Source organism: Macaca mulatta, chromosome 2, assembly GCF_049350105.2.
Source record: "Macaca mulatta isolate MMU2019108-1 chromosome 2, T2T-MMU8v2.0, whole genome shotgun sequence".
Classification (NCBI taxonomy): domain Eukaryota; kingdom Metazoa; phylum Chordata; class Mammalia; order Primates; family Cercopithecidae; genus Macaca; species Macaca mulatta.
In genome coordinates, this window is record NC_133407.1 from 81,484,132 (window position 1) to 81,627,859 (window position 143,728).

General features: G+C 41.2%; 5 protein-coding genes, 1 non-coding gene and 1 pseudogene across 16 annotated transcripts; 3 read left to right on the plus strand and 4 right to left on the minus strand.

Annotated features, from left to right (window-relative positions):
- Window positions 1-1,131: 1,131 nt before the first annotated feature.
- On the minus strand, window positions 1,132-4,819 carry ACTRT3 (actin related protein T3). The gene is made up of 2 exons (XM_001093250.5): window positions 4,205-4,819; window positions 1,132-3,058 (listed from the first exon to the last, which is right to left on the minus strand). The coding sequence occupies exons 1-2, from the start codon at window positions 4,591-4,593 to the stop codon at window positions 2,140-2,142; spliced, it is 1,308 nt and encodes a 435-aa protein (XP_001093250.2). The 5' UTR covers window positions 4,594-4,819; the 3' UTR covers window positions 1,132-2,139.
- An 849-nt stretch (window positions 4,820-5,668) lies between these two features.
- TRNAV-AAC (transfer RNA valine (anticodon AAC)) lies at window positions 5,669-5,741 on the plus strand. Its single transcript has one exon. It is a non-coding gene; the product is annotated as a tRNA-Val (tRNA).
- A 1,060-nt stretch (window positions 5,742-6,801) lies between these two features.
- On the plus strand, window positions 6,802-21,766 carry MYNN (myoneurin). 3 transcript variants are annotated; one of them, XM_001092913.5, is made up of 8 exons: window positions 6,802-6,866; window positions 7,672-7,968; window positions 12,212-13,005; window positions 14,054-14,213; window positions 15,909-16,087; window positions 16,908-16,991; window positions 18,045-18,131; window positions 19,794-21,766. In XM_001092913.5, the coding sequence occupies exons 2-8, from the start codon at window positions 7,703-7,705 to the stop codon at window positions 20,054-20,056; spliced, it is 1,833 nt and encodes a 610-aa protein (XP_001092913.3). In that variant the 5' UTR covers window positions 6,802-6,866; window positions 7,672-7,702; the 3' UTR covers window positions 20,057-21,766. The 3 variants fall into 3 exon arrangements, with proteins under 3 accessions (XP_001092913.3, XP_077847779.1, XP_014987137.2); XM_077991653.1 differs by having other exon boundaries at window positions 7,672-7,838; XM_015131651.3 differs by lacking the exon at window positions 16,908-16,991.
- Window positions 21,767-25,371: 3,605 nt separating this feature from the next.
- Window positions 25,372-45,149, minus strand: LRRC34 (leucine rich repeat containing 34). 5 transcript variants are annotated; one of them, XM_077991660.1, is made up of 11 exons: window positions 44,643-45,148; window positions 40,789-40,906; window positions 39,760-39,881; window positions 39,600-39,664; window positions 38,989-39,072; window positions 36,495-36,623; window positions 34,122-34,217; window positions 30,067-30,221; window positions 29,526-29,681; window positions 28,806-28,932; window positions 25,372-27,162 (listed from the first exon to the last, which is right to left on the minus strand). In XM_077991660.1, the coding sequence occupies exons 1-11, from the start codon at window positions 44,668-44,670 to the stop codon at window positions 26,959-26,961; spliced, it is 1,284 nt and encodes a 427-aa protein (XP_077847786.1). In that variant the 5' UTR covers window positions 44,671-45,148; the 3' UTR covers window positions 25,372-26,958. The 5 variants fall into 5 exon arrangements, with proteins under 5 accessions (XP_077847786.1, XP_001092220.3, XP_014987136.3 ...); XM_001092220.5 differs by having other exon boundaries at window positions 44,532-45,148; XM_015131650.3 differs by lacking the exon at window positions 44,643-45,148 and adding an exon at window positions 44,385-44,620.
- Window positions 45,150-54,248: 9,099 nt separating this feature from the next.
- Window positions 54,249-69,752, plus strand: LRRIQ4 (leucine rich repeats and IQ motif containing 4). Its single transcript, XM_001085657.5, has 5 exons — window positions 54,249-55,268; window positions 60,691-60,864; window positions 62,425-62,563; window positions 64,928-65,124; window positions 69,502-69,752. The coding sequence occupies exons 1-5, from the start codon at window positions 54,249-54,251 to the stop codon at window positions 69,652-69,654; spliced, it is 1,683 nt and encodes a 560-aa protein (XP_001085657.1). The 3' UTR covers window positions 69,655-69,752.
- Window positions 69,753-70,655: 903 nt separating this feature from the next.
- On the minus strand, window positions 70,656-103,601 carry LRRC31 (leucine rich repeat containing 31). 5 transcript variants are annotated; one of them, XM_077991654.1, is made up of 11 exons: window positions 103,514-103,601; window positions 101,642-101,881; window positions 93,455-93,598; window positions 92,494-92,661; window positions 88,407-88,574; window positions 88,063-88,230; window positions 86,554-86,721; window positions 83,994-84,071; window positions 83,693-83,860; window positions 79,984-80,151; window positions 70,656-72,250 (listed from the first exon to the last, which is right to left on the minus strand). In XM_077991654.1, the coding sequence occupies exons 2-11, from the start codon at window positions 101,814-101,816 to the stop codon at window positions 71,919-71,921; spliced, it is 1,737 nt and encodes a 578-aa protein (XP_077847780.1). In that variant the 5' UTR covers window positions 101,817-101,881; window positions 103,514-103,601; the 3' UTR covers window positions 70,656-71,918. The 5 variants fall into 5 exon arrangements, with proteins under 5 accessions (XP_077847780.1, XP_077847781.1, XP_014987130.2 ...); XM_077991655.1 differs by lacking the exons at window positions 93,455-93,598; window positions 103,514-103,601 and having other exon boundaries at window positions 101,642-101,958; XM_015131644.3 differs by lacking the exons at window positions 83,994-84,071; window positions 103,514-103,601 and having other exon boundaries at window positions 101,642-101,958.
- Window positions 103,602-120,140: 16,539 nt separating this feature from the next.
- On the minus strand, window positions 120,141-120,919 carry LOC697586 (platelet-activating factor acetylhydrolase 1b, catalytic subunit 3 (29kDa)-like; annotated as a pseudogene).
- Between the last annotated feature and the right edge of the window lie 22,809 nt (window positions 120,920-143,728).

Sequence of the window (143,728 nt, forward strand, 5' to 3'; positions counted from 1 at the left end):
TTCTATGCTCTGCGGACCAGACGCGGTTCACCTCGACTACCTTAAAAATGGAATTCACAGGAAGATTTTAGGGCCCAGGACACAGAATACTGATTCCTAGTTTTGATCATTACATTTTTTGGAGAACTTTGTGAAAATAGATTCCCAGGCAGCACTAAGCAGAATCTTGTCTCGGCTCAGTGGGATGCGTCGGAGTTCCTACCCGGCCCCCTTCTCCTTAGAATGCCTTCTCCAGCCCCTCCTTGAGCAGAGGATGGCTTTAATCAAGTGTAACTACTACATTATTAATCTTAAGGACTGGATCTCCCTTTTATTAGGAAAGGAAGGCGTTTCAATCATTGACTTTGCTTTAAAGTAGTGCTGTGTCTTGATGAGGTAAAAAAGAGGGGAGTAATCCACCATAAACTGTAACGATTTTTTTTTTTTTTTTTTTTTTTTTTTGAGACGGTATCTTGCTCTTTCGCCCAGGCTGGAGTGCAGTGGCGTGATGTTGGCTCACTGCAACCTCCGCCTCCCGGGTTCAAGCGATTCTCGTGCCTCAGCCTCCTGAGTAGCTGGGATTACAGGCACCTGCCACCACATCTGGCTAGTTTTTGTGTTTTTAGTAGAGACGGGGTTTCACCATGTTGCCCAGGCTGGTCTCGAACTGCAGGGCTCAAGCGATCCACCCGCTTTGGCCTCCCAAAGTGCTGGGATTACAGATGTGAGCCACCGCACCCGGCCGCGAATTTTTAGAATGGCCAGTATAGTGCAGTTTTACATATAAATGACAGGATGATCTTAAAAGTTTTACTCGTGTTCAGTTGGATAAACTCCGTGGAGTTGTCGCTGTCTGTCCTCGATCTGAAAGAAAAGTAAAATGTCTCTCTTTCCATCTTTCTCCCTCCTTCTCTCTCTCCAATCCCCTTTTTCCTTCATAGCATCTGCCAGGTTGTAAAGTTTTTTAAGGACAGAATCTGACTCCTGTTTTTAGCACTATTGCACTTAGCACAGTACCTTACATAGAGTAGATGCTAAATGCTTTGAGTTATATGTCAACACCACCACCATTCTCTTAGCATCCCACATTATCTCAAACCCTTCTTTCCCCTTCATATCTAAGTAGGCACTACATCTTGTCAGTTTTCATAATTTCTTTTTTTAAATTCCTATTGCTTATAATCTTGAGTACAAGACTTGGCACTTTATATCTGGACTAGTAACTTTCTAACTGGTCACCAAATCTCCAGGGCCTTCCCTGTTCAATTTATTCTCCAAACTATCACCACATTCATCATAACATAGTTTCCTTATGGCTCCTGCTTTTAAATCTTTAATTTCTCTCCTTTGCATATTGGATATTTAGCACTTAAAGCCTTTCAGTCCCTGGCCTTCACTTAACCTTGCTAGTCATAGCGCTTGCTCTTCTCTATATGAGCTCTTCACTTGAACAAAATCAGTCTAAGCTAGGCGTGGTGGTGCACACCTGTGGATTCAGGTACTTGGGAGACTGAGGGCAGAACCCAGGAGTCGGAGGCTGCAGTGAGCCATGATTGCACTACTGCACTCCAGGCTGGGAGACAGGGCAAGACTCTGCCTCTAAAACTAAATGAATAAATACATCCATAAATAAAAATTTTAAAAACAAAATCAGTCTATTAAACATGCCCTGAATATGCTTTGTTCATTCTCATCTTTAGCAACTTGTTCCTTTTAGTATGCTTGCCTGGATATCTGCCCTCCATCCCAATGCCACCCCTTCCATGATGGTGTACCTGTGCTATGGAGTCTCTTTCCTCACCACAGCAACCTTCTTTCCCTAAACTTCAATAAGCTTAAATCTTATCACTCATTTGGCACATAGCATATTGTACTACAAATGCTCTCTTCCAAGGGAAGAGAGCTCACCAACATCATAAGCTCACCAACATCAACTTATAGAAAAAACACTATGGGAAACATTATTTTAACTTGGTTCTACTCAATAGACATCTGTTCTTGAGCTTCATCATTATTATCCCCAAGCCCATTATAGAAATACGACAGAAATATTGGCATCCCAATCGTTGAAGTATTTTCTCATCTCCCAGAAACACATAATATCCAAAGTTTCTGTCACATATACTCAAAACATTTTCTTCTAACCATTTTATCTGTATTTCAGAAGCATCTTTGGTGTACTATGTTGGGTCCAACTTCTTTAAATTCTGCAGCAGTGATCCACATGTCCTGGAAGGCAGACAAGGATGCAAGAATAGAACCTCCCATCCACACTGATATTTTCCTTTCTGGGGGAGCTATAACTTGCACAGCGGTGTTAGCAGGAGCCATCTTTGCTATATCCTTAACTAGCCGCTTGTCTAAACCAGGGAAAGAGGTTGATCCCCCGGCAAGGATAATATTGGAAAAGAAGGAATTCCTCAGGCCTGTATCACATTTCATTATGCTGCTAAGGCATATCTTATCAATGCCAGGGGCCTCAAGGTTCATACAACATGGAGAGAAGAGGGCCTCTGGACAAGAAAAGAGCTGGTCATGGAGCCGGACGACCTGCCCATCAGGTAGTTGGTAAACTTTCTCTAGACAATCAGGTTTCTTGGCCATTTCCTCTTCGTAGTTCATTGCCACATAACAAAAGGTCTCCTTGATGTCTTCAACAATCTTTCTGTCCGAAGCACTAAGCAACATGATACCATGGTTCTTCATTAGCACCATGAGGTAGTTGGTGAGGTCAAGGCCCGCCAGATCCAATTGCTGCACACCATGAGGCAGACAGTAACCCTCAAAGATGGGCACACTCTGGGTAACCCCAGCACCTGAATCCAGCACAAGACCAGTAGTGAAGCCAGCAGCAAAGAGAGCCAGCACAGCCTGGATGGACATATAGAAGGCAGGAACACCCAGATGCTCAAAAAACACTTCCACGATCTGTTGCCGGTTGGCCAGTGGGTTCAGGGCTGGCTCAGTAATCAAGACTGGGCCATCACACGGCTTCAGCTTTAGGTTATAGTCATAGATATGCTTCCACATGATCTCCATGTCATCCCATGAAGTAATGAGACCACGCTCCACTGGGTAACTGTAGGGAGAGCACTAAGATCAATGACAGCTTTTTATTTTTCTAGTTCTATTGTCTTTGACCCTCAGTTAATTCCCCGTGTTTATTACCAATATCCCTTTATGGGCAATAACTGCCACAGCCTCTCACAGAAGGTAAATGTCAGCAAAAATTAGCACAGCTACTTACCTCTGCAATTTTTGTTGCTTTCTATTTTCTCTCTCCTTTGGAAGTTTGTGACTTTTAAAAAATTGGGAAATGTCCACATTATAGTATAGTTTAAGTGTCAATTGAAGAGAATAACCCAAGTGACAAAAGGAACCATGAGTTAATATTCTTTTTTGTTTGTTTGTTTGTTTTGGAGACGGAGTCTCACTCTGTCACCCAGGCTGGAGTGCAGTGGCGCCATCTCAGCTCACTGTAAGCTCCGCCTCCCAGGTTCACGCCATTCTCCTGCCTCAGCCTCCCGAGTAGCTGGGACTACAGGCACCCACCACCTCACCCGTTGTGTTTTCTTAGTAGAGACGGGGTTTCACCTGGTTAGCCAGGATGGTCTCGATCTCCTGACCTCGTGATCCGCCCATCTCGGCCTCCCAAAGTGCTGGGATTACAGGCTTGAGCCACCGCGCCCGGCCGAGTTAATATTCTTAAATGAATTCGTTGGATAACTTTATACGTTTGAATGCATTTGATAGCCACAGAGAGCAAAATGTTCAATTTTTTAGATGTGTGGTACCCATGGAGATTTGTGGCCCGCGCGTTTGTAGTAACTCCAGCTGGCTGGGGTTTTCCTGCTCCCTGCTTCCTTATCCTTTCTGTCCCCATTGCGCACCTCCTTTGGGGTTCTTCCCTGCCCCACCCCAACACCCCCAGTACCCCCGCCCCCAGCCAACCCAACCCCAGCCCCACCCCCAACCTCCCCAGCCCCGCCCCCCGCAACCTCCCCAGCCCCGCCCCCTCAACCTCCCCAGCCCCGCCCACCGCAACCTCCCCAGCCCCGTCCCCCAACCCCCCAGCCCCGCCCCCCACAACCTCCCCAGTCCCACCTCACACAACCTCCCCAGTCCCACCTCCCCAGCCTCCCCAGCCCCACCCCACACAACCTCCCCAGCCCCACTCCCCTACAACCTCCCCAGCCCCACCAGTCTTGCTGGGAGAAGGAGGTACCTGATGGACAGCGAGCTCCTCCAGTCCTGAGCTTGGTCACCCACGCAGAGTTCTAACCCGCCCGGCGCCGCGCGGCTCTGGCCCTTGGCGCGGCCGATGATGTTCGGGTAGATAAACTGGGGCTCCCTGCTCCCAGCCAGGCCCGCCTTGATCACTCCCGAGCCGTTGTCGATCACCACCGGAAGCTGGCAGTGGTTCATGCCGCCGCTGCCGCCGCCGCCTCCTGTCTCTGGGCCGCTCTGGCTGCGGGCTCTGCCGGGGCCGACTGCCTGAAACGCCGCGTCACAGAGGCCCCGGCACGGCCCAGTGAGGCTCGAGTCCTGGGGCGCAGGCGGGGGTTCGGGAGGCCCCCAGGCGCAAGGACTCGCTGGACGCACTGTGCTCCTCATGTCACCGCCCGCTATTGCTTCTCGCAGGAACTGGGCCACCCCAACCCCTGGAATCCCGGAATCCTAGTATCAGGAAAACCCGACTTTCCCATCAAAAGATTCAACTCTAACACTTAACAAGTGCATTTCTCAAATACCCAGAAGAGCTATAAAAGCAGTTTTATTTTCCAAAGCCACTGAATTCTGCTTAACTGGTGGCGGTTCCGGGGAGTTCTAGAATTCGCCCTTGAAACTGGGGAAAAATGAGACTTAAAAGGGGAAAGTTGTCGCAGGAAGGGAGGCAGTGTCTGCTTCTGAAACGTTAAACTTCTAAAATAAGGAGAAAAATGCTAGAATTTAAATGAGTTTTAAGTACGTTTGTTATTTTTTCTGTACACTGGGCAATGCTTTGTTGTGTTTCTTCCTGTGATTTCCAAGCAAAATATACGCAATTAAAATAGTAGTTCCTCGAATTATATTAATTCGAATTATATCCTTCTGGTGTAATCTGCAAGCCTCATTCCCTACTCTTGATTTTTAGACTGAAGGACGTGCCCGCCTTTTTGGAGGAAAAGTGAAGTTTCTCAGGTCATAGGAAATTCAAGTTTGGAAAAATTTAAAAGTACATTGCTTGTCAATAAACGCATCTTGGTGTCTGATTCTGCATACCCTGTAGAGAATTTTAAAATAAGCAGTCAATTTAGAACCTCTGCTTGGTCTTCATAAGCAAAAGGAGGAAATTCAAAAGTAATTTTACACGTCCTTCCACCAGCAGCTGAAAGGATGGCTTTTTCGCGGCTAAATAACGAAAGTTGCCTGCTTCGCCCCGGAGTCTGAGCAGCTGAACCTGCGGAAAGGATGTATAATAAAACCTTCTTTCCCAGGAGGCAAAAAAAAAAAAAGTGCACCCAAAGGAAGGGCAACTCGGGAGTGCCTGGTTTCTACCGCGGTACCCAGGCGCTTTGGAAGAAAGTGCATGCAGATTCAAGCTTTTGAAACGGTTTCGCTCCACCAATTGGGCATAGATTTTTCACTTGGAATTGCGAATTGACACATATATATATCAAGGACTCCACAACAAAAACCATGCAGCGGGGTTTCCGTAGTGTAGTGGTTATCACGTTCGCCTAACACGCGAAAGGTCCCCGGTTCGAAACCGGGCGGAAACAGCTCGACAGACGTTCTTTTCTTTGCTTGAAAGAAAGCGTGAGATCACTTTTTTTTTTTGAGGTCAGCGTGAGATTAATATATATCGGTCTTTCAAAAGACATGATCTTGATAGCAATTTGAGAGTTTGAACCGTAAGTTTTTATGTTACTTTATTCGTTCACCAAATGTTTTTATGGAAGCCTTGCCACGTGGAACACGTGCCCCGGGTTTTAAAAAATGAATTTGACTCACCAGCTAATACATAAAGAATACTGTACAGCCTAGAAGGAAAGATCAAAGTGTAAAAGTGGTTAGTCCTGTCGCCTCCTGAGCGTTTTTGTATTATGTCACTTGGTTTTTCGTCTGAAGTGTATGTAAATAATCGTATTAAAAATCTTCTACTCCAGACGCAGGAAAACCTTTTCCGGTATAAAGCCCACCTTCCTCTAATGTTGCGCATGCCCACTGTGCCCAGCTGCTCCGCTTTCGTGCATCCCAGACTTCTGTCACCAGGTAAGGGCATCTTGGAAGCTGAGCCACAGTTGGCTGGGGCACAAAAAAAACAGGGGGTGCCAAGAGTTTTCAGGTTCGTAAGCGGGAAAGGGGTGCCGAGTCTCAGCTAAAAAATCCCCCATGGCAGAGATCCGAGTATACATGCAGCAGTTTCCACCGGTGGGGGCCCCGAGAAAGGGGAGGATGATGGGAGAAGACAAGCAACTACAAGCCCCCGTATCCAGTGCGCAGCTGGCTTCAGGAGAGAGGCCCGCGGCGCAGTGCTGCCGGGCCTCGGCGCAGAGCCCCGGCAGAGCGCCAGACGCTGACTGCCGACACCAGAATGCTCGCGATGAGGAAGACAGGCGGAGCGCTGCGAGCTAGCGAGCCCTCAGCTCTCGTATCCATGACGCCTGCTGCTTCGAGGGACCCCTGGCATGCTGGGGAGTGGGTCTCTGTGGGCCATCCTGTCCCGTCCTGGCCAGCGCTGGATCCCCACCGCCCCAGAGCCTCCCGCACGGCCACGGGATGACAGAGCCGGACATGACGCCACCGTGGAAGGAAGGGAGAGGCGGAGCGTGGCGCGGTGACGTCCTCCCAAGATGGCGGAGACAGAGTGAAGAAACTGTGTTCCCCCACTTGGGTTGCTATCGGTGAGTTCCTACTTCACCCCTGGCCCGCCATTCCCGGTCTCTCCAGAACCTCGGCCATCGGAGGGCAGGCTCCTTGGAGTTCCCGCACGGGTCCGGGCGCAGGTGGAAGGCTTGGGTTAGGCAGCCCCGGGGTGGCCTGGGCCACAACCTCTGCTGTGGCATTTCGCGGGAGTGGGAGCTGGGCAGAGGGCAGGGCGGCAGAAGCCGAGGAGGGACTGGCTTTGGTTGTCACTCTCGGATGCCGCCTGGCGTAGAGAGAGTGGGAAGGGAGAAGGTGTGGCCTCCTCGGCGCCAGTGATAGAACCTTTGACAGCAAGCCGTGGCCCGGCGCATTCCCGGCTCTATGGGCAGCCACCTCGCGTTTTGGAGAAACCGCACTGGGGAAACTAACAGGTTTTGGTAACTTGAGAGCAGTTTTTAAAAACTCGTACTGTTCTGCCCCTATTAGTCCCAAGAGATCATGTCTTAGTGGCTTAAAAAAATTTTTTGTAACATAAGTATGTCCACTGAGCTTGAAAATCTGAGGGTTCAACTGATGTGAAGGCGTCAAGTTTTGCGGTGCTTTTTTCAGGTGGTAGAAGTGTTGCCATTCACCGTCACTTAGTGATATGTCCAAAGGATTGTGTTAGTTGGTCAAGGGAACCAAAGATAGAAAGGCACCCGTCCCTTCATTCTTAACCATATATATTTGATAAGGATTTTCAAGGGGGGCTAAAATTGTTAAAGTTATGGCCTCTGTCCCTTCCCTCACTGAACGTTGATGAAACTTACGGTTACTGATTTACTATTTCTTTTTGTCTTTTAGATCAAGGGTAGAATTCCATTCTGATATCAAAATGCAGTATTCGCACCACTGTGAGCACCTTTTAGAGAGACTGAACAAACAGCGGGAAGCAGGTTTTCTTTGTGACTGCACCATAGTGATTGGGGAATTCCAGTTTAAAGCTCATAGGAATGTGCTGGCCTCCTTTAGTGAGTATTTTGGTGCGATCTACAGAAGCACTTCTGAGAATAATGTCTTTCTTGATCAGAGTCAGGTGAAGGCTGATGGATTTCAGAAACTGTTGGAGTTTATATACACAGGAACTTTAAATCTTGACAGGTAAAGTACACATTTTATTTCCAGTTATAAAAACTAGTCAGTAGTCTTCACAGCAAAAGTAGCTTTGTGTTTTTTCCCTTCATTCTCTGAACTCAAATTCTTCAACTATTTTGTGCATACAATGTTTGTTTTTATAAAGAAATCAGTATCACTGATGTAGGATGAGCAGGCAATATTTCATAAGCACAGAAACCACAGATAATAAACAGTAAGATTTCTGACACGTTCATCTACTGAAATAGAGCCTGTGATTTCACTTCCGTAAACTTGAACATTAAACACAATGAATTTATTTTATTTTATTTTTGAGACGGACTCACTGTCACCCAAGCTGGAGTGCAGTGGCGCAATCTCTGCTCACTGCAACCTCTGCCTGCCAGGTTCAAGCGATTCTCCCACCTCAGCCTCCCTAGTAGCTGGGACTACAGGCATGCACTACCACACCTGGCTAATTTTTGTTTTTTTTTTTTTTTTTTTTTTTGGTAGAGACAGGGTTTTACCATGTTGGCCAGGCTGCAAACACAAAAAATTCTAAGTGACTTCCAGTTTCCCATTGCTTTTTGGTCCTTGTATTCCTCTGGTCTCTCTCCCTCATTCTGACTCCTGTTATCTCTATTAACCTACCAGTACTAATACTGAGGTAAGGTCAAAGATGCTAGAATGCTTCTCTAAGATGCTTACTATTGTCACTGCATTAACAAAAAGTGGGTTCTGAGGAATCTGATATTGCAGGCACTGTGTGTCTCCCCTATATAATGAACCATATAATTAGATTAATATCAATACATTTACTGATTGTAGGGGAAAAGGTGGAGGGAATAAAAGCAAAGAGAAACTGATTAAATTACCCCTGTCTTATTTCTGCCTCTCCTATGAAAGTGGGAACATGAGTAGACTGTTCATAATCTTCTGACATAGGAAGATTATAGGCTTTGGAATTAGATTTTTCCTGTCAGTTGCTATGTCTCCTTGAGCATGATGCAATCTCTCTGGGCCTCAGTTTCCCCATCTGTCAAAATGAGATGGTAAGAACTACCTTGAGGCTAAATAAGGTTTTACTTGATCCTTATTCACTTCCCTGTGAACATTAATTTCTTTATTTTTCTTCTTTACCCTCTCCTCCCCCTTTAATTCCATGTTTCTTGGAGAAAAATTAGAAAAAAGAAAAATGAAACACCTGAAATTCTGCTACCTACTGATAACCCCTGTTAACCTTTTGATATATATTAATTCATTCTTTTCCAGATCTCGGTAGAGATGTGCATGTATACAGTAAGCAAAATCTTTCCCTCCCTTTTATATTGCAGCTTATCATGGAAAGATACTTATTTAAAAATCTAGAATCAGGGTGCTCATTAATCCTTTTGACAAGGAAACATTCTTGTGCAAGAAGTATCCAGTGTGGGGAGGGGAGGGAGAGAAAAGTAAACTTTCATGCTATTTTGGAATTATTTTTAAATTTTGGCATAATGAAATCTTCAAGTGAGTTCTTGGTAAGTTGATTAAGGGAAAAGAGCGTGTGAATTTTGACTGGCCTTCAATTTAATAGTTTCCCTTTCTCAATTAACTATGCAAAAAAAAAAATCTTCATTTGAATAAACAGTAGAGCACTTTTCTTTGAGACTCCATGCAAAGAACCAATGTGAAGAACAGCCAGGTGTTTTGTTCAGTCTCTTTTGGTACGTATCTTTCCTGGGGACTGGGGAGCTAATTCCTCGAGTTCAGCTAGAAATGCAAGAGAGGATTTATACCAAAATAGAAAGGCTTACAACTTAGTGATTAAGAAAACAGGTAGAATAATAGAATTAGTTGGCTCAGGGGCCACATTACCTTGGTCAAATCTTCATTCTAACATTCTGTGCTCTTGGACAAGTTACTTTATTTCTTTGGACTTCTGATTTTTCACTTCTATGTAAAATGAGGATTATAATAGATTTCATAGGCATGTCCTGAGGATAATCTTATAAAGCATTTTGGCATATACCTGGCAATATGTAATTAAATGACCTTCAATGACTGTTCACAAGATGTTATCTAATACTTGTAAACAAAAGCAAATCTGTTAGAAGTAAATGTTGATTGGTGCTCTTAACTGTGACTGAGATTATAGCCGTCTATGAAATAGTTTGTATGAATTACCATTTCAATGTTGAACTTTTTTTTTTTTTTTGAGACAGGGTCTCTGTCGCCCAGGCTGGAGTGCAATGGCACGATCTTGGTTCACTGCATCCTCCACCTCCCAGGTTCAAGGGATTCTCCTGCCTCAGCCTCCCAAGTAGCTGGAATTACAGGCACCCACCATCATGCCCAGCTAATTTTTGTATTTTTGTAGAGATGGGGTTTTACCATGTTGGCCAGGCTGGTCTCCAACCCCTGACCTCAGGTGATTCGCCCACCTTGGCTTGCCAAAGTGCTGGGATTACAGGTGTAAGTGACTGCACCCGGCCTTGAACAATTAATATATGACTTCCTGCTAACTTATATTGGTCTTAAAGGCTACCTGACCTTGTTATCTGTTTGGCAGTTCATTTTATGGAGCAGTAAACACAATTGGAGACCAAAAGATCTTTTTTAGTGGCCCAGCCCAAAAGACAATTTTTAAAAAGCTGTTGTGACGCTAAATTAAATAAGGGGAAACATACAGGTGGCACTTGAGGCAAAGCAAGTTTAATTAGAAGATGATGAGAACATGGGTAGAGATTTGTAGATACTGTAGGATACTTTTAGAGATCTTAGAGGTTCATGACACTAGTTATTTTTTATTTCAAATTTTAGTCCTTTAAAAAAAATAGTGTCACCAGCACTATATTTACATTGTCAGCTATGATTAAAACCCTTTTCTGGCTTATACTTACAACAAAGAGAGAAAGAGATCATCTTCCAAAAGATAAACCGTATTTAGGGGAAAAATCAAGTAGGAAGATTATTTGAGAGTAAGGGGTGTGTGTGTGTTTCCATCCTCAGATACTTATAACAGTCATATTTTTAGTGTTAATACCAACTCAGCTCTAATTTTACAGCTAAGAAAGTTGAACCCCCCGAAGATGCTGACTTACCCTAATTAAGTCAGCTAGTAATGCCAGAGCCAGTGCTAGATTAATCAAACAACCTTTCACCACATTGTGAACTTCTGAAGGGCAGAGACTATTTATTTATTAATATCTTAGTACCACACATGGTAGATGCTTAGTAAACATTTGACTACAATATTGAACATGGTTGCTTAAGTCTTTCTTTGTAATTCTCGTATCACAGACACTCCAGCTAATTTGGGTTGAGTATCACCAAAAAAGATTGAGAGGGTTGCTAGAGAGAGTTTAACATTCTAAAACCTTGTTCCTCTAAGTGGGTTCCTCTTAGCAACATTGGCATCACCAGGGAGTGTATTAAGAAATGCAGGCAGGGCTGGTGGCTCACACTTTGGGAGCCCAAGGTGGGAGGATCACTTGAGGCCAGGAGTTCGAGACCAGCCTGGGCAGCATAGCGAGACCCTGCCTCTACCAAAAAAAAAAAAAAATAGCCAGGCGTGGTAGCACATGCTTGTGGTCCCACTTACTTGGGAAGCTGAAGCAGGAGAATCACTTGAGCCGAGGAGTTCAAGGCTGCAGTAAGTTATCATTATACCAGTGCACTCCCGCTTGGGTAACAGAGGAATGCCCCATCTCAAAACAGAAAAAAGAAATGCAGAATCTCAGGCCCCATCACAGACTTACTGAATTTGAATCTATATTTAACAAGATTCCTGGGTTATTCGCACGCACAGCAAAGTTTGGCAAACATAATTAAAGTCCCTCACAGGGGAGCAGGAGAAAATAGTAGGAAACAAGTGTCATTAGACTTTGCCTCTTTTTGCCTCTTGTCAATCCAGAAAAGTTGGTTGCTATCTGAAGAGGTCTCAGGATGAATGGAAGAGGTAGTGAGTTGCCATCAGCTATTTTTGTGTTCTAGGGTTTTTTGTTTTTGTTTTTTAAAGCCAGAAAATTTAATATTTAATTTTTCTGCAGTGGTTCACTGACAGCTGTGAATAGCCATTATCTTTCATCTCTTGAAGTTCTGTAAAATTGGAGATTTTCACCTAAACATTATTCTGAATGCATTTATAAATATATTTTTCTCTTAGTGATGTCTTTTTCAGCATTCTGCTTCATTAGGTCTTTAAAATACATTGAAGTATATATGCAGCTCTGTTTCAGAAAGTTTTTCTTTGATCAGAATATTGTCATGTAGCCTTGTTTCCTTACAGTTGGAATGTTAAAGAAATTCATCAGGCTGCTGACTATCTCAAAGTGGAAGAGGTGGTCACTAAATGCAAAATAAAGATGGAAGATTTTGCTTTTATTGCTAATCCTTCTTCTACAGAGATATGTAGTATTACTGGAAACGTTGAATTGAATCAACAGACTTGTCTTCTTACTCTGCGAGATTATAATAATCGAGAGAAATCAGAAGTATCTACAGATTCAGTTCAGGCAAATCCTAAACAAGGGGCATTAGCAAAAAAGTCATCTCAAACAAAAAAGAAGAAGAAGCCTTTCAACTCCCCGAAAACAGGGCAGAATAAAACAGTGCAATATCCCAGTGACATCTTAGAGAATGCGTCTGTTGAATTATTCCTAGATGCAAATAAACTGTCCACACCTGTAGTAGAACAAGTTGCACAAATAAATGATAATTCAGAACTCGAGTTGACATCAGTTGTGGAAAATACTTTTCCAGCACAAGATATTGTGCAGACTGTTACAGTGAAACGGAAACGTGGAAAATCACAGCCAAACTGTGCTCTGAAAGAACACTCTATGTCTAATATAGCCAGTGTCAAGAGTCCTTATGAGGCAGAGAACTCTGGGGAAGAGCTGGATCAGAGGTATTCCAAGGCCAAGCCAATGTGTAACACATGTGGGAAAGTATTTTCAGAAGCCAGCAGTTTGAGAAGGCACATGAGAATACACAAAGGAGTTAAACCTTACGTCTGCCACTTATGTGGAAAGGCATTTACCCAATGTAACCAGCTGAAAACGCATGTAAGAACTCATACAGGTGAGACGGGTGTATGGGGAGATATAATTATTTTTATACTGTGACTAAAATAGTGTATTTTTATAGAGAGTACTTAGCACACACTACTTGTGATCAGAAGTTGGTATATTTTTCTATTCATCAAAGTATTTAACAGTGTTAAACTGTTGAAAATTTGTTTATAATTGTAACCAAGTATTTAATGGCTGTTTAAGCCCTATTGCATCAACTCCTTATACCATTTTCCCTCCAAATAAGCATGTTGATTTAGCTTACCAAGTATTTAACAGAGACAAAGACATTAAAACTGATAAAGAGAAAATGTAATTACAATTCAGGCCAATTTTCAGATATTGCCAGCACTTATTACATACTTTCTAGACTTTGTTGACTTCTGAACATGTTCATTGGAATTACACATACAGTGTTCCCTTAGCTTCTACAGTTACCTTTATTTTGCATGTCCTCTGGTTGTAAAGTATGAACACCCATTGGTACATTTAGATTCGTACTTTTTAATTTATTTATTTATTTTATTTATTTATTTTTTTTTTGAGACAGTCTCACTCTGTTGCCCAGGCTGGAGCGCAGTGGTGAGATCTCGGCTCACTGCAAGCTCCGCCTCCTGAGTTCACACCATTCTCCTGCCTCAGCCTCCCGAGTAGCTGGGACTACAGGTGCCTGCCACCACACTCAGCTAATTTTTTGATATTTTTAGTAGAGACTGGGTTTCACCATGTTAGCCAGGATGGTCTCGATCTCCTGACCTCATGATCTGCCTGCCTCAGCCTCCCAAAGTGCTGGGATTACAGGCGTGAGCCACCGAGCCTGGCCCTAGATTCGTACTCTTTTAAATGTTGTATGTACTTCTCTCATTTTGAATTCAGAAACACTAATTTCTTCTAATTCTACTGGTGTTTTCAATGGTCTGGAAAATATTGTATTTGATTTCAATTCCAGCAGTTAACATTTTCTTAATAACAAAGCTAGTACTGTTGATGAAATCTTATATGACTTATGCAACCAAAACACTATTTTCTTCTAAATATAAATTTTATTGTTCCTTTAGGTGAGAAGCCATACAAATGTGAATTGTGTGATAAAGGATTTGCTCAGAAATGTCAGCTAGTCTTCCATAGTCGCATGCATCATGGTGAAGAAAAACCCTATAAATGTGATGTATGCAACTTACAGTTTGCAACTTCTAGCAATCTCAAGATTCATGCAAGGTAAAAAACCAAATGAGTTGTTTGATCTTTTAGTCTCTTAATCACCATAGTCTTATGAATAGACTATTATATTAGAATTCAGGACAGTAGAATTTTAATTGTGGCTCCACCAAACGGTATTAACACATTCAAGGAACCACAAGGAAGCCATAGTAGTTGATAGGAAATAAGCGGGGTCGGGGGACTACTAGGAAATAAGGTCAGACTGATCCAGAAATAAGATCAGAATGGTCCAGAATGCAACTTAAGAGGATCATTCTGGCTAGTATAGGATTATAAGAGTGGAATCAGGGTAAACAGGAATCTATAGATAAAAGCCAAGCAAGGGTGATGGTGGTTCAGGCCAGGGTGGCAGCAGTGAAAGAAATAAGTAGTAGTAGATTCTGGATATATTTTAAAGTTAGAAATAACAGAATTTGCAGACAGATTGATTGTATGTGAAGTCTGGAAGAGAGTCAAAGATGATTCTGAGGTTTTGGGCCTGAACCCCTATAAAGATGGAGTTGCCATTAACTGAGATAGAGAAGGTTTGTGGGTAGAACAGTTTAAGTGGAAGTGCAGAAATTTACGATTACAGTTATGAGCATGTTAAATTTGAGATGACTTACACTTCTGAACAGAGATGTACAATAGATAATTGGTTATCTAAGTCTGCAGTTCAGGGGTCTGGTTTAAGGTGAAGATACCAGTTTGGCAGTCATTAGCATATGACAGTATTTAAAGCTATAACCCTGGCTAAGGTCACCAAGAAGGTGAATGTGGATAGAAGAAATCAAAAGATGGTCCTGAGGCACTCTTAACTTTATGGGTTCTGAGAGATGGGTGAGAAACAGCAGACTTAACTAGGAAGGAGCAGCCAGTAGAGGAGGAAAACCAGGAAAGTGGGCTGCCCTGGAATCCTAAGTGAAGGAAGTTATTCTGGTTGGGAGTGGTCAGTTGTAAAATTCTGTGATAGGAAGATGAAGACTGGATTTAGCGAAGTGGAAGTCAGCAGTGCTCTTGACAAAAGCATCATTAGTAGAGGCTAGTAGAGAAGAAATGGAAGTAGAATACTTGGAGTCTCAAGGTTTTGGTAAAGGGGATCAGAGAAAGGAGGAGCAAGTAAGGTCAAGGGTGTTTGGTTTTTTTGTTTGTTTTTGTTTTTTAATATGGGAGATATCAGTATATTTGTATACCATAATCCAATGGAGTGAGAAACATGGATGATGTGGGATTGGGGAAATTGCAGAAGTGATATCATTAAGTAGGATCTCAAGTATACATATTGGAATTGATGGATTCAGATGAACTGTCACCCTCACGTTATATGAATTTTTCTCAGTGAAATAGGAAGCAGGGGGTGTCACCTGAGAATAACAATGGGTGAGGAGACGCTGATGGTTTGAGGAGAGAGTTTTCACAAGTCAAAGAGTGACTAGACTCGTGGAAATAATTGCCTGCAGTATTAGGGGCCCACTGACAACCATATGAAGATCATGGAAAAACTTTTTGAATTGATCTCAGAACTAATGTTTTGATAATAAATATTTGTTTTTGGCAGTGTTTACACTGAAACAACTACTGATTTTAAATACATAGTCTTGGCCTGTTAAGATGACATGAAATAAAATGTGTAAAAAATTTCATGAATTCTTGCTATATAGACTGATCTCCAAATTGTTTTACTTACTTAACTTTATATTTATTTACTAATAGGAAGCATAGTGGAGAGAAGCCATATGTCTGTGATAGGTGTGGACAGAGATTTGCTCAAGCCAGCACATTGACCTATCATGTCCGTAGGCATACTGGAGAAAAGCCTTATGTATGTGATACCTGTGGGAAGGCATTTGCTGTCTCTAGTTCTCTTATCACTCATTCTCGAAAACATACAGGTGAGTTTGACAGGGAGAGACTGCTTAAAATAAAGTTATAAATAAAAGAAAAAGGGGACTTGGGCCTTTAGCGAAGTAGATTGGAAACTTTGTAGTTAGATACCTGTTTGTACTTCTATGAGCTGTTTATGATTTTCACATACTAGTTAAATATAAAAGCTGACTTATTTTCTAGAATAATACAAGGTGGGTGAAATAAATTATATAACTTACACATTAAAATCAGTGAGATAATTTTGATATTATATAAACTTGCATTGAGATGCGTTTTGTGACTTTAAAAATACCTTTTCAGCTTCCTGAAGGGTCATCTCCTATAGTTAGGGTTGGGGAGTGGGTTTGGGTTGAACATGGATTTTTTTAACTTCTTAGGACCTTTCCTACGCAGATATTCTGAGATTTTCAAATTAAGTAATTCAGACACAAAAGAGCAGTTTGGAAACAAACTGCTTTTTTAGGGTACATTTTTAAAAGACTTCCCTACATGCTTTTATTCTCCTTTATTAATATAGTAGATAGCAAGAATATGTGGGTTTATGAATTGACATGTTCTTAATCATATAAAAATCAAATTCCATGCCCAAATCATCTCTACTAGAAGGGACATTTTTAGGAATAAAGTTTTAATATATGAAAACTTATGAACAGTATATAATAATTACTAATATTCATTTACTTGGATCACTGAAAATACCTCTAAAGTACAATATAGAGAGGTTTTAATTTAAATAATATTTCAGAAAAGCTTTAGATTATTTGTAATTGATAAATATTATATTGGTATAGTACACCACTTCGCTATCTTTTATTTTCCATCTAGGTGAAAAACCATACATATGTGGTATTTGTGGGAAAAGTTTTATTTCCTCAGGAGAGCTCAACAAACACTTTCGGTCCCATACAGGTCTGTGTTTAGGGAGAACGTATTATTTTTTGTTCTCTCTTAATTTCTTTTTATGTAAACCTTGACTTTTAAGCCATTATGGACTATATGGTATTTAGTCATACTATACCTATAGCAATATCTTAATGTATAAATATCAACTTATTTGCTTTTTTTTTTTTTTTTTAGTTGTTTGGAGTATAAATTAAATTTGTTAAAGAATTGTGTTGGTTTTCCAAGAAATATGCCAGATAATCAATAGTTTTTAAATGATTTGGATTAAATTGCACAGATATACCAAGAAATGAAAAGGAATAGGTAATACCAAGATAACATCAGATTTTCTTACTAAACAGTGTTTAGTATGCAAGTTTTAGGAACAAATTTTAATTTTGACATGTTTATCGTAAAAAGTAGTTTGTAAATTGTATAAAGAAAATATTGAATGTAAAAAATTTTTAAAGAAAGGAAAATGCCACTTTGAAAGAATACTGTTTTAACATTCTCTTTTTAAAAATTCCTCCTCATAATTCCTACCTAGAATAATGTGAGTACTTAATAGAGATTTAGTAACTTTTTGGTGACTTTATATTCACACACGCTTTAGTTTACACCATAAAGCAGTGAACAGTTCTTATTTCCAAAGAAGTGTAATATTGTAGCATGTTGGCAGTATTTTTAAGGATTTTCTAATTTGTCAGGTACCTGAGAGCAGAAACTATGATTATTACACTTATTTTCCCCCAGCTTTATCTCTTAGCCAGTGTCTGGAATATAATTGACACTCACTAAATGTTTCATAGAAATACAAGAGTAGGTTTAGTTTGCAAGTACATTTCTGTTCATGAAAATGCTCAATTTTTCTTGAGATACAGATTTTTTGTATAAAGGAGTGACTAGGTTGTATAGAATCTTTCATTTCACTATACTATAACCAGGTGATTAAAGTGACAATTTGAAACCAAATTTAAATACTATAATAATTTTTGCCTTGTGTTCATAAACATTGATATTTTTGTCTTAGCTAGCAGTTTTTAAAATATTGAAATTTAAACTTTTTAATTTGTTTTTCAGGAGAGAGACCATTTATCTGTGAATTATGTGGAAATTCTTACACAGATATTAAAAATTTAAAGAAGCACAAAACAAAAGTCCATTCTGGTAAATGCTTGTTTTTTTGTTTTGTTTTATTTAATTTGGTGCTTATATGAGTTCTATTCCTTAAAATGTTGAGATGAGATGTACATTTAAGCAGTTTAAGTTAAATGTCTATTTCAAAAACTAGGTATATACATATGAGGAAAGTAGCTTTTTTACAGTAACATTCATTTTGGATTTCTTTTCATATTGAGCCTCTTATAAAAAAACTTGAAACATTTCCTCCTTTTAAAACCTGACTTAATAACAGTCCCAAGCATGAAGGAACATATAAGCAAACTATGTGTCACTGTATCCCATACTGGAGTCTGGATAACTCAGGGTTTACTACGGTTATTATGAAAAAAAAAAAGGGGGGGGTGTTATCATGAACACTAGTCCAGAAATGTTTAAGAGGAAATAGGGAAACAGGTAACCCTACATTGCTATAATATATAAAAATGGAAAGCGAGACAACAAGTCTTGGGTCTGTTGGTTAAAATGAATTCTTGAAAAAGCTTCCCTGTGCTTACTATTTTATTCTGTCATTATTAGAAATGACACTAGGCACTTCTGGTGTGTAAATACTTAAAACATCATAAGTATTAAGTTAGAAACATTTGAAAACTACAGTAAGTCATTAATTTAACCACTTGTTAGATTTCTGCAAAGTGTACGTTCAGGGAATATGAAGTTAAACAAGGCATAGTTCTGGTACTCAAAGCACTTACAACCTGGTGTGCGAGAACAGAAACCTAAATAAATAATTACAAGGGAAAATTTAGGGCATAATCGACACAAAAGTACTAAAGAAGATACTGTTTTTCTGAGGTAAGTACTAGAAAAAAACTTAATTTTAGGGAATTTGAAGGATGGAGAAGAGTTCAAAGATGGAGATGGGACGAGAGAATTCCTTCCAGGCAGAGAACATTGTAAAGAGTCCATGGGACAAGAAGGAAACCTTGACTAGTTGAAGTGAAGAGTAGTTTGGGAAGAATACAGATAATTACAATTTTACAAAAGCAGTTTTGTCTACCTAACAAGGATGGTGAAACCGAAATCACGTCAACACTTCAGAGTAACGGAAGCATGTTAAAGCCATTGGAAAATTTGAAGGCAAAAGTACATCTTTAGTCAGTGTGCTAATTGTTCCCTTGAGTAAAGCAGAATTTCTCACCTCTGAAAATATATGAAAGTGTCATACATACTATTCTGAACTCACAGAATAATATGAACAACTTATTAAAAACATTCAGTGAATGGAGTATTTCTTATCACTATTTAATACTTTGAGGGAGTTAAAGAAGTATGACTTGACATTTATTCTCAAAGAATTTACAGTCTGGTTGAGGATTCAAGGCATACCTGAGTAGAATGTTAAATGGTAATAAGAGAGAGAGATGCCACAAGACAGTATATGAAAATTGACAAATGTATGATTAAGCAGATAAAACAGCTCACCGTGTTTCATTCTTAATCAAGTCCTTTTTTTTTTAATGGAGTTAGTGCTTGAACTTAACCTTGAGGCCCAGATTAAATTTACATAGATAGTGAGGAGGGCATATCTACAAAAGAGAAACCACTTGAGTAAAAGTATTGAGGTTGCAATGTAATTTCTGGGAATGGTAAGTACATTAGTCTATCTTATTTTTAAAGATAATGTAGATTTTTTTCCTTCCATTGTAGGTGCAGATAAAACTCTAGACTCCAGTGTAGAGGATCATACTTTGAGTGAACAAGATTCCATACAAAAAAGTCCTTTATCAGAAACTATGGATGTGAAGCCTTCTGATATGACTTTACCATTAGCTCTTCCACTTGGGACTGAGGACCATCACATGCTTCTGCCTGTCACGGATACTCAGTCTCCTACATCAGATACATTGTTGAGGTCAACTGTGAATGGGTATTCAGAACCACAATTAATTTTTTTACAACAATTATACTGACTTTGTGAGGAATATGGAATTGCTAAGATGTCATTGGTAGCAAACATCTCTGGTAAGGTGCATATATTCATACTAAATTCCCATTCATTTGAGTTGTGACCATTATTTTTCATTCACTGAAGTAAAAGCACCTGATGCTGCATCACAACTGCAATGTTTGTTTTTATTTTTGGCTTTTATGTCTATACTCCACACAGCTTTTTAAGGAATGAATTATGTAGCACTATTTTGGGTGGATGAGTTTTATTTTCTTTTAAAGCTGCCTTAATTCCATTTTTATTTTGCATTTTAGAATTGCCCTTCATTTACTAAATCAGCCAGTTAATGTGATTCAGTTTTGACCTGTGGGACTTTAAAATTTTCCTGCCCTCAGAATTTAAGCAAAATCCATGATAGTATCAGCCCAAGAGTGTGTTACTATTTGTCAGCCCCACGGATCAATACATAAACTATGGAGAAAAAGTAAAATTTCATTATTTCTGCTCGTGAAAATTTAGGTGCTGAATAAGAATTGTGCTATTTCTCTATTAATATATTCTGTTAGAAATAACTTTTCTAATGAAACAACAAATGTTTCTCAAAATCTAGAAAAGTGCGTATAAATTTTTGTTCATTTAGAACTCAGTATTCTGGAGAAAACCAATGGTCAGTACTTTTGGTTTGAGTTATCTGAGATTCTATTTTCAAAATGAATTTTAAGTAGATATTTGGTGTTTTTATCTTGTCAAAGACAGTTTCAGAATTTGATTCAGTTTATGTTTTATTCAGTTTCTAAAATATTGGAGATGAGGAAAATGTACTTGAGTTTTGAAATATTTTGGTAAGCCTCTATTATGCCTGTTATGCACTTTTAAAATAAATATTAAATTCCAGAAAGAATTTTCTAGATATAAACTTAATGCATACTAGAAATCACTCGGCTTCTAAATTTGGTACATTATATTGCATAAAGAGTTAAATTAACCTCAATTATAAGTAAACATTTTGAGTTAGCAGAAAGCCAATTTTAAATATTTTATATTTGAGTTTTCTATAAGTTTGGGGTTTGTTAATTTTATAAATTAAACGACAACTTTTGGTTGTGGTTGTAGTTTCACAATGGTACTTCTTCCAATCGAATGTAGAAAATTCGTTATTATCCTGATATTTGCACCACTCATCCCCATGCCACTTTTCCCACATATTAATTTATTTCACTGCCTGATCTTTGGATATGAAATTATCAGTTCCATGAAGTCAATTTTTATAATGCCGATCAAACAGCATGGTGACATTCTTTCTTATTCTTTTTTTCCCCCCCACAAGGCTATTTTTCAGTGTGAGATGACATTTATTATTTCTGCCATGCTGTGACTTTTGTTTTCTGCTTTTAAACTACACCTGTAGTACAGTTAATATGGTTTTTATTGGTGTTGATTTCTTTAATTCATTAATTTTCTCTACTTGGGACCCAAGTCACAGGAACCAATTAGAAGACATAATAAAAATACTTAATGCTTGTAATCTGTAGAGATCTTCACCATTTCACAGCACACACATTATTTTCATAATAAATTGCCACTGGTGGGACATGGGACTGACTTATTTGAATAGAGTTTGAAATACCACCTTTGTACGATACAAACTTAATATTTGATTATTTTATTTAAGAAATTTATGCATGTGTATTAAGTTAAAATAGTGGGTTTAAATAAAATTCATAAAGCATTAGAATGTTCACCTAATCTCTTCTGGGTTAAATGTGATAGGACTGTATTGGAATGTGAAGAAATTAAAGAAAATTAAAAGAGCCTCTTTAGGAAGTTTGCTAAAATGGGGAGGTTATGTTTAATTTATTTATATCTTCATTAATCCAAGCATCTAATGAACAAAAAACTGCTACAGTGATGTCATAATTCTATAAGGGCAATAGTTGCCAAATTTCCTCTGGTATAATTAGCATTTTTCTTTTGCATAGATTAGCCTTCAAATTTATTATTTTTAGTATTATTTGATATGATTGAAGTGGCTAAGATTGATTGAGCTTTTCTTGATCACATTTTCTGCTTCTTAGCTAAAGTAATTTTATTTAAATTGACATGGCTTGAATTGTCATCATTTTCTGCTCTTCCAGAATGATGTGCAGAGAAAACTTGAAGACAGTATCTCTTCTTTGGCATTCTTCTCTTAATGCGATGCTATTATTTATCATAATATACATGTATTTAGTTGTATCTGTTATCATTCTGATACTCATAACTACCATTTTAAGTCCAACTTTATATTTGTTACAATGCAGAGTTTTGGGAAAGGTCTATTAGTAATTATTTAAGTATTACATATTTTTATGGAAGTCTTTAGAAGGTGAATATCTTACTGAAAAACTGTTTTCTAAATGAATTTAATTTTGTTTTGTATTTGTATCAGATCATGCCTACTGTATGTTAGATTTTAGACTGTTTTAAAAGAAACCCTAGATTATATAAAAATTTTTTTGCTGTTTTTAAATGGCATTTGTTTTATGTTTAATTTCACAGGATAATTTTGATAGACAAATTTTCTAGAAGACCTTTTTTGAAAGGTAATGGTTCTATAAGTTCCATTCCAACAGTAGTTTATTTCTGTGTTTCAGTCCTACAGAAATTGTGCGAGTGAGTAGTTGAAATAATGTACATGTACCAGTTTTTTAAGTATTCTAAATAGTTCTAACATTTAATGCATATCAGAAACATGTTTAAGAAATACCAATATCCAGGCCCACCCCACCTATTGAATCAGACAGTTCCCGGGGCATATATATGCTGGAGAAGCCCCATAGGTGATTTTAATGTATACCAAACATGTAGAGTCTCACTCTGTTGCCCAGGCTGGAGTGCAGTGGCATGATCTCAGCTAACTGTAGCCTCCGCCTCCTGGGTTCAAGCAATTGTGCCTCAGCCTCCTGAGTAGCTGGTACTACAGGCACGTGCCACCACACCTGGCTAATTTTTGTTAGAGATAGAGTTTCACTCTGTTGGCCAGGCTGGTCTCGAACTTCTGACCTCAGGTGATCTGCCCACCTCGGCCTCCCAAAGTTCTGGGATTATAGGCGTGAGCCACTGCGCCCAACCATGAACTACTGTCTTATACATTTCTTGATGTTCTACCTTTGGGAAGCAATTTAAAATGTTGCTCTTGAATATAATTTTCAATATTTTACCTAGATATGAGTACCTAGAACTTTTTTTTAATATATACTTTAAGTTCTAGGGTACATGTGCACAACGTGCAGGTTTGTTACATATGTATACCTGTGCCATGTTGCTGTGCTGCACTCATTAACTCATCATTTACATTAGGTATTCCTCCTAATGCTATCCCTCCCTCTTCCCCCCGAGTTCCTAGAACTTTAAATACCATCAAGTAAAATTCTTTAAATTCTACATTTTTACTTATTATTTATGGGCAATATTGATATGTAGTTATTACAGCATTAATTTTTTGAGATAATAATATAGTCTGCTCTTCTGTCCTCTGCAACTCGTGCTTCCGTTCATTCAAGAGGTTTGCTGTACAGAGACTCCTTGACTTATGGGTTTATCATAAGTCAAGGAGTATACTGAATATGTATTAGTTTCACACATTGTAAAGTCAAGAAATCATAAGTCGGGGACCATCTGTATTTGTTTAAGAAATTAGATAATTACCATGTAAATACAGTATTTAATTTCAAGAAAAATTTACTAAAATAAACACTATGGATGTGAACATCCACATATTTGGATAACAGTATCTGGCCAGTGTTTCAAATGCTGGGAAAAAATTCAAATCAGAATGCATAAAGCTGCAAAGATGATAAACTACTATTAAGTTTACAGTCAAATGGAGATGCCAAGCATAAATATAACTTGCAATAAGACAAGCCAGGATGTTGAGTATTATAGTAGGGGAAGGCAAGAAAGGAAATGCTAAGCAGTCATCAGGAGTAGAATGGACAGAGAAACGGCCATTGTTTAACTGGATAGGCAAACAAGGAGATGGCTGATGGAAGAATTTGCACATAGCTGATGAAGAGTGAACTAGGCAGAATGGAGAGAAAGTGTTAAGTGGAGAGGAGATAGAAGTCAGAGGCATCTCCAGTACTACACCTACACCATCTTGAAATAGTCCTCTACCCATAGTCTGTGCTGAAGGAGTGAGATTAGATAGCCAGGTTTGTAACCCATGTTCTCACATGCCAACCACAGTTGCGTGCTGGAGGGCGGGGATTAGACAGCCACTTATGTAACACATGATTCCATACTTGTGACCACAGCAACAAAACACTTCACCAGGGAAAAACAATTCATAGGCCAGACTGAGCTGTTACGATTCTTTCTGACAAGTTTGAGCTATGAAATTCTGAAACAATCAGGTAATGATATACCTATAAATGAAAAGATCATTTCAGAACTGGCCTCGAAGTCAGTGAAGCAAGCTAAAGTCTAAAGGAAATGATGAGTAAGCAGAGAAACCTGATCTATAGAGCAAAACTAGGGAATGAAACAGGTTTGCTGAGCCAAGAGACTGCCCTAAAGAGATCAGAAGAGTGGCCTTACTTTCTGGCTTTGCAATCCTACTGAGGTGATGCAGCCATGATTCATTTTCTGCCCCTGGATGCCATTGATTGTGGCTGTTGTATCCTTATGTTAAATCCCCTTTTTCTTAAACAGGCTGAATCACTCTCTTTTCCTTGTAATCAGGCAGCCCCAAATTGGACACCTAAGCTTTGATCCTTGGTGATTGAGAAGATAGTGATACCACTGACATCAAGATAAGTCAAGGAGCATGTTTAGAGAAGGGAAGCAATTTTGATGTACCGAATTTGATTGGTGGTGAGATATGCATGAAATTTCTGGTAGTGGTTGGAAATGGGGCCTGAACCAGGACAAGTTAAAGCTAGAGATACAGATCTTGCAGCTAATAAGTTATAGAAATGATTAAGGCAGCCCTGGGAGATGGTATCGGAGAAAAAAAAGATGAGGACAGAATTTGGGGGAAAATTCATTTAAAGGATGAGCATAGACGGAAAAGAAGATGGAAAGTGATAACAGAAAGGAAGAAAACCAAGGTGGCACACATTTTTCAGAGGCAAAAGTGGCTTTGTAACAGTCACATGGTACAGAGAAGTAGGATGTAAATCTGAGACAACACTGGGTTGGATAATTGGAGCATGATGATCCTTTAGAAGGCAGGTACAGTATAACACTGGGAGCAGAAACCAGATGGATATGGTTGTAGTAGATATTAAGAAGACATAATAAATAAGTAATACTATAGAAAAGTTTGAAAAGGAGAGCATTTAAGACAAATCATCGTTATTTTCCCAAATATGTGAAAAGCACATACTGCTTTATTTTTTGCTTTCAAATTTGAAACATTGTAAAATGATGAGTATAATATGATCTGCAACAGTGTAAGATGGAGCAGTCTTTGAGCTGGGTCTTAAAGGATGATTGCTAAGAGAAGAATGAAACAATACCTACAATATGGTTGCAGATTTGCTCTTTATAATTTAGATGTGCAGAGGAAATGAGAGTTTTCCTATGGAACTTATATGTCCTTCCTCTTGAGCCCATACCCAGTGGTGAGTCTGGAAAAAATTAACTTTTACTTTTAGCCAGTTTAAAACCTAGTCTGATATAAAGGGGATAGAATTTATAATATCTTAAGGGATTTACAGGTAATGCTTACTCTTTTGGAGAAATGCTGTTTTATTTCTGCCCTTTGTCTCGCTAAAATGGTGTCCAGACATATCTTACAAGACGGTGGCCATCAGGATAGTCTTTCTTGAGCCCTTCCATTCTCTGGGCATTATACTGACCTCTGTTGCGGCAGGCAGCAGCTTATAAAATAAGACACCGAGTCTTTCCTAGTCTAGTCAGAGCCCAGTTGTCCTTTGCTGAACTGACTTCATCTCAGTTCTCTTGGATTTGGAAAACTCTCTGGGGCCCTGTCAACTGCAGTTCTGCCTCAGGCAGCAGTCTAGGTCAGATTATAGGTTTACCACCTGCACCCCACTGTGAGCCCAAGGTAAGCCTACTTGCTTCCCCTTCAGCCATCTTCTGAATTCCCCTTTGGGGGAATATGGGAACTTGTGGGTCCCTTCTGTAGCACACAGGAAGAGACCGTAGCCTGGGAAATCAAACTCTTTCCAGAATCTAGTAGACTCCCTAGTACCCAGCATGTGAGGAATACTACAAAGCAATGAAAAGTGAACAGACTACTGCTACATTAAACAACATAAATGAATCATACTAATATAATGTTGAACAAAAGAAGTCAGACACAAAAAGAGTGTATACTGTATGCTTCCATTTATATAAAGGTCAAGAACAGGCAAAACTACTCTTTGGTATTAGAAATCAGGATAGTGGTTATCTATGAGAGGAGGGTGGGAGAAGCTAGCAGCACTGACTTGGGAAAGGGGTATGTATATGTTTATATGTATTTGCCTGTATTTATGAAATTGTTATTAATACCTGTCTGTAACACGTAAATAGGTAGAATACTTTTTCAACTTCTGAACTTTGAAACCCTTTGAAAGTCACTGGTAATTTGCTACCACAAACCTTTGTATTAATACTACTTAATAACTTTCAGTTAGATACCTATAATGACCTTTACTTGCATGCTATTTCACTACTTGGTTATATTTTCATTATAAAAAGAAATTTAGTCTAGTTCCTTGGCCTCTTTCTCCAGGGTTAAAACTTTAGTTTATATTGTAAAATTTCTTTTAAAAAATTACCCTACTCAGTTTTTCACAATAGACAGTTATACGAAGTTATTATTTGAAAAAAGTAACCTGTTTTAATTTATAAAAGAAAACAAATAGGCTATAGAATATTAACCTCTGTGAAATAATAAGACAAATGTATGAAAATTATTTTAGAGCTACTTTTTCATGGCTGCTGACCTACTGGAACAAGAGCAAAACCTGCATTAGATGAATGGTCATAAGATTCTCCAGAAGTTGATGTCCAATAATAATGCTTTTTAAGACCATTGGAGACTTCTGCAAGATATACGCGTCCATCTACCACAAATGGCTCCACATCTGTATTGTCTGGTTTTAGACGACCCATTTGAATTAAGTCTGAATATGCCTAGGATTTTTAAGAAAAGAAAAACCGTATCATTAAGAAAAAATGTATTCAATTTACAGTGCTTAAAGAAATTTAAATATTCAAATTAGCTGTGCTAATTTGTAGTTTAAAATAAAATATTCTGAATAACATTGCAGAATTTTAATATTTTCCAGGTATTGTAGGTAGATTTTTATTCATTTAATTACACAGAATGAAATTATAATGTTGCAAAACTTATTTCTAACTTTTAATGTATTAGACATGTTTTGTCATTTTGTGACTCCTAGAGTTAATTTTCTGTACTACCAATTTTGTGGACCAAAGCTCTTACGGTCAAAATTTTCAAGTCCCACAGATGTTCATCAATTGGAATAGGTAGGGGGGCTGGGTAGGAGGGCTGTTGTATACATTCTCAAAAATCTGCTGATAGCTAGTTAGTTACCCATTCCTCAGAAAAATTAAGGGAATCCCAGATTTGGACATCCAATTATATGGAGTTCATGACCCCCCTGAATCTAATCTACAGATTTAGGCTAAGAGAGACAATTCCATAGAATTGGATGCTGACCTATTATTTCTTAATTGTAGAATTTATATATATATATAGAGAGAGAGAGAGTCTCGGTCTGTCGCCAAGCTGGAGTACAGTGGCACGATCTCGGCTCACTGCAACCTCTGTCTCCTGGGTTCAGGCGATTCTCCTGCCTCAGCCTCCCGAGTAGCTGGGACTGCAGGCCCACGCACCACCACAGCCAGCTAATTTTTGTACTTTTAGTAGAGATGGGGTTTCACCATGTTGGCCAGGATGGTCTCAATCTCTTGGCCTGGTGATCCCCCTGCCTTGGCCTCTCAAAGTGCTGGGATTACAGGCATGAGCCACGATCCTTAGTATCTATGTAACAGAGTCATACAAACATGTTGAACTGGTTTGTCAGTAAGGTTGGCATTATGGAGAAAGATGGAAATTTAAACATTAAAAGATTTAAAAGTCAAGTTGGTTTTTGCTTTAGCTTGTCATTCATCATTAGTTCCAGTTCCAAACTCAACTTATTCAGCTTCTGGTGTGTAAAACCTAAAGGATTACGGATGTTTTTCTAAAATTAAGGGTTGGTTTTTTGGGGAGGGTGGTTTAGACAATACTGTATGTTTTATTACTCTTTTTAGTGGTGGAATTTTGGTTAGTCCTTTTGCAAATTTTGAGAATTTTAACATCTACTTTTTCCCCTCATTCTTTCCAAATGAAAACTGTTACCATTATTTCTGCTTTGAAATTAGTATCAAAGGCTATCTGTATTTATGTGAGCAACATGCCAAATATTTTGATAGCTTGTACTCTATCTCTCCTATTCCATATTTTGGTATAATTATTAGGGAGCAGGTCAGAAATTTTGCTACATCTGATCAATAATTATGATTTTTTTTAACCTTAGAGGAATTCGAACTGTGTCATTCAGTGATGTGTAATACTAATACATAGTTTTAATGTCTTTTGTTATTTCAACCACCAAACTCTCTAGTAGCTAATTTTAGGACTTATGTTAATTATCAAAACTGCAGTGTCTCACTGTGTAACCATTTCTGAGGCACCTGTAAATAATACCTGATGTTACAGAGATGATCCCAGAAAAAGCCTTCAGTGAAGGAAAAAACTTAAAACTTACTACACACGTAGCCTCATCAAATTTGTTTCCCCAAATGTAGATATGAGAGAATGTGAGATTTGTTTTCATTGATTGTGAAAGTGCAACAAGTCCTTCTCCCTCTATGTTGTTGCTGACTACTGACAACCTGAAACCAATAGTTCCACAAGGAAAGAATACAAAAATTAGCAACATTTATTACAAACATTTTCTTGTGTAGTCTTAGCATTATTCCTCAGTATGTTGTAATGTAGTGGTAGAAATACTGACCATTTAATTCCTAAAATCCAAGAAACTTAGTTTTCTAATTAGATCCTTAGGTACTTAGTAGAACTAACTACATTTTGAAAGTCTTCTGTTTTATATTTTTCAGTAAATGTTTGGGTGGATAGCAGATATATTTTTCTGGATAAATGCATCCAAGTATTTTATTCTTTAGTTTTTATTTTTAAAAGTCTTGATCATATTGAATGCTTCTGATTTTTCTATTAGAATTCAGGATAAATAATATAAGCAATACAAATTTTCTCATTAATTTGAAGGAATCATTAGTAGAACCAGTCTAATTGTAAGACAGTACATTTGAAAAATAGAAATTTAAATGTTTACTGTAACAATACAATGTCAGTTTAGAAGCTGAGTTTTCATATTTCATCATCATCTTAAGAGTTCAGGGGTTTGAGGTTAGTATTTAAAAATTTGCTTTTTTGTTATTTTGATTAAATATAAAACCATACTAACGCTTTAAGACTCCTGTTGTGTGAAGTAAGAGTTTCACTGAGATAGTTTGCACCTGCATTTTCTATTCTGTTAAAGGAAAGATCTATTACTTCCAGGGTAGTGTTGCTTTTCAGTACATCAGCCAAATACACCATTCCATCATGAGTTATTTTGTTGCTGGGAAAGGAAAAATAGTTATATTTGAAAATATGAAATAGTGTTTTCATTCATAGCGAGAAGATGCTTGAAAACTTAAACAGTACTTTGTGTTTTAGTAAAGGTTTATTTTAATCACTTGATTTCCAAGAAAGTTAATGAAAATTCACCATAAAATATTGCTTTCATTCTTGTTTACACAACTAAATTGCTCATTTATGTTACTAAAAGACAGCAGTATTAAATATTAAAGCTTAGGACAAAGGGTTGACAATTGGTTGCAGTTTCTAATCATTGGAAATAATGTCTAACAAAGTATCCCAATTACCATGAATATTTATATATAGATTATTCCCATATTCCCATGATTTAACTTTGAATTATTAATGTGTAAATTATCACTTACCAGCTGACATCAAGGTAGCGCAGGCTACTGTTCAGATACAGTGCATCACATAACTGTTGTATACCACTGTTTTTTATATCATGCTTACACATGTGTAGTACAACAAGACAGTGATTTTCTTTCAACATGCGGCCTATATGGACTGTGGACTCTTCCTAAAAGTGGATAAAATCTTATTTCTAAAATATAATTTTGAAGTAGTGCATGTTTATCAGACATATGCTGTTATTTAAATTAGCTTTTAAAAAAGATTATATTGGTTAAAACTGTTAGTCTACAATTTGCATTTGTTTAGTCTATCTTAAAAAAATTATCTTTGCCACAAATGATATTTTTTACCTTCTCAGAAGGTAAAATATAGTCACTATATTTTACAAGTGCCTGCTACCTAAGTGATGTAAAAGATGCTGGTTAATTTGGTTTTTTAAAGGAACAATAATCAGTCATTTCGAAAGGAAAAAAAAATTGGTCCCATCATGTATTGAGCATGTAATCCATCTTTCAAATCTCTAAACCTTTCTTGTACTTTCCTTATGTTCCTGAACTTTGCTCTTGATCTCTACTTTTGACGGTTTTCAGACAAAATACGAAGACATTTCCCAATCTTTATTTTATATTAAGAATACATTCATTAACCCTGTGATATATCTGATCCTTCCCTTTTATATTCATCTCAAATTCCTAAGAGGTTTTATTCTTATATTCTGATCATCAGAAGACCTTTTTTTAAGTTCCACAATCTTGCTGCTTCTAGGCAAAAGATACATAGCATCAGTGAAGATTTGAATACCAGGCATTTTAAGTTTTTAACAAAATCAAAGCATATTTTCAAATGAATAGCCCAAAGTATTTTGTGACAAGAAGTACTCTTGCATGATTGCTGTATAACATAATAAGTTTTTTAGTCACTGCTGATGATGAACATAGATAACTATATGTGTTCTTGTTATATATAAAGGTACTTTGAAAAAAACTTTAAATGAAACCACATAGCAATAGCAGAAAGTACATAAGCTTTATAAAAATCAAATCTGTCAGATACCAGCTTTACCTTTTACTGGCTATATGGCTTTGGGCAAATATTTTCATCCAGCTGAGTCTCAATTTCCATTTTAGTAAAGTAGCTGAAATTATGCTTCCCTCACAGAAATAAGTTAACTGAAAAAAGGTACCTAGCACAAAATAAGTGTTCCATAGGCAGACTACAAAGCATTTATTATTGTTCAATATTCTGTAATTCTGTATTTGCTGAAATTGCTTTGACACTGAAAAGATATACCCTAAGGAATGTTATGTGGACTAGTATCTCCAAAAATGCAAGCCAGCCATGCTAAAGGGATGCTGTGTAGTCTAGGAACGTAAAAAAATGCAAACCAATCACACTTAGGGGGTTCCACTATTGCTCTACCTAGTGCCAGGCACAGAAGACAAACTCATTATGTTTTTGTGTTTGGGCCTTGATTGCAGTTCTAGGCTACAAAGCTTGAAAGCAGCTTTGATATCCTAATTAAGCAGATATCCTAATTAAGGGAGGAACTATTGTCAGAAATAGTAAAGGGTTTTAGCCCCATTCACCGAGTTTGTGACTTGATTTGTCTAGCGTGGCACCTGGCATCAGTATTTTTCAAGCTCCCCGGATAATGCCAATGAGTGTTAAAGGTGAAGTCCAACATCTTAACAGCTTTTTGTTATCCCATTCCTCCATGGTAATAAAACAGTAAAACCCATAAATGGAATTAATTTGCAGGTTTGTATTTGGGAACAGCAATTTAAGAGCAGAATTGTAGCCTTGGGGATAGAGAAGGTAGTGGCTGTCCTGGCTGTCCTGGAGAAGAACAAAACAGGCTAGCACCTAGCTGGCTGCCAGAAACACCAGGCTGAGAGCAACAAGGGGGCCTGGGCTTTTAATAATAAGCATCCTCAGGTGGATTTAGGAATGACACCACTCAACATTTTAAAAAGGGATCATGCTTATAATGTGATCTCCTATATATAAACATATTTCTGCACAGATACAATCCAGAAATTTTTTATTTAGCCTTCAAATCTCCTGTCATATCCTCAATCTGAGAACCTCCCTATCACACTCACCTCCCCTGCTTTGATTTTGATTACCCTCCTTATGTCCCCATGGCACCCCAAGCATATCACTCTCCAGACTTGTCAAGCTCCTTCCACCTAGATGGAAAACTCACTGAAGACAAGTGCTATGTAATTTATTTGACTTTAATACCTCTAGCACCTCGCTAGCATTGTGTCTGGTTTAAGGTTGCATTCAAATATTCATGGTGTGAATGAATCATGAGTGAAGCAATTCACTGCATGCCTACTTTGAGCTGTATTTTGCTAGCCTTTTAAATATTTTAAAAATAGGAATCTATTTGAAGATTCTGAGGGTCTTGTTGAATAGATTGGATTTACGTACATGAAACAAGGTGATGTAAAACTGCAAAAATTCTGGTACTGAAAAGTGCAAAGATAACTCAAAGGGAGATATCTATGTAGGCAAAGAATGTAAAATACACTTCTGAATATGAGAATACTACTTTAAAAATATCGTTAATTCTCAGTTATTCATACTGAGGGGGAACAATGAAGTAGATAATTTTAAATTATCTAAAGTGCTTTGATCATTTAAAAAGTCCAGAGTTTGGCTGGGCATGGTAGCTGATGCCTGTAATCCCAGCACTTTGGGAGGCCAAGGAAGGTAGATAGCTTAAGCTCAGGAGTTCAAGACCAGCCTGGACACCATGACAAAACCCTGTCTCTACCAAAAATACAAAAAAATTAGCTGGGCATGGTGGTGCATACCTGTGATCCCAGCTACTCAGGAGGCTGAGGTGGGAGGATCATTTGAGGCCAGAAGGTGGAGGCTGCCGTGAGCCGAGATCATGCCACCGCACTCCAGCCTGGGTGACAGAGTGAGACCTCATCTCAAAAAAAAAAAAAAAGTTCAAAATTCAAACATTTACATTGATTGATTGGTTGAGATGAAGATGAAGTCTCGCTCTGTTGCCCAGGCTGGAGTGCAGTGGTGAGATCTCAGCTCACTGCAACCTCTGCTTCCTGGATTCAAGCGATTCTCCAGCCTCAGCCTCCCAAGTATCTGGGATTACAGGCGCCTGCCACCATGCCTGGCTAATTTTTGTATTTTTAGTAGAGACTGGGTTTTGCCATGTTAGCCAGGCTGGTCTCAAACCGCCTGCCTTGGCCTCCCAAAGTGCTGGGATTACAGGTGTGAGCCACCATGCCCGGCCAAACATTACATTTTAAACATTGAACTTTATAAAGTGCTTTGACCATTTACTTTTCCTAATAGTTAGATATACGTTTTTGTTTATACCAATAATAATGTGAGTTCTTATTCTCTAGCTGTTTACAAGTGATAGGAGAAGAAAGCCACCCAGAAGGAGCAAGAAGTCATGAAAGTAGGAACCATGTTTTTACTCATCTTTCTGTCTCCAGCAAGCAGCTTATCTATAGATAGGATCAAGTCCAAACTTTCCAGACTGCTTTTCACACACATTTTGCTTTTATTACTCATGATTTCAAAGGTGTAATGGTTCAGCCACATCAATGTAACAAACAGTTCACACTGGGCTCTTATAATGTGGCCTTTAAAATCTTCACTATTAGGAGAATGGTGTGAACCCAGGAGGCAGAGCTTGCAGTGAGACGAGATCGTGCCAGCCTAGGCAACAGAGTGAGACTCCGTCTCAAAAAAAAAAAAAAAAAAAACCACTTCATTATTTATGCTTTCATCTTGACCACTTTGACCCTCGCAGGTTTACTCACTAAGAACTTGAGTTTCAAGAGAAAAGATGACATGTTTGCTGCTTAAGTAAGCAATATCTAAAAGCATATTTAGTTATAAACGTCTTACCAAGAATTGATATAATTTTCCTTTAAATAAACATTTTTATAAATAGTAGTTTACAAGATATAGTACACACATGTCTAAAAATAGTGTATTCATGTACCTTGACATAAACTTGTAGTAGTACCTTAGTTTCATTCATGTTGTTATATTAACTACCATCACTTTGAATACATACCTGTTCACCATACAGTATAGGTCGGTTTAGGTTTATTGCCTTAATTGCTTGGTTTCGAGTTAGTACTGTAGCAAATGCTATCACACTTTGCATTCCCTAAAAACAGGTAAATTCATTAAGGAAACTGACAAAGTATATAATAATCTCGCTACATAAATATTTCAAGATCAGCTATCTGCATTCTGATAAAATTATTTTTAAAATTTAAGCATTCCTTGCACTTTGAATTGTAAGTTGATCAAATTCAAAAATGAATTGTTACTGTATTCTTTTCTCCTGGCCCTAAAATCTAACTAAAATGTGGCATGGGGAGTTTCTTAATGTTTTAGTGTCCATTTCCTGGGTGTTTCCCTCTAGGTTTTTATTCCTCACCCCTCAAGCTTCTATGTGGATCCCAGCTAGAGCTCATACTACTTATGCAACACATATCATTGTACAAGCACTCTTATATTCATACTAGTACTTTAAGTGTGTGTGGTGGGAAAAGGTTACCAATCACATTTTTCACAGATCCTATAGGCTTCTCTTGCTCTATCTGACTGGAAGGGCCTAGTCCTCCCCCATATCTGTGATGGACACCACCATGTACACCCAGCTGGTATGCCGGAAACCATGGGCTTCCTCTCACTCTGCCATTCCTCTTAACCTTCCCATCCAGTTGATCACTAAGTCTTACAGATTCTGCTGCCTCCAAAAGATGTCTCAAATTAGTCTGTTCCTGTCCATCTCTGTGGCCACCACCCCAGCCCAAGTCCTCCTCACTTCTCACCTGGACTTCTAAGTGGTCAGATGGCTGCTTGTTGCCACCCTTTAATTCTCCACAGAGAAACCAGTAATCTAAAACTGCCAGATCATTACCCCTAAAAAATTATTTAAAAATATAAAAGAGCATTATAAGAGCCCAGTGTGAACTGTTTGTTACATTGATGTGGCTGAACCATTACACCTTTAAAATCATGAGTAATAAAAGCAAAATTGTATCTCTGGAAAAGTAAGAATCAAAGTAAGAAAGGAAGTTGGGGCCAGGCACGGTGGCTCACACCTGTAATCCCAGCACTTTGGGAGGCTGAGGCGGGTGGATCACCTGAGGTCAAGAGTTCGAGACCAGCCTAGCCAACATCATGAAACCTCATCTCTACTAAAAATACAAAAAAAAATTAGCCAGGTGTGGTGGTAGGCACCTGTAATCCCAGCTACTCAGGAGGCTGAGGCAGGAGAATCGCTTGAACCTGGGAGGTGGAGGTTGCAGTGAGCCGAGATCATGTCATTGCACTCCAGCCTGGGCAACAAGAGTGAGACTCTGTCTCCAAAAATAAAATAAAAAATCCTTCAGAATCTATTAAACCAGAGAGCCCCCTGGCCCATCTTATTTTCATGTCACATTGATTAACCTGAGGCTATACAACAGGTTCCCAAGAGTAGGCCTGAAGATTTGAAAACATGTCAGAGAAAGTGAAGCCTGGAATTTGAAGACATGCAAAAAAACACATTTCTCATTATCAGGCCAGGTGAAGGTTGAAAGCAACTTTTATATTTTTTAATAATTTTTAGAGACAGGGTCTTACCATGTTGCCCATGCTGGAGTACAGTGGATGTTCACAGGCACGATTGTAGTGCACTGTAACCTCAAACTCCTGGGCTCAAGAGATTCTCCCACCTCAGCCTCCTGAATAGCTGGGACTACAGGTACATGTCACGTCACCCAGCTTCAGAGCAGCTTTTAGCATCATTTTAAGTTTTTGTGCTACAATATAAGTAACTACTAAAAAGTATTTTATTTTTGTTTTGAGGCAGTCTCGCTCTGTCGCCCGGGGGCTGGAGTGCAGTGACATGATCTCAGCTCACTGCAGCCTCCGCCTTCTGGTTCAAGCGATTCTTCTGCCTCAGCCTCCTGAGTAACTGGGATTACAGGCTTCCGCCACCAAGCCCTGACTAATTTTTGTATTTTCAGTAGAGACGAGGTTTCACAATGTTGGCCAGGCTGGTCTTGTACTCCTGACCTCAGGTGATCCACCTGCCTCGGCCTCCCAAAGTGCTGGGATTATAAGTGTGAGCCACTGCACCCAGCTTAACATGTATTTTCAAAAGTAAAAAAATTATATGAATAAAGTAATATTTGTTTAATTAAAGTGAACATGATCTTTTTCTAAAAATTCCATACAGTTTAAGATGAGCTATGTAGATGGAAGTTTAGGAATATTTTTATTAAGTATTTTTGTGTTATTTACTATAGTCTGATTTTATTAATCTGCACTATTATGTCTAGGGGAAAAATACCTTTTCTCTGATATTAGACATAAGAAGCAAAATTAGTCATTGATAAGACTCTCATTTAGCTTATCTGGATGATTTTCTCATAACCATTTTACTCACCAGGTCACAGTCACCCAGATCTAATTTCTCTAACGATGAATTAATTTGCAGCATTGCAGCAAAAGACATTCCACCTTTATTTTCAATTTTGTTTCCAGTCATTCTTAGGTATTTTAGAGTCTGATTCTTCTGAAAAGGAAAAAAAAAATTTATTTAAAAATTTTTAATCCACAGAATTCTATACATTACATGAATTAGGAGACTATTACTATTTGCAGCCTCCAGTTTTCATGGAGACAGACCAGGGTATATTCCTTTTTTTTTTTTTTTTTTTTGAGTCTCGCTCTGTCGCCCAAGCTGGAGTGCAGTGGTGCGATCTCGGCTCACTGCAAACTCCGCCTCCCGGCTTCACGCCCTTCTCCTGTCTCAGCCTCCCGAGTAGTTAGGACTACAGGCGCCCGCCACCACGCCTGGCTAATTTTTTTTTTTTATATTTTTAGTAGAGACAGGGTTTCACCGTGTTAGCCAGGATGGTCTCGATCTCCTGACCTCATGATCCACCCACCTCGGCCTCCCAAAGTGCTGGGATTACAGGCATGAGCCACCGTGCCCAGCCAGAACAGGATATATTCCTTAAAGGTAACATTCAATCTACCATAATAGATAAAAATCTAGTTTAACAGTTGAGTAGAAATAATGCCCAAGAAACAGATGCCCAAGCAATAACCAGTAAATAAACCATATATTAATAAACTTTCCTTTCACTGGAAAAATCTGTAAATTTATCTTAAGAAAATTATAGCACTTCACTTTTTTAAATTGAGGTGAAATTCACATAACATAAAACTGACCATTTTTAAGTATACAATTCAGTAGCATTTAGTACATTCACAGTATTGTGCAGTCATCACCTGTAGCTAATTCCAAAACATTTTCATCATCCCCGAAGCCAGTCCTATTCCATTAACCAGTCACTCCCCATTCCTCCTATATCACTTTTAAAGTAATATAATGTGATAAATATTTCACAAAATTACAGACATTTCATCATTCTAATGAGTAAATATTAGGACATATGTAGGGAAAAGAAAGATCAGACTGCTACTGTGTCTATATAGAAAGAAGTAGACATAAGAGACTCCATTTTGTTCTGTATTTGAGATGCTGTTAATCTGTGACCCTACCCCCAACCTTGTCCTTGCAAGAGACATGTGCTGTGGTGACTCAGGTTTAATGGATTTTGGGCTGTGCAGGATGTGCTTTGTTAAACAAGTGCCTGAAGGCAGTATGCTGGTTAAAAGTCATCACCATTCTCTTAATCTCAAGTACCCAGGGACACGTACACTGACAAAGGTCGCAGGGACCTCTGCCTAGGAAAGCTAGGTATTGTCCAAGGTTTCACCCCATGTGATAGTCTGAAATATGGCCTCGTGGGAAGAGAAAGACCTGATCGTCCCCCATCCTGACACCCGTGAAGGGTCTGTGCTGAGGAGGACGAGTGTAAGAGGAAAGAAGCCGCTTGGCAGTTGAGATAGAGAAAAGCATCTGTCTCCTGCCCATCCCTGGGCAATGGAACATGTCTGTGTAAAACCCAATGGAATGCCATCCCTGGGCAATGCAACATGTCCGTGTAAAACAGATTGTATGTTCTGTTTACTGAGAAAGGAGAAAACCACCTTAGGGTGAAAGGTGGGACTTGCTAGCACAATGCTGCTCTTTATGCACTAAAAAGGTTTATGAAGATATTTGCATATGCCTATCAAGGCACAGCACTTTTCCTTAAACTTATTCATGTCACAGAGATCTTTATTCATACAGAAATAAACCCCTGTAATGATGGTTACTGATTTTTGGACAAAGCTGTGAAGACAATTCAATGGGAGAAAGAAGTCTTTTAACAAATGATGTTAGGACACGTGGATATACACATGCAAAAGAATAAAGTTGGACTCCTACCTCATACCATATTCAAAAATTAAAATGGATCAAAGAATTAAAGAGCTAAAACTATAAAACTCTTTAAAAAACATAAATTTTTGTGACTGGGTTTTCAAGATGAACCTTGAAAACATTAAGCCAGTCACAAAGGCCACATATTGTATGATTCTGTTTATATGAAATATATGAAATGTCCACAGTAGGCAAATATATAGAGAGATGAAGTAGGTTAGTGACTGCCAGGGGCTGGAGAGTAGGGGGTGGAAAAGATGGAGAGGGATTGCTTATGAGTTTAGGGCTTTTCTTTTTAGGGTGATAAGTATGTTTTAAAAATAGTGATAGTAGTGATACTTGCACAGCTCTGTGAATATATTAATACTTAAAACACCACTGAAGACTTTCAAAGGGTAGATTTTATGTATGTGAATTAAATCTTAGTAAAACTATGACTTCAAAAGTGTTCATGCAATGTCTACACTTGAATAAAGTATAATAAAAATATGTATTCCTACAATATTAAAATAAATTCACTTCAACATCGGACGCTGTTGGTTCCAAGCTATCAGAAGTTAGAATTTCCAAATAAAATGTTAGTTTGAAATACATAAATGCTTACATGTAGCACTTTAGCAATCAATTCTCCACCTTCAGGCCCAATATCATTAAACATGAGGTTTAAGTAAATGAGATTGAGTTGTTTCTATGAGAGAAAATAAGCTATTACACATTATTATTATTATTGGAAATTGATCGGTTTTACATACATACACACAGTATATATATATATATATATATACACACACACACACACACACACAGTATATACTTTATTTGAATAAGTGTTTTCCTCCAAAGAAAATCTTTATAACCAAGAAAGACTGTATCCTAGCAAAAACAACTACCATTAAGGAAAAAAAAAATCATTCTTATGTAAACAAAATATAATTACAATATAAATGAAAGAAAAACTTTCGTTTTGATCAATCTGAAAGATGGATGTGGTGTATATATTTAATCATGGTGTACAAGTTTGCAAAAGAACTCAGGAGCTCTAGCTACTGGCTCCCTTGAGACCAAATTCACAGTGGGTTTCCAGTATATTTCAAGTGTTCTAGCACAGAGTCGGGACCCTTGACATCGGGTAAAACTAGTATTTTATGTGTGTGTCATTAGACTAATTGGTTTCACTGTAAATGGAACTAAGGACATTTTGTAGTAAAATAATACCTGAACCAGTTTCGCAGCATAGTATGCACCAACATCACCTAGAAGGTTATATCCAGCATCCAAACCTGAAGCACAGATGAATAGAGCTGATATTCCTTATAAAGAATACTTAAATCAGATCAATGAAAAGCAGGAGGTATTGATTCTTATGGAAACATACCATTAATATACAGACAATTCTTTAAAATTCTGGAAAGAATCCAAAAATCTTCACCTGTAACTCTTTCTACTGGCACTAAGCGATTGTTACCAGCAATGTTTAATGTGATTCCTGCTGCTAGCCTGTTAAAATACAAAAAAAAAAAAAAAAGATTTTGAAACAGAAACCCAGTAAAGAATTAAAGTATGTTTCCTTCATGTATAAATAGTCATATCACAGATAACAGTTACTGGAAGCAAGCATAAAGTAAGTAGACTTATATAGTATGTTTATAACAGGTAACTTAAAACTACTGAACATTCTGCAGACTGCAAAGTGCTTTAAAAGATTCCGTATAATTTCTCTCTCACACACACTCACACTCACACAAACAGTATCCCCACTTTTATAGATAACAACACTGAAAACTTCAATGATTTTCTTAGACTCACCCAGCTCAGGTCAAGCGCGGTGGTCACGCCTGTTAATCTCAGCACTTTGGGAGGCCAAGGCGGGCGGATCACCTGAGGTCAGGAGTTCGAGACCAGCCTGGCCAACATGGTGAAACCCTGTCTCTACTAAAAATACAAAAATTAGCCGGGCATGGTGGCGGGCGCCTATAATCCCAGCTACTCAGGAGGCTGAGAGAGGAGAACTGCTTGAACCCAGGAGGCAGAGTTTGCAGTGAGCCAAGATCATGCCACTGCACTCTAGCCTGGGGGACAGAGGGACACACTCGTCTCAGAAAAAAAAAAAAAGATTCACCCCGCCCACACACACACAAAAAAGATTCACCCCGCCCACAGAAGTTAAAGATCACTCTGGAGCCCAAGCTTGGGTACTCCCGGTCTAGTGCTCTTTCCTGAATGCTATACCACCTCTAAGACCTACTAACAGTGTTGCTCGTCTGCTTACTTACCTGAATCAAACGGTATATCCATTTTACCAAGCATTTTCAAATGGCTATAAAATCACTCAATATGTTAGGATTTTCACACACATGAATATAAGCAAACACTATTAATGTAATCAAGTATTTGTCTTTCTTACCCCTTTTTAATTTCTTTATCCACTTCTTGGAGTATACGCAATATAAAAGGATTAATTTTCTGGGATTTTTCCATACACAGATTAGAATAATGTTCCTGGAGACCAGATTCTGGAGATTCTGAAAAATATATGCATCATCCATCACATATAAATTATTCTAGAAACTTTTTGAATACCATAAAAACTATACTTCTTTCAAAGATATGAGTTGTACGTGTGTATAGTGGGGGTAGGGAAGAAAAGGAAACAAATAAGGTTAGAAAAAAAGAAGAGAAAAATAATGGGATAGATAATTAAAATGCTGTTTGGAGAACTAGGGCCACTGAACCACCCACTGAGGCTTGGCAGACACTGGCTTAAGTGAGCACCCTACATTGGAAGTGACATTAAGGGAGAACTAAGCTCCATTATGTGCCAGTTCTGGTAGCTGAGGAAAATGACTTCCAAAGACATTATATATTTTGTCCTAAACCATGCAGCTAATAAGGGCAGAGTGCAGAATCAAACTGATTCCAAAACCTCTTTCCACTGTGCCCTATTGGGTTGCAGTGACTCAACATTTCTTTCTTTCTTTTTTTTTTTTTTTTTTCAGTATCTCAGCATCCATCAGAGGAAAAGGTTTCTTAAAATAGCTTCATATAAAAACAATTTTATCTAATAACCTAACTCAAAAGGGATCTGAAAAATCACCTACTCCCACAAGCTTCTTGGATACCCTCTACATCATCCCAAGTTTGAATGTAACTGTCAGTTCTTCATACCAAATCGAGGCCTGGCTCACAGAAGCTCTTCTCCTACCCAGCCTTCCATCTCCTCTTTCTAAAGGTGACTTTTCCCTAAGTTCTTAAGAAGATAGAAACAAAGCAGGAATTGAGATCTCCTTTCTCTTATACATGCAGCTTTCCTTAATGACCTTACTGTTTTCAGTAATACCTCAAAAGCATCTTCTGCAAGGCCTACGTCTTCTGGGGTAGAAGTTATGCTGTTACTTTTCTTAGAAGCACAGGCCACTGTTTTTGTTTCTATACTTCTACCTTTTGTGGATGTCTTTTAAAAATTTGTGCACAGAGATCTCATTGCTCAACCAGCCTAGCTTTTTAGGAGCTGGCTTCTCTTCTAAGTCTCTATATCTCAGAAATGTTTACTGAGTGTCCTTTGCACTCTGAAGAATAATGAGTTTGCTAAATGGATCTGCAGAACAAGATTTAACATGAGGAACATTACATTTCAGATGAAAGCAAACAAAATTTTCTTATAGTTTTTAATAACCTTTTTAAAAATAAATTTAATATACTTATTCCAGACAATTTGGAAATTTCTTTTTTTTTTTTTGAGACCAGTTCTCAATCTGCCACCCAGGCTGGAGAGCAGGAGCGCAATCTCAGCTCACTGCAACCTCTGCCTCCCGGGTTCACGCGGTTCTCCTGCCTCAGCCTCCCAAGTAGCTGGGACTACAGGCACACACCACCACACCCGGCTATAAAGACGCAGTTTCACCATGTTGGCCAGACTGGTCTCAAACTCCTGCCCTCAAGTGATCAGCCCGCCTCAGCCTCCCAAAGTGCTGGGATTACAGGTGAGCCAATGCACCCGACCGGAAATTTCTAGTATTAAAAGAAAATACATGTTACTCTGCAATCCCGCTGCCAAAGAACAACCACAATTGAGGTCTAGGCATACATACTTCCTATAGTTTTTCTTTCATATGCATATTAAGTATTTTTTAAACAAAATTGGAATCTTTGGATATAATTTTATATGCTGTTTTTTTCAGTTAACATTATATTGTAAGCAGTTTTCCCATGTCACTAGATAATCTCTGACAATTTTAAATAGCATAATTTCTGTCATGTGGATAGATGTACATATTGAAAAAGCTTCACCTATTTTGGAAAATTTTCATGTATTTAAATGATATTGTAGCACAATATTTCCCAAATTGTATTTTGTGGAATATTCATGTTCTACAGGATGATCAAAGGTGTTCCAAACAGAATAGGTTTTATTATCAAGTAAGTTTGAGAAGTGCTAAAATAAACAAAACTATACAGAGACACAACACTTCTCAGAGTATTTAAAACATGTGCACACTCTTCAAACTGTTAAGCTTGAGAATAGGGAAGATAAGAATGCTGCATTTCTGGCCGGGTGCGGTGGCTCATGCGTGTAATCCCAGCACTTTGGGAGGCCGAGGCAGGTGGATCACTTGAGGCCAGGAGTTCGAGACCAGCCTGGCCAACATGGTGAAACCCTATCTCTACCAAAAAATACAAAAATTAGCCGGCGTGGTGGCGCGTGCCTGTAGTCCCAGCTACTTGGGAGGTTGAGGCGACAGAATCGCTTGAACGCGAGCAGTGGAAGTTGCAAGATTGCAGGGAGCAGAGATCGCGCCACTGCACTCCAGCCTGGGTGACAGAGGAGACTCCATCTCAAACACACACACACACACACACACACACACACACACACACACACACACCCCTCACTTGGAATGCAATCTAGAAAATGCTGCTTTAGCGTCCTCCCCAGGAAACAAAGCAAGTAGATCCCAAATAGAAGATGGAGCTGGGCTCCCAGTAGGCTTCTTTCTTCCCTACTCTCTTCCTTGGCATTAAGAGAAAGATTGCCCTGAGAATCTCCGAGATTCAGCGCTGCCCACACCACAAACAAGGCACAGAAATGTGTCAGACTACAATTCATTTTCGCAAAGGCATGAAGGAATCTTAGACTACGAGCTAAATACAGCTAAACAAAATTATGGAAATATTATTATTTAACAAGCTAGCCACAGATTTACAGTATTTAAAAGTTTCTGCTACCCTTCCTTTGACTTAAAATTCACCTATGTATTTTGTATGCCAGGATTTTATGGCACCAATGAATTTATTTCCTATACTATATAGTAAAGTAAAAACTAGGAAATAACCCAGCTACGCAGAAAAATGTAAAGAACCTAACCCAAATTTCATTTTTTCATCCACGACTCTGGCAGCACGTTTTACAATTTCCAGAGAAAGGACTTATTTAGGAGGCAGATCCCTCCAAAACATGCTTTTCTATACTTAGCCAAGCACTGGGAAATCCAAGAGATGAGCATGAGTCAGAACGTGGGGGCCCCACCCAGAATCCGCAGTGTGCACATTTGAACAAATTGTTATCCCAGCTTTAATTTCCTTTCATGCTAAAGGCAGAGCCTAACACTGCCCATTCAGTGAGTACTATTAAGCCAGCCTCCGAACACAGTTCCGTATCCACAAACATACTTTAAAGCAAGCATATAAAACGGAAATGGCGTGTAAGGGGTGGCCCTTCAGGGTATGCTTAACTCGCTAAAGATCATTCATGGGCGCAGAAATATTTAAAATGGAGACAGTACAGAGGTGCAAAGTCAGAAACGGTATCAAGACCCTCATGCCCACCTGTGACCTGCTCTCTGGGACTTTCACAAAAAGGGGTCTGAGAAGAGCCCTCCAGCCACACCCTCCCGGAGGGAGACCCTGGAGATCCCGAGAGCACGGCGACAGACACCATCTGCACAACCTATCGCACAAACGGCGGGGACTCCTCTCCCGCCCTCGTTTCGGGGCGCCCCAAACCTCTGGTCACAGATGGGGTTCCCAGGGGCACTCTCCCTCCGCGCCGCCTTGGGCTGGCGGGCTGCTAGGACTTCGGCAGTGGGACCCCGGCGCCCCTCGCGCGTTTCGTCCGGGCCAGGCCGCGCAGACGGGCTCCCTACTTCTTACCGCGCTGGCCCACCACGGCCGCGCCCGGAGTACGGGCCTGAGTGGGGGCCCAAGCCGGGGACCTGGCCGGCGCACGGGCGGCCTCCCGGGGGCTCCCCATGCTCCTCTCACCCACTGGCCGCGGCGGCTGCGCTGCCATGGCGACCGCGCGCGCGCTTACAGTCCGCCTGCAGCTGTGAGGCGGCTACACAAGCCCCAGCGCCAGCCTGCGCCGAGTCCAGCCAGCTGTGCCTGCCCGGGCCCCGAGGCCTAACTGCTAAGGCAGTGACCGCTAACTCTGTGGAGGTCCTCTGTCACTCTGCCCTGGTTAAAGGCAGCCTGAGGGAGGGCGTCCTGGCTCCTTTGCAGGGAGGAGTTCCCGAGGTTTGAGGGGCTCCGCTGCTGAGCTAGGGCTGGGACTACAAAGAAGATTATGACAAAGCCCCCTCCTGCAAAGTGTTCACCGGCCTGCTCGGCCAGCGAACAAGCAGAGAGTAGCATCAGCACATGATAAAGCCGTAGGGCTTTGGGAGCAAAAAGGGTTTTGTGCTCCCAAAGGGCGGGGCTACCTCCCCAAAGGGAGGGCTTCTTGAAGGAGGTGATATCTGGATGGTCGGAAGGAGGCTGCCAGAGGGCAGAATGCTTGGTGCGTTCTGGGCATGCGCAGGTACTTAACTATACTCAGATCAGTACAGACAACCGGGAGGCGGGCGGGGCCCGATCTACGTGTGTTACTAAAAGGCCAGGGGTTGCGTCTAGATCCTGCTGCTCCTGGCACAGAATGCCAATCACTGAAACAATGAGAATTCCCAGGGAAGAAGGCAATTGCCAGGGAAGAACAAGATTTAACATGAGGAACATTATATTTCAGATGAAAGCAAACAAAATTTTCTTACAGTTTTTAATAACCTTTTAAAAAATAAATTTAATATACTTATTCCAGACAATTTGGAAATTTCTTTTTTTTTGAGACCGGTTCTCAATCTGCCGCCCAGGCTGGAGAGCAGGAGCGCAATCTCGGCTCACTGCAACCTCTGCCTCCGGGGTTCAAGCGATTCTCTGGTGCTGCAGCCGAGGAGATGGGAAATCAGTCTCAAATCTGTCTCCCCAACCAATTAGAATCAGGGGTTTATATAGCGAGAAAGAAATGTGACTACTTGCAGGAAATCAGGAATTAGGGAGGGGTAAGGAAGAGGAGTTAGTCAACAGGAATCAGGTGGTGGCTTAGGGAATCATGATAGGTGAGGGATCTGGTGTCTCGTTGTCCAGATGTGATGATCTGGTAAGTTTCATTTCCTTGATACTGAAACGGTAATAGTTTCCTTATCACCCTTGCAGGGCATGTGATGGTGAGGCAGAAAAACAGGGTCTGGAGGTAGGGAACATAAGGCCGATTCACACTTCAGCTATAACAGGAAATATCCTCTCCATAGGGTGTACACCATAAACGACTTTGTAACCTTACTTCATCTTCTTCATTTACACAGGGCGTACTCCAAGTAACCAATTGAATCCTCTAAGGGGTATTTAACTCCCAAAAAATTTGTAACGGGGCCTTTGAGCCCCTGTGCTCGGCCCACTCCCACACTGTGGAGTGTACTTTCATTTTCAATAAATCCCTTCATTCCTTCCTTGCTTTGTTTATGCGTTTTGCCCAATTTTTTGTTCAAGACGCCAAGAACCTGGACACCTTCTACCAGTAACAATGGGGGTGTGGCTTGCTTCTTTGGTGCTCTGCTGAAACCCTTAGGGGGAGCATGCAGACGGGCAGGTTGTGGGGCACGTGAGCTCGGAACCCAGGGCAGTGTCTAGGAGCGAAGGCTTACAGCTTCTGAAGCGAAGCTCCGGTAGGCGTGTGTTACAGGGTGCTCTTTTAGTTTTGCTGTCTATAGGCGGATTGTGTTAATCAGCTCAGTTAGACCCTCTGTCTTATCGCAAGGACAGAGGGCTTTCTGCATCCTGGGGTTCTTGCCTTGTTGTACCGGTAAAATCGGATCACACAATGGGCTTGGAAAATGAATGCAAGGTTTATTGAATGGTGGAAGTGGCTCTCAGAGTTGGATGGGGAGCCAGAAAGGGAATGGAGTGGAAAGGTGGTTTTTCCCTGGAGTCCGGCCGCTCAGCAGCCGGACTCTTCGCTGACTACGCTGGCCAAATTCCCCTCAGTCTACGCATTGTTCTACCTGTGGATGGTCTGGCAGTGTCCGCCGGTGGGTGTGCTCTTCTGCTCCTCTGTTCCTCTCAATGTCCAGCCACCTGTGTGCTCCTCCACTGGTGTGTTCCTCTCAACATCCAGCCACTTGTGTCTGTGCCTACTAGGGTCTCTAGGTGTTTGTTTGTTTGTTTTTTGAGACAATCTCCCTCTGTGGTCCAGGCTGGAGTGCAGTGGCATGATCTTGGCTCACTGCAACCTCTGCCTCCCAGCTTCAAGTGATTCTCCCACCTCAGCCTCCAGAATAGCTGGGATTACAGACACCCACCACTATGCCCAGCTAATTTTGCACTTTTAGTAGAGACAGAGTTTCACCATGTTGGCCAGGCTAGTCTCGGACTCCTGACCTCAAGTGATCCACCTGCCTCTGCCTCCCAAAGTGCTGGGATTACAGGCGTGGGGCACGGCGCCTGACCCTTTAACCCATTTTGGTTTGATTTTTGTATGTGGCAAGAGATAGGAGTCTAGTTTCATTCTTTTGCATATGGATATCCAGTTTCCCCAGAATCATTATTGAAGAAACTATCTTTTCTCCAATGTATGTTACTGATACTTTTGTCAAAAACGAGTTCACCGTAGATGTATGGATTTATATCTGGGTTCTCTATTCTGTTCCATTGGTCTATGTGTCTATTTTTATGCCAGTACCATGCTATTTTGGTTACTTTAGCTCTGCAATACAATTTTAATTTAGGTAATGTAACTCCTCCAGTTTTGTTCTTCTTGCTCAGGTTAGCTTTGACTATGCTGGGTCTTTTGTGGTTTCATATAAATTTTAGGATGTTTTTTCTATTTCTGTGAAGAAGGTCTTTGGTATTTTGATAGGAATTGCATATAATCTGTAAATTTCTTTGGATAAAATGGACATTTTAACAATAATTATTATTCTAATCCAAGAACATAAAATATCTTTCCTTTTGTGTGTGTGTGTGTCCTCTTTAATTTCTTACATCAATGTTTTATAGTTTTCACTGTAGAGATCTTTTACTTCTTTGGTTGAGTTTATTCCTAGGTATTTTATTTTATTTTTAGCTATTGTAAATGAGATTATTTTCTTTTTATGATTGTTTGCTGTTGGCATATAGAAATGCTACTGATTTTTGTATGTTGATTTTGTATCCTACAACTTTACTGAATTTGTTTATCCATTCTAATAATTTTTTTGGTGGAGTCTTTAGGATTTTCCAAATATAAGATTATATCATCTGCAAACAAGGATAATTTGAGTTCTTCTTTTCCAGTTTGGATGCTCTTTATATCTTTCGCTTGTCTACTTACTCTAGCTAAGACTTCCAGTGCTACATTTAATAATGGTAGTTAAAGTGAGCATCCTTGTGTTGTTCCAGATTCTAGAGAGAAGATTTTCAGTATTTCCCGTTCAGTATGATACTACCTATGGGCCTGTCATATATGGTTTTTATTGTGTTGAGGTAGCTTCCATCTACTCCCAGTTGTTGAAGGTTTTTATCATGAAGGGATGTTGAATTTTATCACATGCTTTTTCAGCATCAATTAAAATGATCACATGGTTTTTGGCCTTCATTCTGTTGATAGGATGTATCACATTGATTGATTTGTGTATCTTGAGCCATCCTTGCATTCCTGAGATGAATGCCACTTGGTCATGATGAATGATTTTTTTAATGTGTTGTTGAATTCAGTTTCCTGGCATTTTGTTGAGGATTTTTGCATCAAGGTTCATCAGGGACATTGCCCTATAGTTTTCTTTTCCTTTTCTTTTTTTTTTTTTTTTTTTTTTTTTTTTTTTTTTTTTTGGTGTGTCTTTATCTGGTTTTGGTGTCAGGGTAATACTGGCCTCATAGAATGAATTTGAAAGTAGTGTTTCCTCCTCTATTTTTCAGAATAGCTTGGGTAGGATTGGTATTAGTTCTTCTTTAAATGTTTGATAAAATTCAGCATTGAAGCCATTGGATCCCAGGCTTTTCTTTGCTAGGGTAACTTTTTATTATGACTTTGATCTTTTTACTTGTTATTGGTCTATTGAGGTTTCAGATTTCTTCATGGTTCAATCTTGGTAAATGGTGTATATCTAGGAATTTATCCATTTCTTCTAGGTTTCCCAGTGTGTTAAAATATAGTTGATCCTCGGAATTTCTGCTGTATCAGTTGTAATGTCTCCTTTTTCATCTCTGATTTTATTTATTGGGTCTTCTCTCTTTTTTTCTTAATCTGGCTAGAAGTTTATTGATTTTGTTCATCTTTTCAGAAAACAACTTTTCATATCATTTTATTAATTTTTTGGATTGTTCTTTATTTTAATTTTATTTATTTCTGCTCTGATTTTTATTATTTATTTTCTTCTGCTTTTTCTTTTATTTTTATTATTTCTTTCCTTCTTCTTTTTTTTTTTTTGGACAGCGTTTTGCTCTGTTGCCCAGGCTGGAGTACAGTGGCATGATCTCAGCTCACTGCAACCTCTGCCTCCTGGGTGCAAGCAATTCTCATGCCTCAGCCTCCTGAGTAGCTGGGATTACAGGCACACACCACCACGCCTGGCTAATTTTTGTATTTTTAGTAGAGATGGGGTTTCACCATGTTGGCCAAGCTGGTCTTGAACTCCTGACCTCAGGTAATCCACTTGCCTCAGCCTCCCAAAGTGCTGGGATTACAGGCGTGAGCTATCACTCCAGCCTTCTACTAACTTTGAATTTGGTTTGCTCTTACTTTTCTAGTTCTTTAAGATGCATCATTACATTGTTTATTTGAAGTCTTCCTGCTTTTTTGATGTAGGCACTTACTTCTATAAACATTCCTCTTAGTACTGCTTTCACTGTATCCCACAGCTTTTGTTATGTTGTGTTTCCATTTTAATTTGTTTCAAGAATTTTTTAAATTTTCTTAATTTTTTTCATCAACCTACTGGTCATTCAGGAGCATGTTGTTTAATTTCCATGTATTTGTATGATTCCCAAATTTCTTCTTGTTATTGCTTTCTAGTTTTATTCCACCATGCTCAGAGAAGATATTTAATACGATTTTGATATTTTTGAAATTTTTAAGACTTGTTTTGTGACCTAAAATGTGGTCTATCCTTGAGAAGGTCCATGTGCTGAGGAAAAGAATATGTATTCTGCAGCTGTTGGGTGAAATGTTCTGTAAATATCTAGGTCCCTTTGGTCTATAGTGCAGATTAATTCCAGTGCTTCTTTGTTGATTTTCTGTCTTGATCTGTCCAATACTAAAAGTGTCCAATGCTGAAATCAACAGCCATTATTATACTGGAGTCTATCTCTTTCTTTATCTCTAGTAATATTTGCTTTACATAACTAGGTGATCCAGTGTTGGGTGTATATATATTTACAATCATTATATCCTCTTGATGAATGAACCCCTTTATCATTATATAATGACCTTTTTTGTCTTTTTTTTATAGCTTTTGTCTTGAAATCTATTTTGTCTAATATATGTGTAGCTACTCCTGCTCTTTTTGTTCTCCATTCACATAGAATATCTTTTCCCATTCCTTTATTTTCAGCATATGTGTGTCTTTATAGGTGAAATGTATTTCTTGCAGACCACACATCAATCACTGGGTCTTGTTTTTTAAAATACATTTAGCACCTCAAGAGCAATTCCTCAGAGCCCAGCACAGCATCAAGATTTGCCCAGGAATTGCAGTCCTTGTGACCTGGACTGCCTTTCAAGTTTATTTAGAACCCCCAAAGCACTTTATCCCACAGTATTGGGGCTAGCCAGAACTCAGGTTCCACCCACTGGCATGGACAATTCGCCTCTGGCTAGGGCTGGTCTAAATGCTCCCTCCATGAGCACCACCTGAATTCTACCCGGTATTGCTTTCCACTGTGACAGGCAGCACTGAAGTCCATTACAAAGCCCCACAGTCACTTTCCTCTCCCTCCCCAAAGCACACATATTCTCTCTCTGTGCCACATGGCTGCTGCTGGGGGATGGAGGAGGGATGGTTCTGACAATCCAGGACTGTCTTTCCTACCCTCTTCAGTTCCTCTTTCCTTGCTATGATGTTAAAACCAGGGACTGTGATTGCAAACTTGATTTTTGGTTCTTATGAAGGTGCTTTCTTTTGTGAATAGTTGTTCAATTTGGTGTTCCTGTTGGAGGGGATGATTGCTAGAGGGTTCTATTCAGCCATCTTGCTCTGCCTCCAGGAATTTTTTTTTTTTTTAACAAGATGTATTTGTACAGAATTCTCTCAGCTATGACTCCCTGTTGAAGAATTTTCTTTCTGATATAGGGAAGGCATGTTTTGCATGGGAGGTTTTAGCTCCTGTTTTCAAGGAGGGAAAGGGAAGATTAGAATACACTTCTTGCATCTGCCATTTTTCAAGTGTCTTTAGCTTAAAGTAATCCTCATACCAAAGTGGCATATTTTGGAGTGGCACATTCTGCCACTCTTTATTACCATTGTATGAATTTCCAGTCTGAAGTCAATTAAGGTTACTTTTAGTTTGTTTGTGGTTCACCGGTTTTTAGAATGAATAGATCTGCTGAGTGAGGTTTTAAGCAAAATCTTGAAATTCTTTTAACTATAAATGGGTTTTTATGCTAACAGAGAGAGTCACGCACCATATTGACCTCAGGAACCTAGTCTTACCTATCCAGTTTGTGCATAGACGGACTTGGAAACAAAAGCATGAACACTCACTGTAAATTTGAGAGGGCTAATTAGTTTCTTAAATGATTTTCTCAGGTGTTGGAGTTACACAAAGAAAGCTAATTGTTAAACTATCCAAATCTTGGCTCCTTCAAATGAAGATGCAACAATTATTTAATTTAGAAACCACCCCACCATAATATTGGATTGTAATAATAAGTAAATTAGATCACATTTGGGTAGCAATCCCTAGGGGAAAAATGGCCAATAAAGACCAAATCTTCCCCATTCTCATTTACTGTGGCAGAATTACTGGCAAAGCTATTGCAAATCAGGGCTTTACAATCTCCTTTTATTAAACCCACAAATGAAGGTGAAATATGGGCGTATATATAGCTTTCAGGGGGCCGTCAAATTGATGGGATATATGATTAAGGTGAGATAATGTACACACACAATTAGATATTCTAAGCAGGTCTTATTATGGAGAAAGATGAATGTTAAGAGAAATAAGTTATTTCATGTGTCTGGAAGCCCAGACACCCTCATATTAATTCTAATCCACATAAATTTCTCCCAGGTGACTTTGTTGTAATGCTGCACAGTAAAATCAAGTCTAAAATCTCACACCCAAGAATAATGATTTTAATAAATGCCAGGTTTCCTGTAAACAAGTGATGTTAAAACTCTAGGTGAGGTTGTGTCCAATTCTCTGCTCTTACTTACGCTTCCTACGATGTTCTGAGAAGAGCCCTTTCAGTTATACAATTTCTTTATCTGTGAAACAGGGCTAACAGTGATGCCTCCTGCATAGGATTGTTGTAAAGATTGATTAGGTTACTTTAAGTAAAGCCTGGAGTACATAATCATTGTTCTAGGTGTTCCCTATTTTTATTTGTATTATTGCCTCAGTCTACATACTGTGGAAAATTTTCAGAAATTTGCAAGTAGGAAACTGGAGATTTTACCTTACGGGACTAAATAGTATTAGATAAATTTAATCTGCCTGATGACTAAATGACAAAAATGTTGGAGACAGCTAGTTTTAAACAAAATCAGTGTTAAATATTTCCTTTTATTTAAATAACACTGTCTTGGAGCTGGTTTTGAGTCCAGGCATAAAGCAACAAGCTCCTGAAGCACATAGTGTTGTGTTTTGAGGAACAGTAATGTTATGTATGGAACTAGAAATGTATCCCCTTCATCTAGGGACCAGGCCTCTGCGATGGATGAGAGGCCCAGATACTCCAGAAGGACTGCCTTCATCCTAAAAAGAAGTTCAAAGACGCTACCGCCAACCTTGCCACTATCATGTCATGTTGTTCTCTGCCTTTCCCCCATAGACTCTGTGTGTGTGTGTGTGTGTGTGTGTACTAAAGACTTACCCTTCTGAAATACAATATTCACATCTTGCATTTATAAGATTTATAAGCCTAGTAGTGTAAGTCTGCTGATTTTGTTTTCACTAAAGATTATCTTTAGTTCCTTTGCATTTTCACATAAATTTTAGAATCGGCTTGTTAACTTCTACCAAAAAAGAAAAAAAAAGTTTGCTAAAATTTTGACTGACATTACGTAAAAACTATAGATCCAATTGGGGGAATACTGACATCTTAACATTATTGAGTATTCTAATCCATGGACATGATTTGTCCCTCCATTTATTAGACTTTAATTTGTTTCTGGGTTGGGCTTTAGTTCATGTCAATTAACTGCAGTTTCAAATGTCTCGCTTAGACAGAGTTAAGCTCCTTCCAGCCAGGCTTCAGTACTTAAGGCCATGAAACTACAGGACCTCTGTTCTTTAGTCCGGCCTGCAATTTTCCCTGTGGCCACTTAGCCAGCCAAAGACTAATGGGAAGAACTAGTTAGTGGGGAGAACTGAGTTTGCATTTGGGGCTACTCCAGATTCTAATCCACTATGCCAGCCTACACATGACTGTTAAAAGTTTGGCAGGTTTATTCTTCTCCCGGAAGTTCCTTTGCCTGTGCCTATTAAAGAGTTGTTTCTCTGCCTGACAGTCCTCAAACTTGCAAATGCCATCAGGCATGAGAGGGTCTACTCACAGGTCTCTCTAGTTATTTAGGAAAGGCTGGTGCATCTCTAGAATATAGTGTTTTTTGGGGTTTTTGTTTGTTTGTTTTTGTTTTTTTGGGTTTTTTTTTTTTTTCTTTTTTTTGCTTTCTTTGTATCTTTGGCTCTCTGGTGGCTTTGAGGAAAAATACTACATCTTAAAATATGAGGTTTTTTCCCTAGTGTTTTCTCAGTGTTATGGTAAGAGCAAGAATCTTTTACAACCTTCTACATCCTACTGGAAACATTCAGAATAGGTTTTTTGTTTTGTTTTGTTTTGTTTTGTTTTAAGTGAAATTAGGCTGGGCACGGCGGCTCATGCCTGTAATCCCAGCATTTTGGGAGGCCAAGGCGAGTGGACCTGAGGTCGGGAGTTTGAGACCAGCCTGGCCAACATGGTGAAACCCTGTCTCTACTAAAATTGCAAAAAAATTTAGCTGGGCATGGTGGTGGGTGCCTGTAATCCCAGCTACTCCGGAGGCTGAAGCAGGGGAATCACTTGAACCCGGGAGGCAGAGGTTGTAGTAAGCCGAAATCACACCATTGCACTCCAGCCTGGGCAACAAGAGTGGAACTCCGTCTCAAAAATTAATAAATAAAACTGAAGTTAATCTCTTTTTTTTTTTTCATGTGAGTCTACGTGTTAGGGGAAGGAGTCTACACTTTAATTCTTCTAACATGAAATGCAAAAACCTAAATTTTATGTTCTGTCATAATTTCAAGCAGTAAGTTTAATCAACTAGGTTTTAATTTTATTTTTTTAAGGATAGCAAGTCTGGTGGCAGGTAAATTCTGATTTTTTTTTCATCCTTTTCACAATATTTCAGATTTTGAATATTTGAGCTTTTCTTCACAATAATGTCAAAAGACATAAAATCAGTAGAACATTCACCTAAAATTCATCAGAGAAATGATCCACAGCACGTCAATGATAGAACATTTTTCATTGATGCCTCTAATCAGAGCTTGACTGCCATTCCGTTGGAAATCTTCACATTCACAGAATTAGAAGAAGTACATTTGGAGAACAACCAGATTGAAGAAATTCCCCAGGAGATTCAGCGTTTGAAGAACATCAGGGTCCTCTACCTGGACAAGAACAACCTGAGGAGCCTGTGCCCGGCGCTGGGGCTGCTGAGCAGCCTGGAGAGACTGGACCTGAGCTACAACCCCATCTTCTCCTCCTCCCTTCTCGTCGTCAGCTTCCTCCACGCCCTGCGCGAGCTCCGGCTCTACCAGACCGACCTGAAGGAAATTCCCGTCGTCATCTGTAAAAACCTCCACCATCTCGAGCTGCTGGGACTGACCGGAAACCACCTGAAATGTCTGCCCAAGGAAATAGTGAACCAAACCAAGCTGAGGGAGATCTACCTGAAGCGAAACCAATTTGAAGCTTTCCCCCAGGAGCTCTGTGTTCTCTATAATCTGGAGATCATTGACCTGGACGAGAACAAAATCGGTGCCATCCCAGAAGAGATCGGGCACCTGACGGGGCTGCAGAAGTTCTATGTTGCTTCTAACAACCTTCCCGTTCTGCCCGCGTCCCTGTGCCACTGTAGCCAATTGTCTGTGCTCGATTTATCCCATAACCTCCTCCACTCCATCCCGAAAAGCCTCACCGAGCTCAGGAAGATGACGGAAATAGGGCTGAGTGGGAACCGCCTGGAGAAGGTGCCATACCTCATTTGCAGGTGGACCTCGCTGCACCTGCTCTACCTGGGAAACACAGGCCTGCACAGGCTGCGGGGCTCCTTCAGGCGCCTGGTCAACTTGCGCTGCCTGGACCTAAGCCAGAACCATCTAGACCACTGCCCGCTGCAGATCTGTGCGCTGAAGAACCTTGAAGTCCTGGGACTGGATGACAATAAAATAGGACAGGTACGGATTCCCTTTCTGGCTGTGACTATGCTCTCATCCAGGGTCCTTCCTGCCCTAAGTTGGTTCTGTGTCTAAACAGCAAATTTAAACTGACTTTATGGGCGAAAATCCAAGATTACTAAATATTCAACAAGGTGATAGTTTGTATTACTTTCTTTTTCCGTAATAGCAGCAGTAATCATAATAGTAGCTAATGTTTATTTAGAGGGTGTATGTGCCAGTCACTGAGCTAAGTGTTTACATGGATCATCTCATTTACCTCTCACAACGACTGTGTCCTCAATGATATATGAAGGAAGTGAGGGGCAGGGAGCTTAACTAACATGTCCAACGCTACACAGCCTATAAGTGATACAGCCGCGATTCCAGCCCACAGCTGCCAGGCTCCAGGGTCTACATTCTTTTTTTTTTCCCCCCCCAAGATGGAGTCTAGCTTTGTCGCCCAGGCTGGAGTGCAGTTGGGTGATCTCGGCTTACTGCAACGTCCGCCTCCCGGGTTCAAGCGGTTCTCCTGCCTCAGCCTTTCGAATAGCTGGGACTACAGGCACCTGCCACCATGCCCAGCTAATTTTTGTATTTTTAGTAGAGACAGGGTTTCACTGTGTTGTCCAGGCTGGTCTCAAACTCCTGACCTCGTGATCCCCCCACCTCGGCCTCCCAAAGTGCTGGGATTACAAGCGTGAGCCACCGCGCCCAGCCCAGGGTCTATATTCTTAACAAAGACTATCTCCCGACAGAGTTTCCATTAACAGCAGATGTTTCTAATACATACAGCCTTAGAAGCCTAAAGTTTCATCCATAGGAAACTGCAAAACCAGATCTGTCCCTAGAGAAACTGTCCCGTGTGTGCAGGGTAGCATATTCAAAAATGGTCATTTAGCATTGTTGATAATCATGAAATTATGGGAGACAATCTAAATGTCAGTAGGGGAGTGGGCAAATAAACTTCAATATATTCATAAAATGAAGTTATATAGTAATTTAAGTGAACTGGTACTGTACGTGCCAATATGGATAGATCTCAAAATTGTGATGTTTGTTGAAAAGAAAACCTAAGGTTCTGCATCAAATTGCAGAACATTATGATACCATTTATAAATTTTAAAATCACACAAAACTATATATAAATATATATATACATACACACATATATACACAACACATATTTTATGGATATTTTTATATATAATGAAAATATAAAATACTAACTGGAAGAAAACTAAATTCCTGAAGGTGGCTGCCTCTGGGAAGAGAGAAGGAAGTCAACAAAATAGAGAAGCAGCTGGGTGCGTTGGCTCACTCCTCTAATCCCAGCACTTTAGGGGGCCAAGGAGGGAGGATCATTAGAGGCCAGAAGTTCAAGACCATACTGGGCAATGTAGGAATGTGCCTTTAAAAACCAAGAAAGCAAATGGGGAAGAGATCCTAAGGGGACTGAACTTAATTGCAGTGTTTCATTTGGTTTATTAAAAGATTTGGGCAGTTGGGCATGCATGGGTTTATGTTTCTTTATTATTTTATAATATTCTATTTATTTTAATTTTATTTATTTATTTTTAAGATGGAGTCTCACTCACTCTGTTACCCAGGCTGGAGTGCAGTGGTGCTATCTCAGCTCACTGCAACCTCTGCCTCCCGGGTTCAAGGGATTCTCCTGACTCAGCCTCCCAAGTAGCTGGGACTACAGGTGTGCGCCATCATACCCGACGAACTTTTGTATTTCTAATAGAGACTGGATTTCACCATGTTGGCCAGGCTGGTCTCAAACTCCTGGCTTCAAGTGATCTGCCCGTTTTGGCCTTACAAAGTGCTGGGATTATAGGCGTGAGCCACCATGCCTATCCTATAATGTTTGATTTAAAAAGAAAAAAAAAAACAGCTGTTAAGAGCAAAAGACAACTGTAGAGGGAGTAAAAAGGGGAATTTGGAAATCAACAACTATAATCAAATAATAGGTCTGCTTTACCTGGCCATGGACACCAGTCTCATGTGTTCCCCATACATTACAAAAGTCCTGGTCCTTACAGGTTTATTATTAAAAATCTTTTTTTTTTTTTTTTTTGAGATGAACTGTCGCTCTGTCGCCCAGACTGGAATGCAATGGTGCCATCTCGGCTCACTGCAACCTCCACCTCCCAGGTTCAAGTGATTCTCCTTCCTCAGCCTCCTGACTAGCTGGGACTACAGGCGCCTGCTACCACACCCAGCTAATTTTTGTATTTTTAGTAGAGGCAGGGTTTCACCATATTGACCAGGCTGGTCTCAAACTCCTGACCTCGTAATCCGCCCACTTCAGCCTCCCAAAGTGCTGGGATTACAGGCGTGAGCCACTGTGCCCGGCTGCTAAAAAAATCTTTTATTTGATTTTTTATTTCTAGAACTTTTTTCCCCAAATTGCGATGGGGTTTTAAAGCTGCCTTTCAGAAAGTAACATTTTGATGGTAACTTGTAGATTTAGGACGAGATTCTAGGACTTAATCTCTACTGATGTAGCAACTCACCTTGGAGGATTTTTGAGGTTCCGTGAGAGCCTATTCCTGAACTATTCCACTGCTGATGTAAGAAATTCCTTTTAGTGGACAAAGTCTGTCATTCTGCAGTTGGAGTGAAAGACTTAAAATATAAAGTACATGTGGGAAGGATGACACGTTATACTGAGCCATGAATAATACCAAATCCTGTTCTGAGAGAAATTTTAAGAAATCAAAGGAGCGAATCACACACAGACTGCTTGTTAAAAATAAGCTTCATCCAATACCAAGTTTTACCACAAGTCAAACTGCACTGAAATGTAGACAGGTTAAATATTACTGTATTGAACATGACAGTCTCTACGTACCATTGCTTTTTCCTCTTCAGTTATTCTGATGGGCTTTGTGTGTGTGTGTGCATTTGTCCTCCCTTCTCAATTTCCTCTCATGCTAATACCACCTTCCAATGCATTTCTCTCCTTAATGAAACATGGCCTTTAAGCCAGCTCATTATCTCTCCCTCCCCAAAGACTCAAGCCTGACCAGTAGCTTCTACTTGCCTGTGTGCATGCAAAAATATCTGATTTTCAATGTGCACCTAGATGGATTTTATTTGTAGAGTATACTTCTATTAAAGGAGAAAACCAGGCCAGGTGCGGTGGCTCACGCCTGTAATCAGAACACTTTGGGAGGATGAGGCAAGTGGATCAACTGAAGTCAGGAGTTTGGCCAACATGGCAAAACCCATCTCTACTAAAAATTCGAAAATTAGCCGGGCATGGTGGAGGGCACCTGTAATCCCAGCTACTCGGGAGGTTGAGGCAGGAGAATTGCTTGAACCCAGGAGGCAGAGATTGCAGTGAGCTGAGATTATACCATTGCCACTCCAGCCTGGAGTGGGCAAGAAGAGCGAAACTCCATCTAAAAAAAAAAAAACAATGTACCGGATCCCAAAATGGCTATATGTCAATTATAGTGTCATCAGTAATTGTCTTCATCTAATGCTCTACAGATTTTCTATTCTATACATCTAGATTTCTTCTCATTATACTTTGCTATGACTGTGATGAAACTAACTACTGGATCTTAAATATTCTGAAAAATTTTTTTGAACATTCAATGTGCTTTGAAAAAGAAAAGCTAAGCCTTTATGAGTTAAGTAAACAGCAACAAGAGTGAAATTTCTAGGTTATAATGAAATGGTTAGATTGAAAAATATTTTTTTCATTGTTTTGGATTGCACAGAAGGCAGGCATTTTGTATTGAAGGGCTCCAAATGCTTGATGAAGAATTTTGAAATAGCCAAAGAGGAAAGCTTAAACATCAGTTTCTCCAGAGACTGACTTGATCTAATTAAAATATATAGGTAAATTTAAAAAACTGGAAAACTGTTACAGCATTTTTAGGAAAATGAGTCCTTACTCTACACAAAAAAGAGAAAAATGCATTATGGAAGATTCCAAGTATGTGAAACTTTTACAGATAGGTTGTCCTACAGTGAACTTTCTTTTTTCTCCAACTGTAAGTGGCTCATTCACCAATGACCTGTCTGTTCCAGCTATCGATAGAGAGGTGGGGTGGGAGCAGCTCAGCTGTGCTCTAGCCAGAATGAAAGTCGGGTGACTGACTAGGGAATGGCCGGGAAGAATGTCCATGAGCTCAAGCAGGGAACTGTGGGGAAGGATTTCCCAGTTAGGAAGTAAGCCAGATAAAGGAACATATGAGTTAAGGAGCTGTTGAGCTACATAGCTGGGATTTTTTTTTCTACAAGAAAATAAGGCATCTCTGCAACCCAGTCAACAGAGTGATTGTCACATATTTTAAGAACGAAATTTTTCCCATGTGGTTCCCATGGTCCAGAAAGAAACCGATAGGCAGACAAAATGGTGAAGCTGATTTTGGCTGTACTAAAGTGGGAAATCTGATGGTTAGAAGTAGCCATAGAAGACAATGAGCTTTTCTTCACAGGAGGTGGTGTTTAGATACAATCGGATGGCTCGCTATAGAATGTATGCAACCACTGTATTAGAAGGTTGAAATAGAGAACTTTCTTAAGGCCTTCCAGCCCTGAAAGTGTGGCACTCTGTGAAATGCCAACCCAGTTCCCACATAGGGTACACAAGCCTGGGTATTCACTGAAAAGCGGAACACGACACGATAGGATCATAATGGAGTTCACTGAACACTGATTAAATGGTGTGAATATATGTTTGCCTTCAACTGAGATTTCAACTGAAGTTTCAAAATTATTAAAGCCTTTTAGGATGAAGAGTCATATCACTAAACGTATTAGTTCCAGTAACTGAATTTATTATGAATATTCTTATTGCATTATTACACATGACTTTAGTATTTTTCTTTCAATAGTGTCAAGCAGTTGCCACACTACAGTCCATAAATGGCAAGAACGGAGGTTAAAAATTGTTCCAAATTTTTTTTTGAGACAGCCTCTCACTCTGGCGCCCAGGCTGGAGTGCAGTGGCACAACCTCGGCTCGCTATAACCTCTGCCTCCTGCGTTCCAGAGATTCACCTGCCTCAGCCTCCCAAGTAGCTGGGATTATAGGCACCCACTACCACGCCCGGCTAATTTTTGTAGTTTTTAGTAGAGACAGGGTTTTGCCATGATGGCCAGGCTGGTCTTGAACTCCTGACCTCAGGTGATCCACCGGTCTTGGCCTCCCAAACTGCTGGGATTAAAGGCATAAGCCCCCGTGCCTGGCCACAAAAAATTGCTCCAGTTTAAAGTGGTGCATAAAAGTGAAATCAGAGACTTTAGATCCAAAGTATAAATACTGTAATGCAGATACGTGCACAAATTTTTCATCAGTAGGAGAGGCTAAGTTACTCCACTTGTTTAGCAGTCTGCCTCAAAACCAAAAGCCCAATTTATCTCTGCTGACTGTTAAAAATAATCTTGACCTGAAACTTATCTTTTTGGAACACTTCTAGTTACCTTCAGAATTGGGCTCACTTTCAAAACTGAAGATACTTGGACTAACAGGAAATGAGTTCCTTTCCTTTCCGGAGGAAGTCCTTTCTTTAGCATCTTTAGAGAAATTATACATTGGGCAAGACCAGGGATTCAAACTTACCTATGTGCCAGAACACATTAGGAAACTGCAGGTAAGCCTCCCCAAATGAGCAGGCTAAGAAGCACCTGCCACTGCCTCTTAAATTGACTGAAACTGAGAAAATATGAGGTCTCCACAGGCTGGATGTAGCATCATCCATACTAGATTTCCAGCTTCAAACAAGCAATCATTTTTACATTTTGAGGTTTCCACTGTCTGTGAACAACCCTTCATCATTTCATTGTGATTGCTGCTGGATGTGTCCTACCATACTTCTTTCCACTGTGTGATCTGGTGTGTTTCAGTTACAGAAATTGGGTCTACTTCTTTCCATTTAACTCCCACTTTTTATAAGTAGCCCCCCGAAAACTGGACTATTTTGAAGTTAAAGAGTATCATACAAGTGACGTGCTAGGAGCCTGCATTTTGGTGCCCAGGATTTCCTGTAAGGGGAAGTGAGACCTCTCTCCCTGCTTGGAAAAGGGAAATCATGTTGCACCAGCTTGCTGGATCTACAGGGCCATGAGGAATACTTGAAAAGCAATAGGATAACTTCATTCAAAGTAGCCATACTAGAGTGTCTTCATGTGTTCATCCTTTAAAGAACTATTTTTTTTTAATGTTCCTGTTGTTGCACGTTTTTTTTTTTAGACAGAGTTTCACTCTTGTTGCCCAGGCTGGAGTGCAATGGCACAATCTCGGCTCACTGCAACCTCCACCTCCCGGGTTCAAGCGATTCTCCTGCCTCAGCCTCCCAAATAGCTGGGATTACAGGCGCCCACCACCACACCTGGCTAATTTTGTGTTTTTAGTAAAGACAGGGTTTTGCCATGTTGGCCAGGCTGGTCTCGAACTCCTGAACTCAGGTGATCCACCCTTCTCAGCCTCCCAAAGTGCTGGGATTACAGGTGTGAGCCACCGTGTCTGACCTGCTGCACTCTTAATGATGATAAAGTAGGCGTGGGCCGCCACATAACCCCCAGTCATGCAATGCCATGTACAGCATAGGTAGTTCTCACTATGACACAGGGAGTCTATTCCTAATTCTCCATTCCTTTACCCTGTGTTCATAGAACACCTTTCATCGTCTTTTCCTTTATACCTGTCGTGCCGCAATCTTAGGGTGAAGTACAAACATTAGATTTTTGCCCAGTGAAGTTGAAAATAGTTATTTTGAATACATTCAAACCCATTCCCTGTGCGTTTTGGCTACTTTCACATGACGCAATATTGGGTTGATAGTTGAAGCAATTATCATTCTGTAGCAACTGCCACAGATAATTAGCTATTAAAAAAGAGTTAATGATAAATGTAGTTAATTATTCAAATTATTTTTTCATAAAGTTCTGGTGAAACAAATAAGCACTAGATGTCTGTAGTCTCTTTTCCCTGCATAAATGGAAACCAAGTCTAATGGATTTACTCAAAAATAATTTTATGTCTTGATGATGGTCCTTTAGACATGCTTTTTCCCTTTAACCCAATGCATAATTTCCCCCATTAAAGTAAAAAAAAAAAAAAAAAAAAAAAAGCATAGGCACCCACAGGTGATTCTGGTTACTATAATTAATTAATCAAGGTATATTATTATGGTATACTCATGTTATTTCAGAGTCTTAAAGAGCTATATATAGAGAACAATCATCTGGAGTACCTGCCCGTATCCTTGGGGTCAATGCCTAACCTAGAAGTTCTTGATTGCCGGCACAATTTGCTTAAGCAACTTCCAGATGCCATTTGCCAAGCACAAGGTGAGGAAACTTAGTAGATTCACAGCCTAGTAGAGTTTGTGGCCAGTACTTCCCATGGGAATGGCTTCCTTGCCTTGCTAAAGACCGATCTGAGTGTTGGGAGAACTGAGTCTATCCCATTACTTTCTTGCAGGGCTCACTCAGTGACATGGGGGAGGCCAGGTGTCCTGATTAGTATAGCTAAGAGTCTTGCAAAGGCAGTTAAGTCATTTATTAGAATGGAAAAGTAAATAACAACTGCTAAGAAAATTAGCATTCACTCATACATTCATTACACTACCAACAAGAATTTACTGTACACTTACTGTATGCCAGAATTTGGAATTGGGATCCTGCAGTAAATTTCATCTAGGTCACTGAGTCACTTGAATAAAAGAAAAAGTATTGGCCCACAGTGGTGAAATTAGCAAGGGACTTTCTTGGACCTACATGATTGACCTGGAAAACTATATATGATTCCTATTTAAACAGCCAAACATTTTCTACTAGACTAAGCCATTCTTTGTGTGTACATTCATCCATCCACTTAACATGCTTTTGCTGAGTACCCACTGGGACCAGATTTTAAATGTTTCTTTTTTTTTTTTTTTTTTTCTGAATCCCTAGGCTTATGCACATGTTTTCAAACTACGGCGATTTTTTTTCTTTCTTTTTATTTTTTTAGACAGAGTCTCGCTCTGTTGCCCAGGCTGGAGTGCAGTGGCAAGATCTCGGCTCACTGCAAACTCCGCCTCCCGGGTTCACGCCATTCTTCTGCCTCAGTCTCCTGAGTAGCTGGGACTACAGGCGCCCGCCACCTCGCCCGGCTAGTTTTTTTTGGGGGGGTTTTGTTTGTTTGTTTGTTTGTTTTGTATTTTTAGTAGAGACAGGGTTTCACCGTGTTAACCAGGATGGTCTCGATCACCTGACCTCGTGATCTGCCCACCTCAGCCTCCCAAAGTGTTGGAATTACAGGCGTGAGTCATCACACCCGGCCCAAACTATGGCTATTATTTAATGAAAAAAGAATGAAGACATATTAGAGTGGAAGCTGATGCCTACTCATAAGACACTCAAAAATTGGGGGCAAGGCCGGGCGCAGTGCTCATGCCTGTAATCCCAGCACTTTGGGAGGCCAAGGTGGGTGGATCACCTGAGGTTAGTTCAAGACCAGCCTGGCCAACATGGCAAAACCCCATCTCTACTAAAAATACAAAATTAGCTGAGTGTGATGGCACATGCCTGTAATCCCAGCTACTTGGGAGGTTGAGGTAGGAGAATTGCTTGAATCCGGGAGGCAGAGGTTGTAGTGAACCAAAATCACACCACTGCACTCCAGCCTGGCGACAGGGCGAGATTCCGTCTCAGAAAAAAAAAAAAAAAAAAAAAAAAAAAACTGGAGGCAAGGGGTTGTATGCAGTACTCCTTAGTAATGCTCCTGACCATAAATTTTTATACTGTCCCTGGTCCCTGGAGGAGTGAAATATTCTCAAAATTTTCAGTGTTTTCTATTTTTCTGTCTCTAATATTTATGGACACTGGCTTCAACAACTTTGAATTGTTATAAAGAAGTTGTAGGCTGGGTGCGGTGGCTCATGCCTCTAATTCCAGCACTTTGGGAGGCCGAGGCAGGTGGATCATGAGATCAGAAGTTTGAGACCAGCCTAGCCAATACAGTGAAACCTCATCTCTACTAAAAATACAAAAATTAGCCGGGCATGGTGTTGGGTGTCTGTAATCCCAGCTACTCAGGAGGCTGAGGCAGGAGAATCACTTGAACCCAGGAGGCGGAGGTTGCAGTTAGCCGAGATTGCGCCACTGCACTCCAGCCTGGGTGACAGAGCTAGACTCCGTCTCAAACAAACAAACAAACAAAAATAGCCAAGTGTGGTGGCGTGTGCCTGGAATCCCAGCTACTCAGGAGGCTGAGGCACTTGAGTCGTTTCAACCTGGGAGGCAGAGGTTGTAGTAAGCCCAGATCATGCCACTGTACTCCAGCCTGGGCAACAAAGTGAGAGACTCTGTCTCAAAAAAAAAAAAAAAAAAAAAAAACTCAATAGCCCGCTGAGCTTAGGAGCAGCATGGTCTGAGAGTGATTTTTCCCAGTGGGCTGTCAGTTTCAGCTAAAAACTGTTGCTCTAAACAAACAAAACATTTGGAATATCTGGAGACTGAATTTTGTTCTCTTCATTATGGGAAGGAGCAAACATAGAGCTAGAACTTTTATTAGATGGTAGAAAAAGTTTTGTTGGATCTTGTGCATCTTTCCTCTCATCCTTTTTGCAAATGCAGAATTGGATCCCTCATCTATGTGGGCAGGATTAGGTGACAAGTTAATATTGTTTGTTCTAAGATGGATCCACCATTAAAAAAAAATCTTTTCAGCTTTGAAAGAATTACTGCTGGAGGACAACTTGCTCACCCATCTTCCGGAGAATTTGGATTCCCTAGTGAATCTTAAGGTTCTGACACTGATGGACAATCCCATGGAAGAACCCCCAAAAGAAGTGTGTGCTGAAGGCAATGAGGTCATATGGAAATACCTCAAGGAAAAGAGAAATAGGAATATAATGGCAACAAAGGTAAAATCAGCCCAGATTCTTGATAACAGTTGCTTTAGAGGGAGTCTAATGGTAAACACATTACAGATTATCCTATGGAGCAACTCCTTACACCCTTGTCCTGCTTCTGAAAAGAGAAGTTACTTAGTAACTTTTATGTCCCCAGGGCTAAGGGTAAGAAGATTTTTTAATATCAGCCCTAGTATTTTTGTCTTTTATGTCCCTTATTTCTTTGTCCAATAAGAAGCCAACAAATAGGCAAAGGAAACCAAAACTTCAAAATTTCAAACAATCTTAAATTCTTGGACTATTTCATTGGAATGAAAAAAGCTTGTATTCACAAAAGCAGTAAAATAAATTTTAAAAATTAGAAATGAAAGCATTTATAGATGAGAGGCTGAGCCCAGGGTTCTGAGCTGCCATTAATTAGGATCAAAGGGCTGAGATCCTTGTAATTCTGCTGTAGCCCTTTGAGCCCATGGAGATGTAGGACAGTTCTGGAATGTGTCCACTTCAGCCAGTGTTCTTTGTTCTCCAACTGGCCCAAGTCCCCATCACCTCACAGCCGGATGACTACATAAGCCCTTTGACTAGTGTCCCTGCTTCCATGCCAGCTCCCCTACAATATACCTTCTGCTCAGCAGTAGCACTGATGCTGTTAAAACATGGGCTAGAGCTCCCCACTCCACTGAAATTGGCAACCCTCCATTTCACTCAGAATACGAGTCAAATCTTCGGTCCATAAAATCCTCTCTCAATAGCCCTCAACCCTATCAGACCTAATGTCCTCCCTTTTATGATAAATCTTTTGTGATACCTCTTTTACCATTCCAAAATAAATTCAGAGATAATAAAAACCTACAGAAGCACATAATTTTAATCACAACAATCCCTGAGTAGCAATTTAAAGGAGAAAGAAAAGTAATTTGTATACAAATATATATTTCAGGCTGGGCGCGGTGGCTCACGCCCATAATCCCAGCACTTTGGGAGGCTGAGGTGGGTGGATCACTTGAGGTCAGGAGTTCAAGATCAGCCTGACCAACATGGTGAAACCCTGTCTCTACTAAAAATACAAAAATTAGCTGGGCATGGTGGTGTGTGCCTGTAATCCCAGCTACTCTGGAGGCTGAGGCAGGAGAATCGCTTGAACCCAGGAGGCGGGGGTTACAGTGATCCTAGATTGTGCCACCGCACTCCAGCCTGGGCGACAGCTATCTCAAAAACTAAAATAAAAAATTATTTCAATGTGTATATGCTCAGGATGGATTACACTTGAAAGAATGAAAATTGTGGTTTTTAATTGAATACTTCCTGAAAGCATTTTGAAAAACCATGCACCCTCTTGCACATTCTTAAAATGATATTTAATATTGCTGGGCACAAGTTTAAATCATTGCAAAGGATGTAATTTCCAGTGAATTTTAAATGTTGACATTTTAAAATAGAGCTGTTAGAACAATATTTTAACTGTGTCCAGTGGAAACTGAATATCATTATGATTTGTCAACACCAATTTACAAATACTTAAACAAGTTATTATTTTATAGGCAGAATTTTTATATCTTTTCTTCTTAAACATGTACTTCCATTCTACTTTCCCCTCAAAATTGATCCTAAGGTTATATATATACACATATGTCTTTCATAGATTGCTCTTTTGTACTTCTAGGCAACAAAAATATTTATATAAATTAAATTTTAAAAATTTAAAAATGTATATACATTATAACTATTAGTAGTATAAAATCACCTAAAACAACATAAAATTTCTTACAAATTTAAAAAATTATTAGACATATAGGATTTTTTAGAACAGTGTACCAAAATGAGAGGGTTTTTTTAGTGTAGTTTATATATTCATGCATAAATATTGATGATTATTAGAATAACACAGGGTTTATTACAGATTCTACTCCTGTTTTTCATTTTACAGATGAAAGCCTTGAGAAAACTTGTTCACGTAGATGAGTTAATGAGAACGGAAGAAGCTTTTTTTGCCTGTAATGTTTTATTTTTAAAAAACAATGCTTCATACATCTCTGAACTTCTTCCAGATTTGTATCCCCCAAACTGATAGCAGGTCTTAACTGACATGTTAACTAGGTTTCCCTTATTTTTCTTGAAGGTAGAATTAGAAACCACCTGTCTTGCAAAAGGATTGGTTAACCAGTCCTTAGAGTCATTCATTTTCTCATCAACACTTGTACTGTGTGTGTGTGTGTGTGTGTGTGTGTGTGTGTGTGTGTGTGTGTGTGTGTCCTAATGATTTTTGGAATCCAGGGCAATGCACCATAGTAAGATTCAGGTGGGTTCAAGGCATGCCTTTCCTCTGTGGAGCACCAAAGGGGAAACTGGGATGGGGGATCTGCAGTTATGTTCTTGAGATGATTTTAGGAAGGGATGCATATGGAAGCTGAAGCTCAGGAAATAGACTGTCTTCAACCTATCCATGCCTGCACACCATTGGAAAGGCTTTGTAGACCAGGGTACAGACCACACAATTGAAGACTGCTTAATCTTAAGACAATAAAAAGTCCCATAAATTTCCAAACTGCCTCTAGAGAGTAGTGCTGTTCCCTGGATCCTGATCAGTCTGCTGTTTTCACTCCCCATCTCATCTTTCCTACTCTCACTGGGCTTCAGTCACAAGCAGATACCTGGTGTTCTTCCAAGGACCAAGCATGCTTCTGGCTCAGGGCCTTAACACTGGCTCTTCCTGTGCCCAGAGATGCTTCCCTCAGATACGGGCAAGATTCTGGCCCTCACTTCGTTCCATCTCTGCTTAAACGTCCTCTTATCAGAGAGCCCTTCCTTGATCCACCTTATATAAAACAGCATACCCCCAGCCACCTCTTTCATTTGTTCACTCATTTAACAAACATTTACTGAGCTTCTACTATGTACCAGACACTGTTCTAAGCCCTGAGATACATCAGTGAACAAAACAAATATTTATGTCCTCACAGCACTTAAAATCTAGTAGGAGGGAAATAAAAGCATGAAATATAAAACAAAATTAAATACTACGTTAGAGAGTGCTACTGTGGGAAAAAAAAAAAACAAGGTCACCCTAAGGGGAACTGAAATTGCCAGTAGTGTTTGGAGGTGGGGAAGTGGTTAATGTAAATAAGATTGTCAGAGTAGGCCTCATTGCAAAGATGACAGTCTTAGCTTAGGCTGCCACAACAAAATACCACAGAACAGGCGGCTTAAACAACGGAACTGTATTTTCTCACAGTTCTGGAAGCTGGAAGTCTAAGGTCAGAGTATCAGCATGATTGGAGTCTGGTGAAGGTCCTCTTCCTGGCCTATAGAAGCTGACTTCTCCCTGTGTCTTCATATGGCAGAAAGAGAGATAGACAGAGAGAGAGAGAGAGAGAAAGAGAGAGAAAGAGGGAGAGACGGAGACGGAGACAGAGAGAGATTGCACTAGAGAGTGCTAACTCTCTGATGTCTCTCCCTATAATGCCACTAATCTCATCATGAGGTCCCCACCGTTATGACTTCATCTAAATCTAATCATCTCCCCAAAGCCCCTTTTCCAATTTCCATCACACTGGGGATTAGGGCTTCAACGTATGAATTTGGGGCAACACAGTTCAGTCCATAGCAATGACGATCGAGCAAACCCTTGAAGCAGCGGAGAGGTGAGCCATCTGAATACTGAGAAGAGTTCCAGGCAAAGGAAGCAGCGAATGTACAGGCCGTGAGTCACAACTGTGCCTGTGTGTCTGAGCAGGGAGGAGGCCTACACGGCTGGAGCAGAGTGAGCCAGGGAAAGGGGAGTTAAGAGGTTAGAGGGGTCAGGATTGGGGAGGCAGATCAGAGAGGGCCTTGTAAGCCATATAAGGACATTGGCTTCTATTCAGAGAGAAATGGGGAGCCACTGGACAAGTCTGCTACTAGAGGAGGGGTGTTGCTGGGTAGGTAGGAGGGAATAGGATCCAGGGAACAAGTGAGGGCTGGCTTTAGGCAGGAGCACAGACAGCCCAGTAAGGAGCAGGAAGGCAGGGCATAGGCACTCAGATCCCCTCACCATGCACGGTTGCTCTCCATAGCACTCATTACCATCTGTCAAATTAAACATTCATGTGTTTATTTTTTACTGTCTCTTCCCTCACTGGAATGTGAGCTCCATAAAGTTGAGACAGTTATTTCTCTGCTGTTGCCCAAAAGTCTAGAACAGGCCCTGGCACATAAAAGCAATAAATGCATTTTTTTAAAAATTTGTCTGAATGCCTGGCCAATTGAGAAAGATAGAAAATAAAATTTAGAGTTCTGATCACATCCCATTCTCCACATCTTCAAGACCACGTATCAGAATAAAGAGATTTAACAATCTCCAGTTCATTGTGATACCAGCCAATGCTGAATATGGGTTTATTTTGTTTTCAGATTCAGGCATGGTGGCGTGGAACAGTGGTACGGAAAGGATTTGGGAAATTCGGTGAACTACTAAAACCACGAAAGAAAGGAAAGACTTCTCCAAAAGATAAGAAAGGAAAGAAGGATGTAAAAGGAAAACCAGGAAAGGGAAAAAAGAAATAATCCTATAAATTGATAAATTGGAGTACTGGACCTAGATGGATTAAGAAGGCAAAATATCTAGGAATTAGATGCCTACTACATTAAAATTATTCATAAAATTATGTTTATGTGTAAAAATAAATGATTCTTACTTTTACTGAAATATTTATAGATAAAATGATATAACACCTTGGAATTTCTTCTAAATAATATGGGAGGGGGAGGGGAAAGTGGGTAGGAGTACAAGTGAAACAAGATTGGCCATACACTGATAACTGTAGAATAAGGTGATGAGTACACAGGAGTTCGTTATACTATTTGCCTACTTTTATTTATTTTTAATTATTTTTTAAGACAGGATCTCACTCTGTTGCCCAGGCTGGTATACAGTGGTGCAATCTTGGGTCACTGCAACCTCCATTTCCCAGGTTCCAGCAATTCTCATGCCTCAGCCTCCTGAGTAGCTAGGACTACAAGCACATGCCACCATGCCTGGCTTTTATATTTCTTTGGTAGAGATGGGGTTTCATCGTGTTGGCCAGGCTGGTCTCAAACTCCTGACATCAAGTGATCTACCTGCCTTGGCCTCCCAAAATGCTGGGATTATAGGCATAAGCCACTGCACCTAGCCAGTCTACTTTTAAACCTTTTATTCTGAAATAACTATAGATTCACAGGAAGTTCCAAAGAAATATTTAGGTAGGTCCATGCACTGCTCAGCCTCCCTCAATGCTGACCTCTTTCATAACTATAGCACAATAACAAAACCAGAAGATTGACATTGCACTCATTTGTGTGTGTGTGTGTGTGTGTGTGTAATCCTATGCAATTTTGTCACATATAGTTTTGTGTAGGCACCATCACAATCAAGACACAGAATTGTTCCATTGCCACAAGTTTCCCTTGTGCTATTCCTCTGTAGCCATACCTACTGCCTACTCCTCTCCCAGTGCCTAACCTGTTCTCCAGATCCATAATTGTGTCATTTTAGGAATGTCACATAAATGGAAACACACAGTATGTAACTGGGATTGGCTTTTTTATTCAGCATAATCCACTTGAAGTCTACCCAACTGGGGCATGGATCAGTGGTTTTTTCCTTCCTGTTGCTGAAGGAGTATTCCATAGTCCCACAGTTTGTTTAACCTTTCACTCATCGTTTCCAGTTTTTTTGCTATTGTGAACAAAGCTGCTATGAACATTCATGCATAGGTTTTTGCATATGCATAGATACTCACGGAATTCATGGGAATGCTTATGGTATTCATGGTATTCTTTCATACGATGTAACCCAAAATATCCCCTTTACAGCATTCAAAACCTCCTCATCCTGAAAACGTTTTAATTTGGAATAGTGTTGATTTTAAATTTGCATATCTTTCAGGCAGTGATTGCAATACTAATTATTAGTGTAGTAAGAAGAAAGCAAAACATAATTTGACCAGAGCATGTCAGAATAGAAATGTGTAGACAAACCTCTCTGCCATGCAATGACTTTCATTCTCTAGCAAAAGAAAATCAAAGATTTCAAAAATTGTTTAGAGCAACACGAAAACTGTCATTAATGAACTAAATTAGTTTTATGAGCCAATTCCATTTCAAAGAAATGCCTGGAGGCAATATGTTAACAATTTTTTTAAACAATAAAAAGAAGTTTTAATGTATTTTAACAAGATGTGTTTTTCACGGTGAGTTTTAAATTTTCAAACACTTTTTAGTAAGATTTATATGTCAGTGACTATCATTATTGTTCATGGTTTGTATCTGAGATAAAAGGCACCAGAACGTAAAATAATAAACCATAGAAGGGTACACTTTCTGATAAAAACCTACATGGACCACATTAAGATACATATAGTGATAGTAATGATACATGAAACTCTTAGACAGCTAGTGCCTTTCACATTAGAATCACACACACACACTCACGCACACCCTTATATTTAGAACATTTAACTTGTAGGAAAAGAAGAGGCACAACATTTCTGGGCAAGAGAAAAGCAGTTGCAGTACCAGAATCTAAACGCTTTTGGCAAGGCTTCTAAACAGTAAATGAACTAATTATATATCCAAAACAAATCCATTGAAAAATGCTGTCTTTGTTTCATGAGACAGAGAATAATGGCATGCTTATATTAGATATTATATACATATATTTACAAAGCTCTTGTAATAGTCCCATTAAATGGCCCAGAAGTTGATATTCAGTTCATGACACTGGAATTCGTTCATGTTCTTTTCCTTTGGAGAATGGTTTGTAGCTTATTATGATGTGGGAAGTCAGCTTACTGAAACCCACCATGGTCAAAGTGAATGCTCCTTTTTTTATCTTGGTCAAAGCATTCTAGTTCTTCCTCCTGTGAAGCTGGGAGTATCCATCTTTTCATTCCTATCTCTGTGATCTGAGGAAGTTTGATCACAGCACATAACAAGTGTCTAAACCATTGTCCACAATCTCGAAAATTTGATGGTCGAAGGCTAATATCTAGCTCGATTAACTCTTTGAGGAACCGCACGTTTTGGCAGAACATGGTCCACCCTGCGTCACAGATGCTGTCATTGTAGCTCAGGTCCAGCTTTCGCAGTTTGGCCAGATGACCCGTCTGTATGACCGATGCTGGAAAACAAAATCACTCTAAATGCTAACATACAAGAATACTGTCTGCCATGGCTATTCCCATTTCCCATAACACTATCTCCAGGACTAGTAATGACAAGATTAGTAATTAGTAATGATTTGTTATTAGCAGCTTTATTCAGGACATCTGAAATCTGAAAAACAGATTTCCTCTCTATACATCCCATCTACAGCTTTTTAATTTTCTTTTTCCAAATCTCAATCCAATAATTTTTTTGTCAAGTTCCTGCTCTCTGCTCCACTGGAGTCCCAGCTCTTCCTACAGTCTTTCTCTAATTAAATGTAAAGAGTGATGGCTCATTGACTTTAACTAAGGACCATTTGTAAATAATAGTCTTGTTGCTTATACTGTTTAATTGTTCATTGTTCATTCATTCAGTCATTATTCATCCAGCAGTTATTTAAATGAGCACTTTCCATATGCAGAACATACCTGGATAATTTCCAATTCACCTTAGAGACCCCAATACACATGACAGTTTTCCCTATATGGGTGCTACCTACAATGGCACTTAAAAATGATGACTAATGTACAATCTGAGCTATTTGATCAGAAAATAAATAAGTTAATGATGAAATAAAGACTTCTGTAAGAGGAGGCAGGAGAGATAACCAAGGCAAATGGAATATGCTTCCCTTTTCAACCAAACCCAGGAATGGATTGCAGAGATCAGGTGAGTTGTGTAGAATCTTGGAGATGAAAGGGATCTTGGAAGTCTCCTTATCCAACCTCCTAATAAATAATCAGAGAGAAATCCTTTTCACAGCCTCTCTACTGATGATCACCACAATTCTGCCTGAACCGTTCTTTCAAGTTTGCCTCAGCATTATGGAGCAGCTCCTAGCAGGAGGAAGCCCTCACACAGGGCCCCAATCTATCTTCTGGTGTCTTTCACCCCATGCCCCCATCAGTCAGCTGAAACATTCAGCTCCTTCTTCCTCATGTCAGCCCTGCAGTGTTAGATAACAGCCAGGTCTCCCTCAAACTTTATCCCTCTAGGACTGAACATGCCCTGGTCTTTCAGTCTTTCCTCACACACATGGCTTTCTGATCAAGGAGGATGTTCCAACTCCATCACTTTCACTTGCCGACAGTTTCATTCCACAGTGAATTTGAGAGCTCAGCCACCCGTGCACACAGCAGCTGCACTCTGTCTCTAGGTGTCCATGTCAATGTGTGTCTCTCTTCCTGTCTTGCAACATTACTCACAATATTCTCAAGACCTAACTAAGTGTTAAAGACAATGTGCATGCTTTTTCTCTTTCATCCTATTTTATTATTTTAGATTTATTACATTTTTAAAAATCTAGGTAGTGGAAACATAGGCCATAGATATACTCTTTATAGTTTACTATGTGAAAAAATAAATGCCATTAATTATTTTTAAAATGTGCATAAGCTAGTGATTAACAAATGTTTAATGTTTCTATTAGAAAAAATATAAAAGTGGCAATTGCTAAAACCACATATAGTAATACTTGTTTTTTGTTGCTGTTGTTGTTTTCGTTTTTTGAGATAGAGTCTGCTCTTTGTCCAGGCTGGAATGCAATGGCACAATCTCAGCTCACTGCAACCTCCACCTCCAGGTTCAAGCGATCCTCCTGCCTCAGCCTTCCAAGTAGCTGGGATTACAGGCACCTGCCACTATGCCCGGCTAATTTTTTTACTTTTATTAGAGACAGGGTTTCGCCATGTTGGCCAAGCTGGTCTCAAACTCCTGACCTCAGGGGATCCACCCACCTCATCCTCCCAAAATGCTGGGATTACGGGTGTGAGCCACCACGCCTGACCTGTAATACTTGTTATTGACTAAAAATTCAAAGAAGGAAAATATACCCTGATGAAATGTAAAAGTATAAATTTGACCTGAGAAAAAACTGTCAGTAAAGATTAAAAAAAAATATACGATAGCTGAAGACATGGCAAATAAAATTTGATGCAGACAAAAATAAAAAAGACCTAATTGAGGCCTGGTGTGGTGGCTCATGCCTATAATCCCAGCACTTTGGGAGGCCAAAACGGGCGGATCACGAGGTCAGGAGATCAAGACCATCCTGGCTAACACAGTGAAACCCTGTCTCTACTAAAAATACACACACACAAAAAAATTAGCCAGGCATAGTGGTGGGCACCTGTAGTCCCAGCTACTTGGGAGGCTAAGGCAGGAGAATGGCTTGAACCCGGGAGGTGGAGCTTGCAGTGAGCCAAGACTGCGCCACTGCACTCCAGCCTGGGTGACAGAGCGAGACTCCGTCTCAAAAATAAAAAAAACCTAATTGAAGAAGCAAATTTTAATCATAAACATTAAATAAAATAACTTAAATATATTTAATGGTGTCTAATTCAGAAAAATAAATAAATGAAAATCAAAAGCTTATTTTTTAGAAGACTCACAACATCAATAAACCCTTGTGATAGTCAGAACTCTAAATAGCCATCTTAAGGTTTCCATTGTGTCCCCAGGACTGAATGTGATAGATTTTGCTCCCAGGATTAGCTTAGGCTATATGGCACACCCGACTTTAAGAAAGGGAGATTATCCATATGGAGTTAACCCAATCAGAGGAGCCCTTTGAAAGCAGAGAGAATTTCCTCCTACTGGTGGCAGAAGAGGAAGGAAGACACAGAAGTCAGAGAGATTTAAAGTGTAAGAGGCATGGACAATCCACTCCAGGCTTGCAAATGAGGGGCCCATGTATCAAGGAATGTGGCTGGCCTCTAGTAGCTGAGAGCAGGCTCCAGCTGAGAGTTAGCAAGAAAAGAGGACCCTCAGTCCTACAGCTGCAAGGTCCTAGACTCTGACAACAAAAATGAGCTTGAAAGTGGATTTATTCCTAGAGCCTTCAGATGAGAACTCAGCCTGGCTGACACCTTGATTTCAGTGTTGTAATACCCTACACAGAGAACCAACACATGCTGTGCTAGACTTCTTACCTACAGAACTGTGAGCCGGGTGAGGGATGGGAAATTACTTCCCGCATTATTCATTCGGGTGATGGTTACATCAGCACCTCATACTTCACCACTACAATATACCCATGGAAGAAAACTGCACTGGTGCCCCTTACATTTATATAAGCTTTTAAAAAGAACTGTGAACAAATACATGGATATTGTTTTAATCCACAAATTAACATGTTACACAGCAACAGAAAACAAATACCTTTGGTCACACTAGCCAAGAACAAAGAGATAGAAACACAACTGACCAATATCAGGAATGAGACAGGAGGTATCACTATGGGCAGTAAAAGGATAATAAGGAAACAACTTTAATTCCATAAATTCAACAACCTAGATGAAATGGGCCAACTCCTTAAAAGACACTATCAAAACTTAAAGAAGAAATAGACAACTGGAATAGTCCTAGCTCTATTTTTTTTCTATCTCTATTTTTAAAATTGAATTGGTAATTTAAAATATCCCACAAAGAAAATTCCAAGTTTAGATGGCTTCAGTGGTGAATTCTGTGAAACAGTTGAGGAAGAAATAATACCAATTTTACCCAATCTTTCTGGAAAATAAAAGAGGAAGGAACACTTTCCAACTCATTGTATGAGGCTACCTATACCCTCATAACAAAGCCAAAGACATTTTAAGAAAACCAGTAGGCGGTTATCCCTTGTGAACACAGGCACAAATATCCTCAAAAGAATATTAGCAGATAACACCCAATGCTATATAAACAAGATAATACATAATGATCATGACCAGGATGATTTAACATTTAAAAATCACTTAATATTATTAATTATTATTATTAGTTATTATTAATATTATTATTCATGATATTAATGAACTATAAAGTTTTTTAAATGCTCATCTCAATAGATGCAGAAAAATAATCTGACAAAATTCATTATAAGAACTCTTAGCAAATTAGGATTCCTTAGCCTGATAAAGGGTAGCTACAAAAAAACCTATAGCTAACGTCATACTTAATAGTGAAAAATGGAATGCTTTCCCCCTCAGCTTAGGGGACTAAGACTGGAAGCAAGGCAAGAATGTCTGCTCTCATGTCGTTCAACATCTATTGGAAATCCTAGCCAGCTAAATAACCAAGAAAAATAAATAAAAGATACGCAGTGGAGATAAAGACATAAAACTGTCTCTAGGCCGGGTGCAGTGGTTTCATGGCTGTAATCCCAGCACTTTGGGAGGCCGAGGCGGGCAGATCACGAGGTCAGGAGATCGAGACTATCCTGGCCAACATGGTGAACCCCCGTCTCTACTAAAAATAGAAAAACTAGCTGGGGGTGGTGGCGAGTGTCTGTAGTTCCAGTTACTCAGGAAGCTGAGGCAGGAGAATCGCTTGAACTCAAGAGTCAGAAGTTGTGGTGAGCCGAGATGGCGCCACTGTACTTCAGCCTGGCGACAGAATGAGACTCCATCTCAAAAAAAAAAAAAAAAAAAGCTGTCTGTAATCATATATGATATGATTGTCTATATAGAAAATACTACAGAATCTACTAAAAATATCCTACAGCTAACAAATGAGTTTAGCAAGGTTGCAGTAAAATGTCATACAAAAATCAATTGTGTATCCATATACTAGCAATAACATTGGGAATCTAAAATTAAACAGTATCTTTTATAAGAGCACAAAAATTAAATACTCAGATACAAATTTAACAAAATATAAAAACTATAAAACACCAGTGAAAGAAATCAAAGAGTACTTAAATACAGAGATAGACTGTGTTCATGGATTGGAATACTCAATATTGTTAAGATGTCATTTCTCCCTGAATTGATCTATAAATTCAATATAATCCCAATCAAATTTCCCGATGGATTTTTAAAATAGATATTGACAATCTGATGCTAGCTCTATATGGAAGTGCCAAGTAACTAGAATAACCAAAACAATTTTGAAAAAGAACAAAGAATACTTATACTACTTCAAGACTTACTATGAAGTTTCAACAATCAAAACAGCGTGATATTGGTAAAATAAGAGACACAGAGATCAATGGAACAGAATTGAGAGATCAGAAGTAGGCCATCACAAATATGGTCAATTGATTTTTGACAAAAATATAAAGGCAAATCAATGAAGAATGGATAGTCTTTTCAACTAATGACACTCCAATAATTGGACAGTGACATGCAGACACATTAATCTCTACCCATACCTCATACCTTGTATAAAAATGAACTCAAAATAGATAATAGGTCAAAATACAAAAGGCAAATACAAAGCTTCAAGAAAAAATATGGAAAAAATTTTTGAGAACTTAGATTTGCAAAACACTCTAAGACCTAATACAAAAAGTTCATCAAATTAACAAATTGATAGATCTTTATTAAAGCTGAAAGCTTTGCTCTGCAAAACAAACACTATTAAGAGAATGAAAAAGCCAGTGGGACAGACCCAGAGAAAATAATAGCAAATTATATTTCTGATAAAGGACTTACTTGTATTCAGAAAAATCTAAAAAACTCTCCAAACTCATCAACAAGAAAACAAACAATCCAATTTTTAAAATTAGGCAAGAGATTTAGAACAGACATTTCACCAAAGGAGCTAAGAAATGAAAATACACACATAAAAAGGTGTTTGACATCACTGGTCATTAGGGAAATGCAAATTAAAATCACAATGTTTTGTCCCATCTTCTAATTACAATCATTTTTGCTATAACACTTGTTTTGAAAACACAAGTTTATTTCAATGAGACTGAAATGTCAGGAAACAATTTGAGCATAATGCAAATTTCTTGTTTGCATTATGCACGATTTGTCCACAGGAAACACTAGGTGAACATATAAGACTGTCCCCAGCTGAATTGAGCTGCATATAGAAATAAACAGCCTGGGCACGGTGGCTCATGCCTGTAATCCCAGCACTTTGGGAGGTCGAGGCAGGTGGATCACCTGAGGTCAGGAGTTCGAGACCAGCCTGGCTAACATGGAGAAACCCCGTCTCTACCAAAAACACAAAAATTAGCCAGGCGTGGTGGTAGGCGCCTGTAATCCCAGCTACTCGGGAGCCTGAGGCAGGAGAATCTCTTGAATCTGGCAGGTGGAGGTTGCAGTGAGCCAAGATCATGCCACTGCACTCTAGCCTGGGTGACAGAGTGACACTCTGTATAAGAAAGAAAGAAAGAAAGAAAGAAAGAAAGAAAGAAAGAAAGAAAGAAAGAAAGAAAGAAAGAAAGAAAGAAAGAAAGAAAGAAAGAAGAAAGAAAGAAAGAAAATGTAGACATGCACACACCTCATGAAGACAACAACCCTCATCTATCCACACACCCTCTTTCCACCAACTGAAGTGTGGACAGGCCACTTCCACAGACAAACTTCAGGTCTTTCTCAGGGGAAAGTCTAATATTTGCTCATTTCTTAACTGTTTAATATGTAAAACTGTATTGCTATTTTTCATAGCTTCTGTTTTTTAAAATATGCCACTGATGAAGTGTTTGAGTGTGGTGCTTCCAACCATAGGTCCTGTGGTTATTACTGAATAATTCTTGCATAACACATGATTTTTAGGCCCATGTGCCATGTCATAGCAAAACTGACTAGTGTATACACTGCAAACACACATACAACTACTTGGAGTGACTGTTCTGACCCTTCATTTGGAGGCGTGCTCATTGCTTTGGAATTCTGGCAGTTGATGGCTGAATAGTGATTAGAGTGTGAGGACAAGGCTAGATGGGAGACAGAGGGAGTACTCTCTGGTTCATTGTTTTATAATGGGAAAGTGGAAACAGAATGAGTTGTTGTTGTCGTTGTTTTTTGAGAAGGAGTTTCACTCCTGTTGCCCAGACTGGAGTGCAATGATGCAATCTTGGCTCACCGCAACCTCTGCCTCCCAGGTTCAAGCGATTCTCCTGCCTCAGCCTCCCGAGTAGCTGGGATTACAGGCATGCACCACCATGCCCTGCTAATTTTGTATTTTTAGTAGAGATGGGGTTTCTCCATGTTGGTCAGGCTGGTCTTGAACTCCCGACCTCAAGTGATCCGCCAGCCTTGGCCTCCCAAAGTCTTGGGATTACAGGCATGAGCCACCACGCCTGGCCACATAGAATGATTTTAGGGAATATTTGGGTAGCCTCAATCCCACAGTGCAAAAGTTATTCCTTATTCAATTATCTTTCCATCTTTCTAGACTGACATGGAAAAAGGGTCAGATTGTTACTACAGTATGCCTTTAACCTCTTTCATCTTTTTCTAATAGAGAGGAGTCTCTAATCAAAGCCATCAGCAGTCTAATATCTATGAGAAGTGATACCCGCACTTCAGTTACAGTGATAATCAGCTTCTTGTTTAAATAAAAGCATTTAAATTAAAGAGTCAATTTAAAGTTAAGTATTTTAACTTTAATACTAAGGAAAGGAAGTATTAGTTAAGTTAAAGGAAAAGTTAAGTATTAGTGCTGGAACCATGGGGATGGATGAGATATAGATGTCTGAAGTGGGAAAACTCACGGACCAGGGAGGTGTGGAACAGCTGTTTGCCTTTCAGGAACCGCCCCACCTATCTAAATCCATATCCTTTTAGGAAACACCCCCCACTGTCATGTGGTTTTAGAATTGCCTTTGTTCATTTTAATTAGAACTCTCGGGAGATATTAGGGAGAAAGTAATCTGCACAGAGGGCTTCACCCCAAGTCTAGTGCCTCCCCCACCTCCCCACCCGGTGCTTTGCAGGAGCGGCACCCTCTGCTCTGTGTGCCAAGACCGCTTGGGAACAAGTAGATACACACCCAGGAGAACCACATCCTCTGTCACCAGGGAACAGCTGCTCAGCCTCAGCACTCGAAGAGACATGGAAAGCTTTAGTGTTTCCAGAAGTAGCTTCAAGTTGCCACCAACACACTTGTTCCAAGAAAGGTTGAATACTTCCAGAGCAGAGAGGTGAACAGAGGTTTCAGCTAAAAGTGGTAACGATAAGAACAGCAGTAATTTAGGTTTTCTTACAGATCATAAGCTTTGGATTTGAGGAAACTGGTCTAGGACAACACATTAATATAACTGGGGTTGAGAAAGTTGTAGAGGCCATTTTCTTCTGCCTTAAATTTATGGCCTCAATTTATGTTGTCTGTTTTTTGTTGTTGTTGTTGTTGTTTGTTTTGTTTTGAGACTGAGTCTTGCTCTGTCACCAGGCTGGAGTGCAGTGGCACAATCTTGGCTCACTGCAACCTCCGCCTCCTGGGTTCAAGTGATTCCCCTGCCTCAGCCTCTCAAGCAGCTGGGACTACATGTGTGCACCACCATACTCAGCTAATTATTTTTGTATTTTAACAGAGACAGGGTTTCGCCATGTTGGCCAGGATGGTCTGGATCTCCTGACTTGGGATCCACTAGCCTTGGACTCCCGAAGTGCTGGGATTACAGGCGTGAGCCACCACACCCAGCCTGTTGTCTGTTTTTATTTGGGGAAATATTGGAAACTTTAGCAAAGCAAAACTTGATAAATTGGAATTCACTGTCCAACTGGGGTTTCTTTCCTTCATTTCACATGTAGGAAGGAGAAAGAGGCAAAGTACTTGGACGGCTAGTCAAGATTTCAGAATGTGTCCTGGTTGGTTGGTACATATTCCACTGCACAGTCACTGCTGAGATTGAGAGAGGGTCAAGTCTCCCTAAGAGTCTGAAATACCAAAACCTATTTGTGTTTACTTCACTGCAATAAATGCAGGCAAGGAAGGCAACTAATGTATTTTGGAAAGAGCTTTCAAGAAAAGTAAAAGATTTTCTGCTTAATTCTCAATTGCCCCCAAAGTTAAAATTAACCAGAATATCTTATTCCCAAGTTAATTGTACTTTAAACTATTCTGCCTTCCTTCTAGAGAATAATGTGTTCGAGGGGAAAATATACATTCTTTTATAATATCTAGTAAGAAAATCCCTTATTCATGGTACAGAGATCTACATTAAGGAGAAATGGAACTTTTTCTTCTAAAAGTAATGTAGGGAAATATATATTTGCTTCATTTGCTTAATTCAAATTGAATAGTAGATTTATGTCAGATGATATAATTTAGTGTGATACCTAGTTGATCATGATTCATTGATTGTGCAGCTAGAATTAGAAACAGCTGTGCCTTCTAATGGCTACAGTTCCTTTAAAAAAACATATTTTTCCAGACTGGGCAACGTGGTAAAACTCCATCTCTACCAAAAATACAAAAATTAGCCAGGTGTGGTGGCACATTCCTGTAGACTCAGCTACTGGGGAGGCTGAGATGGCATGATCGCTTAAGCCCAGGAGATCAAGGCTACAGTGAGCCACGATAGTGCCACTGCACTCCAGCCTGGGCAGCAAAGCAAGACCCTCCCAAAGTACTGGGATTACAGGTGTGAGCCACTGCACCTGGCCCAAGTTCACAGTTCTTTACTGGAGGTCAGTCATCTAGGTACCCTCCACCCAGCATATACCAAAATTCCATGCTCACAAAAGAAAAGCTCATGTTCAGCATAAACCATGTTGTTTGTGCAAACAGGTTAGGCATAGTAAACCACCCTTATCAGTTAGGAAATGGTACGAACACCCCCAGATTCCAAGTTCTGGGATATCAGCTAAGGGTTGGTCTTTCTGGTTGATAGTAGGCCTTTCCAGGGATAGCAGCATCAGGCCTGCTATGTTAACTCTTTTTTGCCCCCATACACGTGGCTGGAGTTGTTGTATTTGTGTGCTTCCTGGATAATGCTAAAAACAGAGTCCTTCTCTCTAACCCTCTCACCAGTGTTTTTTCTTTATCAGTTGGCACTTCCTTAAAAATGAATTGTACTGTCAACCAGACAAGGAGTATTATTAATGAAATAAATGCATTAAATTCATAAAAATGAGTAGCTATTATTATACATTAATAAAAATAAATGCATGTTATTTACCCCCAAATTTGAAGAACACTATATTTAGGGTATTCTTGCCCTCCTTTTCAGCCTGAGTATTTTGTTCAGCCTGAGTATTTTGCTCACCCTGAGTATTTTGCTCAGCCCGAGTATTTTGCTCAGCCCGAGTATTTTGCTCAGCTCCCATAGACTTGGTCCTCACCATGCCCTCCTCCCAGCGCTCCCTCAGCATCATTCATCTCATCGTCCACATCTCTGGATGGGGAAAAGTCCCAGGATAGGTAGCTTTCAGCCCTGCTGTTCTAGGGCCCATGGACCCATCAGAGAGTCTACAGATATGCTTGAAGGGGTGCCTGTGAGCTTCCTCAAACTGATTACAGTTATTCTGTGGGGAAGAGTATGGTACATTTTCTGTCTCCAAAACATCTGGAATTAGACTGCCTTAAATCAAATCCTGGCTCTGGCTCTTATGACCTAGGGTTACCTCATGTACTTAACATCTCTGTGCCTCCATTTCCTTGTCTGCAAAATATAAAATGGAACAACGGCACATGCCTTATACAGTTGTAAGAGTTAAATTGGTGAATGCATGTAAAGTTCTTGGAAAGGGGCCTGGCACATAGGATATGCTCTATAAATGTCAGTTGTTAAGTTCTGCCCATTTGGTGACAAGTGCAATGTCAGCAAGTAAGGGGAGGTATTGTGAAACAAAGACACTTGGTAGCACTTCTCCAAATCGATCACCCAGGGAGCCAGTAGTTTGTGCACACAGTGCCGCGGTCCCCAACACCACCTCCCTTTACTTGCTGACACTGCACTTGTCATCAAATGGAAACTTTGTCACCAACTTTCAGATTCAGTAGGTTCCTGATGTAGGCTGGGGCACATCCGTGACCTTAAGGCATACACAGATTCCTAAGGGAGCATATAAATCCTGTGGGGAGTGATTGCTTGGCAGTTAGCTAGGCTCACACTCTAGTAAATGGCTTACTTTCCTATCAGATCCACAGCAATCCCAACTCATACTGACACCTCCGCAAAATTACAAGTTACCATGGATGTGGTGGTCCCAGGTTGGTTGTACACACATTAAATTTTAAATGCTAAATCTGCACATACCATGGCCAGGCACGGTGGCTCACACCTATAACCCCAGCACTTTGGAAGGCCCAGGAGGGTGGATCACTTGAAGTCAGGAGTTTGAGACCAGGCTGGACAACATGGTGAAACCCTGTCTCTACTAAAAATACAAAAATTAGTCGGGTGTGGTGACGTGCACCTGTCTGTGATCCCAGCTACTCGTGAGGCTGAGGCAGGAGAATCGCTTAAACCTGGGAAGCGGAGGCTGCAGTGAGCCAAGATCACGCCACTGCACTCCAGCCTGGGTGACACTCTGTCTCAAAACACAAACAACAACAACAACAAAAAACCCTGCACATACTAGAATCATTTTTTTTGGACTTTCAGAAGGTCACTTTTAAGAAGGCATATGTCCTGAAAAGAAGACAAATTAGTACTTCACAAATTTGGCTGAACCTTGGAATGAAATGCAGAGAAAAAGAGGTCTCCCTCTCACATTATTGCATGGCTCCTGCAGGGACCTGGGAAATCTCTTACCAAGAGCTGTAAAAGTCTCACTCTCCAAAGCACAGTTGTTGATAACTAACGACTTCAATGCTGGTAAAAATCGGAGCCTGCTGAGTAAGTTTTCAGAAGAATTGCCCATCTTTTTGTTGGCTGATAAATCCAGTTCTTGAAGATTTGAGAGTAAAGGAATGACCTGGGCTGTTAAAAATATCAGCAGTGACATGTTTTAGGCACCATCTCACAGAGTCTTCCGGGTGTTTGGTTCCCACACTCTGTTTAATCTGTCAGTCAATACAGCTCTCCCCAACCCGACCCTCCCTCCCTTACACACCGCAAACCAGCCATCTTCCCAGCATGCTGCTTGGGCTTTCTTGCTTCCAAGCTCCTTTCCAGGCTAGAAGAGCAAAGGCTGTGGAGACAGAGAACTAGATCTTGGATCTGCTACTAAAGAACTGTGTGATTTTGGACAAGTTAATTAACCTCTCTGAACCTTAGCATTCTCAACTCTAGAGCTCTTAGTCTTCTCTATTTCGGTGGTCATTGGGAAGGTAAAGTGACTTGGTAAAGATAAAGTACTTGGTATAATGCCTGGCACATACTAACTGCTCAATTAATGTTTGAAATGATAATTCTTTTCTCAGAATGTAAGTACCAGTAAGGCAATGAAAACAGCAATCAGAACAGACACTTGTTGGTAACCACACTGGGTCCTGAGGGGCCCGGCTAGGAATTACCCCCGTTCACTATCTTTTGCCTGCTTTTCCGGCCTTTGCCCCAACTCTTACCAAGGCAGAAAATGCAGTATGCTGGATCTCTACAAGGCTGGCTCACCTCCTCGAAGCCTTCCAGGGTCACCCACACCAAAGTAACCCCTTGGTCACTATCACATCACCATATTTTATTTTCACAGCAGCCAGCATTATGTGATATTTTCTTGTTAATATATTTGTTTTCTGTCTTCCCTCACTGAAGGCAAGCTCTGTGTTATAGAAACTATCTCACTCCCAGAATGAGGATCAGTACCTGAAACATCAGAGGTATAAATGTTTGTGGGAGGAGGGAGAGAGGTCGGGGAAAGAAAGGGGAAAGGCAGGGAAGGCAGGCAGACACTTGTAAAGTCAACAGGTGTAACTATTTCTCCTTCTTCCAACCCCCTCAGCACTTTATATTTCGCCATGCAGTTTGAATATGTGTTGGTTTACTCCTGCCCCTGCCATACCGAAGTTCCCTGATAGCTGGGATTTTCTGCAGCCCCTGGCACAGTGTCCCACACCATTAGAGGATTCATCGGTAGTTACTGCTTAAAGGATCTATAATTCCAATTCTTTGGAGCGATTTACAATGATCAGATAAAAGAATGTTCAATTATTTAACGGCATAAAGTATAAAGCAGGATGTATTTTCATTTCCATCTTTTCAAAATTAAGCAGAAGGAGAACAATGCAATTCATTACACTTATCAAATTATTATTAGTTTTCCAGGGCCATTCACCCATGTCAGTGGCTGTGAACCTAGGTAAGGAAAGCCTAGTCTTCCATTATACCAGTGGGAACAATTGAGGTCCTCCAGCACTGAGTAACAAAATGAGATGTGGTATTCATGTTATTTAGTTGTACCAAGGGAATCTGGCGGGCTGATAACTCATGAAGGTCTTCCTAGGTATGACGCTCAGGCTATGATAAGTAAAGGGAATGGTAAGAACTCATAATGCTCCATGCAAAGCTCAAAAAGGGATTATTTTGTCATTTTTAAATCTTCATGAACGCCTTGAACTCTTCTCATTTTCCCAAATATTGAGAGAAGAGTCTGAGAGATAATTTAGCGGGTTTAAAAAGATAGATGTGTGAGACCTAGAAACCTATCTTACGGTCTTCCTCCCCAAATTGTACTATAAACAACCAAAAACTTACTTGTATTCTCATTGTGCACTCATTCTTCATTCATTCACATATTCAACATGCATTTACTTGGTGCCAATCATGTGCAGGTGCCTGTGCTTGAGCAGTGGGGAGATGCTAAATGAGACACCTCTAGCCTGGACTTGCCCATGACCTGGAAGGAGAGAGCATGGGCAAAGGGCCCAAGGCCAGAGCATGCCTGGCATGTCTGAGAATCAGCAAGGGCCGTGGCACGGGTGGAGTCAGTGAGGAGGAGGGGGAGTGAATGAAGTCAGAGCGATGGAGGACAGGCAGACCATTTGGGCTCTTGCAATAATCTAAGCAAAAGATAATCGTTGCTTGGACCAGGGTAGTGGAGGTCTAGATGGTGAGCCATGGTCAGATTCTGGATGTACACTGAAGGCTTACTGTCGCCACAGACGGGATAAAACCCTTAATCTCAAGGCTATGCTTGCTCTGTTTGTTATGGGAAATTGCATTTATATATTACATGTTGTAATTACAGAACTATGTTTGCAGTAGGAAAATAAGTGTAGTTGCCTAAAGCGGTAACGTATAGCCATCACGCGCCACCCCACTGACTCTTTCTGTAACTTCATTTGTATCTGAGTGGCTTGACTTCACTTGTTATTCAGAAATCTTCAATACCTTTTGTGTTGGCATTTGGTTACAGGTATGTAACCTGTTTGTAATCAGCTTTGTGACACTAAGAGATTTATTTCTAAACAGCAACATAAATTCAAAATTTTCCCTAAGCGCCAAATCTATCATTTACAGGCATGTATAGGTGGAACTGAGATTCACTAACGTTTACTGGGTGTTTAATACATGCCAAGTACTGTGTTGAGACATTCACAGAATTTTTAGGAATTAATCTTTCCAATAACTTCATAAAAAGTAAATTTATAAGTGTACATATTAAAATTTCCAAGTTTCCAAAGATAGGCCAAGATTCCAAAAAGTCTTTCCTTTGCTCTGTAATATGTACTCACTCAGTGACATCACGTCATCTGCTGTTAGTGAACACTGGTGAAGATCTAGGACTTGCAGATGCTTTAGCATGACCAACTGAGCCGACGAGTCTTCAAAACCTCCACCTAGATCCTTATTGCAGGAAAGATCTAATTTCCTCAGCTCAGCCAAATACCTAAAAGCGGCATCTACAAAGAAAGTCAGAATCCCATTCTGATAGCTGGACACAATGGTGTACCTATAGTCCCAACTGCTTGGGAGACCAAGGTGGGAGGATTGCTTGAACCCCGGAGTTCGAGTCCAGCCTGGGCAGAATAGTGAGATCCATCTCTTAAAAAAAGAAAAACTGGACCAGGCGTGGTGACTCCCATCTGTAATCCCAGGACTTTGGGAGGCCAAATGGGGTGGATCACGGGGTCAGGAGTTCAAGTCCAGCCTGACCACGATGGTGAAACCCCATCTCTACTACCATTCGGACATATTGCAAGGTGGTAAGAAGGTGTGGAACAGGGGTGGGGCCATGGTGCAGTAAGGGAGGCTGAGGGAGCACACTGTGTTCACAAAAGACAAAAGAAGGAATAAGTGTAAACTTCCTACCATCTGGCCCTCTGTGGACCCGACCATGATTTCACACACACGCTCCCTAAGATCTGCATAGATTGCCGAGGGTTTTGACATGAATCCTGCAACTACACTTGAGCATCCTCTCCTATTACACTTGAACATTGGAGTTTACATAGATTTTTCGACTTATTCAAGCTGCCAGTGAATATTACAGGTTCTGTAAGTTCAATGTCATTTCCTATTCTCCGTAAATATGGATACTATGTACAGGGGAATAAGTTTTAACTCCAGACGCCATCGAAGCCATTCTTTTTATCAATACCAATTCCTTCCTACTATGGAGCATAAAATAATGCTGACACTTTCAGAACAGAAAACCTAGTAGTTCTAGCAGCAAAGAAACTTTATTTTTCCCAGTGTTTATCTCAACCTAAAATATACTGGCCTTTTCAGAGTCAGTGATATTAAAGGCTCATTTTTATAATCGTGAAAGTGTATGTTCTCTGTCAAATATTTAGAAAATAAATAAAATATTAAAAAGATTTTTTTTGAGATAGAGTCTCTTCTGTCATCCCTATCAGCTCACTGCAACCTCGCTTCCTGGGTTAAAGCGATTTCTGCTGCCTCAGTCTCCCAAGTAGCTGGGATTACAGGCACACGTGTCACCACGCCCAACTAATTTTTGTATTTTTAGTAGAGATGGGGTTTCATCATGTTGGCCAGGCTGGTTTCAAACTCCTGATCTCAAGTGATCCGCCTGCTTGGGCCTCCCAAAGTGCTGGGATTACAGGTGTGAGCCACTGCGCCCAGCCTAAAGGAGATTTCAATTACTCATAATCTTATTCCCCAGCGCAACCACTATTTATATTTTGCTATATTTCCTAGTAACTTTTCAATATATATATTTATATGTATATCATATATATTTATACTTGTAATCTTAAATCCAGCCATTGTTAACTCACCCAATATTTTGACACTCTTTTGTGATAATCCACATGAATGTAACTTCAGTACTTTCAGATTTGACGTGCTTTTTAATCCCTGAGCAATACTGTTCAGACTGCCACCAATGTCTCTGTTAATGGAAAGATCAAGTACTTCAAGACTTTGCAGCATAGGTAGCAGTTGACCTAGAAAAGAAATCCAAGTAAGAAGGTATGTCACCTGGGGATATAGTGACGTTAAACTCCACTCCCCTCCTACATACCCTTCTTTAAATTCAGGATAAGACAAAACACAGCAAACGTCGATTCCCAAGCTATCCAATGAGCATCTTTGATTTTTTTTCTCTTCAAATTCCACTTACCCAGAAATGTCCCATCTTCCGACGTGAGGGTGCAATCCACAAGCTTAAGCATTTGTATCTTGCTCCCTTTTTGGAACTTCTGAAGGATCAGAGGCAAATTTCCTCCCACTTTACTGTTCCAAGACAAATTTAGCTCTTCAAGTTCAGGAATCATCTCAAGTGCTTCTCCTGTTAGCAAATGGCCCGAAAATTCTGTTAGTCACTAGTCAGTAAAGCAGGGAATTCATTTCAGAATCAGCACAACTATGATTAATGGAGTGTGGAAACTGGGCCAGGTACTGTCCTGTTTGGCACAGAGGAACAGAGAGAAGGAAAGAACCCAGTTCCTTCATAGCAGGGCACGCTTCTCTAGATTTACACGTACAGTCATTCTAGTCCCTCCAAAATTCTGAAGTCATGCGTATGAGCTAAACAATTGTTGTAGAAAAATCCACCTATTGGTAGGGTGGTTTTAGGAAGCTGCTTTTGTGGTGGTTAATCTGCTTTCCCTTAGCCCCCCTCTCTGGCATCAGCATTTCTGAGAAGTTTGACCAGGGATAGAAGGGAGGCAAAGCAGGTAACTGGCCACCACAGAAGTAAAGCTCTCTCCAACGTCAAGAATATCACATGCCTGTATATATAGTAAAGCTCTCTCCAAAGTCAAGAATATCACATGCCTATATATATATACACACATATATACACATACATATACATATATATACACACACACACACATATACATATATATATACACACACACACATATATATATATGAGAGGAATATCACATGCAACCTGAACTGACCACTACAGAGAGAAACTAATAATAGAGCATCAGGCACTAGCATCTTATAACAGCCATGCTGCCTTAAGGCGTAAAGAAGGGTGTAGTGAAACAGGGATGAAAACTAACATTTCTGAAACCATCACACACAGGAAAGCTCCCAGGGCTGCAGAGTGGAGGCTGGGAGAGAATAAGAGAAGTGACCAGACAGATCAGCCCTTAGGAATGATTTTCACCACCTTGGGGGTAGACACATACATGGAAAATGTACTTTCTCAATGTGCAAATAATTAAGCATTCTGGCAAGTCCCCTGTATCTAGAAGCCTCTTTACTACCCGCCCCTGGGTTTGAACTTCTACCATTGTTTGTTCATTCCATGGATTAAGGTTTTAGAAGTCCAGGAACCCCATGCTAAAATGCATATTCTCCGGCAGTTATAGCATTTTAAGCCAGCAATGAACAGGTATCATTTTGTGTGCACTTGCCAGTCAATTGGGGGTGGCTTTCTATAGTTCTGAGGTGTTCCCCAGGATCAGGGAGAAAGAGCTCATGATTGATTAGTTATGTCTGCAGTGGTCATGGTCCTGGAGTGCCATGCATTTGCCACCTGGTACTAAACTATTATAATGGGTGTAACAATTTTGAAATGCCTTCTGATTTATGTTCTCTTATCAAGAAACCATTTATTTTCCCTATACCCCATCTACATTAAGACTGAGTGAAGAAGACAGAGTATGGATGATAGATAGGTAAGCCCCTCCTGATGGGAGAGGATGCAGAAGTCCTTCCAGAGAAGAAATAACTCTGGGAGAGGGAAAAGGGCACAAACATCAGAACAACAACAGTACAGATTCCCTCCTCAACCAGGTAAGTTTGGAACAGGTCCCAGGCAGAAATTTCATTTTCTTGTTTTCTAAGGATGGAGGATCAGGAAAAAGATCAGGTTAATCATAGAAAATAAGAAAGTTGTCTTTTCACATGTGAGTTAAAGTATGTTAAAATTGTGAGTCTGCTACACAATAACCAGCTGCTTAATGTGGGGCTAAACTGATCATGTAACCCAAAGAAAGGTGGTCTTAGATGACAGAATGGAGAAAGAAGGACTATCAGTTATTGAGCACCTATTATGCACCAGGCATGCAGTAGGTACTTTAAAGAAATTGTTTAATCCTTGCAACAATTTTTTGAGAGGGAAGTTATCCCTATTTCAGATATAAGAAAACTGAGGCTCAGAAAAGTTAAATTATTTGTCCATGTTCACAAAGCTAGTTAAAAGTGGCAGTAGGGGCCGGATGTGGTGGTTCATGCCTGTAATCCTAGCACTTTGGGAGGCCAAGGCGGGCAGATCACTTGAAATCAGGAGTTCAAAACCAGCCTGGCCAGAATGGTGAAACCCTGTCTCTACTAAAAATACAAAAAAATTAGCTGGGCATGGTGGTGCACGCCTGTAATCCCAGCTACTTTGGAGGCTGAGGTAGGAGAATCACTTGAACCGGGGAGGCGGAGGTTTCAGAGAGCCAAGATTGTACCACTGCACTCCAGCCTGGGCGACAAGAATGAAACGCCATCTCAAAAAAAAAAGTGGGGGGGGGCCGGGGGATAGACACTAAGATTTGAAGTAGAATCTACTAAAAATACAAAAAATACAAAATAATTACAAAAATTAGCCAGTCATAGTGGTGCACGCCTAAAATACAAAAAAATACAAAAAATTAGCCGGGCATGGTGGTGCACTCTTGTAATCCCAGCTCTTGGGAGGCTGAGGTAGGAGAATCACTTGAACCAGGGAGGCAGAGGTTTCAGTGAGCCAAGATTGCACCACTACACTCCAGCCTGGGTGACAAGAATGAAAAGCCGTCTCAAAACAAAAAGGCCAGGGGGGCGGGGTCAGCACTAGGATTTGAAGTAGGATCTGGCCAACCTGAGATGTGTAATGTTTCTTCTCAGCTACAGGAGGCATGGGCCAGGGGATGTCAGCTGCCCCCATTTCCAGGGAGGGACTGACAAGCGGAGATATTTGGCATAAAATGTGTTGTTTTTACAGAAATCTTTAAATAGATGTAAAGGATTAAAATAAGTCATGAAAACAAGAAACTTTACAACAAAAGAAGATTAAAAAGTATCAAAGACATGTAATAAACCAGCAAGCATTTTGGTACAGCAGTTGGATAAGTAGAATGACATTGTACAGATTTAATTCTATGCTCCGTATATAAACTAACTTAATGGAGGTTCTAGTTCTAGTTAAACTATTAACTTAAAAATCTTGTTTTGTTTAATTTTTCAAAATGTGGGTGGGAAAATAGAAGAGAGAAGTATTCTTTTGGAATTGTAAAAGAACTTAATTCTTGCCTACTCTAACTCCTCTATTTTACACATGAAGTAACGGAGACCCAGTTTGAGCATGTTTTACAGTAACCTCCATTTAAACTACATGAGGCCGGACACGATGGCTCACGCCTATCATCTCAGCACTTCGGGAGGCTGAGGTGGGTGGATTCCCTGAGGTCAGGCGTTCGGGATCAGCCTGGCCTACACGGTGAAACCCCATCTCTATTAAAAATACAAAAATTAACCGGATATGGTGGTGCACACCTGTAATCCCAGCTACTTGGAAGGCTGAGGCAGGAGAACTGCTTGAACCCGGGAGGCAGAGGTTGCAGTGAGCCGAGATTGCACCACTGCACTCCAGCCTGGGCAACAGAGTGAGCCTCCATCTCAAAAAAATAAAAATAAAAATAAATAAATAAATAAACTACATGAAAGCAGGGACCTGGTCAGCCTTGTTCTTTTCTCTATCCACAGAGCTTAGCACAGACCTAGACATGGTTTACATGACTTTTTAGCAGTTATACAAGTGCCCAATATAGCATAGTGCCCTTGACCATGATCCCCAGTGGAGCAGGCAACAGAGATAGTTTGCCCTTGAGGATTCAGCTTGCAAAGGTGCATTGAGTGAACCCATCTTCTTCTTCTTCTTTTTTTTTTTTTTTTTTTTTTTTTTGGAGATGGAGTCTTGCTCTGTCATCTAGGCTGGTGTGCAGTGGCATGATCTCGGCTCACTGCAACTTCTGCCTCCCGGGTTCAAGCAATCCTCCTGCCTCAGCTTCCCGAGTAGCTGGGATTACAGGCACCCACCACCACACCTGGCTAATTTTTTGTATTTTAGTAGAGACGGGGTTTCACCATGTTGCCCAGGCTGGTCTCGAACTCCTGAGCTCAGGCAATCCGTCGACCTCAGCCTCCCAAAGTGTTAGGATTACAGGCGTGAGCCATGACGCCCGGCCAAATCAATTTTTTAAGAAATGCATTCATCATACCCAGTGCTTGAACGTCGTCAGTGGTGAGTCTGCAGCTACCCAGCCTCAAGATTTTTAACTTGCTGACCAGATGCATTTGCTGAGTGATAGAATGGAGGGTTCCACCTACAAAATCATTCCAGGAGATATCCAGTTCTTCCAAGTCTGGGAGAAAAGGCAGCAAGGCAACTAGAAGTAAACAGAAGAAAATACAGATATGTGTATGTGCCTTGGGATTTGTAGTAAATAAAATGCAATGCCTACACACACAGGACATAGTTTTACACGGTAAGAGAATAGACAGGGGTGGGCGTGCTGACTTTTGGCAAAGAGCCCTCAGCTCTACAATTGGAGAAATTGTGATGTTTACATTTTCTATTTCTTAGGATGTTTTTTATTTCTGCCAAATAACTGCAGTCTGAAAATGCAGGGGTGTGTCTGTAAGATTTCATACAGCCTCTTTTCCTAAACTCAGCTGAAGTCTTCAAAACCTAAGGAAGGATCAATTAACTTGCTTTGCTTTTTTTGTGTGTGTGTGAGGAGTCTCAATCTGTTGTCAGGCTGGAGTGCAGTGGCGCGATCCTGCCTCACTGCAACCTCTGCCTCCCGGGTTCAAGCAGTTCTCTGCCTCAGCCTCCCGAGTAGCTGGGATTATAGGCATCTGCCACCACGCCTGGCTAATTTTTGTATTTTTAGTAGAGACGGGGTTTCATCATCTTGGCCAGGCTGGTCTTGAACTCCTAACCCTGTGATTCACCCACCTCGGCCTCCCAAAGTGCTGGGATTACAGGAGTGAGCCACCACGCCTGGCCTTTATCTTTAAAAATAAATAAATAAATAAAAATAGCGGTGCTATTTCTGCAATTGTCTGGGACCACTGAGCAGACTTGGGGCTACTAGGTGGGTAGCTGAGTATGTTTTATCTGCTCATCTCAATGGAAAGGCCCTATCTTCCTCTATGCAAAGTCCACTGCATACAGACCCATTTCTTTCATGTCTGCTGTTGTTAATCCACAGTTATTCAAATCTAGACACTTGTTGACAGCCTTTTTGCCCAGCTTCTGCAGGAACTGCTCGTATTTCTCCATACTGGATCTCAATTCCATTTCTGAACTGAGAGGCTTAGCTGTGTGATAAGCATAAAAAAGAATTTGCTGTTAATGATGGATGTATTAAAGATGCATAGTGAGCACAATCAGATAAATGAAAAGACTGCATAACTCTGAATTGCTCTTTTATAAAAACCTCAACTCAGAGGCAGAGCCATTTACTAGGGACAAAGCTCAACTAACCACTGTTCCTGCCGCCAGGCGCTCAGACACTGCTTCAGGAGCTGGAGGAACTCAGTGGCTTTTCTATCATGACCTGACCTGGGCTTCTCAGCATGAAGACAGAGCTGCATTCCTGGGTGAGAAGTAAACCCGTCAGCCCAGCTTTTGAGATGCTTGCTTACTTGAAGGGCACACATATCTTTGGTGAATGCAACTACTAGGGAGGAAGCAGAGATACTTGCCTCCTCAAACCAAGCAGGTGAAGAAGGGAAAGCATTGAAATCACCATCAAGGAGCTTCAAATGGCTACATGGGGTGAGTGGAATTCTTGCCGGTCATTCCTAGACCATTCAATTGGCAAACATATGTCCAGAGAAACTAGGCCTGGGAGAGCTTTTGCTTTTTCTCAACTCCTGCCAGAAAGTGCATTTGGAAAGCCTCATTTGTCCTTCTTGTTACTAGGGACTACTGTGGCACCCTCACCAGCTTCCTCTGTAATAACACTATAATAACATGATAGTGGCTGGGCGCGGTGCCTCACGCCTGTAATCCTAGCACTTTGGGAGGCTGAGGCGGGTGGATCACAAGGTCAGGAGATTGACACCATCCTGGCCAACATGGTGAAACGCTGTCTCTACTAAAATGCAAAAAATTAGCCAGGCTTGGTGGTGCATGCCTGTAGTCCCAGCTACTCAGGAGGCTGAGGCAGGGGAATCTCTTGAACCCAGCAGGCAGAGATTGCAGTAAGCTGAGATTATGCCACTGTACTCCAGCCTGGTGACACAGTGAGACTGTGTCTCAAAAAAAAAAAAAAGAAAAAAGATAGCACTATAATAATAAAAGCTATCATTTTATTGAGCACCTGTTATGTACTCGTTCTTCGCCTACTTGCAGGTGCCAGCTTTTCTTTTTTTTGTGGGGGGGTGGGATGGAGTCTCACTCTGTCGCCCAGGTTAGAGTGCAGTGGCACGGTCTCAGCTCACTGCAACCTCCACCTCCCAGGTTCAAGCAATTCTCCTGCCTCAGCCTCCCGAGTAGCTGACCTGCAAGCACCTGCCACCATGCCCGGCTAATTTTTGTATTTTTAGTAGAGACGAGGGTTCGCCATTTTGGCCAGGCTGGTCTTGAACTCCTGACCTCAGGTGATCCACCCACCCGGCCTCCCAAAGTGCTGGGATTACACATGTGAGTCACCATGGCCTGCCAGGTGCCAGCATTCAAGACATACATAAAATACATCATACTTTTGTAAGGAAAAGTGAATAGACGTGTACTGACAGTGATTTTAAAGTGGTTTTATAAGTGAAATATACAATTGTAAACATATAGATTATGTATACTGAAATCCAATAGGAAATAATAAGTTCTGGAATGTGCAGTAATATTAACCCTGACAAAAAGGTGTAAGACCACATAGCTAAGAAGAAATACATTGGTACCAGTGAAAAATAAAAGATAGTATGATTGCGGTGGTAATAAATTTAGACCAAAGGATTAGCAGGATAATAAAAACTACATCTCTAATCCACAGCAGTCTTGTGGCTTCCTGTTTGGTCTAAGAAAACCACATGCAGGATACACATCCTTGTTGGGATGATTGGTGTTACCACATTTCACCAGTAGGAGGCAGCAGCATCCACCATGTAACCTTTCACTCTCACCTTCCATTTTTATTTTTATGGCACATTGGATACAAGGTATTTAATTTTGGGTAGAGTTGCCAGATTTAGGAAAAACAACAACGGCATGCCCAGTTAAATTTAAATTCCAAATCAACAAGGAATCATTTTATAATATGTCTCAACTATTGCATGTATTTTCTCTGGCAACCCTAATTTTGGGTGGGGCAGAGCAGAGTTGTGGATAGGAGACAGGGAGGGACAGCCTCTTAGGTGCCAGAAAGTACAGTACATTTTGTCTAAAGGAGTCACAATCCATTTCATAGATTTGGAAACTTAGAGAAATGATTAACTAGGAAGAAGCAGAGCCTGAATTTGAACCCGGAGTAGTTTGTTCCAAAGCCTATGGTGTGTGTGTGTGTTTTATTTTTGTATTTAAAAAATTTTTTCTGTGTTGCATCTTATTGCTGTTTCTCTTTTGTTTTTAAGCTTTTTATCTCAACCTACAATCATGCCCAAGTTCCAGCCCCACCAAACCCACTCTTTTCTTTTCTCCTCAAGACACTGCTCTGTCAAGCATTTCCTTTACTGTCAAATGTTTGGAAAGAGTGGTTTGCACTTGCCGGCCCAACTCCTTCCCCACATTTGCAAGCTAACCCTCTACCTTCTGGTTGCTACACTCCTCTATCCAAATCAATTGTTTCTCAAAGGTCACCAGCAATAACCTAGAAACTGACAGATACAGAAATCTCTTCTCAGTTCACATCCCACTGGGTGCTCTGTCATGTTTGATGTGACTGACAAGTAAGCAGTCGGAAGACCTGGTCCAAATCACGGGTCTGTTCGAGGAACAAGTCACTTAATCTTTCTGAGCCTTGGTTTACTCATCTGTGAAATGCCTGGTTCCTTTCTCAAGAGCATCGTGATTTAAACTTACTGGAACCTCCCAGGGACATGGTAATCTGCAGGGCCTTTTACCTGAGAGGTACTTGGTAAATATTCGTTGAAAGAGCAAACAATTGAATGAATGAATATTGGTTTTACAGTTGCTCAATTACCAAAATAAATCATCATGATAAATCTTTATCAAAACACTTAAATATAAAAGTGAGTACTAACTTATGAGATCCCTGGACATCTCCTCACAGATCATGATTTCAATTTTTAAAAAATCTGTGAAACCGGCCGGGCACTGTGGCTCATGCCCGTAATCCCAGCACTTTGGAAAGCTGAGACGGGTGGATCACCTGAGGTCAGGAGTTCGAAACCAGCCTGGCCAACGTGGCAAAACACCATCTCTATTAAAAACACAAAAAATTGCCAGGCATACTGGCGTGCACCTGTAATCCCAGCTACTTGGGAGGCTGAGGCAGGAGAATCGCTTGAACCCGGAGGCAGAGGTTGCAGTAAGCCGAGATCATCCCACTGTACTCCAGCCTGGGCAACAGAGCAAGACTCCATCTCAAAAAAAAACCAAAAAAACCTATGAAACCAAATCAGCCAAGCATAGTGGCAGGAGCCTGGAGTCCCAGCTAGTAGGGAGGCTAAGGCACAAGAATCTCTTGAACCCGGGAGGCGGAGGTTGCAGTGAGCTGAGACTGCGCCACTGTACTCCAGTCTGGGTGACAGAGTAAGGCTGTGTCTCAAAAAAGAAAAAGAAAAAGAAAAAAAGTATGAAACCTTCTCTCACAGGATACCTTATGTCACAGATCACTGTGTAGAACAGGTGAGTCAGGGCTGCTGCAGCCAGGCTGGAGTGGGGTGGGAGGCACCCATGGGGGGCGCATTAGTAACCACACAGGAGCGGCTCTGTGGAGATTGAGGCCTTTTCCTAGCTGTGTTAGCTCCAGACGAAGCTCTTGGTCCTTAGTGCTCTCACTAAGTTCCTTTCCGACTGAAATCTGTCAAGGTTTGTCAACCAAAACACTCGACATTCATAAGACGTTATTACACATTGCTAACATGGGTGGTACTGTACCAGGAACCAAGATAACAAGTTCCTGTTTTCAAAGAGCTGCCTGTTGCATGAGAGAGACGGCAAGAAAGCCACCGTTACCATATAGATGAGAAGCAGGGGCACGCAGGGGTGTGTGGGTGCACACTTCACTGACACTAAGTACCCCAAGTCTGGGGATTCCGGGTCGAGGAGGTGGGTCTTGGGAAGTTTCCAAGAGAAACTGGTACCTGGATTGCCTCTTAAAGGAAGAGTGGGAGTCATCCAGGTGGGTGGACATGAGAGAGGGATATGTCAGGGAGGGGTGCAGGGGAGGATGGTGACGCGAGGGAACATCTTTCTAGCCACAAAGAACCACTTGCTGGCGAGGAGAAGAATGTGGCCAGTCCAGGGAATTAGAAGTAAATCAGAGTGCCACACGCAGAGGATGAGGGCGGCGCTGTGGTGGGAGGTGGGAGAAGGCAAAGGTCATGAAGAGATATCCAATATCCAACTGATCACCAATACCTTGAAGGCCATGCTCGGGAATATAGATGAGAGAAACTCAGTGAAGGATTTTAAGCAGGCGAGAGACACCACCATATCTGTGGTTTAGAAAGAGCACTGTGGCAGTGTGGAGGAAAAATTGGTAAGAGAGCAAGACTAGAAGCAGAAAAACCAGTTAGCAAGCTATTGCTGTGGTCCAGGCAAGAGACAATGAGAGCTAGGCAGCAGCAATGGGCAGGAAGAACCAGGTGGGAGAGCTATTTGGGGACAGAATTAACATGACTCCAGGAGCCATTGAATTTTGGGAGAAATAGAAATGAAGAACCAAGCAGCTTGGGTGGTCAGTGTTGCATAGCAGGGATGACCCCGGCTTGGTTTTGCACTGTTAATTTAATCACGATTACATTTATTCATTAACCTCATTCCTGATGCTCTAAATCACACTCTAGAACAAAAATGAACAATTTTCTGATAGAGATGGTCTTCTTTTAAAGACAGACTTTAATTTCCTATATATAAAAACATACTTAAAATACATTTAATCTACTTGCTGCTTATACTGTATTATTTTTGGCATTTGATGGCAAACAACCTGATGGAAGGGATGGTAGGTATAAATGATACAAAATTGGCTAGGCACAGTGGCTCCTGGCCAGGCTTGTAATCCCAGTACTTTGGGATGCTGAGGCAGGCAGACCACCTGAGGTCAGGAGTTTGAGATCAGCCTGGCCCACAAGGTGAAATCCCATCTCTACTAAAAATACAAAAATATTAGCTGGGCATGGTGACGCACGCCTGTAGTTCCAGCTACTTGGGAGGCTGAGGCAGAAGAATCACTTGAACCCGGGAGGCAGAGGTTGCAGTGAGTCGAGATTACACTGCTGCACTCCAGCCTGGGCGATGGTGCGAAACTCTGTTTCAAAAAAGAAAGAAAGAAAGAAAGAAAATCGGCCAAGGGGTTTTTTTTTGTTTTGTTTTTTGTTTTTTTTTTTTTGAGGGTCTTGCTCTGTCACCCAGCCTGGAGTCCAGTGGTGCAATCATGGCTCACCACAGCTTCAACCTCTAAGATTCAAGCAATCATCCCACCTCAGCCTCCGGAGTAGCTAGGACCACAGGCACACACCACCATGCCCAGCTAATTTTTAACTATTTTCTAGAGACGGAGTGTTTTTTGTTGTTGTTGTTGTTGCTGTTGTTTGAGACGGAGTCTCACTGTGTCACCCAGACTGGAGTGCAGTGGTGCAGTGGCATGATCTCAGCTCACTGCAACCTCCGCCTCCCAGGTTCAAGGGATTCTCTTGCCTCAGCCTCCCGAGTAGCTGTGATTACAGGCGCCTACCACCATACCTGGCTACTCTTTTATATTTTTAGTAGAGACTGGGTTTTACCATATTAGCCAGGATGGTCTCAATCTCCTGACCTCATGATCTGCCTGCCTCGGCCTCCCAAAGTGTTGGGATTACAGGTGTGAGCCACCGCACCCGGCTGAGACAGAGTCTTGCTGTATTGCCCAGGCTGGTCTTAAACTACTGGCCTTAAGCAATCCTCCCGCCTCAGCCTGTCAAAGTTTTGGGATTACAGGCATGAGCCACCATGCCTGATTGGCAATTACTAAAGGTAGGTGACCATAGGGATTCTATATTCTATTTTTGCATATGCTTAAAATGTTTTTAAAATGCTTTTAATCTAATAGATAATATATTGATGACATTGCACATAACACGTAACTTTAGAGAGAGATTTGACAATATTTATTTTCATAACCCTTGAATTTGCAATCCCTGTTCTGGAAATTTATACTTTAAAAATAGCTGAAATATGGTGAAACAGGGAATGGGAAAGAAGGAAAGCCAAAGATACTCATTGAAGGACAAACAAGGAACTCACTGAGTAATTAAGACGTATGAATGTGGCCGGGCGCGGTGGCTCACGCTTGTAATTCTGGCACTTTGGGAGGCCGAGGTGGGCGAATCACGAGGTCAGGAGATCGAGACCATCCTGGCTAACACAGTGAAACCCCATCTCTACTAAAACTACAAAAAAAAATTAGCCGGGCGTGGTGGTGGGCACCTGTAGTCTCAGCTACTCGGGAGGCTGAGGCAGGAGAATGGCGTGAACCCGGGAGGCGGAGCTTGCAGTGAGCCGAGATTGCTCCACAGGACTCCAGCCTGGGCAACAGAGCAAGACTCCGCCTCAAAAAAAAAAAAAAAAGACATACGAATGTAATGGAATATTATGCAACCATGAAAATTATGCATGTGAGCATCATGTAGCAAAGTGGGAATTGAGCAATATAATAATATATTCCAGAAGTAGATCACAGCTCCATATAAACTCAGGAGGTATCTGGAAGTTATTACAGCTGTGGAAAAGATGCCAATCTGGCCCCAGCGACTCTCTGACTTGTCTTCCACTACCCCTTCCTCTCCGTGTCTCCCATCCTGCTTCAGCACCCCTGACTTCCTGACTCTCTCTCAAACACTCTAGGCTCACTGCTAGCTGGGGCCTTTGCATGTATAGTCCCTTTGCCTGGAAAGCTATTTCCACAAATACCTAAGTGGCTGGCTTTAGTCATTCATTCAACACAGCTGATTTTATTCAGATTGCTGTTCAAACGCCTCCAAATCGAAGACTTCTTTCCTCCACCCCCATCTAAATAGCACCCCATCCCATCATTCTTTGTCTCTTTAGCCTGCATTATTTTTCTTCATATCATTTATCACCACCTGAAGTTGCATCTGCATTTGGTCCTTTTCATGGCTGTATTTCTAACACTTAGCGCAGGGATTACCTGCTGACTGATAGAACATAAATGCATGCACATGAAAAAAAAGACTGAGAAGAATCTTAAAGAAATGATCGTTTGTGTTATAATGAAAGGAAGTTCTGTATTTTCCCTAAACCTTTCTGTAGTGTTATGTTGCTTTTAACAATTTAAAAGTAAAATTATGAATCATTTAAAGCATTTAAGTAACATAATAAATGATTAGCACAGAGACTCATAGTTTGAGTCTTTAGTCTCAAAAGTCTTAAAGTCTTTAGTTTAACCCATAAGATCACTTTAGAAGAAAACTCTAAAAAATAAAGAAATACAGAGGCTGGGAAGGGTGTGTGTGTTGTTGGTGGGGGAGGTGTGGGTGGTTAATGGGTATAGAAAAAATAGAATATATAAGATCTACTGTTTGATAGTACAACAGGGTGACTATATTTATCCTTTGTGTTACAAGCAACCTGTTATGCTCTTTTAGTTATTTTTAAATGTGCAATTAAATTACTGTACATTTAAAAATAACTAAAAGAGGCCTGGCATGGTGGCTTACACCTGTAATCCCAGCACTTTGGGAGGCCAAGGCAGGAGGGTCACCAGAGGGCAGGAATTCGAGATCAGCCCAGCCAAGGCAGTGAAACCCCATCTCTACTAAAAATACAAAAATTAACTGGGCATGGTGGTGTGCACCTGTAATCCCAGCTACTTGGGAGGCTGAGGCAGGAGAATCGCTTGAACATGGGAGGCAGAGGTTACTATGAGCTGAGATCATGCCATTGCACTCCAGCCTGGGTCACAAGAGCAAAACTCTGTCTCCAAATAAATATATAAATAAAACTAAAAGTATAATGGGATTGTTTGTAACACAAAGGATAAATGCTTGAGGGGATGGAGACCCCATTCTCCACAGTGTGATTATTAGGCATTACATGCCTGTATTGAAACATCTCATATACCCCATAAATATATACACCTATGATGTACCCACAAAAATTAAAAATAAAAATGTTTTAAATGTGGAAGTAAAAACAAAACAAATACAACAGCAAAACACCAGCAGCCAGCAGCTTACCAGTCTCTGAGGGGGCCGTCTTCTGTATCCAGTTGCTGGGTTGGGAATCAGTTGTTTTAAGGTCATCGTTCTCTTTTCTGCTTTCAGCTTTGGAGCCCCTGAGAAATTTGTTGACAGATGAAGTCTGGGGCTTAGTTTCTCCTTCTGAGGAAGTTTTCTTCCTTGTTTGACTCATGGTGAAGTTGACTGGGGTATTTCCCAATAAGACATCCTCCTGTTATTTTCTGTTTTCTAGGATTTCTAAGAAGAAAATAAGATTCTTTCAAGCCTGTGTTCAATCAAAATATCCTCCCCTACATGAGTGCCCCCCACCCCCAGCCCCGCCACCTTTCTTTTTCTGTTTTTTTATTGCTGTTAATGTTTAACATAACAGTAAGAATGATGTAACCCAGGATCCGGGAACCAATACGAACCCAAAGCAATTTGAGTTTTTAACTTTGCCCTATTTCATTGTGTGAGATATAAGTCATCAAGCACGACTTCGGCAAGTACATCTCGTGTGTCAACACATCTTAAATTACAGCTGTCAGTTAGAGTTATCTGATGACTTAGCATGCCTTTAAAAGGGACTGGCCATTTGCAAAGCTGTCCTCAGAGGAGTTTGCCTTCAGGAACCTCCGCCTTCCGGTGACCCCCACCTCTTTCCTTTGCACGCAGGCTCCTTTTTCTCTTTGCATTTTCATATTTTCTCTACCCCCAACCCTGCACCACCACCCCACTGAAACATGTTGGCAGTAAAGAATTCATTCATTCCATAAATAGTTTTAAAGAATCTACTGTAGGCCAGTTAATGTTCTAAATGCAAAAGGTCCAATGATGAACAAGAGACAGTTCTTGTCTTTGATGGCATCTTAACCTGGTGGGAAGATAGACCTGTATGCCATTGACTGAGTGGGACAAGAGCTGAGAGATGGGAGGTGGTCAGGGAACCCACAGGTAAACTAAGCATGCCTTGGAGAACAGACTTGGAACAGTGAGTGACATTGCCTGGGTTTTGAAGGACTGGGAGTTAGCTTTTTAAGAGAGGGAAGAGCATCCCAGGCAGAAGACAGGGCAAGCTCAAAAGCTCCCAGGCAGGAAGGGCTGGAAGAGCCTAGCATTGGAGGTGGGGATGTGGGTTGGGGGGTGTGGAGGTTAGGGGTGAGGTCTGGTATGATCTGAAGCTAAAAAGGATTCGTAAAGGTCAATCTGTTATCTCTCCCGAAAATTTGCTTATATTTTATGGGAGGGCTAAGGACTTAAACTAAAGGGATACACAGAGGTGTTTTGCTTTGTTTTGACATAGAGATGGATTTTCACCACGTTAGCCAGGCTGGTCTTGAATTTCTGGCCTCAGGTGATCCGTCCACCTCAACCTCCCAAAGTGCTGGGCTTAAAGGTATGAACCATCATGCCCCGCAGAGGTATTCTTGAAATTACAGTTTTCATGGTTTCCTCTCTAATAAAATAGCTCTTCCTGCAACATTATGTTCCAGAATGGTCCAAGAAACATTTTACCCAGGGAATCCTAAAAATGGACCTTGCAGAGCCCGCCTCCACTCCTGAGGGATGGAATGTTCCATGCACTTGGAGCACTGCTTTGGAAATCACAACTGGACATTCCATTTTTCTTTTAAAATTTTCCTTTCATATTAGAGCAGGGTCCAGCCCTGGTTTACCCAGCAACAGACAGCAATGGAACTAGACAATTATCCCATGCACAGCAGCACAGCTGACTAGAGTCTCGGGAGGTTAGGTGGAAAAGAAGAAGGAAAGGGGTGCTAACTCATAAATCTAAACATGACCTGCAGCCCTGGCTGCCCCACCCTGATTCCACCATCACCCCAGGCCTTTCTCAGTTTGCTGCTTTTCTGGCCCCTACCCAAGACTTACCTCCATGGTCATTTTCAGACAATTTCACCATTTAGAGATTTAGACAAGGCTATTCTCTGGGGAGCTAGCTCAGTAATGGTTTCACTTTTTTATCCTCCCCCCAAATGCACTGACTCCAACTCCCCAAGTCCTAAGAAAACAGTGCTGGAGGGCGCGCCAGGATGTGGTAATTTACCCAGGTGAAACCCCACCTAGCTTCTGAGGCCCAGTCAGTTCTCTGTGAAGGTCAGTACACTAAGGAACAGGGGAGCCAGGAAGCCAAGAAACACAGGAACCAAGGAACAGAAGAGGATGCAAAGGAGAGGAGAGGAACAAGAGAGCAGAAAGTAACCAGGAGGCTAACAAGGCAACAAGAAAGGACCATGCCAGAGGAAGGAAGACTTCTGAATGAAAAGGGGAAAGCATTTGCACATTTCTTCATATATAGTAGTTAAGTACTAGGTTACATGCTCATATTTAAAACAATAATAATTTTTTCTTCGAAATATGTCTGGGACATTCCTCTTCATATAAAAACTTAAGTAAGCCCTGAGGCTTCCCATACCAAGTCAATCTTTAAAATCTTAGCTTCAATAAACCTTCCGCTTCCTCCTTATCCCTGCCCTGGACTTTATAAAGGTAATCCCTGGAAAAGGAATTTGGGAAAATTTGCAGATCACAGCACAACCACCACAATACAGCAGCTAAAAACTGGGGGCTTGTCCCTTCTCCCAGGGTCAAAAGCATTCACTTAAGAATCCTTAGGAAAAAGAAATGACTGAAATTTCAATTCAACTCATCAATAATAATTGAGCATATACTTTCCATATTTACTATATTCTTAATAGTTAAGGTTGTTTGCCATGAAGCCCCAAGAGTAACACATATTGGACACGTCATTTCTCTTGCATGTAAGCTGTTTTTATTTATTACTTTTGACAAAGTAAGGAATACCTTTCCTTTCTTTTCAATCCTTAGGTTTGGGTTTTATATAATTTAAAATGTTTGAGAAATGCTTTTAAAGGTCTTTTTTAATTCTTTTCTTTTCTTTTTTTTTTTTTTTTTTTTTAGACAGAGTCTCGCTATCGCCCAGGCTGAAGTTCAATGCCGCAATCTCGGCTCACTGCAACCTCTGCCTCCTGGGTTCAAATGATTCTCCTGCCTCATCCTCCTAAATTGCTGGGATTACAGGCATCCGCCACCACACCTGGCTAATTTTTGCATGTTAGGTAGAGATGGGATTTCACCATGTTGGCCAGGCTGGTCTCAAACTCCTGACCTCAGGTGGTCCGCCCACCTCGGCCTCCCAAAGTGCTGAAATTACAGGTGTGAGCCACCGCACCCAGCCAGTCTTTCATTTTTTGATGTAATGTTTCAGAGTGAATCATATTTTCAATGTTGTTTGTCAAAGGGAGACGCATTTTTCTTTCTCCACAGACTTACTTCATTAAAAAGGAAAGGAAATTCTGTTGCCTGTTATAACATGAATGAACCTTGAGGACATTATGCCAAGTGAAATAAGCCAGTCACAATAAGATAAATACTGTATGATACCTCTTCTATGTGGTATCTAAAGTAGTCAAATTCATGGAAACAGTAACAGTTGTGGTTGCCAGGGGCTGGGGGAAGGGGAAGTAGGGAGTCGTCTGATGGGTATAGAGTTCCAGTTTTGCAAGATGAAAAAGTTCGTCTTTGTGAATCTGTTGTACAACAAAGTGAATATATTTAACACTACTGAACTGTATACTTAAACATGGTTAAGATGATTAATTTTGTGTTCTGTAGTTTTTACCACAATTAAAACATTTTTAAGTGTATTTTTAAAAAGTGATTCAGGCTGGGCGCGGTGTCTCATGCCTGTAATTCCAGCACTTTGGGAGGCCGAGGCGGGCAGATATCCTGAGCTCAGGAGTTCAAGACCACCCTGGGCAACATGATGAAACCCATCTCTACTAAAACACAAAAAATTAGCCAGGCGTGGCGGTGTGCACCTGTAGTCCCAGCTACTCGTGAGACTGAGGCACGAGAATTGCTTGAGCCCGGGAGGCAGAGGTTGCAGTGAGCCGAAATGGCACCACTGCACTCCAGCTTGGGCTACAGAGTGAGACTCCGTCTCAAAAAAAAAAAAAAAAAGAAAAAAAAAAGTGATTTAGAGGCCTAGGACTCTAAATGTAAAGTTTTAAGAACACATTAATCAATTTCTACTTTTATTTTCCTTCTTATGTATCCACAAATGTGACATGATTTTAGAAAATCCATGCCTAACTACTAGATAGATTTTTAATAAGCATAAAATAAACATCCTAGGTAATCAGAAAAAAAAAAAAAAAGCTTCAGTCACTCAGTTCTAAGGCATTCCGGTGGCATGCAGTATCTTGAGTTCTACGTCTGATGAGCTTAGTTCAGCCTCATTCATAACTCTTGTCTTAAAAAGGCATTATTGTAGATATCTTTGTAGTACTTTAGTTAACTCTGCTATTTTTAGTTAATTTAAGCAGAAAGGGAATTTATTAAAAGAATGATGTGGAAGTTCTACTAAAACAATGGCAGAGGTAAATATGTGTTTACCTCCACTTCTCTTTTTTTTTTTTTTTTTTTTTTTGAGACAGAGTCTCGCTGTGTCGCCCAGGCTGGAGTGCAGTGGCACGATCGCGGCTCACTGCAAGCTCCGCCTCCCGGGTTCACGCCATTCTCCCGCCTCAGCCTCCGAGTAGCTGGGACTACAGGCGCCCGCCGCCACGCCAGGCTAGTTTTTTGTATTTTTAGTAGAGACGGGCTTTCACCATGTTAGCCAGGATGGTCTCGATCTCCTGACCTCGTGATCCACCCGCCTCGGCTTCCCAAAGTGCTGGGATTACAGGCTTGAGCCACCGTGCCTGGCTACCTCCACTTCTCTTGAAACCCCATTTAATCAACAGGAGATTTTTTAAAAAAAAAATCATAAATCTGCAAGGATAAGGAGAACTGGATAGATGTCACACAACTTTGAAAACTAGAGATCAAGAGGATGAATTTAAATGACTTTAAAGGTAAGTGCCTGCATGGATTGGGAGAACAAATTTTTTAAACGTCAGAATCCCAAAAGTCTCAGTAATTGACAGCACAAGGTAACTCTGAAGGAAAGAGAGGGGTGAGTAGGGCTGCACACAGGATGATTCGTGAAACATCTGTAAGAGGTTAAATTGTTAAATGCTATTTCTCACTTCGGGCAGCCAGGAGGCTACCCCTTCCCCATCTGGCAAAAGAATGTCTATTTTCACGACACATAGAAACATAGAAGATCTAGACTCAGACACTGGTCATATTTTAGTACCTTATCTGAAAGGAGCTTAAGTAAAGTCTGTAACTGAGCCATGAAACCCTTCCGTATTCCCTCTTCTATTCCTCCAAGAACACCCTGGCAACCAAGTGTAACTACCCACTTCGCCACATAACAGAGGTAGAGTGGATGACAACTATCTGAAGAAACTGGCCAGTCTAAGAGAAAAGACCTAGATAATGAATAAGTCCTTCAGCTAAATGAATCTGTCCCTGCCCAAGCACATTACAAAGAAATCCACTGATTGACAGGCCCTACTTATGTACAGACATTCCAGTATAATGCATAATCTACATATGCATGGAGCACCCAGGATCTCAGGATATTTGAGGAAAAATTCTGACATAAAAACGAGGTGCAGAAACAGTAAGAAGAACAAAACTCAGAAAATAAAGACAATGTGGGGAGAAGAAGGGACTTTTACAAATCACTATTATACTTAGAGTGTTATGAGATGACGTATGGTCCACAAGTCAAGAGAACATTCAGAGAACAGAAGAACTTCTAGATAGCAGTTTCTGGGCAAAATGAAAATGTTGATGGTGAAGTGGGTTTTTGTTGTTGTTGTATTTATTTATTTGTTTGTTTATTTATTGAGATGGAGTCTAGCTCTGTTGCCTAGGCTGGAGTACAGTGGCGCGATCCCGGCTCACTGCAACCTCTGCCTCCTGGGTTCAAGTGATTCTCCTGCCTTAACCTCACAAGTAGCTGGGATTACAGGCATCCGCCACCACACACGGCTAATTTTTGTGTTTTTAGTAGAGACGGGGTTTCACCATGTTGGCCAGGCTGGTCTTGAACTCCTGACCTCAAGTGATGCACCCACCTTGGCCTCCCAAAGTGCTGGGATTACAGGCATGAGCCACCATGCCCGGTTGTTGGTGCAGTTTGGAATCTACACAATCCTCCAACAATAACCCCTCTGAGGCCCATAAAAGCCCTGGGCTCAGCCAGAGTTGAGTAGATGAGGGAACAACCAGCTGCAGAGAGGAACCACCTTCTCTGCTGAGAACTTCAGAGATCTGCAGAGACCACCAAATGACCTGCCTGCAGAGAGGAACTACTCTCTCCAGAGCCTCCTCTCTTCTGAGTGCTGAACACTGAGGGGATGACCTGCCTGCCTACAGAGGGGAGCTACCCACTGTGGGTCTCCTCTGAGCTGTTCTAACACTAAATAAAGCTCCTCTTTATCTTCTTCACCCTTCATTTGTCTGTGTACCTCATTCTTCCTGAACTCAGGCAAAGGTGCTACCAGCCACAGAACTCAGGCAAAGGTGCTACCAGCCACAGAGTTTCCAGGAAGAAAATAGACAGTCCAAAGATCCAGTAATAATATTATTCAGGCATAAAAAAGTAATGAAGTATTGATACATGACTAAAGATGAATAAACCTTGAAAATATGCTAAGCGAAAGAAGCCAGACACGAAAGGCCACATATGTTATTCCATTTATATTAAATAGCCAGAATAAAACAAAGTAGATTAATAGTTGTACATTGGCTGGGCGCGGTGGCTCAAGCCTGTAATCCCAGCAATTTGGGAGGCCGAGACGGGCGGATCACGAGGTCAGGAGATCGAGACCATCCTGGCTAACACGGTGAAACCCCGTCTCTACTAAAAAATACAAAAAACTAGCCGGGCGAGGTGGCGGGCGCCTGTAGTCCCAGCTACTCGGGAGGCTGAGGCAGGAGAATGGCGTAAACCTGGGAGGCGGAGCTTGCAGTGAGCCGAGATCGCGCCACTGCACTCCAGCCTGGGTGACAGAGCCAGACTCAGTCTCAAAAAAAAAAAAAAATAGTTGTACATTGGGGTGAGGAGATAGTGATACAATAACTAAAGGATATGGGGTTTCATTTCCACATTTCTACAGAAATGCGGAATTGTCCTAAAATTGATTGCGGTGATGGCTGCACAACTCTGAATATATTTAAAGTCACTGAATTGTACACATTGAATGAGTGAACTTACACATTTTTGGTATATTTTGTGGTTAAGCTGTGAACAACTTTTACATAGCCATAATAATATAAGCACTGTATGTTAAAACTCAGGAATAACCACACTGGAATGCTGAGGGAGGGGGAAATTTGCAAACATGTAGCAGAAATAAATCCTCATTTGCCCTACAAAGAAGACAACAGGTAATACCTAAACCTGAAATAACAAGATAAGCATGTTATTTGGAAATGCAGACGAAAGGTAAAAGAGATGCGTTTCCTGAACAAAACTCTTACTTACTATGTTTACAGTTTTCTGAATCTGACAGAAACAATTTAAATTAATTTTTTTTCTTATTAAGTCTTTTGGGAAAGGGAGATGAGAAATCACAATGTCAACTCAAAGAACTAAAAGCTGTTCTCGCTTTTTACAACCTTCTGGAGAAAAATGAAAACATGGAAAATATATACTAGCTATGTCATTTACAACTTAAGTAAAGGATAACAGGCATTTTGTGAATTAATAATTTCCTAAAAAAAAAAAAATCCTAAATTCAAGCAAATTATTTCAAGTCTAGAAATTACAAATTACATTGAAGGTGCTTAAATACATTAAAAGCATTTAGGGAAGCTGAAAGTTTTCTCCTAATATGAACTAGAATAAGAAAACAGTTACCTAGCACTCCCAGAAACTTGCTTCAACTCAAGCCTTTCATAGCACATCATCTTTATGGATGTTTTGTCTTAGTTATTTCTTTTTAATCAAAGCTGGGCAAAAGGAGACACAAATAATTCTAATCTCTATTTTCTCCTTGTTACCACTGAGTGCAGACACCACATTCTGCACCATTAACCCCACTGATGCGGCAGGCTGGGCTCTCTGCTAGAACCTTGGCCCCTGCTGCCTTCGAAGCCTAATATAATTGCCACAGCCAAGGCCATGTCTTCAGAATGGATTCTGCATGATTCTTGCTTCCTGGTGCCATAGCTGCAGCTTCTAAGCCTCCTCAGAGATTCTTTGAAATACCTGTGGAATTAAAAACAAAATACAGGCTGGATGCGGTGGTTCACACCTGTAATCCCAGCACTTTGGGAGGCTGAGGCGGGTGGATCCCTTGAGGTCAGGAGTTTGAGACCAGCCTGGCCAACATGGCAAAACCTTGTCTCTACTAAAAATACAAAAATTAGCTGGGCATAGTGGTACCCACCTGTAATTCCAGCTACTCAGGAGGCTGAGGCAGGAGAATTGCTTAAACTGGGGAGGCTTGAACCCGGGAGATGGAGGTTACAGTGAGCCAAGATTGCACCACTGCACTCCACTCTGGCAACAGAGCAAGACTTCGTCTCAAAAAAAAAAAAAAAAAAAGTTTTAAAATGCATTTTGATTTTAAGCTGCCTGGTTACATCATGAGCTGGGGAAAGCCTGAGGTCAGAACTGAGATAACCTGACAAAGACAAAGGGAAGGCCACTGTTGGGTGAAGTGCTCTGCTCTCAGCATTTCTACCCTGCTGCTCTATGGCATCCTCCACCCAGCTGCTGATGGTAGGGGCTCTCGCTCCACTGTCTGTGTTGTGCTCTTGTTCCTCCCTGATCTTCTCCCAGGCTCTCCCGGAAGAAGCCCAGGCTCAGGAGGGCTCCAGCCTCCTAAACCTGAGTCCTACCACCCCCAAGCCGGCTCACCTCCCACATTCCCATAGACTTTGACTATGTAACTGGCTGTGTGGAACTTTCTCACCTCTGAAATTCTTGTATTGCCTGACCTGTATTTAAACATACATAGCCATGAATTTAAGTAATATTTAAGGTATTAACATCTTGTTTCCTCAACTGGGCAGTTAGTTCCTTAAGGACAATAGCCATGAGTTGTATTTCTTTGCACCTATTAATACCCGGTACTGTCATTATAGGTCACAGATGTTCATAAATGTGTGACTGATGCTGAGGCAGGCCCATTCTGCAAAGCTCCAAGAGCAACTGTATTTCAAGGCAAATGAGGGAGAGCAACAGCAAAACATCCATGGTTCACATGTAACAAAGGGACTAAATCTGCTTGTCCTGTGAAGGAAATGAATACTCGAAGAGCCTGCCCAGGTAAGCAGATTCTGTTATTGACCTAAAGTTCATTGTCACAGGGGCATTTCTGGTAAAGCCCTCAGCTTAGGACTGCCAAAATAAGAATGTGCATTCGGCCAGGTGCTGTGGCTCACGCCTGTAATCCCAGCACTTTGGGAGGCCCAGGTGGGCGGGAGTTTGAAATCAGCCTGACCAATATGGTGAAACCCCATCTCTACTAAAAATACAAAATTAGCTGGCCATGGTGGCACACGTCGGTAATCCCAGCTACTCGGGAGGCTGAGGCAGGAGAATTGCTTGAACCCGGGAGGTGGAGGTTGCAGTGAGCCGAGATCGCACCATCACACTCCAGCCTGGTAACAAGAGCACAACTCTGTCTCAAAAAAAAAAAAAAAGAAAAGAAAAAGAAAAAGAAGAATGCACATTAGCCAGTAAAGAACATGATAATATGACAGTGAGAGTGAAATGGAAAAAATATTCCTTAGAGCAAAGAATGCAATGCACTTATTTTAGGAGGTAAAACTCAAGTCACCAGTTATAGAACAATCAACCCTTCGTCCTATCCCAACCTTAATGTTTAGGTCAGTTTCTTGGGTAGGAGGCTGCGATAGACATTACTGTTACACACCAGTACCTGCCATTCTCCTCCTCTCCCTGGATTATCTTTTTGAATTTAGGTGGCCTTGTGACTTGCTTTGGCCATCAAAATGTTTGGCCATCAAAATGTGGAATTGAGGTGTGACACTCCTAGGCAGAAGCATTTAAGAGCCAGTGCCCAGTTTTTGCAGCTGTCTTCCCTTGCTGCAGCAATCATGGGAGCAGATGTTCAGTTAGAGATGCCGCAACGTTGGAGCAGGGAGACGGAGTGCATTCACTCAAAGTATACTTACTGAGCACCAACCATGTGCGAAGCATTGTTAGACACTGGGGATATACTAGTGCGCAAGGCAAGGTCTCTGACCTCATGGACGTTCCTGTCTGGCAGGGCAGACATCTATTTTCAACTTAAATATAAGTCATTATTTAATTCTGGCTGTGATTCATGTTATGAAGACAGTAGAACTTGTCCAGAGAGCACATAATACAGGCATCCCGAGGCCTGAGGTTCAATGGGAAGGTTGATTTAAGAACAAATAGGAGGGGCCAGTTAAAGACTATTCCAGGCTGAGGTTCTGCGTCAGGGAGGGGTACAGCGAATCTGAAAAAGAAAAGGCCAGTGTGGCTGGACGAGAGAAAGTGGGGAAACAGTTCATGAGACTTGTGAAACATGTAGAAGCCAGATTGTGTGGGGCCTGTGGGCTCTGTTAAAGAGTTCAATCTTTTATTCCAAAGCTGACTTGGGTATCCTTGAAACAATGAATGGTCACTTACCACCCTCCTGTTATATTTTCCTTTATCCCAGCAGCCCTTGTGGAGTGGCACAGAGCTCTTCCCAGTTGGGAAAGAGTTAAGCAAGTTGAGAGGTTGAGCATATACCCTTGCGATGAGGTCAGCAAGGGGCCTATCCCATTCCTCCCGTAGCAACCACGACCTTCTACCATCCCAGTGATGCTGGCTACAGCAGGGAAGCATGGCTGGGACTGCACACTCCATGGAGCTGGTGGGAGCCCTGCCCTCCTGAGTGGGGCTGCAGCCACCCAAACTGCAGTTGTGTATCTGAGCCTCCCTGTGCTCTTGGAGGGGGCTAGGAGTAGGCAGGATCTGCCTGCCCGGGTGCAGCAGCAACTGCCCGACCTGCGGCTACAGAGCTGGGCCTCCTGCTCCACAGAGCAGGCAGGAGCCAGGGACAAGCAGGAACCCTACCCCTTCCGAGTTCGCAGGAGCAGCCACCCTCCCAGGTGCAGGACCTGGGCATCTTTGCAGCCTGCAGGCACCAGGCTCCCACTGCCTGGTGCCTCTGTGGTCCCAGCACCTACTGTGATCTCAGAGTGGCGTTGGGGCCATGAATGGCAGTGGGAGGCAGATTGATTCCTGGGCAGAAGGGGGCAGGTCCCCGGTAAGGCCCCATGTTCAGGCCAGGGAGGGCCTGAAGGCTGGGGGCTTGGGCTGCCAGTCCTATGGACTAGCGTGGAGACTTGGAGTGCCTTTTCCGGACCCACCCATGGCTGCCCCTGGACCAATCAGCATGCACTTCCTCCCCTCCGAGGTCTGTAAAAGCCCTAGGCTCAGCCAGAGCAGGGCAGAGGAAGGCCAGAAGGTGAAGAGGGCAGAGAGACAGACACATCAACCAGCTGCAGAAAGGAGTTACCCTCTCTGCGGAGCGCTGCAGAGATGACCGGCCTGCCAAGAGGAGCCACCTTCTCCAGCGCCTCCTCTCTGCTGAGAGCCGAACATTCAACAGGATGACCTGCCTACAGAGAGGAGCTACCCACTGTGGGTCTCCAACACTAAATAAAACTCCTCTTCATCTTCTTCACCCTTCACTTGTCTGCATACCTCATTCTTCCTGGAGGCAGGACAAGAGCTCAGGTCAAGGTGCCACCAGCCACAGCGGTTTCTGGCCAGAAAATCAGTACCCTAAATATCCCATAACACCACGGTATTGGCAGAAATCTTTGGCAGAGACCAGGAATCACTGGCTAGCTTAGTAAAAGAGAATTGCCACATGTATTAAATAGCTGTGGAATCATGGAGAAATGGATTCTAAGTTGTCTTTCCAGGAAGAACTCCCAAAGCCACCCCACATAACTGTGCTACCCAGAAAGCTGTGGCCCTGTCATAGTGAGGACACTGCCTGTTGAAACTAGAAGTAGTGTCACAGCTGCTGGCTCAAAATCACAGACATCAGGAAATTGGATGTCACGTGACCTGCTTGTCACCCTATGTACCTCAGTTGCAAATTCAAGGCTTGCATAAATGTGAAGGATCAGGAGAATCTAAATCACTTCCTGAACCTAGCTTCAAGTGAGGCTGGGAAAAGTCATTTTAACTTTGTAGTCTCTGCAGTAGGGAAAACCTACTAGAAGGGGATTGAAATTCAGTGTATAATTTATTGTGTTCATCACACCACATATCAGAGGAACCAAGGTTGACAAGTGGGATCCCCACTTTGGAAGGTCTTCTTTCACTTTAGCTCTTCAAAATCCTATGCTAACCTAGTGACACTCTCCTTATCTTCCTATCATATTTTTCCCTATCAAAAATAAAACCACTGTGAAACATGTATTTCTCCACCTCTTTAGCATTTGATTAAAGCATATGCCTTTCTGTTTTTCTATGCCTTGCTTTGGGAACATTAGAAACTCTTAAAAGGGTGACTTCTTCATCACAGATGAGCTCTGTTGGAACCCAGCACTGTGTAATATTCATATACATTCTTATACATATATTACTCGTCTCACTGAGCTCCTGTATAATGCAGTTGTTCTAGACTGTTGTGAGAAGGTTTAAAAGGCAGCTAGGTAATGCAATAGGAATAAGCTATGTTGAATCTTGCTTAAAGGCCAGAGGAGGGTAGATATGAGAAGTGACAACGTGCTAGCAGCCCTCGCTCGCTCTCGGCGCCTCCTCGGCCTCAGTGTCCACTCTGGCCGCGCTCGAGGAGCGCTTCACTCACCGCTGCGCTATGGGGACTGCTCTCTGGGGCTGGCCGAGGGTGGATCCCACTCCCTCTGCCCGCAGGGAGGCGTGGAGGGAGAGGCGCAGGCGGGAACCGGGGATGTGCGCGGGGCAGCGGGGGTTCCCGGTGGGCACGGACTCAGAGGGCCCCACGTTCGGGGAAGCCGGCGCCTTGATCAGGGCTGGATCCCGTGTGTGGACTGCCGTTCCCTCTTGGCCGGGTTGTTCGCCACGATGGCGGTTCTCCCTCTCTTTCTCGCTTTCCCTCTTTTCCTCTTGGTCTGGGACGAGCTCCTTCAGGCTAGATGCCGCAAAATCCCCCAGGGAGTGCCAGGGAGAGGTAAAGCTGGCTGGACTTCTGGGACTGGTGGGGACTTGGAGAACTTTTGTGTCTAGCTAAAGGATTGTAAACACACCAATCAGCACTCTGTATCTAGCCAAAGGTTTGTAAACACACCAATCAGCTCCCTATCAAAACGGATCAATCAGCTCTCTGTAAAATGGACCAATCAGCAGGATGTGGGTGTGGTCAGATAAGGGAATAAAAGCAGGCTGCCAGCTCCCCCAGCGGCAACGAAGTTGGGTGATTTTCCTGCCGGTTGGAGCTTCGTTCTTTCAGTCTTCACAATAAATCTTGCTGCTGCTCACTTTTTGGGTCCACATCGCCCCGCGAAGGTCCGTAGCTTCACTCTTAAAGCCAGTGAGACCACGAACCCACAGGGAGGGACGAACAACTCCGGACGTGCCACCTTTATGAACTGTAACTCTCACTGCCAAGGTCTGTAGCTTCGCTCCTGAAGTCAGCGAGACCACGAACCCACCAGGAGGAGGAAACTCCAGACACATCATCTTTAAGAACTGTAACACTCACTGCGAGGATCCGTGGCTTCATTCTTGAAGTCAGCGAGACCAAGAACTCACCAATTCCGGACACAGACTTCATAGTTCTCTGGGTTCGTATCTTTTTCTGTGATTACAGTTAAAAGGTACAGTACCCTTAAAACTCTGATTTCCTCTGCCGTTACTCTACCTTGGGCAGCATTTGTGATCAGGATGTATTTAGCTAGGCCTTTGATTTTCAGGATTTTGTGAGTCCTGATGTTTTGGCATAGGGCATATGGGAGGTTATGTCCAGGTGAGGAAAATGTGACCATCTAAACCCCTATCAAGGCTTTTTCTTTTCTTTTCTTTTTTCTTTTTTTTTTCTTTTTTCTTTTTTTAAAGACGATCTTCCTCTATTGCCAGGCTGGAGTGCAATGGCGTGATCTTGGCTGACTGCAGCTTCTCAACTCCCTGATTCAAACTATTGTCTGGCCTCAGCCTCCTGAGTAGCTGGGATTACACCAGCTGCGCCACCACGCCCAGCTAATTTGTGTAGTTTTAGTAGAGACAGGGTTTTACCATGTTGGCCAGGATGGTCTCCTGACCTCATGATCCACTTGCCTCGGCCTGTCAAAGTGGTGAGGTTGCAGGCGTGAGCCACCGCACCCAGACGTATATGGAGGTTTTTTAAACTCGAATGTGCTCACTTTGTTACAATCTGCCGATAAGGAGACAAGTTCAATAGAAGAGGCAACTGAGGATGAACATCTCTGAAATGGGAGTTGCATACCACACAGGCAGGCTGCTTATTCTATCTTCTGTAATAACTCACTGTGTAAAAAAGAATGCACGGCTGCATGAGGACTAGAGAGGACTAACTGTTAAGGGTGGTGGACACGGCCAGGAAGGACTGAAGCTATGGCATTGGCTGCACTTAAGATTCTGCACCGAAGACTGGTCTTTGCCCTGTATTACCTTGGGACCTCAGAGAGGACTTGAAGTACAAAAGGGAGAGGGCCCCATAGCAAAGAGAAACCATTATTCCTGCCCGGCTGGCACTTATTTCTAGAACTTCTCATGGGCATTCAAATAGCCCTGGTGGAGTGTGGTGGCTCACACCTGTAATCCCAGCACTTTGAGAGGGCAAGGCAGGCAGATCACTTGAGGTCAGGAGTTTGAGACCAGCCTGGCCAACATGGGCAGACCCCCATCTCAACTAAAAATACAAAAAAAAAATTAGCTGAGTGTGGTGGCAGGCACCTGTAATCTCAGCTACTTGGAAGGCTGAAGCAGGAGAATTGCTTGAACCCAGGGGCCAGAGGTTGCAGTGAGCCGAGATGGTGCCACTGCATTCCAGCCTGGGTGACAGAGCAAGATTCGATCTCCAAAATAAATAAATAAATAAATAACCCTAATAATTGGGAATATTAGAGCAAATGCCAGCTACCTAATAGTTGTTATGGTGGTGATGATGAATATGATGATGATATAAAAATCCAACATTTGTATATACCAGACATTATAATGAGCAGCTGACATACACCATCTCATTTAATCATCGCATTATATTATTCCATGTTATATAAGAAGATATTGAGGCATACAGCCCATAGATATTGAGGATCCCACAAATAGCAAGTTGTTGCTTGAGGAAATCCGTGCTCAAATTCGCCCCGTAACACTTGCTACTTAACTGTTTTTCCTCTCGTGGAAAACGTGAGATTTGAAAATTATAACTCTTGTCTATGAAAATTACACAAGTTCACCAATATCTATCCCAGAAAGATAATATATTACAACAAATTAAACTATTGTGAAACTCCTGTGAGATATATTCCACTTAGTCTTCTCCTTAACAGTAAAGACTTGAGAAGGAGCTACCAGGTCATTGAATTGGTCCCAGGGTAGGTTATGGAGTCAAGAAAGGGTAATCATTTCTGCCAATTGTTTCTGCCTCAGGGAGATTAATTTTAAAAGGCAGAATCATGCCTTGAAGCGGCACCTGGATATGAACAAAACCTTTGTTCAGGTCTCCCTAAAGTGGAGGATTTGGAATTCCTTGGCCACCTGTAGAAGAGGAGATGTCTTTCTGACAGGGGAATAGAATCAATGTGGATAAGGCCTGAGCGTTTTTCAGAACTCATTTAGGTAGTATGTTAGCTGGCTCAGGCTGCTGTAACAAAATATTGCTGACTGGGTGGCTTAAACAACAAATGTATTCATCACAATTGTGAAAAACGTTAAGATCTTGGACTCACATTCTCCACAATTGTGGAGTTAATTGCTAGTTAAGTGGTAAGTATTATAAGGGCAAATTTGAGCATGGATTTTCTCAAACAACGACTTGCTATTTGTGTGATCAGGACTCATAAAATACTGAAAATCGAAGGCCTGTTGACCAAGGTGGGGTTTGTTTCAGGTAAGGCTTCTCTCCTCAGCTTGCAGCGACTGCCTTCTCGCTGTGTCTTCACATGGCCTTTCCTCTGTGTGCACACAATGCCCAGCTACTTTTTGCATTTTTAGTAGAGACGAGGTTTCACCATGTTGGCCAGGGTGGTCTCCATTTCTTGATCCATTTCGTGATCCGCCTGCCTCGGCCTCCCAAAGTGCTGGGATTACAGGTGTGAGCCACCAGGAGCGGCTTTTGAGAGCTTTTTACATATTTCCTCATGGGGCCCCCAGAGAAAGTGAACCACCACTGCCCATTAGGAGTAACCACCTCTCTGACACATATCCGGGACTGGCTTTTCCTCTTTCTGTGTCATTCTTCCCTGTCCCCAAATCAACTGCAAGTCTTCAAGCCCAAATTAAGACATATCTCCCCAAAGAAAACTGTTTAAACTTTTTTTTTCTTTTACTTTCTTCATTAAAGCACTTAAACCCCTTTGTTTCAGGGTTAATTATTGATGGAAAAAAGGTTAATTCTAGTTCTATACCTATTAGTCATGTAACTTCTGCACTAAACTAATGGGGTGAAATTAACCGTGATTGAGTGGAAACAGAAGGAATTCAAAATAACTCCTGGAGTGTGGGCAAGGAGAGATTTTACTCTGGCTTTCAATATATTTTATTTTATTTTTTCTCACTAGGAAGACATACAGTTAATCTCAAGAACCAATGCACAATCAAAGACTGCTGACTTTTGGAGGCCAAGGCGGGTGGATCACGAGGTCAGGAGATCAAGACCATCCTGGGTAACGCGATGAAACCCCATCTCTACTAAAAATACAAAAAATTAGCCAGGTGTGGTGGCGGGCATCTGTAGTCCCAGCTACTAGGGAGGCTGAGGCAGGAGAGTGGTGTGAACCCGGGTGACAGAGCTTGCGATGAGCCGAGATTATGCCACTGCACTCCAACCTGGGTGACAGAGCAAGAGTCTGTCTCAAAAAAGCAAACAAACAAAAAAAACCTACTGACTTTTTTGTTTCTTAACTAGGCTTTATATAGTTTGTACATTAAATGAAGCTAGAACTTTTCTAGCAATGCAGTCACTCCCAAATTCTGGCTAGCAGCAATATCATTTATGCACAATAGTGAGGTTTCTGCTACTTAATTCGATTAAATTAATCCAGTAGCTTGGGCATGAGAGAAAACCATGTTCTGCCCTGAAAGGGCTCTTAATGACTGTTTTCATCCAGTGGAAACTGTGTTGCCATTCAAGAAATGTGTGGACAGGGAACTGTTTCATTTATTGCTAAGGCAATTCTAAGTGTCATTTAGTAGGTTGATTTTCAGAGCAGTCTGTGTCGTAATAAAGATTTTTAACATCTAGTATTCATACATTCTTTAAGGCTTGGGGACAAATATTAATTAAATATACAAATGATCCTTATCATCTTTGGCACATATCCATTTTATTTTATTTTATTTTATTTTTATTATTATTATTATTTTTTGAGGTGGAGTCTCACTCTGTCGCCAGGCTGGAGTGCAGTGGCACAGTCTCGGCTCACTGCAACCTCTGCCTCCCAGGTTCAAGTGATTCTGCTTTAGCCTCCAGAGTAGCTGGGACTACAGGCATGCGCCACCATACCCAGCTAATTTTTGTGGTTTTAGTAGAGACAGGGTTTCACTATGTTGGCCAGGATGGTCTTGATCTCTGACCTCGTGATCCACCCGCCTCAGCCTCCCAAAGTGCTGGGATTACAGGTGTGAGCCATGCGCCTGGCCCTCTCACTAATTTTTTAAATAGTTATTTTTTATTTTAAAAAAATGCTACTTATGGCTGGGCGCAGTGGCTCACACCTGTAATCCCAGCACTTTGGGAGGCTGAGGCGGGCTGATCATGAGATCAGGAGATAGAGACCATCCTGGCTAACATGGTGAAACCCAGTCTCTACTAAAAATACAAAAAAATTAGCCGAGTGTGGTGGTGGGTACCTGTAGTCCCAGCTACTCGGGAGGCTGAGGCAGAAGGATGGCATGAACCCGGGAGGCAGAGCTTGCAGTGAGCCGAGATCATGCCACTGCACTCCAGCCTGGGCAACAGAGTGAGACTCTGTCTCAAAAAAAAAAAAAAAAAAGAAATTACTTATGTCAACATGTAATGGATTTATTATGAGTTGATATTTTTAAAATTTGTTTTAATTTCTAATGTAGTAGATATTGATAGACATACCTTTTTTTTTTTTTTTTTTGAGACAGGGTCCCACTCTGTCACCCAGGCTGCAGTGCAGTGGCATGATCATTGCAGCCTCTACCTCTTGGGCTCAAGCTATCCTCCCACGTCAGCCTTCCCATGTAGCTGAGACTACAGGCGCACAACACCATACCCAGCTAATGTTTTTAATTTTTTTAGAGATGGGTCTCACTGTGTTGCCCAGGCTGGTCTTGAACCCCTGAGCTCAAGTGACCCACTTGCCTTGGCCTCTCTAAGTGCTGGGACTACAGGTATGAGCCACTGCACCTGGCCAACATACCTATTTATTTATTTATTTATTTATTTATTTTTAACCGAGGAAGGAGAATTTAATGTTGTGGGAAGGCAGCAGGATGCTTAGGGTGCGGGCTCCAGCAGGGGAGCACCTTGGCCTTGGTCTTGGGCCAGCAGACGCAGAAGCAGGGAGTGCAGAGCCCGGCAAACAGGTGTGTAGCCCAGGCGGCTCAGATGTAGGTAATCATACATGTCATGGTGGCTGATGGTGCCATCTGAGTGCACAAAGCCAGGGTCGGCATCTAGGAAGTGGGCCCGAGGATGGCCAGCCAGTGCTGCCCGTACCAGCTCATTCACCCGTCGGTTCTTCTCCCGAAGTGGGTTGGGATGCTGGCCTCGCGGAAGCAGACCCAGCACCACAACCCGGGCCTGGGGCTGCCGCTCATTCACCAGTTGCACAATGGCCTTGATGCCACCAGTCACCTGCTCTGCTGTGTGTCCGTGGTTGTTGGTGCCCACCCAGACCACCACAATCTTGGGCCGGATGTGTTCCAGCTCCCCATTCTCCAGCCGCCACAGTACATGCTGTGTGCCATCACCACCGATGCCAAAGTTAAGTGCATGCAGAGGAGAAAAGAGCTCCCGCCAGATCTCGCACTGGTGCATTAGCTGGACCAAGGAGTCCCCGATGAAGACGACTTCGGGTTCTTTATCTTTGCTGTCAGCCACGAACCGATGGTGCAGGGACATCCAGCGCCCGTCGCCCTGTACGTCCTGCACCGGCGTGGGCTTGCTGGCTGGGTTCTCCTCTCGGCTCATCTTGGCGCCGCAGCTCCTGCAGGATCCAACATACCTATTTAAACAAAGGGTTTCATTTGTTTGTTTGTTTCTTGGCACTCAGTATATTTTAAGAGTAAAAATGGATCCTGAGATCAAAAAGTTTTAAGAGTCATTGGTGTAAGGAAAATAGCAGTGACTTTGAATTGAGACAGTCCCGCCACTTAACTAGCCATTTCTCCACATACCCCATCCCAATATGCACACACTGTAAACATACACATACACGCACCAATCAAGCTCTTTCTCATCCCCTACTTAAGCAAAACATAAACAATTTAGTTTAACAAATGAATATTGACTCAACAAAGCGATTAAAAGAAAAAATTCCCCAACTGAGTAATTACAATGGACTGAAAGTTTATATCCCCCCAATGTTCATATGTAGAAATCCTAACTCCTAAGGCAATGGTATTTGAAAATAGGGTCGTTGTCTTCATTAATAGGAAGACATTATAAAATAAGTCTCGGAGAGGTCGCTAATTTCTTTCCTATGTTTAAAGACACAGAATAACTACCATTTGTAACTCTAAAGGGGTAGGTTATATGTATTCACATTTATTTATATATGCATAAAATATCTCTAAAAATATACAAGAAAGCAGTAACACTGATTGCCTTTGAGGACAGAAGTTGGAGTTGAAGGACAGAAATGAAGGAAGATCTTGGAATTTTGAACCATGTGAATATATTATATACTCAAAACATAAAGTACAAATTTTAAAAAGCCAGCACAAATCCGTCTTCTTTCCAAAGTATCCCCAGACACTCATCCAGATCCACATGGTCCAACTGACGTTTGATTGTTGTGTCCTTTTTCGTGGAACTCATCTTTCTCTACCACATCAGAAGTTCTTTGAATGAAATGACCACCTGCATACTTGTAAGTCTTAGAGTTCCCTGTTTTACTTAACACAGTACTGGGCATAAAGCAAATGCTCAATAAAATGTATTTATTAACTGGTAAGAGCTTGCTCCCAAGGGACTGAAATCCTAGTACTGTGCCAACTTTCCATAGCAAGTTGCTTTTTGTGATGAAAATACATGGGACTGGGTCAGCCAAGGGGAAAACCTGGCACATTCTGATGAGCAGAGGAGAAGTACATGCACAAAAACCTCTTTTAAAAATGTTTGATACTTTATATTTGAAAAAAAAATCACAGAAGCAGTCATCACAGGAAAGGTAAATTCTTGCTGGACTCCCTACAAGTATTTTATAGTTTAGAACCATTTTTACTTGTTTACGTAATAGAGGGAGCATGGTGATCTTTCCAACACGGGAGCCTCTAAGAACCCCATCCAGTTGGGAATCAAATGAATTGGGGGATTTTCCGTAATAATGTAATTCCTATGTCTCTTTTCTTGGGTACATTGGTGATGCTGAGTGTTTGCAGAACAATCATTTAGAATTCCAAGGTGGTGTATACCTGAAACAGTAGCAGTAATAGATCAGCGTCACATGATTGAAGATCTGTTCGGCCTTCCTTTCAGGTGAGGATGACTGTGATAACATAAAGGGGCTTTTGGTTTCAGCTTGGGCCTTTTGTTTCCAATTTTGAGAGCTAAACTTTTGGAATAGATCCCTAATATAGATCCTAAAATGTGTCCATTTTTATTTATTTATTATTATTTTTTTAGAGACAGGCAGAGTCTTGGTGTGTTGCCTAGGCTGGGCTTGAACTCCCGGGCTCAAGGGATCCTCCAACCTCAGCCTCCTGAGTAGCTGTGACTATTGGCACATGCCACAGCCCCTGGCTCAAATTTTGTACTTAGTAAAAGGTACTTGGCATCACAAAAACAGGGCTTAAATGCTAGCATAGAAAGAAAATCGATAGTTGAGATGATTTCCCATCAGTTGAAGAGGCTGTCACCCAAAAGTTGCAAAGTATCGCTGCCTGTGTCCTTCCAATCAAGGGGAAGACACTACTGATTCACACAAAATGTCATCAACAAGATGTTCTGCTTCCCAGGCCTATTTGCATTCTTACAGTGTCAACAATGCTTGATTCAAATAAAAGACTACCTGAGGGTAGAATTTCAGATGATGAACCATTTAGACTTTTCTATTATCTCTTAAAGATTATCCACTCTCTAAGTTTCCTCCAGCTCTTAACTTTCTTTAATACAATTGCAAATTCAAATGATGAAAGTTTGCATGTTTAAACTTAGAAATTGCCAGAAGAGAAATTTTTGTTTTATTCAAATTTGCTTTTTAAACATTTAGAAAAGAGAAGCAGGGAATTGTGATCACCAGTTGCAAAACCAAATGCTGTTCTTTTGTTTTCAAGAACAAAAGACTTTTTTGTTGGAAACATCAGAGTTGATTTTTATGTTTGCGTACATTAGGGAGATAATGACAGGTTTCTTGCATAAATCACCATTACATCTCACACCAGCCTTTCTGATGTTTCATAATTTTCGAAACATATTTCAGAGTTATTGGCAAGAACAAAACTTTGCAATTTAAATGGATTATCACAACAATTTGACAATTTTCCTCATGTGTTAAACTGAAAGTCACAGAAACACAACAGAGGATATCTGCCACTTGTGATGGAGCAAAATCTTTACTTGAGTCTTTGAGAGTTTGTCTCAACCAGATCACTCAGGTCCTTTAGTCCTTAAGTCATAAACATGTTTATCCTTTAGCTTAGTTTATTAACACATGAAAAAGCACTTTCAGAAATTTGCCTTATTATTCTAAATTAAAGCTGACTTCCTTCTTTAAAAAGCTGCACTTTTGTAACTTCAGGTGTTTCCTTCTCAGAGAGAAGTAGTATATGATTCTGTTTCCCCGGGACCTATGAGGTCAGCCTGTGTGCCTCCTCTCCTGAACGATCATTACCCGACTTGGGCCTGCTCACCAGATTGTTGGATGTTGAAAGGACCTGGTCTGGGGCCAGGACACTTTAGGAATCTCTGCTGTGCTCATGCCAAACTTGGCAGGAAACCAGGCTGAGTGCACCAGGCCCCAGTGCTAGAGGCCAAAAGACCGGATCCTTCTGTGATGCCTTACTCCTCACCAGGCAAAGTTGCGGGGGCAGGCAAGGGGGTGCTCTCTTCCACTGCTGAGTTTCTGTCGCCGCTCTCTTGTGTTGGTTGAGAGAGCTGTATCCAGTGATCTCGTACATGGCTACCATTTCTAAAACATTGTTTATTTCATCATTTAAAAAGTCTATTTGGGAGTGTTTTATCACATACATAGCATATTTAATCACCGTTCATGTGCATAAATACATAAAGTTTATAAATATGTAAAGGAATTCATGTATAAAAATATTTTCTGAAGAGAGTTCCCAATCAAAAAAGTATGGATACCATTGTTCTATGAGCAAAAGTTCTAGAAAAGGGTTCTATGCCCTTTTCCCAGAAGCAATTAAAAAGCTTATTTCTGAGACACAAGAACCAGCTTGAAACAGCTCCAGGTAGCCAAAGATAGGATAATTTGAACACTAATACAATGGATTGAAACATATTAAATAAATTTAAAATTGATACATTCATAGTATTTTAAAAATAAACACCTTGGTCATCTTTAAAGGATGTTAATAAACCAATTAATTATTCTGAAAAGAAGCATTGAACCTGACTTTCTAGTGTGAGCTGTACCCTAGGTTACCAAATATTTAATGAGGGAAATTTCATTCCCTCTCCCTCACTCCCTCTCCACACACAAACATACACAAAGAATAGTAGAATATCATCATTTGGCAAATCTCAAATAAGATACAGATATGACTTTCAGTAGCCACTAACATCACAGGAAGAGAACCGAAGATGACGTGCATCCTGATGGAAGATTCAACACCACCTGTGAGACTATTCTGCCAAAAACTCAAACCCGAATCAGGTCAAGCATCTAAATCTAATAAGCAAGTTTTAGGAAATACAGAGGCCTGTGGAACACCATGGAGTAGGATAAGCCAAACCAGACTGTGGCAGACTCAACTGGAAAGATAACCTGTTTTTTAAGCAAATACACTACAAGACAAAAGCAGCGGGAAGAAAACCTGTATCTTAAAAGAACTCAAGACACATAAGCCAAATGCAACTTGTGGACCTTTTTTGGATTCTCATTCAAACCAAATTTTTAAAAAATTATAAGGCAATCGGGGAAGTTTGAACACTGGATAACAGGTAATTATTATTTTTTGACACCGAGTCTCTGTCCCCCAGGCTGAAGTGAACTGGCGCAGTCTCGGCTCACTGCAACCTCTGCCTCCTGGGTTCAAGCAATTCTCATGCCTCAGCCTCCTGAGTGGCTGGGATTACAGGCGTGTGCCACCACACCCAGCTGATTTTTGTATTTTTAGTAGAGATGGAGTTTTACCACGTAGGCCAGGCTGGGTCTTGAACTCCTGATCTCAGGTGATCCACCTGCCTCGCCTCCCAAAGTACTGGGATTACAGATAACAGGTAATATTAAACGTTGTTAAAAGTTTTAGGTTATAATTTTATGGTAATTTTTTTATGTCTTTCTCTTTTAGAAACACTAAAGTATTTGTGGATGAAATAATTACCATAGCTGGCACTGGCTTCTGTATACTCCGGTGTGGGGAAGGTGAAAGGTGTGCCTTCTGTAGTCTTAGAAGGTATGGGTGAAACAAGAGTGGGCACAATTTTCTGATGGTTGTAGCTACATAATTTGTATATTCAGGGCTATTGTTCCATTCTGTCTCCCTTCATATACGTCTGGAATTTTTCAAGGTTTTTCTAAAGGCTTATGTCCAACAGCCATCCTCCTTTGTATTTCTAAAGCACACACTAGAGAAAATGCTTCTCAGAATCAAGAATTCCAAATGCTGTAGTGGAATCCAGTAACAAAACTAGTTTGAAGGGACCCATGAATCACTGCTGCAGTCTCGCCTCTGAGGAAAAGTCAAGAAAAAGGGAAAGGCAGCCTTAATGACCTTCATGATTGTCTTATGCAGGATTTCCAGTGTTGAAAGGGAAATTCTATAGCATTTAGTGCTCTCAATTAAATATTTCATGCAGGAGCCATAAGGTGTTGTTGAAAGAAATGAAACCTTGTGTGCCCAGTTTCCTGACATCTGCTAAGGCACATCCTCCTCTGGACCCCACCTTACATCTGGAGGATGGGCCAGGGCAGCAATACCGGAGATCAGGTTCAATGAATCTTTTCGTTGAAATATATATACAAAAGGAGGTGACTGAGTTTTTGTTGTTTTTAAGTTTTTTTGTTTGTTTTTTGAGATGGAGTCTCACTGTGTCACCCAGGCTGGAGTGCAGTGGCGTGACCTCGGCTCACTGCAACCTCTGCCTCCCGGGTTCAAGCGATTCTCCTTCCTCAGCCTCCTGAGTAGCTGGGGTTACAGGCATGTGCCACCACGCCCAGCTAATTTTTATTTTTAGTAGAGATGGGGTTTCACCATGTTGGCCTGGCTGGTCTCAAACTCCTGACCTCACGTGATCCACCCATCTCGGCCTCCCAAAGTGCTGGGATTACAGGCGTGAGCCACTGTGCCCAGCCGTGACTGAATTTTTAGAGAAAATTTTATCTTTTTTTTTTTTCTAATTATTTGTTTTTTGAGACAGTTTCACTCTTGTTGCCCAGGCTGGAGTGCAATGGCGCAATCTTGGCCCACTGCAGCCTCCGCCTCCCAGGTTTAAGTGATTCTTCCGTCTCAGCCTCCCGAGTAGATGGGATTACAGGTGCCTGCCGCCACGCCCAGCTAAATTTTTTTTGTATTTTTAGTAGAGACAGGGTTTCACGACGTTGGCCAGGCTGGTCTTGAACTCCTGACCTCAGACGATCCACCTGCCTTGGCCTCCCAAAGTGCTGGGATTACGGGCGTGAGCCACCGCGCCTGGCCCTTGTCCTGTTTTTTTAAATCTTAAAAGTTGCTGGGCACGTAGTAGTTGTCTTTAAGTGTCCACTGAATGAATACTTGTGCATATAGTATTTCATAGGGTTCAGTGGGGAGGCCATCCGAGCTGTTCATCAGAACACAGCCTGGGGAGTGAACACAATTTTTTATTTATTTTTATTTATTTATTTTTGAGACAGAGTCTTGCTCTGTTGCCAGGCTGGAGTCCAGTGGCACGATCTCAGCTCACTGCAACCTCCGCCTCCCCGGTTCAAGCGATTCTCCTGCCTCAGCCTCCTGAGTAGCTGGGATTACAGGGATACACCACCACACCCAGCTAATTTTTTGTATTTTTAGTAGAGACGGGGTTTTACCATGTTGGCCAAGATGGTCTTAATCTCCTGACCTCATGACCTGCCTGCCTCGTCCTCCCAAAGTGCTGGGATTACAGGAGTGAGCTACTGCACCTGGCTCACAATTTAAAGGGCATAATCTCATTGGGATCATGACGGCCACCATCGCTTTGGTCCCCCGACATTGCAACTAAAACATTCTAATACCTCGAGCTCTGAGGGCTTTTCCAGGTGTATTCATTTTCTGGGGCTGCCATAACCATAAAGTAGAATGGCTTAAACAACAGAAGTCTGTTATCTCACATTCTGGGGCTAGAAGTGTGAGATCAAGGTTGTGTTGGGGTTGGTTCCTTCTGATGGCTGTGGTAGAAATGTTGTCATGGTTGCTGGCCATCTTTCATGTTCCACATGTAGGTGCATCACCCTGATCTTTCTGTCTTCATCTTCACAAGTGCTCTCCCTGTGTGTACATCTGCCTCCAACTGTCTCCTTTTTATAAGGACATCAGTCACATTAGTGCTCACTCTAATAAACTCGTCTTAACTCAGTTACTTCTATGAACACTCCATCTCCAAATAAGGCCACATTCTGAGGTGTTGGGTCTTAGGACTTCCCCATGTGAATGGGGAAAGGAGGTACAATTCAACCCCTAACACTGGGTGGCCCTTCCTTCCCAAGACCTCCCTATCCTTGGGGACAATTGCATTTGTTTGAACCGCCTGTCTTCCCAGGAAGGCACTGGGTTACAAGGCCCCAAGTTCGCTTTCTTTGCCTGTTGGCACCAAGATCACCCTCCCACTCTTGCTCCTGAAGCTTTCTCAACACTGCTGTGGTTAATGTTGCCTTTTTGGCTCTTGGTGGCCTGGTTTGTGGCTGTTACTTTCCTGTCGTTATAGTAGTGTTCTTAGCTCTCTTCTTTTCACTGCATAGTCCTTAAACCCAAAGAAGAGGTTTTCCCTTGCCAGCAAACATCAGTGGCCCAACCTTACACTGGCTATTATATTCCTTGGGCCCCTTTCAAAAGATAGCTTGCTCTTTTGAGGAAGTTGGGATATGGGATCTTGAAAAATATGGTCAGGGAATAGAATATTTCTTCCTTCTTGCCCTGGAGCTCTTCTCCCAGGACGAGACTAATTTTTCTTTTATTTTTCAAGACATGTTATGTCTCTGCTTCAAGGTACCCCAGTCTCCCTAAATTGGGGGTAGCCTTCATCACATTTTTGTCTGAAATTCTTTTTTTTTTTTTTTTTTTTGCAACTATGTCTTGCTCTTGTCGCCCAGCCTGGCGCGATCTCAGTTCACTGCAACCTCTGCCTCCTGGGTATAAGTGACTCCTACCGCAGCCTCCCAAATAGTTGAGATTACAGGCGTGTGCCACCACGCCTGGCTAATTTTTGTATTTTTAGTAGAGACTGGGTTTCACCATTTTGGCCAGGCTGGTCTCAAATTCCTGACCGCAGGTGATCCACCCACCTCAGCCTCCCAAAGTGCTGGGATTACAGGTGTGAGTCACCTCGCCCAGCCAAAATTCTTCATCTTGACGCTCCAAGAGTTTGTAATTTCCCAAAATTTACTACCCCATTTTTCCAAGAATTTGAGGGAGTCACTTATGTGCCAACCAGGTGTCCACAAGCCCCGACTGTGAAAAACAACTTCACATAACCATCATCCCTGCTGTTTGGAGTCTGGCCCACAGCAAGCATACAAAGAAAAAGCCTTACCCTTTCAAATATGTAAAGTTGACTTCCAGCCACAACGGCTGCATCCTTAATCACAGTGCTTCCAGTATTAGAGCTAGAATGATGACAGTGATGGAATGACAATTCCTTAGCTAAAGAGTGTCGAGCATTCCAGCCTGGCCAACATGGTGAATCCCCGTCTCAACTGAAAATACAAAAATTAGCCAGGTGTGATGGCATCCCTCTGTAATCCCAGCTACTTGGCAGGCTGAGACAGGAGAATTGCTTGAACCCGGGAGGCAGAGGTTGCAGTGAGCTGAGATCATGCCACTGCATTCCAGCCTCGGTGACAGAGTGAGACTCCATCTAAAAAAATATAGTGTCAGCCAGGCGCGGTGGCTCACGCCTGTAATCCCAGCACTGTGGGAGGCTGAGGCGGGCAGATCACGAGGTCAGGAGATCAACCATCCTGGCTAACACGGTGAAACCCCGTCTCTACTAAAAATGCAAAAAATTAGCCGGGCGTGGTGGCGGAAGCCTGTAGTCCCAGCTACTTGGGAGGCTGAGGCAGGAGAATGATGTGAATCCGGAAGGTGGAGCTTGCAGTGAGCCGAGATCATTCTGCTGCACTCCAACCTGGGCGACAGTGCAAGACTCCGTCTCAAAAAAAAAAAAAAAAAAAGAAAGAAAAGAAAAAGAATATCGTAAGGAAGAGAAAATACATTTACTATTCATTACAGGAAAATGGATCTTCATGAAGGTTTTCATCCTCTTCATCTCCACATTGAGAATAAGCTAAGGAGCATAAAGAAAGGATGAGTTCATGTCCTTTCTAGGGACGTGGATGAAGCTGGAAACCATCATTCTGAGCAAGCTATCGCAAGAACAGAAAACCAAACACCGCATGTTCTCACTCGTAGGTGGGAATTGAACAATGAGAACACTTGGACCCAGGGCAGGGAACATCACACACTGGGGCCTGTTGTGGGTGGGGGGAATGGGGGAGGGATAGCATTAGGAGAAATACCTAATGTAAATGACGAGTTATTGGGTGCAGCACACCAGCATGGCACATGTATGCATATGTAACAAACCTGCACGTTGTGCACAGTTACCCTAGAAGTTAAAGTATAATTTTAAAAAACAAAAGAATAGGCTAAGGAGGAAGGATTAGTCTTGCTGTCTCAAGGGTGGTGTATAAGTGTACCCACACAGTTCAAACTCGTGTTGTTCTAATGGTCACTATATCACATTTCATAATCACCCTCTCTCCACATCCAATATAATATGGTTAGCTTGTCAGTTTCACAAAAATAAAACATCCACAAAATGAGAATGTTGCCTCAGGAGGTGTGGTGAGAAGGATTCGAATCAGAGGAGTTTCTCTGTTTGAGGGCCTTGATATGGGCAGCCTTTTCCTCAGGGTCTAGAAAGGGTGAAACTCCAGCTGCAGCTTCCTGGTAGAAAGACTGTTGCCATGGTTTCTGAGGCAGGCATAGAGTCAGAAATACCATTTTTTTGCGTTTATATACGGAAAAGATAAGACCTCACTTTTGTTTTTCTTAGCACATCTTTAGAAAGGCAACAGCAGGAGAATAGAAAGTAGGAAAAACTAGTGATAAGAGTTACTGAATTGGCCAGGTGCTTTGGCTCCTACCTGTAATCTCAGCACTTTGGGAGGCCAGGATGGGCGGATTGCCTGAGGTTAGGAGTTTCAGACCAGCCTGGCCAACATAGTGAAACCCCATCTCTACTAAAAAGAAAATACAAAATTTAGTCGACTGTGGTGGCGGGCGCTTGTAATCCTAGCTACTCAGGTAGGAGGTAGGAGAATGGCTTGAACCGGGAGGTGGAAGTTGCAGTGAGCCGAGACCGCACCACTGCACTCCAGCCTGGGTTACAGAGTAAGACTCTGTCTTAAAATAAATAAATAAATAAATAAATAAATAAATAAAATTAATCCTAGGATTAGAAGAGAAAAGTTAAACTTCTTTTTCTGTTATACCTATAAGAATTCATAATTCACCCTCAAAATCAATTGACATTGTATTTTTTATTGACTTATCTTCTTTTTCTTTTTCTTTCTTTTTTTTTTTTTTTTTTGAGACGGAGTCTCACTCTGTCACCCAGACTAGAGTGCAGTGGTGCGATCTTGGCTCACTGCAACCTCTGCCTCCCGGGTTCAAGTGATTCTTCTGCTTCAGCCCCCCGAGTAGCTGGGACTACAGGCACGTGCCGCCACGCCTGGCTAATTTTTGTATTTTTAGTAGAGACAGGTTTCATCATGTTGTACAGGCCGGTCTGGAACTCCCGACCTCAGGTGATCTGCCTGCTTTGGCCTCCCAAAGTGCTGGGATTACAGACATGAGCCACCATGCCCAGTCTGACTTACCTTCTTCACAGACTGGTTTTGGCTCATTGGCTGGAGCCTGGTTGCTTGTCTCCCCAGGGCTCTCCCTACGTGGGTGAACTGAAGGAAATCACGCTTCTTATTTTTTTCTCTCAAGCATGTTGGACCAGCTGGAACTTGTCTTTCTCTCTGAAGCATGTTTCTTTCTCCAGTCAAGACAGCCTGAGTTTCTAGCCGTAGTGTGTAGCATGAAGCATATAACTTTGATCAGGGTTTGTTTCTGTTACATAAAGGGAGATTTTGTTCTGCTAAAAGTTGATGACATGTTATTACTTTTGTGAATCTCTGCTGCGTTTTTGATCAGAGACCTAAGGAGGGGACACTACAAAGAAATGAAAACACAGTTTTTGTGCAAAATGGTGACTCCTGTGTGTGTCTGTGTGTGCTGGGGTGGGGATGGGACTGGTGGTGTGCTTGCTGAATGTAAGTGCCGGGCTGTGTTTCCCTCAACACTTCCCAGATACATTTTCAAGCATTTCGTCTCTCATTGTGTCTAAACCTTGACCGAAACCCACAAAGTATTAGAATCTCCCTTCAGGAGATGAGTTTTAAAACCTCCTTTCTGAATATAATTCTGACATGCATGAAAAGGACAGGAAGCATGAAAGTTTAGCCTGAACTCTACTTCCTAGGACTGAACCCACCCCAAAGGCATTATTTCTTTTGTCATTATTATCCTTTCCAGATAACATCCTTATGAGTATCTTTAAAATTACATTGTAAGCTGCAGGTAAGGCAAGCTCTCTCTTTCTCTGCCCAATATTTTTATTGCACTTTGTAGTCACCATTTCAGCATGCATCTCATCACTCATGGTGCCATTTCACTTCAGCATGCCTGGTACTGCAGGTGGCACTTGGAGATTCAAGAGATCACAGACTCTGCGCAGGGGCACGAACACTCTCAAGGAGGGCAGCAAGGTAAGAAAAAAAAAAAAAACAAAACTGCAGTGAAACAAGGGTTGTAGCAGAGGTAAGCATACACTGATGACTTCAGGTCAGGCTTGATCCTCCTGCAGTGGTTCTTACCGAAGTGGGACCCAGTGCCCTATTCTAATAACAAACGTTTGGCAGCATCTCCTTAACATCCCGAAGAACAATTCATAGAAAATATAACTTGCCTGCACACCTCCAAAAAATCAGAGTACATTTAGGGCAGCAAAAATGCCCTGTATGATACTATAATGATGGATGCATGTCATTATACATTTGTCTAAATCCACAGAATGTACACCTAATGCAAACTATAGACTTTGGGTGATTACAATGTGACAATTTAGGTTCATCAGTTGTGACAAACATACTACTGGTCTGTGTGGTGAGGGGGCGGTGTTGATAATGAGAGAGGCTATGTATGTAGGGGACCTGGGGGCATATGGGAAGGAAATCTCTGTACCCTTCTTTCAATGTTGCTTTGGATCTAAAACTACTTTTTTAAAAAGTCTTTAAAAGATCAATATAGGCCGGGTGCGGTGGCTCAAGCCTGTAATTCCAGCACTTTGGGAGGGTGAGGCGGGCGGATCACTGGAGGTCAGGAATTCGAGACCAGCCTGGACAACCTGGTGAAAACCCATCTCTACTAAAAATACAAAAATTAGCTGGGCGTGATGGCACACGCTGGTAATCCCAGGTACTTAGGAGGCTGAGGCAGGAGAACCGCTTGAACCCAGGAGGGAGAGGCTGCAGTGAGCCAAGATCATGCCACTGCACTCCAGCCCGGGCGACAGAGTGGAAAAAAAAAATCAATATAATGCCTTAACTGTAATATGAAGGAGAAAACCAATGAAAGTAATCTTTAAAAAGTCATGCATTTTAATATGCAAATATTCCAGCACAACTACACAGAAAGACATAGAAAAGCCAGCCACTTGTGCCTGCTTATATTTATAATGTTTGATTTAATTTATGTATATTACTTTACTATTTTATTACATTTCAATATATCTAAATTATATTTAATGTAACAATATATTTTAATTTATATTCAGTGGAACATATATATATGTGTGTGTTTTATTTTTCTTCAATTTTTTTGAGACAGTCCTGCTCTGTCACCCAGGCTAGAATGCAGTGGCATACACATGGCTCACTGCAGCCTCCACCTGCTGGGCTCAGGTGATTGCCCTGCCTCAGCCTCCTGAGTAGCTAGGACTAAGGTGTGCACCACTACACCTGGCTAATTTTCAGATTTTTTGTAGAGACTGGGATCTCACCATGTTGCCCAGGCTTGTCTCTAATTTCTGGGCTCAAGGACTCCTTCAGCTTCAGCCTCCCGAACTGCTGAGATAAGAGGCATGAGCCACAATGCCCGGCCAAATGAATATTTTTGACTTTTAAAATATTTAACATTTTGAAATCAGAATTAAGTTATTATATTGTTCACAGTAGTATACTGTGAGGTTTTAGACAGAGAGAGAGCCAGTCATAGAATGTCTAGGAACATAGAATGATGTGGTGTGTTTATGTGGTGACTCAAATAGCATAAATGGCATTGCTCTTCCTGATGTGATGTTTTTGCAACGAGTAACTGTTAATAAAGTTTGGAACAGAAAAAAACAATTTCCCCTGAACTTATATCAGAATTGAATAACTGGAAAATTCAATGTATGTAAAATCACACAAGAGAAAGCTCTGTGTTTCATGTAAAGTGGAGTTCCGTTCTAAGCTCTGCTAATTCTAATTTATCTCCATGAATTCCCAGAAAATCGTCTTAAAATTTTGTGTGAGCCAATACAGTTCTTCGTTGAGCAGGGCAGTCCACACACTACAAGGCATACTTTATCCCAGGACCACCCATCAAACATCAAATCCCATAACATTCCCCAAACAGCCAACCAACCAGAAACCCTCCGTAAGTCTCTCTCTCTCTCTCTCTTTTTTTTTTTTGAGACAGAGTTTCACTCTGTCGCCCAGACTGGAGTGCAGTGGCACGATCTCGGCTCACTGAAAGCTCTGCCTCCCGGGTTCAAGCCATTCTCGTGCCTCAGCCTCCTGAGTAGCTGGGACTACAGGCACCCACCACCACACCCAGCTAATTTTTTGTGTTTTTAGTAGAGACGGGGTTTCACCGTGTTAGCCAGGATGGTTTCCATCTCCCGACCGGTGATCCCGGGTGATCCACCTGCCTCTGTCTCCCAACCCTCCCTAGGTTTCTAAAATACCCGAGGAGGCACCTCATCCCTAGTGAAAATCCCTGGTCTGAGATCTCTTCTAGTTCTGAAATTCTGTGGTTCTTTTTATACACTATATCCCCAAACTTAATCTGATTAATTATTTGTAATACCTATTATGTGCCTTATCATTGAAGGAAGCAAAAATAACCTTGTGTCTTCTTCCTTTGCAAAGACTTTTACAGGCTTATCCCTAATGCCCAGCACAGACCAACACCAATAAGTACTTTTGGATGTATGCATTTTTATGGGGAGGATATTCCAGCGGTATAAGACACGAACATTTTCCTTACATTCTATGTTGCCACATTTCCAATACATTCTAATTGGGAAATTAAGAATAACATGTGACAACAATAAAAGATCAGTACAAAATAATATTTCATTAAGGGGTGCATCTTGTAGATTGAAGCTGTAAGTATAATAAAGTGGTAAGAGGAATTACTGAGATACTCAGAGAAGCTTTCCTAGTGAGTAGAATTGGAGCTAAGGCATGAAGGAAGGGTGGAACTTGGGTGAGAAAGAGGGAAAGCTTTCCAGAGAAACTGAGAGGAAGCAGGGCCCAGAGTCAAGAATGTGCAAGGTCTGCATGCAGAATAGGGCAACAGAGTTCACAGTAATGAGGAGTGGAAACGTTGGGATGAGGTATTCAGACCAGATTTAGAAGAGACTGGAATACCGATTAGTTGAAAGTTATTATTTGAAAAGTTTTAATAAAGGCCAAGCTATGCACTGTCTTAGAAACCCAAGCAAACTGCTTACCTTGTGGGGTAAAATGAGTGTGGTTGACTGAGGACCATACCATTGGAAGTGGTAGAATAGAATAGTGGTTACACACCTAAATTTCAAGACAAATAGGCCTGGGTTCAAGTTCTGGCTGTGCCTCTACTAGGATCTTGACCTCTTGAGCTTCAGTTTCCATTTCTAGAATGAAGCAAATGATAGTGGCTACCTCAGAGGATTATTATAAAGATAATATAAGATGGTGCATGTGAAATGTTTGGTGTGTCGTAACAATTTGATTACTGATTAAGTGTTGGTGACAAGGAATGTCAACTGTATATATATCTCCAGACTTACTGGGAGGCTGCTGAGGGCTGTGGGGAAGGGTGGGGAGAGGATTCTAGAAATAATGCTGTCTATCCTTCCTTTTATTATTTGGGATTCATAGAACAGCTGTTTTCAGGGGGTGATGATTAAGGAAAGTTCTTTGTGAACACATGATTTTCTATCTTACCTATTGAACTTAGTGTTTGTTGATAATTTGTTACTTATTTTGTTGCTTTCAAAGAAAGGAAAGTATTTGCAACAGTGATTTCCTGTATGTCTCAAAGGCTGTGGCACAACTACTGCATACAGTGAAAACTCGGATGATTTTTCTTTTCTTGCGGTGCAGGTGAGAAAAGACTTCTACAGAGAGGGAGAGCTCCTTAATTTGTTTGATTCAATCTTTAGCAATATTATTTGGGTCAGCATTTCTAAAGTTGCATGAATATAAGAATTAGCTAGAATACTTGTTAAAAATACAGATCCCAGACCCCTTCTCTGGAGAGTCTAGTTCAGTTAATCTGGGCTTCCTGCTAAGGCAGTTGTAAACTGCAGTGATAATAGCTGATGATTATTGAGTGTCTACCATGCATCAGTCACAATTCAAAGTTCTTTATAGGTATAAACTGAGATCCTTGCCATAATTTTAAGAGGCAGGTACTAATACCATCTTCATATTAGAGATGAGTACCTAAGCAGAAAGAGGCTAAGATTGCAGAGCTAGTAAGTAAAAGAACCAGGATGTGAGCCATCTAGCCTGGCTCCAGAGCCCATGCTTTTAAGCATTACCCTTCCCACCTCCACCTTATATACAGACGCCTATGCTGTAGTTTGAATGCTTTCTTCATATCACCAGAGCAAGTAAGGGTGATGTTCTGTTTTGCACATTTGGTACCACATTTAAGATAGAAATGCTTTTTTAAGGAAAGTATGTAAAAATATATATGAGAGAAAAAAGTTGTTTTTGGTTTTGTTTTGTTTTTTTTCCCAAGACAGAATTTCACTCTTGTTGCCCAAGCTGGAGTGTGGTGGTGCGATCTTGGCTCACTGCAACCTCTGCCTCCTGGGTTCAAGCGATTCTCCTGCCTCAGCCTCCGGAGTAGCTGGGATTACAGGCATGCGCCACCACACTCAGCTAATTTTGTATTTTTAGTGGAGACGGAGTTTCTTCTCCATTTTGGTCAGGCTAGTCTCGAACTCCCAACCTCAGGTGATCCGCCCCCCTCAGCCTCCCAGAGTGCTGGGATTATAGGCATGAGTCACTGTGTCCAGCCAAAAGTTTTTTTAAAAAGAAGACGACATTAGCTAGCTGTGAGATAACTTCAACTGAGCTAAATATGTGTAATTGAAGTCCCTAAAGGAAAAAGGAGGAATAAAAATTACTTCATAGAGGAATGGCTAAATTTTTTTTTTTTTAATCGAGGAGAACCATAAACCCACAGAACCAAGAAGTTCAGTGAGCCCCAGACACAAGAAGCACACACAAAAAAACTAAACAGTGCATATTATAATCAAATTGCCTAACGCCAGTGATAAATTTTTAAAATCTTAAAAGCAGCTAGAGGAATAAAAAGACACATTATATACAGTGAGCCAAAGATAAGAATGATAGCAGACATCTTACTAGAAAAATGAAGCAAGAAACAGTGGAATTATACGTTTATTTTGTTTTTTATTTTTTAATTTTTGAGACACGGTCTCACTCCATTGCCCAGGCTGGAGTGCAATGATGCAATCATGGTTCACTGAAGCCTCGACATTTTGGACTCAAGTGATCCTCCCAGCTAAGCCTCCCAAGTAGCTAAGACAACAGGCACACACCACCACGTTCAGCTAATTTTAAATTTTATTTTTATTTTTTTAAGATACAGGGTTTTGCTATGTTGCCCAGGCTGGTCTTGAACTCTTGAAATCAAAGTGATCCTCCTGCCTCAGCCTTCCAAAATGCTAGCATAACAGGTGTAAGCCCAGCCAAACAATACCTTTAAAGTACTGGGGGAAAATCCTGTCAATTTAGACTTCTACACCAAGTGAAAATATAAAGGAAAAAAATTTTTTTTTTTCAGACAGATAAAAACTGAAAGAATTCCCCACAAACAGACATGTGTTACATGAAATATTCAAGAAATTCCTACAACCAAAAGAAAATGATACCGCATAGAAATCTGGATCTACTCAAAGGAATGAAGGGCACTGGAAATGTTTTCATGGTTAAAGATGACAACACTTATCTCCTTGATCTTAAAGGAGCTCCTCGGCATTGAACCATTTTATACATGGACGGAGCAATAAATTTAGCACTGATGACTGATGCAGGATATTTTGCAGCTAACTCAAATTCTATTTTGCCAACTTTAGTACTGTTGATCCTAAGTCATCCCTCAAAGGTATAAGCAACCAGCTTAGAAAAAGGCTCAATGATTGATGCTTTCAAGTAGCTTTCAGTTTCTTGAAGATAAACTTGTGCTCTTTCTGGTCTTGGGGAAGACCAAACTTTTTTTTTTTTTTTTTTTTTTTTTTTTTTTTTTTGGTGAGACAGGGTCTTGTTCTGTTGCCCAGGATGGAATGCAGTGGTGCCATCATGACTCACTGCAGCCTTGACCTCCCAGGCCTAGGCAGTCTTCCACCTCAGCCTCCTGAGTAGCTGAGACCACAGGCATGTGCCACCATGTCCAGTTATTTTTTTTTTTATATCCAAGGTCTCATTCTCTCACCCTGGCTTCAATCCTGCCTATAGAATGAGAAAAAATATTTGCAAATCATTTATCTGATAAATGGTTAGTATCCAGAATATACAAAGAACTTCTGCAATTCAACAACAACAAAAAGGCAAGCAACTTGATTTTATTTTTTATTTTTGACCTCTGAACTTTTTATTGGCCTCCAGCTCCCAAAAGGTACCTTGCTTCTGCTGGCTTAATGTCTCAGAACTTTCATGTCATTGATCTCAGACACCACTTTGCTGTCCACTATCTTGCAGGTGGTGATCTTTTGGATGGTTTGCATGAAGTTGCTGTTGTCCAGGGCATCACCAAGATTGAAGTCCTCCCCGTCATCCAACAGGCCATGGTAGGTGGCGATCTCATACTCCTGGGCCTGATACTGCCCCTCTGCCTGGGATGCAGCAGGACTACTTCCAGGTGTAGCAGGACCCTGTCGAGCTGCATAGTGTAGCGGGCCTCCACCTCCCTCAGGCTGTTCTTCAAGCTGACCTTCAGATTTCTCATCAAGTCCAGGTCGATCTCCAAGGACTGGACTGTACCTCTCAGCCCTGTGAACGTCATCTCAGCAGCTCCGATCTTGGAGGACTGTGCAGTGACCACTGTGGTGCTCTTCTCAATCTGCTGGGACCAGTACTTGTCTAGTTCCTCTCGGTTCTTTTGAGACAGCTCATCGTATTGGGCCTGGTTGTCTGCCATGATCTTGCTGAGGTCCTGAGATTTGGGGGCATCTACCTCCACAGTCAACCCAGAGCTGGCAATCTGGGCTTGTAGGCTTTTTACTTTCTCTTCATGTTCTTCATGAAGAGCACCTCCTCCTTGAAAGCCTCAATCTCTGTCTCCAGCTGCAGCCAAGTGACATTGGTGTCATCTATGACCTTGCAGAGCCCATGGATGTTGCTTTCCACAGACTGGCACATGGCCAGCTCTGTCTAATACCTGACTCTAAGGTCATCAGCAGGAAGATGAGCATTGTCAATCTGCAGAACGATACGAGAATTGTCCACAGTATTTGCAAAGATCTGAGCCCTCAGGTCCACATGGTCTTGAAGTAATGTCCCCAGCCTCTGACCTGGGGTCCATTATTCTCCAGGTACTCCCAGATTTTGTTCTGCAGCCTCCAATTCTTAGTCTCCACGCTCCTCACCCTGTCCACGAGGAAGGCCAGGCAGTAGTTCAGGCTTTGCATGGTCTTCTTCTCATTCTGGATGCCCCCCCATTCCTGCCAGACCCCCACCCATCCCTGTGGCCAGGCCACCAGACCCCAAGCCATCCCAGCAGCTGGTGGAGCAGGACACGGAGATCCGGGAACCAGAGCCCTCTGCGCCTGCATAGACACTGGCAGCTGTTCTGATCGGTTGGGCGCCGTAGCTGAGTGGCTGGGCAGAGCCCAGGGACCCATATTTGGTGGAGAAGGTGGAACGAGTGGTGAAGCTCATGCTGTCCGAGAGGAGAGCAAGAGGACAGGACTCAGGTTTTGCCAACAATGCAACCTGATCTTAAAATGGGTAAAGGACTTGAAAGCTGTTTCTCCAAAGAAGAGATACAAATGGCTAATGAGCAGGTGAAAAGATGCCCCACATCACTAATCATTAGGGAAGTGTAAATCAAAACCACAACAAGATACCCCCTTATACGCAACGCAATAGCTATCATTAAAAACAACAACAACAGAAAATAACAAGTGTTGGTGAGGATGTGGAGAAATTGGTGCATTGCTGGCGGGAATATAAAATGAGGCCACTCCTCAAGTATACCTATGTAACAAACCTGCACGTTGTGCACATGTACCCTAGAACTTAAAGTATAAAAACAAAACAAAACAAAAAAAAAAACTGGAAAATTGACAAGGGACTAACAGGAGGGCTTTTGGGGTATTTCCCCCAATCCTGGTTCAACAGACATTTACTTATTACTTACTATGTGTAATTGCTACCTTTTATGTATCTATAAAATATATGTGACAGAAACATATACCAAAAAAAAGATAATCCAGAGAAATAAATGTTAGCAACATCCCTGCAAAAAAATAAAAATAAAAGTAAAAAATAAAATGATGCCACTCCTGTGGAAAACAGTATGGCAGTTCCTCAAAAATGAAAAAATGGAATTTAAAAAAATTAAAACTTTAAAAAATGATCCAGAAATTCTGCTCCTGAGTATATACCCTAAAGAATTAAAAGCAGGATCTCAAAGAGATATCTACGCACTCATGTCTCACGTTCATAGCAGCATTATTCACAGCAGTCAAGACGTAGAAGCAACACAAATGTCCACCCATGGATTAATGAATGGATAAAATGTGGTATATACACACAATAGAATTTTATTTGGCCTTAAAAAGGAAAGGAATTCTGACACATGGTACTGTATGAATGAACCTTGATGACATTATGCTAACTGAAACAAGCCAGGCACAAAAGGACAGATATTGTATGATTCACTTATATGGGGGTACCTACGGTGGTCAAATTTGTAGAGCTTATAGAAAGTAAAATGGCAGTTGCCAGGGCCTGGTGAGGAGAGGGAAAAGGGAGTTGTTCAATGAGCATAGAGTTTCAGTTTTGCAAGATAAAAAGAGTTCTGGATATCTGCTGCGTAAAATGTGAATGTGTTTACTACTGAACTACACACTTAAAAATGATTAATATGGTAAATTTTATGTTACATATACTTATCACAACTTTAAAAAAGGATGGCTAGGCACGGTGGTTCACACTTGTAATCCCCAGCAGTTTGGGAGGCCAAGATATGCAGATCACCTGAGGTCAGGAGTTGGAGACCAGCCTGGCCAACACGGAGAAACCCTGCCTCTACTAAAAATACAAAAATTAGCTGGGTGTGGTGGCGCATGCCTGTAATCCCAGCTACTTGGGAGGCTGAAGCAGGAGAATCGCTTGAATCTGGAAGGTGGAGGTTGTAGTGAGCTGAGATCACACAGCTGCACTCCAGCCTGGGAGACAGAGCGAGACACCGTCTCAAAAAAAAAGAAAAAGAAAAAAAAAAAAAAGGAAAAGATATTTCATGCCATGTGACACTCATAAAAGTGATTCATTATTTAGTTATAAAACAATGACATCTGAGATTGCTTTGAAAAAGAGAACTGCTCACATCAAGAGTCAGAGAGATCCCAGGGTTCACTTCTGATTTTGTCAGTGATCCAGAGTGTATGAAATGCAATTATTGTATCTTTTCAGGATTTGTTCAAGTGCTATTACTGTTTTGTAAAATATCTGGGTATTTGGGGTGTGAATAGGATAATATTTATAAAACTAGAGTCTCTTTACCAAAAAAAAAAATAGTTTAAACAGAGAAAAAAATGTTATCAGTAGTGTTATTATGCTACTTCTGTAAACATTATCGTATTATTAAAAGGAAATCTGTCTATATAACTAGTCTGGGCTAGATATCTAAGCATGATAGGCCCTTTGTTACAGCAAGTAATATTTAGTTTCCAGAAATTGGTGTTCGAAAGCCTGCTTTGTACAACTGTCGAGGTCTGTTATTACAAGGATTTATTTTTGGCACTGGATCCTGGAGCTTTGGTTAATAGCAGTCAATGGGGTAATTCTAGCCTAATTCTGCAAGTGTTCTTATGACGGTGAAAGTACGTTACCCATGAATCATAATGACGCTTAGCAAAAGAGCTCAATATTTTATTGAGCCACAAGAGCATGGTAATTGCAGTTCCCATTTTCCATAATCATGCTTTGTGGGGAATGTTTTTATTTGGAGAAATGCAAATCATTTTTGGAAACAAATTCCATGACAATTAATATCCACATAATAAAAATGCATTCAATTCCGGAAGTTTAATTCCAGAAGCCTAGATTCAGATTCCCCAGAGAAGTTTTTATCTTGCATTCTTGATGCTAAAAGAAATAATCCCAACAACAGCCAGTTTACAAGTGGAATTGTTTAGATGATCCTTCTAAATTAAAATTTGCCCATTTGAGAATGAAATGTCATTTCTTCCTGTTTCCCAGCCAACTTCCTTTTTCCATACCTTATCAGTTATTTTGCATGCTTAGTTTTTGTGCTATCTCAGTAGTGAAGAAGGAAGAACAAGGGAATCACATAGCAGAAACAAGGGTCCTTTGACAAAAAAAAAAGAAGGCATAGATTATAAACTAGAAGCAAGAACTATGTCTTCAGCATACAGAGCTCATGGTGCTCAGCACTTTATGGTCATTAGAAAGCATTATTTAAAATTAAATGATTTTAAAACCACTTTACCATGCAGAAAATTTAACTATTATTTTTGTTACTCAGGGCCTGTGGCTTTTTAAATTTTAGCAATTTTTTTTAAAAGGGAATATTAATGAAAGTAAGACCATTTTAAATTAAGGCAATTAAGGAAAATGATAATGAAAACCTTTCAGTTGACTGTCTTTCTTACCTTACCATTTCTTAATTGTTGTTCATTTGTATAATCTATGTGAGATAGAGCTGATTCAATAGAATTGCCTTTATAACAACAGTATACTTCATTGAGATGATTATATGCAATTGATTATAAACTGTTTGTTATTTCTATGTCAATTATTTCCTTAAGCAGACTTTCATTCACATAAGACTTATATCAAATACAGCCTTCTGTTAATTGTTAGAAGCATTACAAAACACATACAACAATATCAGAATAATTTATTTAATGCTACTATATTTTCAAAAAGTGAACCACAATCTCATTGAGATAGAGATTTCAATTTTTCACAGTTTCCTTAGATTGTGAAATAAGCACATCTGGGCAAAGAAAGAGAAGTACAGATGAAGAGGAAATGTTTCCTGTTCTTTCTTTGGAAGTCCTTTGTTTACATGAAAAAAGTTACTTTGCAATGAATCCGATTACGTTCCATTTGTATATTTACATGTTTATATTTACCTGTTTATCTCCTAGAAAACGAGCACTCCACAGTGTAGGAGAAAATCATTTCAAGTACATTGTGGGTCAGAAGTGCGCCCATATCAAAACAAATGATCATATAAAATAGTTCTAAATCAATCTTTATTTGTCAATATATCCTTACTCTAGTTACAGAAGTTACTGATGGAATTCATAATAAAATTTGCAAGCTAACTTTACATTTTTCCAAAAGATGAGATAATTTAAGGATGTGAAGATACGAAGGCATTTGCTGCTTCAGATGACTCAGAGATGGAACCATGAGGTCATTCCCCAGGGAGGGAGAAGGTGAGAATTCCTGTCATCAAAGAGACTGAGGTGGCCTGGCTTTGAGTCTCGCATTGCTTTTTTTCACCTACTTAGTTGAGACATTTGTCTTCAAAACTAAACCTTGTGGAGAGAGGGTAACAATTTCAGATCATCTCCACTGGTTAACATACCGAGAGCCGGGACTAGAAACAGGACCACAGCTGTATATAAAGTAGTCTCAGCAAGTCAGGAGAAAGGTGGGCTATTCTTTGAATCCAGGAACATTCAAGGGTACTCTGGAGTCCAGAAGAGGGGAGCTGTGTTACATGAGTGGAGGGAAAAGCTAAGTGCAGAAGGGCTCTCGCCCCCACGTTTGGTGTGGTTTCCTGGAAGAAAACCTCCAGCAATGTGCCCTGGCACAACCTAGGGTTGCCAAGGCCGGGCAGAGACAGGCTGA

Bases quoted from the DNA above. Each gene is read 5' to 3' on its own strand.
- LRRC31 (XM_077991654.1), bottom strand. From the start codon at position 101,816: ATGAGTCAAACAAGGAAGAAAACTTCCTCAGAAGGAGAAACTAAGCCC. The intron at 92,662-93,454 runs GTCTGTATGCAG...GTTTACTTCTAG, and splicing joins AGCAGACATGAAAGAAATGG to TTGCCTTGCTGCCTTTTCTC. The intron at 88,575-92,493 runs GTATGATGAATG...ATTTGCTAACAG, and splicing joins TGACGACGTTCAAGCACTGG to GAGAAGCACTTGAGATGATT.
- MYNN (XM_001092913.5), top strand. From the start codon at position 7,703: ATGCAGTATTCGCACCACTGTGAGCACCTTTTAGAGAGACTGAACAAA. The intron at 7,969-12,211 runs GTAAAGTACACA...GTTTCCTTACAG, and splicing joins GGAACTTTAAATCTTGACAG to TTGGAATGTTAAAGAAATTC. The intron at 14,214-15,908 runs GTAAAAAACCAA...ATTTACTAATAG, and splicing joins AATCTCAAGATTCATGCAAG to GAAGCATAGTGGAGAGAAGC.
- ACTRT3 (XM_001093250.5), bottom strand. From the start codon at position 4,593: ATGAGGAGCACAGTGCGTCCAGCGAGTCCTTGCGCCTGGGGGCCTCCC. The intron at 3,059-4,204 runs GTACCTCCTTCT...CTCTCCCTACAG, and splicing joins AGGAGCTCGCTGTCCATCAG to TTACCCAGTGGAGCGTGGTC.
- LRRC34 (XM_001092220.5), bottom strand. From the start codon at position 44,670: ATGGCAGCGCAGCCGCCGCGGCCAGTGGGTGAGAGGAGCATGGGGAGC. The intron at 34,218-36,494 runs GTGAGTAAAATG...ACCTGTTTTTAG, and splicing joins ATCTGGGTGACTGTGACCTG to GGAATGCAAAGTGTGATAGC. The intron at 27,163-28,805 runs GTAAGTTTTAAG...TAAAAATCCTAG, and splicing joins TTGATGAGGCTACGTGTGTA to GCATATTCAGACTTAATTCA.
- LRRIQ4 (XM_001085657.5), top strand. From the start codon at position 54,249: ATGTCAAAAGACATAAAATCAGTAGAACATTCACCTAAAATTCATCAG. The intron at 55,269-60,690 runs GTACGGATTCCC...GAACACTTCTAG, and splicing joins ATGACAATAAAATAGGACAG to TTACCTTCAGAATTGGGCTC. The intron at 62,564-64,927 runs GTGAGGAAACTT...AAATCTTTTCAG, and splicing joins TGCCATTTGCCAAGCACAAG to CTTTGAAAGAATTACTGCTG.